At 43.7% G+C, this 144,179-nt stretch overlaps 1 protein-coding gene across 1 annotated transcript; it reads right to left on the reverse strand.

Moving 5' to 3' along the window:
- Window positions 1–10,144: 10,144 nt before the first annotated feature.
- On the reverse strand, window positions 10,145–117,618 carry ecel1 (endothelin converting enzyme like 1). The gene is made up of 17 exons (XM_033031339.1): window positions 116,579–117,618; window positions 92,056–92,124; window positions 74,918–75,028; window positions 71,014–71,106; window positions 70,791–70,915; window positions 61,616–61,838; window positions 61,407–61,505; window positions 55,374–55,448; window positions 51,370–51,473; window positions 51,016–51,074; window positions 47,017–47,068; window positions 46,839–46,906; window positions 37,562–37,686; window positions 34,237–34,302; window positions 34,055–34,150; window positions 24,868–24,944; window positions 10,145–10,656 (listed from the first exon to the last, which is right to left on the reverse strand). The coding sequence occupies exons 1-17, from the start codon at window positions 117,329–117,331 to the stop codon at window positions 10,557–10,559; spliced, it is 2,295 nt and encodes a 764-aa protein (XP_032887230.1). The 5' UTR covers window positions 117,332–117,618; the 3' UTR covers window positions 10,145–10,556.
- Between the last annotated feature and the right edge of the window lie 26,561 nt (window positions 117,619–144,179).

Here is a 144,179-nt window from a genome sequence, read left to right on the forward strand (position 1 = left end):
GCACATGTCATAGATATCTGGGATGTTGTCAAAGTCGTCCTTGCAGGTGTGTCCTCTGCTGTCACCATTGGCATCGATCTGGTCAGGGTTGGGAACAAAACTACAATTGTCCTCATCAGAGATGCCATCATTGCCATCTTCATCAATGTCCTGATTGTCATCACACTGATTACCCACCAGGTCTGTCATTGTCTTCCTGGATAGGGTTATGCATAATCTCTTTCAAGACATCCATCTGTTTCAAAATGTTCAGCTTCTCTCGCTCTAGACCCTTGGTCATACGATAGAGCTCAAAATGCTTCAAGATTGTTGATCAAATGTGGTTTGTCTTTCCGAAGTTGTGACCAAAGGCTTTGCACTTCATCCTGATCTGTAAAGATGTTCTTTCTTCTGTATGGATCAGATTTACATGACACTGCAGATAGCGATCAATCAGAAACACCTTGTTACATCCTGGGTGGGGCCAAGGTCTTTCACGCACCTCTTCATGCTGCTCTTTTATGTGTTTCTTAAGTCCGTCAACTCTGTAAACAGCACAGCAACCCTTATACTGACATCGATACTGTAAGTTATTGGGGCAAATCCTCCAAAATTATGGAAGAACTCGGATAAGGACATGGATATTTTAAAAAGACAGATTTGCTGGCTGCAACGGAAAAAACCCCAATCCACAGAAAGAATCAGTTTCAAGTTTCAAACCTGTCTAGCCTGTGGACTTGGGCATCACACAACGGTGTGGGCAGGAAAGGCTGAGACGGAGATAACGAGATTATCTTGGATACACAAAGGAAGGAACCAAGCCTCAGCAGACGGTGGTAAACAGGCCAGCACAAGCACAATCACCGTCTTGGATGACCCATCCATCGAGACAATAGGAGCCCATCCAGGCGATGGGATAACGATCAGGCTGAGGGATCATGACATCAGCAAACCCCTTATCATCGGAAGCCTATTGTTCATGCCAGATCGAAACTGGGAATCATCAAAAGAACCCTTTTATCCAGAGGACCACCTGGGGGTTTCAAAGGGAGCTCAGGTATAAAAACAGGAGTCAAGCCAGAACTCGCTCTCTTTTCTGCTCTGCTGGACAGCTCGTGGGCCTGCATCGACCTAGCTGTAAGTATCCCGGTGACCTGGTGAAATTCCAGAAATAGGATAGTGGTTGAGAAGGGGAAAGAGGTCAAAGGGGGGGTAAAATTGTGTAAAGTAAGTTTTACGACGTGCCCGATAGTTTTCCGTCCATAGTCTTAGTTTAAAGCACAAGTTTAGCCACGTATTATGTAGTGTTGGTGAGATTCGATTTCTCATTGTTTAATAAAGCCTGTAAATTTTAGACTTGCTTTGAGTCCATCTTGGTTTCTGTTTTCTCTCATCAGCACACTCCGGTCAATTCAACCTTTTTATCATATCCCACCATAATTCCGAGGTCTAGAACTTAGGGGAATCCCTTTTGTTGTATTCTCTCTCTTGGAAACCGTTCGAGTGGAGTGGTGGCCGTTTGACCCTCCGACAAGGGAGAGAATAACTCGGGCAGTTGGGCCCGAAGTGGAGTAAAGGGAAACTCAAAACCCCTGCAGAATGGCGACCATGGCAGGACGGTGGCCAGGGCTCAGGGAAGACGTTCGCGACTTTTGTGCGAGCTGTCTGGTTTGCGCAGCAAACAACCCAGACCCCCAGAAAAGGAAGGTTTCCATGGGACACATCGGGAGGGTGGAGGGGCCATGGCAGTCGATTCAAATCGACTACATCGGACACCTTCCAACCGCTCAAGGGGGTTACAAGTACTGCTTAGTCCTTGTGGATGTGTTCTCAAAATGGGTAGAGGCCTTCCCTTGCAGAGCAGCCACCGCTATGGGTACGGCAAAAATCCTGGTTAGGGAGGTGTTCACCAGGTGGGGACTCCCACAGTTTGTGGAGTCAGATCAGGGGAGCCATTTCACAGGACAGGTCATGCAGTCCACCCTTAGAATACTGGGCATCAAGGCCAAGTGGCATGTGGCGTACCACCCCCAGTCCTCGGGTCCGGTAGAGCGGTTGAACTGGACAATAAAGGAAAGGATAAGGAAGGAAACAGGGGACTCACCCAACCGGTGGGTGGAGGTTTTACCCCTGGTCCTTATGGGGATTCGGGCCAGCCAGTCCAGGAGTACGGGGTACTCTCCCCATGAGCCGGGTCATGAGAACGCCTATGCACGTTATGGTCCCAGCCCTAACAGAGGGACTGCTCAGGGAAGTGAACCGGGACAAGTTTGCCAAGAGGCTATTTGAACAACTTAGGCAGGTTCACTGGCAGGCAGCTAGAAACATGGGGGCCCAGCACCAAAGAAACAAGCTACTGCTGGAGCCTCGCAGGCATTGCGAGTGGGCAGTGGGAGACCAGGTAATGGTCAGGAGATATGCTAGGGTAGGGGTGTTTGAACCCTTGTATGCGGGCCCATACAACATAGTGGACAAAGCCAGTCCCATGGTGTATGCCATTCAGCTTCCCCGTAGAGTCAAATGGTTCCACATCAACCAGTGTAAATTGTTTGACCCCACAAGGGCAGGGAAAAGTAAGAAAGTGGTACATGTCAGAGAACAGGATCAGGAACAGACCCGGGTTGATGTGGAAACCGTAGGGGAGCCAGGCGAGTCCACAGGTAGTCAGCCTGAAGTAGCCGGCTGTGTTCCAGGGTGAGGACTGGAAGCAGCGGAGAAGGAAGCTGACTCCAGCCCTCCGCTGGCAGGTACCGTAGACTGCCTAAGAGAGGCAGAACTAGCAGAAACAGAGGAGATGGAGGTATCACCTCTGGTATGGGAACCCCCGGTCAGACGTAGGAGTGACAGGGTCACTAAACCCCCAGTAAGGTGGTCCCCATCCCTAATTAAACCTAGGGCTAGGGCCGGCCACAGGAGGGCCAGGAAGGAGAGTGGCCGAAACAGGGCACTACGGAGTGCGGCTGGAGGGAGCCCAGTCTCCACAGGGAACGTAGGGGTATCTCGAAACCCCGTAGTGCACAGGGAGGTGAGGGGCAGTCAGGCCCCTCGATAGGAGGAGTTCTGGCCTGCACGGGTGGGCCCAACAGAGGGGTGGCCCCAGCGTGACGGGGACCAGTTATGAGTTGGCCACCCGGAGACGGGTGGCGTTGTATATAGCATTGGTTTGTGTGTAAGTAGATGTAGTTAGCGTAATTAGATATAGGGTTTTGTATAGCTACAGGGGAGTACAGGAACAGACAGTACGGGATCGAAGGGATGTGCTGTGGAAAAGTAGACCACAACAGACAATCAGTTTTACGACGTGCCCGATAGTTTTCCGTCCATAGTCTTAGTTTAAAGCATAAGTTTAGCCACGTATTATGTAGTGTTGGTGAGATTCGATTTCTCATTGTTTAATAAAGCCTGTAAATTTTAGACTTGCTTTGAGTCCATCTTGGTTTCTGTTTTCTCTCATCAGCACACTCTGGTCAATTCAACCTTTTTATCATATCCCACCATAATTCCGAGGTCTAGAACCTAGGGGAATCCCTTTTGTTGTATTCTCTCTCTTGGAAACCGCTCGAGTGGAGTGGTGGCCGTTTGACCCTCCGACAAGGGAGAGAATAACTCGGGCAGTTGGGCCCGAAGTGGAGTAAAGGGAAACGCAAAACCCCTACAATACATGGTGGGGAAGTCTTCCCTTTCTAAGTTTGACTTTGGTTTCCGGCCACGTTTTTGTCCAGATTGTTTCTTCACATCCTTAATATTGCACTTCTTAACTGGTAACATATTCTTCTTCTTCCAATATGGTTGAAAAGACTCATCTGAAGAGCCATTCTTAACTTTCATTTCTCTGTCATCTTCACTTGATAAATACCTTTCAGAAAGGTCACTGGACTCCAATCCATCCACAACATCATTTTTTATAGAACAAGATGCTTCATTGCAGTTAACTTTTTTTCACATTTAATGGTTGAGTTGCATCTTGTACTTAAACTTTTTCCCAAGAGCACTGTATATTCAGGATCTAAGCACAAGAACATATCCTCTTCAATGGGGATTCCGAATTGTCCACATCCACTGACCGCAAAGTGGCTCCACTGTATGTACAAGGCTGAAAGTGCTAACACTGGGACAGTTTGATGCTTCACAATATTATCACCCTCACCATTTTCAGTCACTGTTCCATTCCGAGGTGAAACTCCCTCAGTAACTCCCTGCCCTTGTTGCGCACTACCCAATTAGGAACGATCTGCATCGTCCCCTTTGAAACTTCCTCAGGTCAGTTTCAGTAATGGCGCTGTTCTCGGGGCACATGTCACAGATATCTGGGATGTTGTCAAAGTCGTCCTTGCAGGTGTGTCCTCTGCTGGTAACATGGACAAAAGGCTAGCAGATGTGTTGCAGCAATTGAACCATCCAGAACTTCCTCCATCAAGTCCTTATTTCTACTGGATGGGCACTGTCCCTCAACGCTGCGATTTGAATACATGTCCAGGATGTAACTGTGGCCCTCGACACCCCCACGCAGCACCGACTACTCCTCGATACTCTGCTGTTAAAACACTCTGTGCATGTGGCTGAGAACCACAGCTACTACCATGATGGTGAGCCCAGGTGAGCAAAATCTGTAGACCCTGTGGGCTTGCAACCAAGAAACCGTCGTTTACATCTGCTTAAAGTCATCAGACACAGAATTGCTTAATGGGGATGTTTCAGTTGCTGCAACACATCTGCTAGCCTTTTGTCCATGTTGTACTGCAGCTACTGGTGAAGTATTTACTTTTTGAATTAAGTTTTTCAAGATAGTCCAACACTTATAAAACTGAGCGTGACAGTTCCTACAGATATACTGTGGCAAAGTGGAATCCTGCCTCACCACAACACCAACTAGCTTCTTCCCCTCTGTTATCAGAGTTCTGAACAGTCCTTCCAATTTGCTGGGATTCTGCCTGATTCACCTCTACCCCATTGCAGACATTGGACTTTGTCTCTGGAACTGGTGTGCTATAATGCTCAGAACTATATTCTCCACACTAACCTTTCCTTTGCTCTACCTTTTTTAGATGAGCATGGCTTGATTGCATTTATTCATGTCAATCCGTTGTGTCTTGCTGACACTGAAAAAGGGTGCAAGATTCTTTAGACTCATCATTTAGCTGTTGAATAACTATTAACTGGGTTCCTGCTTAATTAATGTTTCTATACTTAGCTGACTTGATTCAATTTCAGTAGGTTTGTTTTTATCTGTATTCTGGGTCAAGGGATGAACCATGGACATATGAACATTAAAATTGTGAGCCTTCTCGAACCGTTTCTCACATTGATCTCAAGCAAATTGAAGTTCAGCTTCTGCCTTGTGCTTGGTCATATGGTATTTCAAGGACGCTCTTTGCCTGCACTGGAAACCACAAACTTCACACTGCAAAGGTTTTGCTCCAGTATGGCGCATTTGGTGAACTGACAGGTTTCTGCTGTTTGAAAGTCTGTCCACATTCATCACAAATGTAGTTTATTTTCACAAATGTAGTCATTCTTTCTCCCAAGTTGACCATCAGCGTGTGAAACTAGCATTCATCTTCCTTCTCCATCAATGCCAACTGTCTGTCTGATCCATCCCAACTCAGCTCCTCACTTTGATCCCAGCTGGGATTTACCTCAATTCAGTTCTGTAACTGAGTTGCACTCCAAAATCAAGGCTTTTTAAACTCCACAACCTGATTGCTCTGCTTCAGCTGCTGTGTGTTGGAAGCGAGATGGTTATTTTCAGACTGGGCATTGTGAGCACTGTTTCAGCTCGGTCTGTAGTTCCGGGATAAGCTGCCACATTTTTCTGGTTACTTCAAGAACCTGTGGAAATGGATCCATCTTGGGAAGTGTTATAAACGTCTTGGTGCAGGGGTTGTTCCCCAAGTCCAGCCCATCTGGGCCAACCTCAGGATAAAAACGAGGGTCAATAGCCCCATCGTCGTTTCTTGGTTCTCCTCCATTTACAGTCAATCGTATCAGATTTCTCCAACGGGGGTAATCTTCAATCTTCACGGCGGTTGGTGTCGTAGTAGCACCTGGTACAGTCCCCTCCAACATAGTCCAAATTTCGTCCGATCCCAGTACCTTAAGTAGTCTCTCAGTAGTATGGACTGCGTCTGTGTTCAACTGGCAGTGGCTTCTGCGTTTTCAACCCCTGTGAATGCAAGACTGACAAGGTTGTGCTTAATTGCTGTGCGTATGTAATTAATTCATCGCTGAGGGCCTGTAGGTCATAACTAACTTCCACACTCTTTAGTATCCTATTCATTCCCTCCACTCATCCAGAATTCTACGGGTGGTGGGGGGTGTGAGATCACTCTTTAACTACTTACAAGGCAGACCCTTTAAAAATAGATCATTATTTTTTTTAAAAAAACAATTTAAAAATATTCCCAATTGTTCCAATCCATCTCCCCAAATTTACAATTTCAAATTAACAGATTTTGTTCTGAGATAAAGGCATCTCCAATTTCATCTAACTCCTACCTGGATGCCACGTGGCCATCGTGGAATTCAGGTCTCTATATGAACCCAATTCAAAAGGTAAGAAATAGGAAGAAAATAAACTTAAAGTTAAGAGAAAACAAAGAATAAACAATTAATTTTCATAGATTGCAAGCTCATTCAATGACATCCTATTTCATCGGACACGGACTATTTCATCAAAAGGGGCATATATATGAATATATAAATATAGCCTGCGACTGGATGTCAAGTATCCCGATAGGCTTTGGGAGAAATGAAACAGACAGAGCGATATCCTGAACATAGAGCTGCAAGTATTCGGCAGCTTGGCCTTGAAAAGAACAGTGAGCTCTCTAGTCTGATATGGGACAGAACTTGGATGAGTGACAACTCAAAAGAATATGAAGATCTATCAAGTCTGATAAGGCACAGAACTTGGATGAGTGACAACTTGAAAGAATATCCTAGAATATTTTGAGAGAGCTTTGGGTTTAGAACAAATACTTCCCTTCGAACATTAAAGAAACATTAAACAAATAAGAAAACGTACAAAAGACGGGCAAAACATACATCAGGTACACAAATTTATCCGAGAGGAGTTAGCCAAAGTGGCGCAGCCCCCTCGTTTCCAAAAAAAGCACGTGGCACATTAGAGACGTCTCTCTGTATTAACTTTACATTCCCCTCCCTTAGAACAGAACGGCTTCATCCCAGTCTGATGAAGCCGTTCTGTTTAACAGAATCATTGTTTTTGTGGGGACCAATTTGTAGAATTCACAAGCTTGGGCATTCCCCTGGGAGACTTTGTGAACTGGGACTGGGAGGGCTTGCAAAAGTTGTCTTCTTGTTGGAGTGAGAATTTAAAATGAACAAAGGGAGTAGTTTATTATAATGGTGGGCGGGCTAATGTTCAAAATGGGAGTGGTCCGAGCTATGATTGGACAGTGATCCAGATTGTGATTGGCCACCTCCCCCTTCTTCTATAGACAGGATCGCCATGCCCTCATATGGTCTATTGAGGTCTGACCAGTACCGGGTTTGTTCTCCGAACTCTTATCAGCGCTTTCTTTCTGTGCCTTAGCCCTTATCTCCTATTCCTCTGCCCACTGGCATTCCATCTGAAGTACTTTCCATCCTTAATAGTTCCGTCTTTATTCCTCAATTCAATCCCTCTTTTACAGACGTAATCCATCCAACTCCTATCTCGCGTCTCCACCCAATTCTTTTCTGCCTCACTCTCTCTCTCTCTGCCTTCAATATTCTCCACATTCCATATTTCTCCTACTGGCCAATCTCCAAATCACTACTTACTTAGTACATAAATTGTAACAAACTTTTTCAGCCTGTTATGCCCAATCATTTATATTAGCAACAAACCTTTGCAGTCTGTAATGCCCAAATCCTGGCTACTCTCTGGTAGCAAAGCCACAACAGTCTTTTCAAAACACTGTCTCTTCAAGACACATTGTCGTTTCAGTACAATTCCTTTCAAGACACCTTGTCTTTCCAATACACATTTGTGACAAAACACAAGTTTTTGTCACTAATGTGACAAAACTCAAAGGGTCCGACTAGAGCTCAGTTTTCTCCCCTTTAGATCCCGGTCAACTGCACCCTCTTACTCAGTCATCTGTTGCTGGTCCCAGCGAGATCCCTGCCAACTACAGCTAAATGTCTTAAAAAGCAGATGGCAACAACATTGTTTAAGGAAAACCATGGCAATCTTTAATAGATTCGTCAGACGGGAGTGGCAATATCTACAATGAGCACAAACGTTGCTCAGTGCTTCTCGGGCTCCACTCAAAGAACAAAGGAAAGTTAGCACAATTATACATTTTTCTTATGTAAAACACTCCCACCAAGTCTGAATATGGCATGACTGAAAGATTCTATAGCCTTTCAGAATATAAGAAAAACTGGGTCCAAATCAAGCTCATCCAATAACAAGTTATTACTTATCTCTGGAGCGTCAGCTATTTATTTCCATCTTGGCTTCTTTATGGCCTTGAAAGAGCACATGTTATTAAGCATCTTAATGTCTTTATTAAAAAGACAACCTGTCCTCTATATTATGTTACATATAATTTGCAAAGTCATTCAGACTTGGCACAGAGCATTTCTTTTGTTCTTCTAGACCATGTTTTTGTGGAAGAACGACTCCATTTTTGATTTGACTATTAGCTCTTTCAAGGGTACCTTCTGCCACAAGTTTTCCACATATTTTTCCCTTGCCAGGATACACTGAAGTGGCTGAAGCTTAAACTCTGGAACATCAACTCGAGTTGAGGTTCCTTGAGCTGAGGCATTCAACTGGAGATTACACCAGTTTTGTCTTAGTTTAGTTTAGAGATACAAAGTGGAAACAGACCCTTCGGCCCACCGTCCATGCCGACCATCAATCACCCATACACTAGTTCAATGTTAACACAGTTTTGCATCCTATACACTAGGGGCAATTTACAGAAGCCAATTTACCTACAAACCTGCACGTCATGGAATGTAGGAGGAAATGCACCTGCAGAAAACCCATGTGGTCACAGGGAGAATGTACAAACTACAGATAGCACCCCTGGTCAGGATTCAACCCAGATCTCTGACGCTGTAAAGCAGTATCTCTACCACTGTGCCACTGTATTATCTGATCTGATTATTGGATAGCATGCAAAACTAAACTTTTCACTGTACCTCAGAACATGTGGCAACAATCAACCTAAATGTATTGTGGCTTCCTCAACTCCCATAAGCTATAGCCAAATAACATTACCTGCATGGTAATTAGTAATTACGATTTTGATTTATCATTTATAATTTTAAATTAATATTTGGCTTTTCATAATCTAGTTCTATTGTACCAGAATTACTGGTCTTTATTGTATTTAGTACTGAATCTAATATAAAGCAGCTGTACTAAAAAATCATCAATTAGCTCTAAGCTACTTCTTCTCTCCAGAATATTTGATCACGAGATTAAAAGCACAATCCCATTGATGACTGGATTTAAATTCTGATGCTTTATCAATATGCCGGGCTAGCAATCCTCCTTTTAGAAATCTGCAAATTTGGTGACATTTCCTCAGCTACTCAATTCCTCCATTCAACCAGTGTATTCCCTCTGGATGCCAATTTTTTGAATTCCTTGTACTTTTAATTTAAAACTATAATCACGGAATGTCAGTGATTCTATCCAAGCTTTCTTTTGAATAAACAACACTCTTCTAAATTCTCTCAGCCTTTACATTCTGTCCTAATTCATATCATGCTCCATTCACTTTTGTGACATTTTCTTCAGCCATCCAATTCCCCCATTTAGCTAGTATTTTCCCTCTTCATTACATTTTCTTTTACATTTCTTCTAACATTAACTCCTTAAATAACATTTAACATCAAACATTGTTATTGTTAGATGCAAGTTGTGATGTTTGTGCTGAGACAATCTCTTGGATGTAGCAAGGATCTCTTGGCATTCCTCTGAATAACACATAATTTACCTGTACATACTCATCAAATTTCTTGTGGACATTCCATGTTCAGCTTTCTGACTCTGGGTGCTCTGATCACACTCTGTGAGAAACATGTAATACAAATCAATACAATACATTAAGTTTTATCACTACGTTTGTAAAACTGGGTACTTCAGGTTTCTCAGTGCATTTTTTTCTTTCTGCTGTGGATTTAAAGTGACAAGAATCTGTTGATTTTCTTTTTGACATTTTTATTTACAGGTATATAGTAGATTGTACAAATAATCAACCAATTTAAGCCTCTTGGTTGATTTGTAATGGTTGATATACATTGAAATAGGATTTTGCTATGGCAACATGAACAGTGCAATTATGGAAAAAAAGCATATTGATTTCTTAGAACTGTGAATGACTTATTACAAGGCATGGTGAAACAAAATATATTATTTGAACAGAAGAACTGCTTACACAAAGATTTTCTTAGCAAGTAATTAATGGAAGTATTCTGTTTTTCTTAATAGCTAGAATTCATGTGTTTTTATTTTAGAAATTAAAAATGCAATCAAGACAATAAAAAGAACCAACCACATTTTATTGGACACTTAAAAAAAACTGTGTATTTCAAAGTATGCAAATTTGAAATCACCACACTGAACACTTTTCAATGGGGTTCATTGGGGCTCCTTTCGGACAATGGAACACTCTTCCAAATTCATCAAGTTGGGAAACACTTCCAATAACCCTGTTAAAATAAAAAAAGGAAAGTAACTACTTGTGCAAATATAACAGATTTTTCTAAATTTGTGCTTTTGCCAACTCCATGTTTATAAACAACAACAAACAAGATTGATACAAAGTACTGGATTAACTCAGCGGGTCAGCAGCATCACTGGAGAAAAAGGATGGGTGACATTTCGGGTCGAGACCCTTCTTCAGACTTTAAAGAATCTAAGGACTCTAAAGAGTAGTCTGAAGAAAGGTCCCGACCCGAAACATCACCCATCCTTTTTCTCCAGAGATGCAGCCTAACCCACTGAGGTACCCCAGCATTTGTCTATCTTTGGTATAAACCAGCATCTGCAGTTATTTATTTCAACACACATACATAGTTGAACTCTGGAAACAAGAGAGGTTTCATCCTGATCTCTTTTGGTTGATAAGAGACACATTACAATGGACCAAAGGAGGCAACAGGCACAGCTTCCCAGTTCCCAGTGTTATTTAGTGACCTCTGATATAAGAGCTTATTATGTGGGAAGACGGTTGAGCTTGTGTGTCTTCCCCAGTCTGCTGACATGCAGACCTGTGTTGTGCTAACTGATAGCCAACAGGGCACCGGTGTTCAGTTAAACATGTCTCACCACATCCCAAATCACCACAGATGCATGGTGAAGAGCAAAGTTCTGAATCAAGCTGGAGGTCAGATACAAGCTCATATAGATCACTGAATTCACCATAGTTTTCACATACTTCATCTTTAATCGGTTAACCATTTGCATATTAATTATGCTCTACTGCCTGATCGTTTAGCCCCTTTGTAAAGTTTCCATGCTCCGATGAGATACTTCATTGTGTTTCAGACTGCTTAAGAAAAACAGATGGGGGGGAAGCAGCAATGAAAATAAACTTGGGAAATATAAAATTCTTACAAAGTATAAATTGGTTATAGTTAAGTAATCTACTTCATGTTTTATTGTTGCAGGTATCAGTTTCAGGTTTCCCTGCTGTTAACAGGGGAAATTGGAATTCATAAAAAATTGGAGAGAAAAATTTACCTGAAATTTTGCACTGATTTTGTAATCTAAGACCGATTTTTTAAATTATAGGAGAATTAAAGTGAAGAAGCAGGTCATTTAGCTGAACTTGTATGCTAGTTGAATGGTCATACTGCCATAGAAGTATGTGGACAACGGGACAGCATTAGGCAAGAAATGTAGATGTCATGCAGTCTCGTTACAATCAGTCAGATGCACCAATTTTTACCAAATGATATACAATTCATGCTGCTAAATGCTTGGGCTTCTAATGTTATTTATTTTAAATAATTACATTTTCTCTAATTTCAGTGTATTTAAGTACATTTTATTAATAACTAAATATGTTAAGAACATTCTTCGCTAGTTCAATGAAATATTGATAAATTGATCAATATTTCAGTGAACTAGCAGATAAGTGAGGTGTTGTATTTTGGGAAGTCAAACCAGGGCAGGACCAACACAGTGAATGGCAGGGCCCTGGGGAGTAGACAGAGGGACTGAGGAGTGCAGGTACATAGTTCCTTGAAAGTGGCATCATACGCAGATAGAATGGTCAAGAAGGCTTTGGGTACATTGGCCTTCATCAGTCAGGATATTAAGTATAGACGTGGTATGTTGGTATACATAACATATGGCCTCATACATTCATGAGGCCATATTTGGAGTATTGTGTTCAGTTTTGGAAGGATGTTATAAAGCTGGAAGGAGTGCAGATAAGATTTATGAGGATGTTGCCAGACTTGAGGGGCTGAGCTATAGGGAGAGGTTGGGCAGGCTGGGACTATATTCCTTGAAGCACAGGAGGATGAGGGGTAATCTTATTGTGGTCATAGTCATAAAGCACGGAAACGGGCCCTTTGGCCCAACTCATCCATGCCGATCAAGATGCCTCATCCAAACAGGTCCCTTTGGCCCATATCCTAAATGTTTCCTATCCATGTACCTGTTCAAGTGACATGGGATTAAAGTAAGAGGCTGAAGGTTAGATGTAGGTTTGCGTGATGGATTGGGTTGCATCCACAAATCTCAGCAATTTCCTGTGAGCGTGGGTAGTGTTATTGCTGTAACAAGCTACCATAGCATACTGATTGAATCCCTTTTACAGTGCATTGGTAGAAGTTGGTAAGTCATTGGATATGTTTAGAAGGCACTGGTCAGACTGCATTTGGTGTATTGTGAACAGTTTTGGACCCCATATGTGAGGAAGGATGTGCTGGCGTTGGAGAGGGTTCAGAGGAGATTTACAAAAATGATCCTGATATAACTGGGTTAACATATGATAAGCGTTTGACGGCACGGGGCCTGTACTCACTGGAGTTTGGAAGGATGAGGGGGTACCTCATTGAAACTTACTGAATAGCGAAAGGCCTAGATAGAGTGGATGTGGAGGGGATGTTTTCACTAGTGGGAAAGCATAGAACCAGAGGGCATAGCCTCAGAATAAAAGGACATACCTTTAGAAAGATGAAGAGGAATTACTTTAGTCAGAGGGTGGTGAATCTGTGGAATTTGCCACAGTTGGTTGTGGCGGCCAAGTCATTGGGTGCTTTTAAGACGGAGATTAACAGAAACTTGATTGGTCAGGGTATCTAGAGTTATAGGGAGAAGACAGTGGGGTTGAGAGGGAAAGATAGAAAGATCAGCCATGTTTGAATGGTGGAGAAGACTTGATAATCCGTATGGCCTACTTCTGCTGCTATGACGTATGATCTTATTATGAGGTAGAGTCATGGAACCATACAACTTGGAAATAGGCCCTTCGGCCCAACATGCCCCAGCTACATTAGTCCCGCCTGCCTGTGTTTGGCCCATATCCTTCTAATCTTATCCTATGCATGTACCAGTCAAAATTTTTTTAATGTGATTGTACCTGCCTCAACTACCTCCTCGAGCAGCTCATTCGATATACCCATCACCCTTTGTGTAAAAAAAGGTGCCCCTCAGGTTCCTATTTAATCTTTCCTCTATCACCTTAAACCTATGTTCTCTGGTTTCTGATTCCCCATATGTATAGTATCATGAGAAGAATATGTAAATGCACATTCTTTTGCTCAGAGAGGGGGAAATCAAGAATCAGAGAACACAGCTTTAAGATGAATGGGGAAAAACATTTAAAATACGTTTGGACACGTGAGACTAGTGTAGATGGAACAGCTTGGTTGGCATGAGCATATTGGGCAGAAGGGCTTGGCTGTATGACTCTAAACTGATTAATTACGCAAACAAATGCACAACAGCAACAACTAGCAGGTAACATTTACCTTTGGTCTTGCTGTTGACTAAATACAGAGCTGATTTAATACACTGTATAGAAGGGAATGTTTTGAAACAACCAGATGTGATCAGTATCAGTTGTCCCTTATTTATTTCTACCATGCTGTCTGGTTTAGCCTATTCAATCCTATTATCTTGTTCTTTTCCAGTGTTTAAAACAAAACAGTCATCAATCAACTTCTAGTCTGGGCACCTCTAGGATCCACATGACCCCGTAAAGATCGGGAGTGAATCAAGTGCTTTCAAGCTGGAACAAATGTTTTCTGCTCAGGACTCTGGCATGATCTATAACTTTTACTTTGCTCTTGGTTTTTAAACAAAGGCCATCAGTATCTACAATTTCTTGTGTGTTCATCATGATTTGAGAATGGATGTGTAAAGAAAGACCATAGATTCAGGGAAGAACTGATAAATATCTGGACTGCTGATTATTTATTAAAGATGGTGCAGAAAAACAATTTTCTGCCTTAACAGATAATAAAAAAAAGAAAAAGAAGCAGAGTTAAGAAGATATACAGTGCCCTCCATAACGTTTGGGACAAAGACCCATCATTTATTTATTTGCCTCTGAATTCCACAATTTGAGATTTGTAATGGAAAAAAATCACATGCTGTTAAAGTGCACATTGTCAGATTTTAATAAGGCCATTTTTATACATTATGGTTTCATCATGTAGAAATTACAGCAGTGTTTATACATAGTCCGTCCCCCCCCCCCCCCCCCCCCCCCCCCCCCATTTCAGGGCACCATAATGTTTGGGACACAGCAATGTCAAGTAAATGAAACTAGTCATGTTTAGTATTTTGTTGCATATCCTTAGCATGCAATAACTGCTTGAAGCCTGCGATTCATGGACATCACCAGTTGCTGGGTGTCTTCTCTGGTGATGCTCTGCCAGGCCTGTATTGCAGCCATCTTTAGCTTATGCTTGTTTTGAGAGCTAGTCCCCTTCAGTATTCTCTTCAGCATAGAAAAGGCATGCTCAATTGGGTTCAGATCGGGTGATTGACTGGGCCACTCAAGAATTTACCAAAAAAACACGGTTGGTATATCCTTTTTTGCGGAGTTTTGTGTTACAATAAAGCGATTGTTTTTCCTTTTTTTTTCTTTTCTTTCTAGGATCTTATTTCCTTTCTTTACTTCCTTCTCTAATTTCTTCCCCAAGGGGCTTTCTTCTCCCAACACTTTCCTGCACCTTCACGATTCTTGCTCACTTTCCTTACTTCTTTTATTTCTATCTTTTTTAAAGCTCGAAAAACGAAGTGGTACAACAAAATGTAATAAGATTTATGTGATGTGTATTACTGTAATTTACTGTACTTCTAATAAAAAATAAAAATAATTAAAAAAAGAATTGACCAATTTTTGGCTTTGAAAAACTCCTTTGTTGCTTTAGCAGTATGTTTGGGATCATTGTCTTGGCAGTAGAATAAACTGCTGGCCAATGAGTTTTGAGACGTTTGTTTGAACTTGAGCAGATAGGATGTGTCTGTACACTTCAGAATTCATTATGCTACTACCATCAGCAGTTGTATCATCGATGAAGATAAGTGAGCCAGTACCTTCAGCAGCCATACATGCCCAGGCCATAACACCCCATCACCGTGTTTCACAGATGAAGTGGTATGCTTTGGATCTTGGGCAGTTCCTTCACTCCTCCATACTTCACTCCTCCTTCTAATACAAATCTCAAATTGTGGAGTACAAAGGCAAATAAATAAATAATGGGTCTTTGTCCCAAACATTGTGGAGGGCATTGTAGGTGCAAATAGAAAAGGCCAACAGGCTTAAAAACATATTTCTTTACAGAAAACTCAACTCATTTTGTTGGGCAAGAGACACAGGACAAATCTGGATGTTGTCTTCAAAACGCTATCACGCTTTGAGTTCATTCTAATGCTCTTTCCAGATCATCGGCTTTACCAACAAACTGAACTTTGTGTGCCACAAAAAACGCAATAATTGAACACAAATAGTTTGCCAGAGTTACAAGGTTTACAGGCCAGCGTTGCAAATCAAAAAAATCAAAATTCTGGAAAACTGATCACAAAGTAATGTAAACCTTCAGCGGCTCAGGCAGTATGTCCAAGCACTCACAGGTACATAACCATCTACACTTTAAGAAAAGCGCTATTTGGCCAAGAACCTTCTACAGGCATTCCCACATCAATAAATCTGCCGTACCTTGGTGCAATGTTGGGTGAGCTGGGATAAGAGGTGAAGTCACACAGTGCTGAGAAGTGCCCACCAGAAGTGCACCCTGCTTGCACAGTTTAGTGTACCTCATTGTTGGGTCCTGATATCTGCTACCTTGTAAGTTGAGAGACTTTTCAGATCTTGTTGTCTATATAATTACCTCGTGTCCCACTTGCCTCTTTGCAACTGGGCAGCTTTCTCCAGCTCAGAAGTTTCAACAGTAGTAAACTGAATGATTCTCACTAGCTGTTGAGGTCGCCGTAGACAATTCTCTGGGCTGGTGCAAGTTGTGCAAACGAGAGGAGGAGGCAAGCTCCCTTCATCCAATAAACAATGAGAAAGAGACCCTCGGATCTGGGTGGTCTAAAACCCATGGAGCAGTTGCTGATGGATTAAATAATGGCTCATAGTCTTTGTTCTGGCCAGGGTACAGCCCTGGCCCCACATTTCAGCGCTGAATGGCTACATAGCTTGCACTCGCCTGGCTAACATCAAGCCTCTCAGGATTTTTTTCTCGTGTCATCACAGAACTGTTTGGCAATAGCAAGCAAATTTTAGTGCCACGTCGTTGGCCTCTGCAAGGTCTTTTACAGTGCATGTGTCATGCAGAATGTCACAGCTCAGGAGATGTTCCATAGTTTGGAGGCCCCGTCTGCACTCGCAGTCTGCCGCATCTTCAGTATACAACAACAATACAATTTATTGTCATTTGAGCCTCAGTGAGGCTCAAACGAAATTCTGTTTCCACAGCCATACAAACAAAGACAATTTCCTAGACATACGCACAATTTAATTCACACAAACATCCATCACAGTGACCCACTGTGATGGAAGGCAAAGTCTTTTCTCTCCCCTGTTCTCCACTTCTCTCCCGATGTCCAAACCCCAGGCGGGCGATGATAAGTCCCACGGCCATTTTAGGCCGTGCCGGGCGATTTACGACCCCGCTCCCGGTCCAAAAGTCACAGAGTTGGAGCCCCTGGCAGGCGCTGGAATGTCCCACGGCCATGACGCCGTGCCTGTCGTTCTAACCCCGCAACACGGGCTGGAGAAGTCACGTTGCGGGAGCTCCGGGAAGCGGTCTCTCTCTCCCACCGGACCCGCGAGCTCCCGATGTCCCAGTCCACCGGACCTGCGGCTGCGTTGCTGGAGCCTCCGAGCCCCAGGAGTCGAGTCGCAGCAGCGAGTCACCACGCTCCGAGGCCGGCCAGCCCCACGATGGTGAGTAGTCCGCAGCTCCGCAGTCTCCCGAGCCCCCGGGTCGTTCAGGTTTGAGGCCGCTCCACGGTGCTAGGCTCCAACGACAACGGAGACCCGACAGGGAAAAGGTCGGGTCTCCCGAACAGGGAAGAGATTCTAAATGGTTTCCCCCTCCCCCCCCCCCCCCCCCCCGCCCCCCACATATACACATTTAAAACTAGTATCAAAAAACACCAACACTACATTTAACTAGACAAAAAATAAAAAAAAGACAGACAGGCTGTAGGGGCCGCTGCAACGGGTGAGTCGCGCCGCCAACTAAAGTATATCCCCACTTCAGCATGTTCGATTTGTTCCTCCCCGTGCCTGTCCGCAGTCTGTTGAGACTGAGCCAGGTTATCCATGGTTGTTCGGATGGACAGAAGAGAGGAAACTTCTGCGTGATTTCAAACGCTGAGGTAGCAAAGGGTGGTCATGTAGGGGGTGTCTTTCATCCTCTGATTGTCTGAGGCGTTCTTTTTGACGAGCTGCGGCTCTTCTAATTCCAGGGGATGCGGTACCCGGACGTGGCGCCGACGGACAAGAAGCCGAAGCAAATAAGTCGAAACCAAAGAACCAAATGGAAACAAGGCCAAAAAGCCAAATAACCGAAAGAGTACGAAGCCAAAACGCCAACAAATCGAAAGGATGGGACGCCTAAATGCAAACTAACCGAAAGGGCGGAGTGACTAAAAGCCAACTAACCAAAAAGGTGTGTCACCTAAAAGCAAACTCACCGAATGGCCGCTCTGTCGAAATGCCACCTACCCAAAAGGCGGGGTCGCCTACAAGCCAACGAACCGAATGCCGCTCAACAGAAAAGTCACATAATGGACATGACGTTGCCGGGGGCCGGGACTTGTCAGCGATTAGTCCAGACACCCGCATCCATCATATCACTGTGGAGAGGTGAACATTGTCCCACACCTCTGCTCCACCCGACCCACAGCCCATGGAGGGTGGCCATGAGAGAATGGGGGCTGTCCCGAGGGATGAGCACCTTCGGCCGCTGAAAACTTGGTGCTTGGGTTCAGATTGCCCAGTCACCTATGGCTTGTGTGGAAAAATGACCACCACGCTCCCGTCTTCCCCTTCTCTCACCACTCTTCTCTCTCTCCCCATCTCTCTCTCTCCCTTCTCTATCTCCCTTCTCTCTCTCTCCCCCCTTCTATCTCTCCCCTCCCCTCTCTCTCCCCCTCTCTCTACCCCTTCTCCATCTCCTCTCTCTCCCCCTCCTCCCTCTCCCCCCTCTCTCTCCCTTCTCTCTCCCCTTTTCTCTTTCTCTCCCTTCTCCCTCTTCCCCCCCTCTCTCTCTCCCCCTCTCTCTCCTCCTCTCTCTCTCTTTCTATCTTTCTCTCCCCTCTTCTCTCTGTCCTCTCTCTCCCCCTCCTCTCTCTCCCCTCTCTTTCCCCTTCTCTCTTACTCTCCCCCCTCTTTCTCTCCCCCTCTCTCTCCCTTCTCTCCCCCTTCTCTCTCCGCTTCTCCCTCCCCCCTCTCCCGCCCCCTCTCTCTCCCTTCTCTATTTCTCTCCCCTTTTTTCGCTCCCCCTCCCCCCCCTCCCTCCCTTCTCTCTCTCCCCCACTTATGCAGAGCGGCTATGGAAAACCGGCACTGACAGCAAAGATAGATTCAAAATGCTGGAGTGACTCGGTGGGACAGGCAGCATCTCTGGAGAGAAGGAATGGGTGGCGTTTCGGGTCGAAATTCTTGCGACTCAGTCTTCAGGTTTGAAGAATGGTCTCGACACGAAACATCACCCATTCCTTCTCTCCAGTCTGTTCCGCTTTTTGTGTCCATCTTCGATTAAAACAGTTTACAGATTGTGCGTGGGAGCTTGCTGTGTGCGTTCCGACGGAGAGTGGGGGCTGTCCCGAGGGATGCGCACCTTCGGCCGTTTACAACTTGGTGCTTGGGTTAAGATTGCCCCGCGCCTAAGGGGGCCCCCCACTAATGTTCCGTATTTCGTACGAATTCACTGTTAAATAAAGATTTTTTAAAAAACATTCGCCATCCGGATTTTTTTTTAAATGAACATGGATAACAACCACTGCACGGCCATCAGACACAAACGATTTGTTAACTACTACTGTTAGCACTTGTTAACAGCCAGTAGTTAACAAGTAGTTATACAATGTCTCATCAATGCAATAATCCAAATTCCTCAGTAAATGTAATTGTGTTTTGAAAACGTATTAATGACACCGCGTTCTTTTGAATAAAATTCACGCCGCGTCATTAATACTTGTTCAAAACACATTTACATTTACTGATGAATGTAGATCGATGCATTGATGACACATTGAGAATTTCTTAAAACTCACCTTCATGATTGAGGGCTCCGGACCACGAGAAGGGGGCTTCTTCTTGGTGTGCAAGTTAGTCATTCACCTACCGACCCACGTTGTGTCTCTCTGTCTTTTGCTCTCTCCCTCCCCCTCTCTCGCGATCTCTCTCTCCCGCGCGCTCTCTCTCTCCCGCTCCCCATCTCGTCTCTCTCTAGCTCTCTCACTCCCTCTCTCTCACCCTGTCGCCTCGGCATTCCCAGAATCATTGACGTTTTGCGGTAGACAAAAATGCTGGAGAAACTCAATGGGTGAGGCGGCCGCCTAGCCTGCTGAGTTCCTCCAGCACTATGTGTTTTTTGTTTGGCTCTGAAGTTGAAGGTGGCTCAGCGGGACGGGCATGGGCTCTGGGGAGAGGGTTGCGTTTCTGGTCGAGACCCTTCTTCAGACAATCACAAGTACTCTCACCGACGAGAGTTCAATTCAGTCTGAAGAAGGGTCTTTTCTCCAGAGTCGCTGCGCTGCCTGTTCTGCTGAGTTAAAGCCCTGTCCCACTGTGGGAGTTCATCCAAGGGCTCTCCCAAGTTTTAAAAAAAAATCAAATTTGTGGTAAGCACGTAGAATGAACGTAGCGGGTACATCGGAGCTCGGGACGTCTCTTAGTGCTAACGGCAGGTACTCGGGAAACGTGGTAACCCGTGAAGATTTTTCAACATGTAAAATATACTCGGGTTGGAAACATTTGATACTTTTTAACTCCTAGTTATACCGTAGTAGCTCGTGAGTTTACCGTAGTAGCTCGTGAGTTTACCGTAGTAGGATCTGGTGTCCTATAATCACTATTGTATGTTCATGATGGAAATAAGAATACTCAGTATATTCATTACCTTTGAATTGTAGTTTTATGTAATCCTCCCATAATTTCTGAGTTCTATTTCACAATATCTACCAGACATACAGAATGTTGCAAGGTAATATTTTACCCAAACTCAGTTGTATCTTTCTATCTCAATAAATATCAAAAAATATGCCAGTTTCAGCCACATTATGACAAAATATAATGTAGGTTATTTGTAATCAGTCACCCCATCCCAGAAACAACAGTACTTAAAGAAGAACATTTGTTTTACTAATTTACAAGCATGTACCAGTCCGTTGATCCATATCCAACATAATGTTGTGATAATTGCATAGAAGTGCTCATTTCGGCAAGTCCCAAGCTATAGATACTTTTCCCCCACCCCCAATCCCCCTCGCCCGATCTTCATTGAAAGCACCATTTGACTAATCTTTTACTCAGCTGCTGTAACGTTTCCTTCCTATCAAATACTGTTTTATAACTCTCCCACCTGTCCACGTGGAAAGCTTGACTGGTTGGAGACGCTATCTAAATGCAATTTCTTGTTATTGACTAAGATCATTTCTTTGCTTTTGCAGAATATTTGTTCAGGCTTCTGAGAAAATTTGAAAGCAACGTAATAATCAATATTGATTAGTAGGACTGGATGTTACAATACCTAAGGTTCTTCACCACAACTGACACCCGGTATTCTTGGGGGTGACCACTAGGTGATTTTGCTACCAATCAGACACATCTTCAGTTGTGTACCTCAACGTCACTTCGGCCTTTTATCACAAAACACCCTCAGTCGAGGCAGGCCCACTGCAGGGTGATCAGCCCTGGGTGTGTGTCTTATGGTTAGCATCTAGATGGTCACATGGCAGCCCAGACAGCATATTTTCTCTTCAGCCACAGCCAGTGACTGCTCCATTCTGCTTTTTTCCTTTCATCTTCCTCTCTACCGCTGACTGGCTGGTTGGGCTCTGGACTCGTGTCCATTGGTGGTACAGTACTTGGTTGAGCTTCACCTGCGGTACTGATACCCTGTGGACTGTGGTGGTTAACCTACCACTGGGCTTCACTCGACTGATTTGGCCTACCTCTTAGAAGGTAATGGTCAATGCGAGGCCCCACACCAAGCTCTCCCAGGCACTTTTCCCTGCCCTGGTGGATCTTGAGACCCTTCTCTGATGTTATCTTTTCCCAGCCACAGATGCAGCTTCGTAGCTTATGTCCTGCCAGGGCTGCCGCTCTGTCAATTGCTGTGCTAGTTCTCTTATTCATAGTCGATTCCTTCCGTAGCAATATAAGGGTGGATCCAAAATGCTGATTAGTGATGGATCCTGCTGGCATGAGGAGATAGCCCATGCCAGCCCCGGTGGGGTCTATTCTCTCCTGTCAGCGTTAAAAAGGTTGGATCTGGCAAATATAAATTGAGAATATCTTGTATTCGAGGTGCATTGTAACCATGTTAAATGTTGTTTAACCTGTCATATTCTTTAAACAAAGGAGGGATCTTTCACAAGTGATTCAACCGATGTGCAATTAATAACCTGCGTTATTGTGACATGATGGATGTCGTTCAAGTCGCAATATAAATGCAAATATATGGTATTTTATCCTAGCATCCCCCCCCCCCCCCTCCCAACAGTTCATGTTGAACTTATAATGCAGAGACCGGGCTTGAAGTGATTCTGTGATAAAAAAGATAAAGAGCTGGTTTCAGTCCAACAGCAGCCTGAAGCACTTCAGCCTCTTAGCCCTGTGACCAGCTGTTTCAAGTTTTGTACTGCTGTTGGACTGAAACCAGCTCTTTATCTTTTTGTTTCACCCCCTGTCCATCCACATTCATCTCCCTCTCCCCCACCTTCCTCCCCTGGTGCCTGCTGCTTTGGTGGCAGGCACACCATCACGTTTACATTGCCAGTTAACCACTGATTTATTTTCAAGTGGTCAGTGCAAAGTCTGCCTTCTTAAAAACTGGTATCGTTGCCAAAAGTGACTTGCTTCATGAAAATGAGCATTTGTAAAATTAAACCCCAGTGTCCTCTGAGCTACGTATTACTGTATTGTTCAATATTCTTGCTAATTGTCGTATTAGCATTTCAATGCTGCTTGTGCTTCAGCATGGGCCATCCATTAGTTAGATCGCAGCGGAACATAGTATTAGATCGCAAGTGACTGCAGATGCTGCAAATCTTGAGCAAAAAAAAACAAACTGTTGGAGGAATATTGAGTCACACCATTTAGTGAAGCCACCTAACAAAGGGTTGCTCTTTGGAGGCGAATAGTCACTTCCTGACTAACTGCTGACTCTTTTTAACTTGGCTCTGTGCAATGGTTACCCGTTTTCTATTCCACAAATGCATGAGTGAAGAGTCGAGTCAAGAATGTATAATTGTCATGTGCACCCACAACAGAACAATGAAATTCTTAGGTACACAAAAATGCTGGAGAAACTCAGCGGGTGCAGCAGCAACTACGGAGCGAAGGAAATAGGCAATGTTTCGGGCCGAAACCCTTCTTCAGACTTCAGAATTAAATTCTTATTTGCAGGCATGTAAACACAATACTCATAGATTGTATGAGAACGTATGAGAAACGACAAAATTCAATAACTTAACCCTAATACTAGTGCAAAAAAGCTCAGGGTGCCCCATCAAATCTTATCAATCGCTTGCTAATCGCATGACTGCGCCCAACTGCTGTCTGGTTCGTTGAGCTAGATATGAACTGTTTTGGGAGAGAAAAATGCTCACGGCAGACCAAACGTGTTAAACAGAAATTGGTCAGACACTGAGCTTTACACAGTGAGAAATCATGTGAAATAATCACTGAATTTTATTTTAAATGAATGTACCTGCATGTTATACTGTTTAGTTTGAAGATACAGCCAGATAGTCCACTGAGTTCACACCGACCAGCGAATTTTGTTTTCCTATTGGTCAATTTTTTTGTGCCTGATTATTTGGCGGCCAATCAATCGCTTTCTCTACGGGGGTTGCATCCAATCAGCAACCAGCTTACCTTAAAATTCCCGTCCAATCAACAAAGAGGTCCCCTCCTGTCCAATCAGCCGCTGTCTCCAAGGGCATTGTGTCCAATCACATAATGCAGTTTAATGGTAATTAGCTACGGTAAAGGTTGGAAGCCAGTGGAGGTACTGACAGTCAAACGGGAGCAGGAGAGATTCAGACAGTGTATAATCGATAGCACCTTCGTGTACAATTTCATAATATATACTAAATAACTGGGCTGACAGTCCTTGGCTGGGAACCTGGGGCTCACCAAAATTGTTCCCAATTGTGCCCGCACCCCCTAAGGCCGGCCCTGCCTTCCACCACAGTGAAGAATGCTGTGGTGGATGTTTGTGTTAAATTTTTTATTGTGTATTGTGTGTTCTTTTTTGATTGTACCACTGCTGGCAAAATTAATTTCACTGCACTTTATTGTGTATATGATGAATAAATCTGATTGATTACTCTGCAAGAACCCCAACACTTTCTTTCTTAATCTCAAACTGCCATCGTATATTAATATTCTCTACTGTCCTCTATGTTCTCCTTGGTGAAAACAGATGTAAAGTATTTGTTTAGTACCTCACCTACATTCCCTGACTCCAAGCACAAATTCCCTCCTTTAAACTTGAATGGGCCTACCTTCTCCCTGGTTCCCCTCTTGTTTTCAATGAAGATATAAAAAGCCTCAGGATTTTCTTTAATCCAATTTGCCAAATCCATTTCATGGCCCCTCCTTCTAATCACCTGCTTGTGTTGTTTCCTCCTTTCTTTATATTCCTCAAAGGACCTGTCTGATTCCATCCTTTTAAATCTTGCATTCGCTCTTTTTTCTTTTTGACTAAATTTACAACCTCTTTGGTCATCCAAGATTCCCTTCTCCATACTGGAACATGCCAGTCCTGAACTTTGATCAACTGGCCTTTAAATGACTCCCACATATCAACTGTGAACTTACCCAATAACAACTGGTCACAGTATACTCTCCTGAGCTCCTGCCAAATAACATTGTAATTTGCCTTGCGCCAATTTAGTACCTTCTCACAAGGAAGGTACTAAAGCCTTCTTACTATTCAAAACAATCTTAAAACCTGTGGAGTTCAGATCATTATCCCCAAAAGGCTCTTCCTCGGTCACCTGGCCAAGCTTATTTCCAAACACAAGGTTCAGTATGTTCCCTTTTCGGGTTGGACTATCCACGTACTGTTTCAAGGAACCCACATCACATGTGAGGCTACATCTCCTTACTGATCCATGATAATTCGAGGAGTTCAGAATCTGCCATTAGATTACATGAAGATGTTTTGTGTATTCAATGAAATGGTCAAATATATAATGACTGATACCTGTATTGTTCTGGGGCATGTTTGTCAGTGAGTAGCTGTAGGTAGATGGATGGTGATCGCCTCTTAATGCACCAATTCTAGAGAGACAATGAAACAATTTAAAACACAATCAAGATGTAATTGTGTAGCCTACATTAAATGCCATAATATCAATTAAGGAACAAAACGAATTAAAATAAGTTATTTCTGCAGAAGATAATTATCAGTTGTATATTTACAGGCCCTCACCTGGTTATTAATGTCTAATTTATGGACATTATATTTACACGTCCTCACCAGTTTACTCATGCCCAGTTGACACCCCATACGTACAAGCAAGCGTTTGGCAGACTGGTGGGATGGATGGGGATAGATTTGCCAGCTGATGTGGGGCAGAAAAGCATCTTCTGCCGTGTGGGAATGGCACTTTCACTTACCTTTCCTTCCCAACTCAACCCCTTGAACTTCAACAGTTGGGGGCTGCGTGGGGCCGAGCAACGCAAGGAGTTCTGGTCAGACTCGCTCCTCACTCAATGAGTAAGGCCGATGACAGCCCACATCTGTTCACTCTCTCGACACTGATGTGTCTGTGATCCTCCCCACACACTGTTTTTATTAATTTCCCACTTATCAACAGTTGCAGTTATGAACAGTTCACAGGAACGGAACCTTTCGTAATAGAACCTTCACTTTGTAATGGGTAAAATAAATTGCATATTTCTGTACGCTCAGGTACTCCAGCACCACATGGTTGAGAGTATTACTGAAGCAGGTGGGATGAAGCATGGGATAGCTTGTCCTGCACTGCATTGTGCAATCTTACTTCAGCAAGTGTCTTATGATGGCCGTTCCTGGGTCAACCTAGTGAGGTTCTCCTGATATTGCTCTGGATGTAGCAGTGCGCCAGGAATGTGTTGGAAGGAACTGCAGATGTTGGTTTACACTGAAGAGAGACACAAATTGCTGGAGTAACTCTGCGGGACAGGCTGTATTTCTGGAGAGAAGGAATGGGTGCCGTTTTGGGTCGAGACCCTTCGTGAGACTCAAGAAGTCTGAAGAAGGGTGTGGACCCAAAAGATCACTCATTCCATCCCTACAGAGATGCTGCCTGTCCCGCTGAGTGCCCCAGGAATGATAATTTGCTACAACTATCAGACTGGAAAGTGCCCATCTATACTTCTGGAATGAAGTGAAGCAAGCTGGAAATTGTCATTAATGCGTCTCACTTGGTGATCGGTATACTTTCAATTACAAAGCACTTAAGTAAATGTCACTGTATGACCTCATTTCTAGGCACATGATTGCACCTTCCAGATTTAACTTTTAAAGAGAACAAATCTAATCAATTTGTTGATATTCAGAGCTAAACAATGCTCTTTGGAATCAGTCATGTGGTGTTCCCTGTCTGGTCTGTACAGTGAATCTACTAGGCTTAAACTGGGCAAACATTGCAAGATAAATAATAATGTTAAGTGCTTTACATCAAAAGTCAGTCTTCTTCTTTGTCAGCTGGAATTTCATACTTGTTTGATTTCTGGAGTAACTCTGCGGGACAGGCTGTATTTCTGGAGATTACAGTTTAATTTCCTTTTACTATTCTAAATACCTTTGATAATCAAATTTATACAGATGGTATAGGACAACTAAATAAAAACAAAGATAAATGCAAAAAGCTGGATTAATTCAGCAGGATCTCTGGAGAGAAGGAATGGGTGACGTTTCGGGTCGAGATGGCTGCCTCGCCAAGTCTGTCTCTCCCTTCCTTCTTCGTTGTTTTTTTAGTATGTGTTAAATGTGCGTTTTTAGTGTTCTTTAGCTTGTTTTATGTTGGGGGTGGGGGAGGGAGTTGGGGAAACTTTTTCTAACCTCTTACCTCGACAGAGATGTGATTTTTTTTCCGTAACGTGTTTCCGCCCACACTGTGACCTAACATTGAGGAGTTAGCAGCCTTTGCTGGAGTCCGACTTTGAGAGCTCCACCACTAGAGCCTGCGGGACTTTAACATCGCGGAGCTCGCGGTCCCTTTGCCAAGGATCGACCTCTGAGCTCTACCGCTGGAGCCTGCAGAATTTAACATCGTGGAGCTCGCGGTCCCCGGTTAGAGACCGACTTGGGGAACCAAGCCGCAGGAGCATCGATTGCCCCGATTCGGGAGCTTCGATCACCCCGACACAGGGGCTTCGACTGCCAGCTGCGGGAGTTTCAATCGCCCTGACGGTGAGGGGCTTCGACCACCGGCTGTGGGAGCTTCAATCGCCCTGATGGATGGTTCGACTGCCCCAACCGCGGGAGAAAAATGAGGGAAGAAGATGAGACTTTATTGCCTTCCATCACAGTGAGGAATGTGGGCAATGCACTGTGGTGGATGTTTATGTTAACTTTTATGTAGTTGTGTATCTCACTGTTGCTTTTTTAGTATGGCTGTATGGTAATTCGCATATCACTGTACCTTAATTGGTACACGTGACAATAAAAGACCTTTGAAACATTCGGCCCGAAACGTCACCCATTCCTTCTCTCCAGAGATGCTGCCTGTCCTGCTGACTTACTCCAGTCAAATGTCATTAGAAACGAGAAACGGAAATAGTGCCGGAGGATTGGCGTACTGCGCATGTTGTTCCATTGTTTAAAAAGGGGTCTAAGACTAAACCTAGCAATTATAGACCTGTTAGTTTGACGTCAGTGGTGGGCAAATTAATGGAAAGGATACTTAGAGATAATATATATAAGCATCTGGATAAACAGGGTCTGATTAGGAACAGTCAACATGGATTTGTGCCTGGAAGGTCATGTTTGACTAATCTTCTTGAATTTTTTGAAGAGGTTACTCGGGAAATTGATGAGGGTAAAGCAGTGGATGTTGTATATATGGACTTCAGTAAGGCCTTTGACAAGGTTCCTCATGGAAGGTTGGTTAAGAAGGTTCAATGGTTGGGTATTAATGGTGGAGTAGCAAGATGGATTCAACAGTGGCTGAGTGGGAGATGCCAGAGAGTAATGGTGGATGGTTGTTTGTCAGGTTGGAGGCCAGTGACTAGTGGGGTGCCACAGGGATCTGTGTTGGGTCCACTGTTGTTTGTCATGTACATCAATGATCTGGATGATGGTGTGGTAAATTGGATTAGTAAGTATGCAGATGATACTAAGATAGGTGGGGTTGTGGATAATGAAGTAGATTTTAAAAGTCTACAGAGAGATTTATGCCAGTTGGAAGAGTGGACTGAAAGATGGCAGATGGAGTTTAATGCTGATAAGTGTGAGGTGCTACATCTTGGCAGGACAAATCAAAATAGGACGTACATGGTAAATGGTAGGGAATTGAAGAATGCAGGTGAACAGAGGGATCTGGGAATAACTGTGCACAGTTCCCTGAAAGTGGAATCTCATGTAGATAGGGTGGTAAAGAAAGCGTTTGGTGTGCTGGCCTTTATAAATCAGAGCATTGAGTATAGAAGTTGGGATGTCATGTTAAAATTGTACAAGGCATTGGTGAGGCCAATTCTGGAGTATGGGGTACAATTTTGGTCGCCTAATTATAGGAAGGATGTCAACAAAATAGAGAGAGTACAGAGGAGATTTACTAGAATGTTGCCTGGGTTTCAGCAACTAAGTTACAGAGAAAGGTTGAACAAGTTAGGGCTTTATTCTTTGGAGCGCAGAAGGTTAAGGGGGGACTTGATAGAGGTCTTTAAAATGATGAGAGGGAATAGACAGAGTTGACGTGGATAAGCTTTTCCCACTGAGAGTAGGGAAGATTCAAACAAGGGGACATGACTTGAGAATTAAGGGACAGAAGTTTAGGGGTAACATGAGGGGGAACTTCTTTACTCAGAGAGTGGTGGCTGTGTGGAATGAGCTTCCAGGGAAGGTGGTGGAGGCAGGTTCGTTTTTATCATTTAAAAATAAATTGGATAGTTATATGGACGGGAAAGGAATGGAGGGTTATGGTCTGAGCGCAGGTATATGGGACTAGGGGAGAATACGTGTTCGGCACGGACTATAAGGGTCGAGATGGCCTGTTTCCGTGCTGTAATTGTTATATGGTTATATGGTTATATTTTGTGTCTATCTTCGGTTTAAACCAGCATCTGCAGTTCCTTCTTACACATAAATAAAAACAAAGCTCTGTTTGGATCACAAGTGTGTCATATAACAGGTTCCTCTCATTGCTCTGATGGGCCAACCCTTCTTGAACAGGGACTTCAAACATAAGTAAAAAAAGGAAAAAGTTGTGTCCGTCAGGCGACATTGCGCAACTTATCTCACAATGTGATTGGTTTTGTTTATTGTGCGCAGACATGCAGAGGTTCAGGGTAAAAATAATACCTGAAAATGTCAGAGCTACGGTAATAAAAGTTTAGCAGCAAACACATAATGCGAAAGACAAGAGAAACATACATAACAACATAGGCAAAGTGATGGACCAGTGTGGTCGCATGTGGACTGATGTCTGATCTTAGCTGCGATGTTGGTGGAAAGAATGGAGGAAGGTGTGAAGGGGAGACCAGGTGCTTCCTGGATGGAACATTTAGTGAGTCACCAATCATTGCTTTGACTCACCTCTCTGAATAGCCATTAATATTGAGAGGAGCGGGAGTGGGCTGCAAACAGATTGTCTGTTCCTGGGGGAGGGACACAATTACTTTTGCAGGTTTCTGCAGAATTTTGGTAAAAGGAGAACACAGAAGGATTTAGACTTGAATAAACATAGCTGCTACTAGTTTCCATTCATTTGAGGTTTTGTCCATGTTTTTCCTGGGAATTTGCATTTCCATGATCCTCCTAAGACCACTTAGCAAGGGCAGATTTTTTCATTTAAGGGCCAACCTCCTGTCTCTTGGCTAGGCAAAGGTGGAGAAATATTAAGATCTGAATAAAGGAAACTTAGACAATTTCTGCCAATCCTTTCACTGGATGAAGTCCTAAAACTGACTAACCTCAGTTCAATGATTGTACAGCATGCTCTTCTACCAAAAACGACAGCTGTAGATTTGCTATTGTGTCTAACAGTAGGACACAAGGGGTGTTTAGTTAAACATTGTACCTGTATGTAACTATACTCATGCATAGGATAATTAGGGTGGCAGAGTGGTGCAGCTGGTAGAGCCGCTGACTCACAGTGCCAGAGATCCAGGTTCGATCCTGACCTCAAATGCTGTATGTGTGGTGTTTGTACATTCTCTCTGTGATGGCGTGAGTTACCTCCGGTTTCCTCCCACATCTCAAAGATTGACTCCAGTGAGGAACATTGGAAACCCCAGCAGTACATCTGCACTGCTGGTGTTAACTATATTCAAGGCTGTTTGAGTGTAAAGGAACTAAAGAGTATGTGGGTAAAGTGGAATTTAAACCAATCAACATTGCCTTGCTGGATGGAATAGCAAGTTGAGGGGCTCTATCCCTAACTCTGTCCTTGGTTCTTCAAATTTTGTATCCAGAATTTCTCGAGGGGCAATTATTAGTTTCCTGACTTTCATTTTCCATCATATGACTACAATTGGCAACATGCACTGAGCACTCAACAGGTAATTCTGGTACTTTTTTAATCAGTCCTGGAAAAGTTTTTCACATTATTTTTTGCCTGCATGTGCGGACATCATGCCAGAAAAGATTTAATAATTTGAAAGAAAATTTGACTAAGACCTTGGTAAAAAAAGCTGCCTTCTTTTATTGAAGTAAGAGTCAGGGTCATTTCATAGGGCAGGCAGCATAGAGGCATAGCTAGTAGAGCTGCTGCCTCACAGCGCCGGTGATCCAGTTTTAATCTTAACCTCGGGTATTGTTAATGTGAAGTTTGTACGTTCTCCCTGTGATTGCGAGGAATTCCTCTTGGTTGAGCAGTTTCCTCCCACTTGCTAAACATCTTAACTGTGATTTGCTCTTATTGTGTAGGTGAATGCTAGAATCTGGGGATCTGAAAAAAATGTGGGGAGAATAAAAGAAAGTTAATGTAGGATTAATGTACAATGGATGGTTGATGGTGGGTGTGGGCTCGATGGACTGAAGAGACTCTATGACTCATAATTACCACCATTATGTTGATCAACTGGCCTAAAAGAAACTCATTCACAAAACTAGAAGAACTTCTGCTAGTTAAAAAACGCCTTGGTCCAATGTCATCTGCTCCAAATAAGCACATGAAATGATGAAAGAATTATGGGAAATATGAGGATTCTAGGTTTGTCAAACAAACTTTAATAGGTTTATCTCAAGAACCACGGTTGTTAAAATGAATGCAGATGGTTAAATGTGAAATGAACAATCCACAAGTTAGCAGAAAAATATATTCCAATTATTTTGCTATAAATACTGGAGTAGGCAGTACAAAAATTTACCAGGTTGCTGATAGTGAAGAAGAAAGCCATAGACAATAACTGAAATTGGCAAAGAGCATGAGGCAATTACTTTATGAAGGGGAAGTGAACACAGAAAAGGAACGTACTGTCAATGATTGGATACTTAAAGATATATACATTAAATGGGTGGTATTGTAGGTAGTTGCCATAAATTGCGGCAGGATCTTCATCAATTGGGCAGGTGGAGTGTGGATTGGTTTATCGAGTTTAATACAGAGAAGTGCAACGCGTTGCATTTTGGAAAGTCTAACCAGGGCAGGACCTACACAGTAAATGGTAGGGCTCTGGGAAGTGTTGTAGAGCAGAGGGATCTAAGAGTGCAGATACATATGTGCTTGAAAGTGGCATTACAAGTAGAAAGGATGATCAAGAGGTTTTTGGCACATTTCTCTTCAACCGTCATAGTATTGAGTAGACTGGAGGCCATGTTACAGTTGTCTAAGACATTGGTGAGGCCACATTTAGAGTATTGTGTTCAGTTTTGGTCACCCTGTTCATAAAGTCATAATGAATAGGAGTAGAATCCATAATTCATATAAAGGAAAGCAAAGAAAGAAAAACTTACATTTACACAAAGGCCTTCACACTATTTCTTGTTCCCCGAAGCAGATTATAAGATCATAAGTGATGGTAGTAGAATTAGGTCATTCGGCCCATCAAGCCTACTCCACCAATCAATCATGGCTGATCCATCTCTCCCTCCTAACCCCATTCTCCTGCCTTCTGCCCGTAACCTCTGTCACCTGTACTAATCAAGAATCACAGAAGGCAGAAGAGGCCAATTCACTGGATGAATTTAAAAGAGAGTTAGAGCTCTAGGGGCTAGCGGAATCAAGGGATATGGGGAGAAGGCAGGCATGGGTTACTGATTGTGAATGATCAGCCATGATCACAATGAAAAGCGGTGCTGGCTCGAAGGACCAAAAGGCCTCCTGCACCTATTTGCTATGTTTCCATGTAATCTATCTATCTCTGCCTTAAAAAATATCCACTGACAGCCTCCACAGCTTTCTGAGGCAACGAATTCCACAGATTCTCATCCTTCTGACTAAAGAAATTTCTCCTCATCTCCTACTTAAAAGAACGTCCTTTAATTCTGAGGCTATGACCTCTAGTCCTAGACTCTTCCACTAGTGGAAACATCCTCTCCACATCCACTCTATCTAAGCCTTTCACTATTCGGTATGTTTCAATGAGGTCCCCCCTCATTCTCCAACTCAAACTCCAGCCTGTACAGGCCCAGTGTCGACAAACGCCCATCATAGGTTAACCTACTCATTCCTGGGATCATTCTTGTAAACCTTCTCTGGACCCTCTCCAGAGCCAGCACATCCTTCCTCAGATATGGCGTACAAAATTGCTCACAATATTCCAAATGCGGCCTTATAGAGCCTCAACATTACATCCCTGTTTTTGTACACAAAACCTCTTGAAATAAATGCTAGCATTGTGTTTGCTTTCTTTACTACCAATATGACTTGCAGATTAACTTTTTGGGAATCCTGCAATGGCAGTCCCACGTCCGTTCACACCTTCGTTTCTGGATTCTCTCCCCATTTAGAAAATAATCTACGCTTTTATTCCTACTACCAAAATGCATGACTCCACAATTTGCTACACTATATTCCATCTGCCACTTCTCTGCCCACTCTCCCAACCTGTCCAAGTCCTTCTGCAGAGTCCCTGCTTTCTCTACACTACCTACCCCTCCACCTATTTTCGTATCACCCACAAACTTTGCCACAAAGCCTTCTATCCTCTCGTCCAAATCATTAATATACAACGTGAAGTGTAGCGGCCCCCAGCACCGACCCTTGCCGAACTCCATTATTATAGGAAAGATTATGTTAAACTGGAAAGGGTGCAGAAAAGATTGAAAAAAACAATTTTAGACAGGTACATGGATAGGATGGATTTAGAGAGATATGGCCAAATGCAGGCAGTTGGGACAGTGTAAATGGGACATGTTGGTCGGTGTGGGTAAGTTGGGCCGATGGGCCTGTTTCCACATTGTATGACACTATGACGATGATGATGATGCGGGAATGATTAGATGGACATTCTCTTGTAATTCTAGCATCTGGTTATTGGTGATAGCCTGGACCCACTGTCTGAGGTTGTGGAGGCAGAACCATAGTTAACAGGTACTGAGGTGCATGCACAACTTTAAACATACTGTGTTCTGGAGGGTAAGCGATGTATCTTTTAAATTATTGTGCATTAGATCACCTCATTTTCTCCATATTAAGTGTGATGGTCATGGGGCGTGAGGTGCAGTCCCATGGTGTGCACGGCCCTGGGAATATATGATGGTACAGAAGCTAAAAAGTGAGATTAAGCTGAATGCCTCCTTTTTTACCCAACACAGACAAGATAAATTCAAATGGTAACTCATCGGGTCAGGCAGAGCATGAAGAAGGATCCCAACCCTAAACGTCAACTATCCATGTTCTCCAGAGATGCTGCCTGACCCACTGAATTACTCCAGCGCTTTGTGTCCTTTTTTACTAAACTAGCACCTGCAGTTCCTTGTTTCTAAATTCAAATGGTACCTTTTGTGTAAAGATTTCCACAATTCCCCAAGTGTGTTCACTTGAATACAATGGGATATGACTTACCTCGCTTTGCCTGATGAATGGACCAGATCAATTCATATTATAAGTAACCTTCTGAACTTTTTGAAAATGCTCCTCTTGAATCCCCTAAAATCCTTTTTATTGATTCAATCAATAACACTCAGAACAATTCGGACATGATTCTACTAATCCATAGAGATGTAAACAATTTCTTAGCAATGCTTTTCATCCTCAAGGCATTTTTATTCATTCAACAAAAATAACCTTTTTTTTTACCTGAGCAAATGCAATAAAGAGAAGTTGGTTGTGGTTGTATTTAAGGCCTGGAAGAGGGCGTTCAGGACCATGATCTCGAATCCATTTCTGATAAGCCTGGAGTGCAAAGGAGAAGGCTGTTGGCTTGGGATTACACATTTAACAAAATGACCACTTTGTACAGAGACTGCAACTGTACTTACATAGTAGGCAAGTCTAAGGCCTCCCATGTCAGCGATGTTTTCTCCAAGTGTGAGTTGGCCATTGACCTGCAGAGGGAGACAAAGAGTGCTGAAGAAAATAGACCCAGGAACATCCTATAATATAATGTACAATTATTCCCTTTCAAATCCAAATAGATTTTTCAAAGATGGTACATGTATCCTGTAACTGTGTGTGTGGGAGACAGTTATTTAATGTTGACTCAAATTCCTAGTTGTGCATGATCATTTCCTTCTGTTATGAAGAAAGCTAGCAGATGATATTGGTGTAGGAAACATAGAAAGTAGGTGCAGGAATAGGCCATTCGGCCCTTCGAGCCATTCAACCTGATCATGGCTGATCATCTAAAATCAGTACCCCATTCCTGCTTATTCCCCATTATCCCTGGAAGGAACTGCAGATGCTGGTTATTGCAGAGTAACTGCAGAGTTATTCCAGCATCTATCTTTCTTTAGCAGATGATAGAGATGGCTTTAGAGATTGTGGAGGTTCTGAAAAAGGTGGTTTAGAGATTGTGGAGGCATTAGCAGTGATCTTTTGGGGATCACTAGAGTCAGGAATAGTTCAAGAGGATTAGAAAATTGCAAATGCTACTCCACTATTCAAGAAAGGAGCAAAGCAAAAGAGGGGAAACTAAAGGCAGGTTAGCCTGACTTCAGTAGATGGTGAGTCCATCATTAGGGATGAGATTTCAGAGTACAAGAAGCACAAGGTGAAATAGGCCAAAGTCAGCGTGGTTTTGGGAAGCAGAGAATTTGCCTGCGAATCTATTGGAATTCTTTGAGAAAGTAAATACCAGGATAGACAGAAGAGAGTCAGTGGATGTTGTTTACCTGAATTTTCTGAAGGCTATGGATGCCAAGTCATTGGGAATTTTTAAGGTGGAGATCGATAGATTCTTGATTAATGGTTCTTGGGAGAAGGTAGGAGAATAGGTTTGGGAGGAAAAAGACAGATCAGCCATGATTGAATGGCAAAGTAGACGTGATGGGTTGAATGTCCTAATTCTGCTCCATGACGTATGAATTTATGATAGAATTTATGATTAGTATTTCATCGCATTGGAACTCCCTCCCCCAACTGATCCGCAATTCCGTGTCCCTCACCATCTTCCAGTCCCGCCTCAAGACCCATCTCTTCACCTTTGCCTATCCTTAGCCCCACGTCCCCCTCCCTTTTCATCTGTGCATTAATTGCCTCATATTGTGTTTTGAATTGTATTCTGTCTTTACTTTGTGTGCTAGTCATGTCTCTACTATTTATTTCATTCCCCTTGCATGTTTTTCCTCTACCTGCTAAATTTTTGTAAGGCGTCCTTGAGACTCTTGAAAGGCGCCCATAAATAAAATGTATTATTATTATTATTAATTAGCACACGCTCTCTGAATGAACTACCCCTACAATCATCTTAACTTACTCAGCAACCTAAAATACACAAGGAAGATTCAAGGAAGTGATTCTAAAGAGATCAGCATGCTTCCAATTCAAGAGTGAATCAGGTAGGAATATGGATCCTGATACCCAGTGAAGCTCATACACGTTTCTTTTCAGCTCACATTCTTCTATAGGTGTTCGGTAGAGAGCATACTGGCTGATCACAACCTGGTTTGGTAAGCTGAACACCCAAGAATGAAAGAGGCTGAAGAAAGTGGTAGACATGCCCAGTTCATCACTGGTACTGACGTCCCATCCATCAAAGGGATCTACAGGTGGCACTGCTTCAAAAACGCAGCTAGTATCATCAAAGACCCACACCACCCTGACCATGCTCTCATCTTGCTGCTACCATCAGGAAGATGGTACAGGAGTCTGAACAGCTACTTCCCATCAACCATTGGACTCTTGACCACTGCATAACACTAACCACTACCTCAGTAATGATCTACTATAGAATGTTTACAGGTTACAATTCGTATTTCAGCTTAGTTATCTCGTATAATTGATAATTTATTATTCATTGCATACTTATTTGTTGTGTTGTTGCATTAAAGATGCTGCAAGTAACAATTTAATTATTCCAGTCCTGGGGCAGATGACAATTAAACACCTGACTTTTTACATTATTGTTAAAAATAAACGATGAACAAATTCTATTGAAGCTTTGTGACATCTGTATTCGATGCTGTTTAATGTAAACAGAATACTGAGAAATTGGGCAATAATATTGTTTTACATTGAACTGTTTAAAAATCTGATATATGTGCCTTTTTTGGGTTAGGTAATAAATTGAGGCCCCACCCAATCTCTCGAGTGGATGCAAAGATCCCATAAATCTATTTCAGGGAAGAGCAGATGAGCGATCATCAGTGTCCTTGTCAATATTTAACCTTTAACCAAAACAGATTATTTGTTCATTTTCAGGTTGTTATTTGTGGGAATTCTCTCCTTACACTCAGACTCCCATATTTACAACAATTGTGAATAGACCTCCAGAAGTACTTCATAATCTGCTTTGGAGAACACGAAGGCCTCTGTATAGATGTAAGTCTTCCTTTCTTTGCTTTCCTTTATGTAAATGATGGATTCAGAATGTAAGCTCAGATAATGAAAACAATGCAATGAAGCATAGATTCCCGAATGTGCACTAGGACATTTATGGTGTTGATTCCAGGGTCATCTACCCACACTGGCCACACTAGACAATATATCAGGGAGCTAACAAAGTTCAGCTGAGATTAATGGGTTTGGTCATGGATGTAATGGATCCGCCTCAGAGAGAATATTATCATGACTATTATGATTTATTTATTTTTATGTGTGATCTAAATCTTTGTGTTCTACCTCACTCTCTGTAGGTTGTGAGGTTGTGGTGAGGACTGTACGTTGGGGATAAGGTTGACTGGACATGTCTCAGTAAAACTGACGTCCTTGACAGTGTCTTGTTGGTTGTTTACCTTATGCCTGCAACATACAGGCCAGAAATGTTTTTTTACTGGTTTTGGAGGGATAACATTGTCATCCATGCCATGCTGGGTATGTACACATTTGAGTTAATAATCTGCAATACATGAAATTAAATTTTTCTAACCAAAATCCTGAAAAGATTTAATTTGCACAACCTAATCCATGGAAGCCATCATAACGACCACACCTAAAAAGGCAATTGCCTTAGAACCTGTTCTTCAGACTATATTTATCTCTTGGGCATCCTAGATATCTCAGCATTTGTCACTTACTTTACCCTTGGATGAAAATTGTACGACACGTGGTACAAATATATGTTTGTTTTATAAAAGTAGCCTCTGTAAAATGCGTGGGGTTAATAGACAAGAAGAATTTATGATTCACATGAAATAAACATCATACCCTTTGGTCATAGACAGTAAAGCTTTCATAGAGATTGGCAATGCAAAGTGCTCGTTTTATAAATCTCTCGTACGATTCTTCTGTCCACCATTTTTTCAGATTGCCATATTTATCATAATGACTACCTGAAATCAAAGATTTTTTTTATTTTTTTTATTTATATTTTTATTAGAAGTAGACATATTATAAAGTATAGTTACATATTATAGTAAAAAAGACTTCATATACATCAGTCATACATTATTAAAATTTTCAATTATCAATTACTTCTGTTTCTAGTGTTTTTATTTTTTATAGAAAGAGAGAGAAAGAGAGGGTAGAAAGTTACAAATTAAAAAAAACAGAAAAACAGAGGAGGTGGAATGGGTTACCTGTAATACGTCAATGGAGATAGGTTCGTAGATTATAAAGTATAGCTTTTCATCTGATTCTGAGTTCAAGTTTCAGTTGGGTCCTCGTGCTGTGCCAATCTATCCCTTCAGATAGTTAATGAATGGAGCCCAGATTTTATCAAAAATATCTTGTTTGTCCATTAAGACAAGTCTATTTCTTTCTAAGTATAGGGTCTCCGACATTTCCGTAATCCACATATTAATTGTGGGGGTTGTAGGGCCTTTCCAAAATGTTAATATTAATTTTTTTCCCGATTATTATACTGTAGTCGAGGAAATTTATTTGGTTTGTTGTGAGTGTTAAACTTTGTTCTGATATTCCAAGTATTATTAATTTTGTGTTTGGGTCCAGTTTTGTATTAATAACTTCTGAAATTATTTCAAAAATATCAGTCCAGAAATGTTTAAGTTTTATACAGTTTGCAAACGTATGTGTTAAATTAGCCTCTAGATGTAGACATTTATCACAAATAGGAAAGATTTGTGGGAAGATTCTATTTAGTTTTATTTTAGAGTAGTGTAGTCTATGTAAGACCTTGAATTGTATTAAAGTGTGTCTGGCATTTAATGAACATTGATGTATTTGTTGTAAACTTTCGTCCCACATATCTTTCGTTATAGGGTGACCTATTTCATTTTCACATTTGTATCTATATGGTTCGGTCGGTGGTACCTCGTTGTTTAGTAGGGTGTTATAAATATAAGCTATTAGTTTTTCAGTATTAGGATGCTTGTTCAAACATTCATCAAGAATTTCTGATTCCCTATTCCTGTAGACTTGTGTATTAGATTTAACATAATCTCTAATTTGTAGATATCTGAAGAAATTATTTGAGTGCAGTCCATAATTCTGTTGTAACTCTTGAAATGAAAGAAAAGTGCCTTTCCCATAAAGATGTCCAATATTTTTGATTCCATAATTTTTCCATTGTGTGAAACCTTTGTCCATAAAGGATGATTTGAATGAAGGATTATTTACAATGGGAAGGCATAGTGGTATATTATTCAATTTTAAATCTTTTTTTATTTGTTTCCAAATTCGTATTCCACTATGTATTATGGGGTTTTCTTTATAGGTTTTTTTGTGCAGTTTTGTGGGGGCAAATATGATCGGACTTATTTCAAAAGGTAGACAGTCTTCCTTTTCCATCATTAACCAATCTGGTTGTCGATCTATTTCTTCCAGCCAGAAGTTCATGTTTTTAATATGGACTGCCCAAAAATAAAATAAGAAATTTGGCAAAGCCAAACCTCCATTTATCTTTGACTTACATAAATGTTTTTTACTTATTCTATGATTCTTATAATCCCAGACAAAACTTGTAACAATGGAGTCGACTTTTTTGAAAAAAGTTTTTGGAATATATATCGGAATTAATTGAAATAGGTACAGCAGTTGCGGTAAAAAAATCATTTTTATAGCATTAATTCTCCCAAGCATAGAAATGGAGAGTGTTTTCCAGTATTGAATATTCTTATGTAGTTTATTCAGCAAGGGTGGGAAATTTAGTTTAAATAAAGAGGTATATGTCTTAGTTACATAGATTCCTAAGTATTTAAATTAATCTTTAACTATTTTAAAAGGGGATTGTTGTATTGTATGTAAATTGAATTTTGTTATTGGCATGATTTCACTTTTATTCCAATTAATTCTATATCCCGAAAACTGACCAAATTGAGTTATTAGATTTAATAAGTTTGGAATACTAGTTTCTAACTTTGTAATATATATTAGTACATCATCTGCATATAAGGAAATGTTATTCCTTGTGTCTCTAGTATTGTATCCATATATTCCTGGATGGTTTCTAATGATTTCTGCTAGGGGTTCGATTGCAAGAGCAAATAATAGTGGGGATAGTGAACATCCTTGTCTACAGCCTCTAGAGAGATTAAATTTAGTTGATAACATTTTGTTTGTTAATATTCTGGCTGTTGGATTAGAATATAACAATTTAACCCATGTACAGTACTTCTCTCCTAGTTGAAATTTTTCCATCACCGAAAATAAATATGGCCATTCTACCTGGTCAAATGCTTTTTCCGCATCTAACAAAATAATTGCTAGATCTGCATTAGGAATTCTATTGGAGTATATAATATTAAATAATCTTCTCAGATTATAAAATGAATAACGTTTTGGGATACACCGTTTGGTCGGGATGTATTAATTTACTGATCACTAAGCTCAATCTATTAGCTAAAATTTTAGTTAATATTTTCTGATCAGTATTTAAGAGGGCTATAGCTCTGTATGAACCTGGGTCTTCAAGATCCTTGTCCGTTTTTGGTATGAGTATGATTGTAGATTCATTTAGAGTTTCTGGGAGTTTCTGTTGAGTGTAGGCGTATTTGTACATTGTAGGCGTGGGGAAAGCAAATCATAATTTTTTTAATAAAATTCAGAATTTAGACCATCGAGGCCTGCAGCCTTTCCGTTTTTTAAAGATTTGATTGACTCTTCGATGTCTTTTATCGTAATTTCAGCCCCTAGTAATTCTCTCTCTTTCTGATCTAGACCCGCAAACTTACAATTCTGTAAAAATGTTTCCATTCCCGTTGATTGTTCTGTTATTTTAGATGAATACAATTTTTGGTAGTATTGTAGAAATCTATCATTAATATCTTTAGGCAGTGTTAATGTTTCTCCCTTGTCTGTTCTAATTTTGTATATTGTTTTTTCCCCATCCAATTTACGAAGTTGACGCGCTAGTAGTTTTTGTGGTTTATCACCAAATTCAAAATTTAATTGTTTTGTATGTTGATAAAGTTTTATAACTTGGTCTGAATATATCTTGTTTAATTTATATTTCAGTACTGCAATTTTATTGTGTTTTATCATGGATGGTGCTGCTGCATTTTCTGTGTCTAATTGCTTTATTTCCATTTCCAGTTTCTGTTGTTTGGCCCTATTCTCTTTATTAAAAAATGATTGGGAAGAAATTAATGCTCCACGTACAAATGCTTTAAATGTTTCCCAAAGAAGGGAAGCAGAGATTTCAGGGCTATCGTTAGCCTCAAAAAACATTTTAATCTGTTTTATTAGGTATTCATTACATAACTTATCTTTTAAGATTTGGGGATTAAATCTCCATTGTGACTGTGTCTACCATTCCGTTTAGTTTGATCATAAATGTTAGTGGAGCGTGGTCTGAGATTATGATGTTATGATATTGCGAGTTATAGGTAAATGGGATAAGTTTTGAATCTACTAAAAAATAGTCTATCCTTGAGTAAGTTTTATGTACTGGTGAGTAAAATGAATATTCTCGGCCCGATGGATTTTCAATTCTCCAAACATCCTTAATATTAGTAGTATTAATGTATGAGTTTAAAAATTCACTTGATCGAGATTTTAGTTTTCTTTGAGTTGATGATCTATCCAAACAGGCATCCAATGTACAATTTAAATCTCCACCGATTATTAAGTTTTGTTGTGTACATTCCGGGATATTGTTAAGAATTCTCTTAAAAAACAGTGGGCTATCAAAATTTGGTCCATACACATTGAGGAGAGTCACCTTTTTTAAGTATAACTCCTCTATTATTACAATATATCTGCCTTCAGTGTCTTCTATCGTTGATATATGTTTAAAGGGTATACCTTTACGAATTAATATTGCAACACATCTAGATATATGTGAGAATGAAGAGTGGTATGCTTTAGCAATCCATTTTGCTTTCAATCTGTGTTGTGCTTCCTTTTTAAGATGTGTCTCCTGGAGAAATATTATTACTGTTTTCAATGATTTTAAATGGGCTAACACTTTGCCTCTCTTGATAGGTTCATTAATTCCCTTAACATTCCAACTACAGAATTTAATTCCCTCACCCCCAATTTTTATATTCATGTCTTGCATCTTGTGATTAAGTGGTAGAGCAGATGATTCAGCACACTCAACCCTACCTTATACTCGAACATCAGGTAGATGAATTTTAGGTCACGTCTGTTTTCCATCCGAACATATCTCCTTAAGTAAAATATGCAATTCCATCCCAAATACAAAATATAATATGATATAAAATAAAAAAAAGTAATAGCAAATTGGATTAGTAAAGTGTGGAAAGTAAAAAGAAAAAGCAACTACAACTACAATTAGTGCAGTTAGTGATAGCCACCCTAATGTGGCTAAGCATCTATGGACTTCCGTAGCTTTTGGTTAATAAAAATACTAGCTCCGTACTTTCCTTGAAAGGAAAGTTTCCAATTCGATGCAAACAATTTGTGGGGGGGAAAGAAATAATGATTATATTCCATTAATGATATAATTAGTAGTCTCAAATTGAAATGTTAGTTTTGTATAATATAAACATTTATAAAAGAATAATCAAAAACAAAAACATCAGAGAGCGAGCCACCATACATTTTTCATGTAAAATATCTGAATCACACTTTACTTATGTTTCATACTTTTAGTTAATTCTTAAATAATCTAAATAATCTAATTATCAATAATTAGTGTTAGTTAGTATTCATGATTATTAATAGTTGTTAGAAGTTGTTAGAAGTTAGTACTAAAATGTAAGTATTATATATCCATTGCAGGTTATTTACCCAAATCTTATTGCGAATTTTAGGCAACTCTTAAATATAATGGTTTAAAGTTTAGAGTTTAGAGTTCCATATCTTCTCTGCGAGATAGCAGTATCCAGGTAGGTGTTGAGTGTTGAATATTTTTCAATCTTCGATCTTGTCCTCGATGTTCTTGGCAAATTCAAATGCTTCTGTTTGCTTGATGAAGAAGTGTTCCTTATTTTCGTAACTAACTCTTAGTGTTGCGGGGTATAACAGTCCATATCTCAAATTCTTTATGTTCTTCAGTATTCTTCTTGTTTCTGTGAACAATGCTCTTACCTTAGCAACTTCCACAGGATAATCTCTGAATACGCTAATCTTGTCTCCTTCATATACAAGATTTCTGCTTTTGACAATTTTCCTCATCATGTCATCCAATACATGGTCATATTGGACCTTTACTATCATTATTCTTGGAGGGTCGCCCACCTTTGTGGGACGTCTCGGCACTCTGTGCGCTCGGACAAGTAATGGCGCCTGGTCCAGGTTCAAAATTGTTTTCCGTACATCTGCAGCAAATTCACGGGGGTCACGAGTCCCCTCTCTGCCTTCCTGGATGCCCACGATTCTTAAGTTCTGACGCCTCTGTCGTCCCTCCAAGTCTGTACATTTTTCGGTTATTTGACGCAATAACTTTGATAGGCGTTGGTTCTCAGTGATGAGTTGTTTTGTAGTTGCGGTGCTTGTCTCAGCAAATTCCTCAAGTTCTTTTACAATCTTGTGGTGTTGGTTTAATGTCTGGAAGATAGGTTCAAGTTTAGAATCAAATCTGGATTCCATCATATTCAGTTTTTCATTTACTTCTTCAACATTTTGAGTCAAATTTCTTTCCATATCTAATTTCCAGTCTTCAAGGACTTTGTGTACAATCTCTGTAACATCTTCTTTAATTTGTTCTTTAATTTCTTTTTTAAAAGATGTCAGCTCCTCTTTAAAGTTCTGTCTAAGATTTTTAAGTTCCTCCTTAAGAAACGTTTTTAATTCTTCCATCTCAGTCTTTTTCTTCTTCTTTGAGATGTCTTCTCGGGATGCTGTTAAACCTGAGGCCGAGGCTTCAGTTGGGCCTACCTCTTTAGTCTTGCCGGTTTTTGTCTTGGGGGGAGTATGCTGAGTCGACATACTGCCGGTGTCGCGCGCCTGATGACGTCACGGGCCTATTGCAAAACAATCGGTGCCATTTTCTGCAGGTAGGATCTGTCTTTCCCCCCCGTTTTTTCGGTTTTTTTCACGGAGCTAGTTGGCGCGAGTCTCTCCTACTCCATAGCGCCACCGGAAGTCATGTAATGTTACATCTTTACAATGCATGTTCCATTTTATTACTTGCAAATTTATCATAAGGGGCTCCTTACCACCATTTCAGTTCCCCCACCCACCCTCTGTAAAGTTTACTGCCCCAATCAAAGTATCTATTTAATATTTTATGTTTAACCAACAAAACTGTCACAGCTAAATTTCATGGAATGGCAATTAGATCCAGAATCATTCAGGAGACAGTTATATTATGGCTTGGTTAATTTACAAGATACATTTATTTGTCACATGTGCCAGTTGGCACGGTGAAATGTGATCATCATACAGCCATACAATAAAAATAAAGAACACAACACACGATAGAGTCAAACATAAAACATCCCCACACAGTAGAATTAAACGTTTCCCACTGTGAGGGAAGGCGCCAAAGTCAGTCATCTTCCTCTAATGTTCCTGATGTTCACCCGTGGTCGGGGGCCCCCCGAGCTATCCGCAGTCGCTGCTACGGGCGGCCCGATGTTCAGGCTCGCTCGCCGGGGTGATGGAACTCCGATGTCGGGACTGGAGGACCTCCTCAGCAGCCTGGACATCCGAGTCGGGCACCTTCTACCGGAGTCCACGGCTCCCAAAGGCCGGAGATGCAACGCTGGCGGCCCTCGGCAAAGGGTCTCAGGTCTTCGCAATGTTTTTCAGTGCCACCCGCACTGGAAGCTCTCCCAAAGCACAGCTCAGCGATGTTGGAGCAGCGGCCCAACGCTCCGGAGCTCCAAACGGCGATCCAGGTAGGTATCGCCCGCTCCGCGGTGAATCCAGCACTGCGCCGCTGCTGTTGTAGCTCTGGTCCGGTTCCCGGTCCCCGGCAGGAAATGCTGCGCCAATCCAGGTGGTAGGCCGCGAGGAGGGGGATGAGGACGCGACTCGGAGAATAGTCGCGTCCCCACCAGGAAGCGACTGGGAGACAATTTCCCCCTTAACATTCCCCCTCCCCCACATAGACAAGTTAAAGATTCTCCCAAAACAGACTTTAAAATTACTAATTTTTTTTTGAAAAGATTGAAAAACAAACGGGCTGTAGGCAGAGGCTGCCATCAATGCGGCAAATGACGCCCAAGTGGTGGCCGATTAGGAAAAGGGGAGATGCAACGAGACCTGGGTGTCATGGTACACCAGTCATTGAAAGTAGGCATGCAGGTGTAGCAGGCAGTGAAGAAAGCGAATGGTATGTTAGCATTCATAGCAAAAGGATTTGAGTATTGGAGCAGGGAGGTTCTACTGCAGTTGTACAGGGTCTTGGTGAGACCACACCTGGAGTATTGCGTACAGTTTTGGTCTCCTAATCTGAGGAAAGACATTCTTGCCATAGAGGGAGTACAGAGAAGGTTCACCAGACTGATTCCTGGGATGTCAGGACTTTCATATGAAGAAAAACAATCTTCTAAATTATAGCGAGTAGAAGCCGAGTCTATCCAGACTCGGTTTGTACTCGCTATAATTTAGAACATTGAGGGGGGATCTTATAGAAACTTACAAAATTCTTAAGGGGTTGGACAGGCTAGATGCAGGAAGATTGTTCCCGATGTTGGGGAAGTCCAGAAAAAGGGGTCACAGTTTAAGGATAAGGGGGAAATCTTTTAGGACCGAGATGAGAAAAACATTTTTCACACAGAGAGTGGTGAATCTCTTGAATTCTCTGCCACAGAAGGTAGTTGAGGCCAGTTCATTGGCTATATTTAAGACGGAGTTAGATGTGGCCCTTGTGGCTAAAGGGATCAGGGGGTATGGAGAGAAGGCAGTTATTGAACAACTTTATTCAAAATCTGGGGAAATAATTGACCGAATTTAGAGAGGAGTTGATTTCTGAAATGATAAGTTAAATCCCTACCGAAATAAGTAAACATCTCCGCGTTTTTGCAACTGGCTTTCAAGGAAATACGTTTCAAAGGCACACACACACCCACCCACCCACCCACCCAGCCACCCACCCACCCAGCCACCCACCCACCCACCCACCCACACACCCACACACACACACACACAGTTTTAAAAGTATATAGATTTTGTCATCTTGCCATGAACCTTCAGTGATATTCTGATAGGTAAACAGTACAGTCATAGAGTGATAGTGTGGAAACAGGCCCTTCGACTCAACTTGCCCACACCAGCTAACATGTCCCAGCTACACGAGTCCCACCTGCAACCATTTGGTTCATATCCCTCCAAACCTGTCCTGTCCATGTACCTGTCCAACTGTTTTTTTAAATGTTGGGATAGTCCCTGCCTCAACTACTTCCTCTGGCAGCTTGTTCCATACACTCTTTCAAATTCAGTCAATGGCTTCTGTTTTCCACATCCATATTTTTGATCTTGTATTGCTGGAGTGCTCGAGTATTTTCATTCATTCTCTGTTCCAGTTTTTCAATCTTCAAATCTCCCTCCTGGCCCAGGAGAGAGATCAATTTGTTCCTTCTGTTCATGAGATTCATCATTAACACAATCAACTTTTCTTGAACTTCCTTCAATTTGCTCGAAACTCCTTTCATCATTTCTTCCAAACTGCAAAATCTTGTTTTCATTTCATTTTTCAGTTCATCGTTTATTTTCAATATTGCTTCTAAAATACTAGAGTCAGAAGCTGTGGCTGTGGCTTTCCCACGTTCCTTCCTTGGGGAGCCTCCTTTCCCTCTTGTCTCCATCCTTTTCACGATTAAGGTGTATAAAGTGTTATCAACACTTTATGAAAAGTTAGACTGTGCCTTGAAGTCAAGTAATAATAAGTAACATTGAAAGAGTGGTAAGTGAAGGTTAAGTTAAGGTAGCAAATGAATTTGCAACCTTTACAGCATGCTGCCACTAGGAGATATTCACTGTCAACCTTGGCATTTCATCAAAGCACCACCATGTACACTGTCACCTTGTTTATGTGCAAAAATGTGACTATAGTCAACAAAGGATTTAATGATCATGCATTCCCAGAATCTTACAAAAGAAGTGGACGTTACTTGATCCAATCATACATCTCAGAAAGACAATGCAAGATGCTGCTGAGTCTAAAACTTACCCCAGTCATCATAGCCGTGGGTCAGCTCATGCCCAATGATAGTCCCAATACCTCCATAGTTAAGGGACCTGTAAACAGATTTGTTGGATATAAAGCAACTTGAACATATTTTAGATGATTATGAAAATTAATGTATACTTTATTTATACTGGAAATGTTTTGAACTTGTCATACTTACTGAGGAAATTCAGGATCATAAAGCGGAGGCTGCAAAATCCCAGCTGGAAATACTAGGAAAGAGAATACACATTCTGACTGCATCAGCATATTACATCTTGGCATCTTGGTTCTTGATAAATTTTACTTCTGTCACTAGAATTAAGTTACTTTCCATTTTGTCAGTATGCCCGCAGCAAGTGTGTTCCCAGGATAAATACACTCAAAGGGAAGTAGATTGGAGAAAGAAGAATATGAGGATGTCCTATTTTTGTCTTATTCTGCATCGGAGCAAATATTTAGTTGCACCAAGATGGAATCACCACAATGTAAAGGTTCATTGTTGAAAACAATAGCTGTTCTATAAAATAATGGCAATTTAGAACAATGAAATGTTTGCGTGGGTTTGTGTCCAGTAATACGGAAGCAGAATCCTGATAAATGTAAGAAACAAATAAGAAACAAACAAATAAGAAACAAAATCCGTACTTAAAAACATTTTTTATTCTATGTGAAAATCAAAAGACTGAAGCAGTTGGTAGTTTGAAATAAATCAGAAAATACTCAACGAGTCAGACAGCATCTGTGGAAAGAGGAAGTGAGCTATGTTTCAGGTCAAAAACACTACACAACTGGGAATGTAAGAATTCAAGTAGTTTTAACTTACAGAGAGGGTGGGGAAGGATGGAGAGACTCAGGGATTCTCTCATGGGGTGAAGCCAGTTTTGCCAGATTTTTCCAATATATATATGGAGCTGTTAATAACTTAATGAACGAAGTCAGAAAGGGAGAAAACAAATGTAAAAACTGTGGAATACAGATTTGAGATGAAGATGAAGTCTGAAATCGAAAGGAGAAATCAGGTAGTGGAGAAGTTAACCTAGAATATAACACAATTAGCCACTTCTGATACAAACAGAAGAAGCAAGTTACTGATCTAAAACAAAGCACAAAGTGCTGCCAGAAGATATGAGGTTGCTTTGGCAAGTAAGGTGAAAGTAAACCCAAAGGGTTTCTACAGCTATATTAATAGCAAAAGGATTACGAGGGATAAAATTGGTCCATTAGAGAGTCAGAGTGGACAGCTATCTGCAGAGCCAAAAGAGATGGGGGAGATATTGAACAATTTCTTTTCTTCGGTATTCACCAAGGAGAAGGATAAGGTAAGGGAAACAAGTAGAGTAGCTATGGAAACTATGAGATTCAAAGAAGAGGAAGTACTGACACTTTTGAGAAATATAAAAGTGGATAAGTCTCCAGGTCCGGACATGATATTCCCTAGGACATTGAGGGAAGTTAGTGTAGAAATAGCAGGGGCTATGACAGAAATATTTCAAATGTCATTAGAAACGGGAATAGTGCCGGAGGATTGGCGTACTGCGCATGTTGTTCCATTGTTTAAAAAGGGGTCTAAGAGTAAACCTAGCAATTATAGACCTGTTAGTTTGACGTCAGTGGTGGGCAAATTAATGGAAAGGATACTTAGAGATAATATATATAAGCATCTGGATAAACAGGGTCTGATTAGGAACAGTCAACATGGATTTGTGCCTGGAAGGTCATGTTTGACTAATCTTCTTGAATTTTTTGAAGAGGTTACTCGGGAAATTGATGAGGGTAAAGCAGTGGATGTTGTATATATGGACTTCAGTAAGGCCTTTGACAAGGTTCCTCATGGAAGGTTGGTTAAGAAGGTTCAATGGTTGGGTGTTAATGGTGGAGTAGCAAGATGGATTCAACAGTGGCTGAATGGGAGATGCCAGAGAGTAATGGTGGATGGTTGTTTATCAGGTTGGAGGCCAGTGACTAGTGGGGTGCCACAGGGATCTGTGTTGGGTCCACTGTTGTTTGTCATGTACATCAATGATCTGGATGATGGTGTGGTAAATTGGATTAGTAAGTATGCAGATGATACTAAGATAGGTGGGGTTGTGGATAATGAAGTAGATTTTCAAAGTCTACAGAGAGATTTATGCCAGTTGGAAGAGTGGACTGAAAGATGGCAGATGGAGTTTAATGCTGATAAGTGTGAGGTGCTACATCTTGGCAGGACAAATCAAAATAGGACGTACATGGTAAATGGTAGGGAATTGAAGAATGCAGGTGAACAGAGGGATCTGGGAATAACTGTGCACAGTTCCCTGAAAGTGGAATCTCATGTAGATAGGGTGGTAAAGAAAGCTTTTGGTGTGCTGGCCTTTATAAATCAGAGCATTGAGTATAGAAGTTGGGATGTAATGTTAAAATTGTACAAGGCATTGGTGAGGCCAATTCTGGAGTATGGGGTACAATTTTGGTCGCCTAATTATAGGAAGGATGTCAACAAAATAGAGAGAGTACAGAGGAGATTTACTAGAATGTTGCCTGGGTTTCAGCAACTAAGTTACAGAGAAAGGTTGAACAAGTTAGGGCTTTATTCTTTGGAGCGCAGAAGGTTAAGGGGGGACTTGATAGAGGTCTTTAAAATGATGAGAGGGATAGACAGAGTTGACGTGGATAAGCTTTTCCCACTGAGAGTAGGGAAGATTCAAACAAGGGGACATGACTTGAGAATTAAGGGACAGAAGTTTAGGGGTAACATGAGGGGGAACATCTTTACTCAGAGAGTGGTGGCTGTGTGGAATGAGCTTCCAGGGAAGGTGGTGGAGGCAGGTTCGTTTTTATCATTTAAAAATAAATTGGATAGTTATATGGACGGGAAAGGAATGGAGGGTTATGGTCTGAGCGCAGGTATATGGGACTAGGGGAGAATACGTGTTCGGCACGGACTAGAAGGGTCGAGATGGCCTGTTTCCGTGCTGTAATTGTTATATGGTTATATGGGTCAGGCAGCATCTACAGAGAGAATAGACCGATAAGGTTTTTGATCGGGGCCTTTCAGACTGATGTTACCTGATCTTGTTGAATTAGATATTGTCCATACCATCTTGAAGACATGCTGTGTTCTTTAAGCTTACACCGGGTATCTAGAACAGAACTGGATGCCACGGGGAGCTAGGTCAGAGTGGGATGAAGAATTAAAGTGATGGGCGAATTGTCGTTCAGATGTCCTGCAGAGCATCGCCCAATTTGCATTTAGTTTCTCCAGTGTAAGGGAGACCACTCCGTGAATTCCAAATGAAACACTAAAAGAGTGCATTGCAAGGGAATCACTGCCTCACCCGAAAAGACTATTTGCGATTTGGGATGGAGGGAAGGCACAGGGTTAGTGTGGCATTTCCTGCAACAATGAGGCCAAGTACCATGAGAGGGAGACTGGTTGGTGGAGATACAAGGTAGACATAAAGGGAATGGTCCTTTTGCAATGCACAAAGGAAAAGGAGATGTGTCTAGCGGTGGAACCTCTGAAAGTGATGAAAATTATAAAGGATGATTGATTGTAAAACGTGTGGTAAAAGGCGAGGACCAGAGGAACCCTCTCCTTGCATTTATTCTATTTTCTTATCATCTGAGAAGAAACAGCAGGAATGTGTGTGGAGAAAAGAATGCAAAGTCCATCTGTGTAACAATAGCTGGTGATCAACTGCCAACATAACAAATGCTGCCTGAACAATTGTCATGTAATTTATCGGAGGCAGTGACAACCCTGTGTGGCTGTGGTGTGTACTTTGATGTTCATTGGGCACGATAAATTTCCACATAAAGTTTCTTGATAATCTTAAATCTGTGATATTTAGGAAATGTAAGGGCTTGGGGAATTATTATTAATGAAACGGTTTAAATGAGATCAATGTCATCTTAAATGTGCTCTGAATTAACTGCTTCATGTTGTGTGGATGAACTGCTCCTTGAGAATTGATGCATTTGAAAGATTTCAGTTAATAAAAAGATTGATCCAAGAAGAGGTAACAGCGATATGCATCCAATACAAATAATAAAGAAAATGAAATGATTTACAGTATTTCACAAAACAATAAAGGTAGATGTACAGATCAACCATGTATATCGACTCACAAATATAGTACAAACTCAATCTTTATTCATTACCAGTACAATGAAATATTGATCTGTTTTCACTCACCCATTTGATTTTGTGTCGACAAGTAATAAGCATTTAGAGTTTGAGGAGGAAGCAGCCATCTATAAGCAAAGTTATATTGGATTATAAATGTCACAATTCTGCACAGAACTATTTCAGTGACGTTATGATCTTGAGAAATGAATACAACACAAAATGTAACAATTATTATACCCAGACATTAGGATTGTAAAGTGTGGCATCTGGTTTACTCAGTACTTCTCCACCTTCTCCAAAGATTGATGGGATTCAAATATCAATTTCCTTGCATCACTATAGACGGCACCACCACGACTCTCCCAGCAGTGTGGCTTTTATTACGCAATGTTTGAAAAAGTAAATGAGTTGAATACTCACGCAGTTTTGTCCACTCGCTGCCGGACTTTTCTTACTGAGAGTTGGATGTTGTACTTTATGCTGTTAAGCACATTTTTAAAATAGGTTTTCTCATGCACTTCAAACTAAAACAAAAGAAGAAAATTTGGGATTTATATAGGACTGAAACTCTTTATCTTAATTTTAAAGTCACTTTTTAATGAACATATGGCTGACAGGACTCCGGGAGTGTTGTAGAGTTGAGGGATCTAGGAGTCCAGGTGCTTCCTTGAAAGTGGCATCACAGGTAGATATATCATCATAAAGGTTATTGGTAAACCATATAACCATATAACAATTACAGCATGGACATAAACATAGAAACATAGAAAATAGCTGCAGGAGGGGACCATTCGGTCCTTCGAGCCAGCACCGCCATTCATTGTGATCATGGCTGATCGTCCCCAATCAATAACTCGTGCCTGCCTTCTCCCCATATCCCTTTATTCCACTAGCCCCTAGAGCTCTAACTAAAGGCCCTGTCCCACTTACTTGTCCTTGGCACGCAAATTAAGCGACCTCATCGTCGCGTTGAGGCACACGGGCATCGTGTGGCCACGCAGGGCCGGTCCCACTGAGACGCGCAGAAGGGTATGGAGTTGTGTACAATATCGCGCGAGGTTCCGGGATTTTGTGCCGAACGAAATCTTTGCGCGCCACCGGCCTGTCGCGTAACAGACAGGCCCAAGACCATGGTGCAACGCAACATCTCACCTCCAACAGCAGCAGAAGCAGGCAAACAATCGCCGAACTCAGCCTGGGGCTCACGGCCGTTGCGGATCCGGATCTGTCCCCACTTCTACTCCCAGAGTGGGGCCAAGAAAATTGAAGATGGACACAAAATGCAGGAGTAACTCAGCGGGACCGGCAGCATCTCTGGAGAGAAGGAATGGATGACGTTTCGGGTCAAGACCCTTCTTTCAGACTGAAGAAGAGTCTTGACCCGAAACATCAACCATTGCTTCTCTCCAGAGATGCTGCTGGTCCCGCTCAGTTAATCTTGCATTTTGTGTCCATCTTCAAATGACGTCACGCTCTCCAGACTGCTGTGCGGGCGCATGATGACGCGCGCGACTCTCGCGGGACCGTTGTGCCTCAACGCGACGACAAGGTCGCGTAATTAGCATGCCAAGAGCACGTAAGTGGGACAGGGGCTTGACTCTCTCTTAAATCCATCCAGTGATTTGGCCTCCACTGCCCTCTGTGGCAGGGAATTCCACAAATTCACAACTGTATGGGTGAAAAAAAAAATTCTCACCGCAGTCTTAAATGGCCTCCCCTTTACTCTAAGACTGTGGCCCCAGGTTCTGGACTAGCCCAACATTGGGAACATTTTTCCTGCATCTAGCTTGTCCAGTCCTTTTATAATTTGATATGTTTCTATAAGAAATCCCCTCATCCTTCTAAACTCCAGTGAATACAAGCCTACTTTTTTCAATCTTGGCTTTTCAATCACTCAGTCTATTGAGTATAGAAGTTGGGATATTATGTTACAGTTGTTCAAGACGTTGGGAAGGCCAGTTTTGGTCACCATGCTATAGGAATAGTGTTGTTAAGCTGGAAAGAGTGCAGAGAAGGTTTACGAGGATGTTGCAGAACGTTAGGACCAGAACAATAGGGAGAGGTCAGGCAGGCTAGGACTTTATTCCTTAGAGCACAAGAGGCAGAGGGGTATACAGTGGTGTATACAATTTTCAGCCAGCTATTTAAATGTCACCACCTCCCAATGCTGAGAGCAAGCACAGGATCACAGGGCTTTGATCCATTGTTTGAGACATTAAGGAGATCTGCCAATGGCATTCTTTAGTCTGAAGAAAGGTCTCGCCTCAAAACGTCACCTATTCCTTCTCTCCAAAGATGCTGCCTGTCCAGCTCAGTTTCTCCAGCATTTTGTGTCTACCTTCTGTAAATAACATTCTACATGTTGTAATCTCACACAGATGGCATTGTTGTTTAGCTGCTCAATGCTGATCTGCTATGCTCTTCCGAAAACCTTACTGAACCACAGTGGTGGTTTGGCCTCACAGTTATACAGCACCGAAACAGGCCCCGTGGCCCAACTTGTCCATGACGACCAATATGCCCCATTTACACTAGTCCCACCAGCCCACATTGATCCATATCCCTCTAAACCTTTCCTAACCATGTACTATAAATATTGTTATAGTATCTGGTGTTATAGTACTTGCTCTGGAGGCTTGTTCCATGCACCCACCCTGTGTGAGAAAGTTGCCCCTCAGGTTCCCACTAAATCTCCCCTCTCGAACCTTGAATCTATGTCCTCTGGTTCATAATTCCTCTACTCTGGGTAAAAGACCCTATGCACAGAGCTTTTACCCAGTGCACGGGAATCAAGAACTAGAGGACATAAGTATAAGGTAAGACAGGCCCACAATCTCCACCCTCCACGATGCAGAGAGCACATGGTCTGGCTCTGCTACAGAGCGACCTCGCAGGGCCGATGACCGTCTGCTGCGCCTCTCGCCTCTTCCATTGGCTGTCATTTGCCGCCCTCGGCATGAAATTATTCTGCCGCCCACTAGTGGTGGGTGGGTACCGCCCAGGTTGAAGAACACTGGGTTCATATTTGCATGATTAGGCTTGCTTTTTTATTATTATCACTAGGGTGAAATGTGCCATTTCTAATCATTTAATGCGCCACTTTTGGAGCATGCGCCATAGGTTGGTCATCCCTGGTTTAAAGGGATATGGGCTGGCAGGTGAGATTAGTGTAGATGGGGAATGTTGGTTGGCATGGGCAAGTTGGGTAGAAGGGCCTGTTTCGGTACTCTATGACATTGCCGGCTGCGTTTCCCACATAATTACAAAGATTACACATCAAAAGTGCTTTATGTGCTGCATGTGTCTTGGGATCATGTATGAAAGGTGATTTAATTAATCAATTCTTTAATTTTTATCTATAATTCCAAATCCAAATCATATTTAGCATTGACATCATTGATTGCCATTACATGCAGGTTTGAAGATAGTTCCAATTGTTAAAGATATCCTATCAATGATGCAAGCTTAACTTTCCAAAGAAGTCCGAGCAGACCAACCACATATTCTGTCTATCCTTACAAAAATTAATGTCAAAATATAATTATTTCTTGGGGAATGTACTCCAGTATTACTTTCCTTCAAATAATGTAAAATGTCATCATATATTGTACTTGACATTATTTTTAATCATCTCAATCCTTAATCTTGTACATTTCATTGAGGTCAACCTGGAGTTGTGGAACTTTAACAAACCCTAATGAAGTATAAATTAAAATAACATGAGACCTTCTGGAAACAGCAGACATCAATGAAGAAATTAACGATAGCTTTCCAAATCTTTGGTCCATTGTGGACAAGGATATTTGAAGATAGAGATCTCTGGCAGAAGATTCCTAAACTGGGCGGCAGTGACCCCTGCTTGCCTGTAAACCTCTGAGATCTGCTGTACCTGCAGAAGGTAACATGAGGCATTGGTAGGATAAGTGAAGCAATGTTACTGTCCTCTCCCTGACCCCTGGAGTACTAATTACAGTCAATTGGCCATTCTGTTTCCATGCTTGTCATTGGCCTCCCGAGCAAACAATTTACTTTGAGGTCGGTCTTGGGGAGAGGTTACTGGCTGGATATAAGAAAAGATTCAAAGATATGCTCAAAATCTCCTCGAAAAAATGTAACGTTCCCACCGATTCTGGGCCATGACTGCTCAAAGTGAAGAAGGAGATTTGGAATGGTCTGGGAAGCTCAAGAACATGCATGAACAACACACAGGAGCCCTTCAGAATTAGCAGAGAAAATCTCCCCTCACAAACTTGAGATGCCTTATTAACCACCTCAGTTCCCACAGAACTGATCCTCCATAACGACAGGCTGCTCAGAGAATAACATGGTTAATATGACATATTTATCTAACTAGAAAAAATACATTCATGTTAAATTAACTTGTTTTTCTTTGAAATTCTTAAGGAAAATATTTCAGTACTTACACCATACTCACTATCAACAGCATTAGTAACGAGCAGGAAGTCTGGGTAGCCTATCATAACCATCATATACCGCAGCTGCAGGCAAAAAGGGAGATAGTAAAAACATCCAGGCTCGCAAACGTTCCCGTCTCAAGCAAGGAAATAGATCCTAATAAATATTTTCCAAGGATTTAATTGCAGAAACCTTCCATCAGCTGCAAACTATCCTCACGGGTCGGAGCCCAGGCCAGAGCCCCTGGGTCGACGGAGCCCGTGGCCAGGACCTGAGTCAAAGGGGCCCACGACTGGGGCCTGTGTCAATGGGGCCCGCGACTAGGGCCTGGGACAATGGGGCCCCGGCCAGGGCCTAGGTCAATGGGGCCTGGGTCAAATGGGCCCACGGCTGGGGCCTAGGTTGACGGGGCCCGCAGCCAGGGCCTGGGTCGATGGCATGGAGGCGTCAGGAGGGGACCTGGTGGCGATAGTGGAGAGGTTGGTACGACGGTCGATGAGGGCGCAGACTGACGGACGAGGACGGACACACGAGAGTGAGGGGGAAGGAACAAAGGAGAACCCGGTGTGGAGGGACCACGGGAGAAAAGGGGGGGGTGGGGAGTGGGAGGGAGAACAAAGGTGGTCCTGGCACAGGATACTTTGTAAGCGCCCTTGATGTAGTAACTATTGCATACCTTGGGTAGGCAAGCAAAGTCTTTCACTGCGACTTGTCACGTAACAATAAGCATTTATTAATTCATTCATTATTACCCACTCTGCCAAAAGCCTAAGTCGTATTTACTGCACAAAGATACTCTGAAGAATATACTAACTATAATCATATGACATGTGACTCTGCTCCATTAATCAACCATTGAAGCACCAATCTCTGCATGTTAGATGTGAATAAAGAATACAAAATGCTGTAAATATTCAGCAGGTCAGGTACAACCTTCGGGGCTTGTCATCTTGGTTGACATTTTGCAACTTCCCCCATTCTTCTATGTCCCCACTTTAAATTAACCTGCGTTTGAATGGACATTCAGAGCCAAAACCATTTGTCACTGCAATAGTGTTTAATTCTGTCTGCTTTACCAATGGTATTAATAAGCATAATGTGTTATCCTAGCACTGAGCTAGGGTAGGCTGATAGGCGTCCCCCTCTTTTCTTCTCCCCTCTCTCCCTCCTCCCCTTACTCTCCTCCAATGGATATCCTCCTCTCTCCTCCTCCCCCTTCCCAACGTTTCCTTCTCCCCTTCTCCCCCCCCCCCCCTATTTTCTCCTTCCCTTTTCTCCTCGGTTGTTAACAGAATACGTGCTGAAGAAATTATTGTTGGTAAAGTTAGAGAGTGCAAGCAAACCATTTCTCTGTCAGGACAGGTATAAGTAGCAGCTGTACATGTGACATGGTAAGGATGATGACCATTGAGACGGACGTTCAGAGAGCCGAGTCCACCTGTCACTGCAACAGTGTTTAACTCTCTCTGCTTTACCAATGGTAAGCATATTGTGTTATCACCTAGTACGGAGCATATCTGTGTAACATTGAAAGTTTTGCTCATATCCAGACATATTGATCTTTACATGAGCAATAGCACGTCCTACTCTTACTAATAAGATGTCAAATTGAATCATTAAGTGATACCCCTCATATCTCAAAGTAATGTCAGATGCAGAATACTCTGGCACCGACCTGCTCTTGTAACCACACATCTATGCAGTTGTGCAGAGGTTTCTGAATCACGATGACCCGCAATTGCCTCACCTCCTCAGGGTTAGCAAAGAGTATAGTAAAAGGGATACTGTTGAATGTCATGGAGAGATGATTACACTAATTGTTGGCCTGGTACCTGTGGATACATGTTGCATACATACATATTATGGGATACAATTTATTCCTAACTGTTAACATCCCATCACCCACTAGAGAGCGGTTGTGAGCTACCAGCTACCTCATTGGAGACCCTCAGAGTATCTTTAATCGGATGTTACTGGACTATCTCGGACTAAACTTTATTCACTTTACCCTGTATCTGTACACTGTGGACGGTTTGATTGTAATCATGTATAGTCATTGCGGCGGCGGCGCGACTCTCGTCAGCAGCGGCCCCTGCAGTCCGTCCGCGTTTTTTATTATTTTATGTCTATGTTTTTATGTAGTTTTTGTTATTTTTGTTGGGGTATGTGTGTGGGGTGGTGGGGGTGGTGTGGGGGGGTTGGGGGGTAACTTTTAAATCTCTCCCTGCACGGGAGACCCGACCTTTTCTTTGTCGGGTCTCCGTTGTCGTTGGGGCTGCAACGAGGAGCGGCCTCCAACAGGAAGACCGGGGGCTGTGGTGCCGACTACTCACCTCACCGTCGCGGAGCTGGCCGAGTCCAGAGCGGGTGGAGCTGTGGTGGACGCTGCTGCGGCCCGACCTCTGGAGATTCGGTGGCTGCAACTGCGGGTTTGGCGGACGGCGACACCGGGAGCCCGCGGGTCCCTGGAGGGAGACCGCTTTTCAGGGCTCCCGCAACGGCGACTTCTCCCGCCCGAGTTGCGGGGTTGAAGAGCTCCTGGAGCGGGGCCTACATCACCGCCCCGCACGGCTTGGAATGGCCGCGGGAGTTTGCGAGCGCACGCCGGGGGCTCTAACACCAAGATCCGGTGCGCGACCTTGCATCACCCGGCGTGGCTTTAATGGCCACGGGACAATTCGCCATCGCCCGCCGGGGGCTTTGACTTTGACTCTGACATCGGGGGGGGGGGGGGGGAGTGCAGTGGAGAGATAAGTTTTTTTTGGCCTTCCATCACAGCGATGTGATGGATGTTTATGTAAATTATGTTGTGTCTTGGGTCTATTTGTTTGTAATGTATGGCTGCAGAAACGGCATTTCGTTTGGACCTCAAGGGGTCCAAATGACAATAAATTGAATTGTATTGTATTGTATGTATTGTATTGTATTCTGCTGACTGTATAGCACGCAACAAAAAAGGTTTTCACTGTACCTCGGTACACATGACGATAAACCAAACTAAACTAAATATTGGCATAAATGCTAATGCCATGTATCATATTAAATATGCTATTGTCATGCATCACATTAAGCCAGAATGTTAACAGATTTTGCCCCAATTAGTCTTGATCTGCTTTATTATATGAGCTGCCTGTGGAGTCATGCAATCATCAGCCAACAACTGCTGGGATCTAATGAACTTGGAAAGTCCAGGAAGAACCCACTGAAGAGACTTGGGTCTTGGATGCTGTCTGACAAATTTCCAGTGATTTTTTGGAGAGACTGCGGTTTAGCCTTCCACAACAGTCATCTTTGTTCTGTATTTAACTATGACTGATGACTAACCAGTGGAAAGCCTTGGCATTGAAACCCAGTAGCTTAAGTTTTACCAGGGTTCCTTGATACCACAGTCTGTCAGCTGTGACTTTGAAGTCAAGAACAATGACTCTCACCTGAGCTCTGGAATTCAGCTCTATCCAAGTCTGAAGACTTGTTGCGAGAGCCAAGTGGTGCTGGCAGGAACCCAAATTGAACATCAGTAATGAGTTTATGGGAGAGTTAAGTATCGACACATCTTCCATCAAAGCTGAGGACACGTCGATGGATGGAGTGATAATTAGATAGATTAAACAGAATGTACCTGGACAATTTTCTACATTGCAGACAGATCTCATTGTTGCAGCTGGTCAGGACGTTTGGCTAGTCCTTGCCTCAACTACCACCTCTGGCAGCTTGTTCCATAAACCCACCACCCTTGGTTACCCCTCAGATTCCCATTAAATCTTTTCCCATTCACCCTAAACTAATGCCCTCTGGTCCTCGGTTCCCCTACTCTGGGCAAGAGACTCTGTGTATCTAAACGATCTATTCCTCTCATGATTTTATGCACCTCAATAAGATCACCCCTCAACCTTCTGCGCTCCAAGGAATAGTCCCAGCCTACTCAACCTCTCCCAATAGCTCAGACCCTCTAGCCCTGGCAACATCCTTGTAAATCTTTTCTGTACCCTTTCCAGCTTGACAACATGTTTTGTATAACATGGTGCCCAGAACTGAACACTAAATGCGGCCTCACTAACGTCTTATACAACTGCAACGTGACCTCCCAACTTCTACGTTCAATACACTGACTGATGAAGACCAATGTGCCAAAGCCTTTTTGACAACCCTATCCACCTGCGACTCCACCTTCAAGGAACCATGCACCTGTACTCCTAGATCCCTCTGCTCTACAGCACTCCCCAGAGACCTACCATTCACTGTGTAGGTCCTGCCCATGTTAGACTTCCTAAAATGCAACACCTCACATTTCTCTGTATTAAATTCCATCAACTATTCCTCTGCCCACCTGGCCAATCGATCAAGATCCAGCTGCAATTTTTCACAACCGTCTTCACTATCTGATCCCTATTTGATTTGATCCATATTCCTCTAAAACTTTCCTAACCATGTATCTGTCCAAAGGTTTTTCAAATATTGCTATAGGACCTGTCTCAACTGTTTCCTCTGTCAGCTTGTTCCATACACTCACCACCCTCTGTGTAAAAAAGTTGCCCTCAGATTTCGATTAAATATTTATTTTCTCATCTTAAACCAATGTCCTCTGGTTCTTGATTCCCTACCCTGGGTAAAATACTATGCATTCATGGTGTTGACAGAATGAATGGTGCGCTCAGTGAAGAGTTACAATGTACAAACAAGTATAATTTCACTGTTGATGGTGGGTAGTACTTCACAGAAGCTCTATCTGAAGCTGTTAGATACAAACCTAACTTGTGTCATATATTGATGGTGCCACATCAAATGATGTAGTATCCTCACAGAACACTGTCAACGATCCTGTAAGTCTTTATCGAGCTGTTTAGTTTAATGCGTGTTGGCTAGCTTCCCAATACCTGGCACAAGACTGCTATGATAGTGGAGGAGAGTGCAGAATTGATTGGGCTGGGTGTGATGCTGTTTTGTTGAGTCTGAGGCCAAGATCAATGCTTGGTGATGCATTCAGCCTATTCTAATTATTATTTGTAACAATGTTTTTCTGGATTGGATGTTCAGAGAGCACTTGTAGTGCATCTGGGATACTACATAGGCAGATAGGATTTCTTCTCCTGAGGGAACGAGATGGGATCTTATATGCCCTGTTTATTTTTCTAGATGGTTCTATCTTGTTTTACATTCCAGACAGATGGTCATAATAAGTCTCTTGATTAAAAGTCAAGACCTCTGAACTAAGGAACTGGAGATGCTGGAATCTTATGTAGAAGTAATTCCATGGGTCAAGCAGCATCTCTGGAGGGCATGAATAGGCAACATTGTAGGTCGAGACCCTTCTTCGGATTGACAGATGGAAGATAACTGGTAGAAAAGAGTGGGCACCCTTCTTCCCTAACCAGGCTGAAGGAAGGTCTCGACCTGAAACGTCACCCATTCCTTCTCTCCAGAGATGCTGCCTGTCCTGCTGAGTTACTCCAGCTTTTTGTGTCTATCTTCGGTTTAAACCAGCATCTGCAGTTCTTCCTTACACATGGATAAGACAGGTTTGGATGGATACGGGCCAAACGCGAACAGGTGGGACTATTGTAACTAGGACATGTTGGCCGGTGTGGGGCAGTTGGGCCGAAGAGCCTGTTTCCACGCTGTATCACTCTGTGACTCTATGACTCTAACTATGCCATATTTCTTCATTCTTGCCACTTGTTATTAAAAAACAATTTTTATGCAATATTTTTTTTCAATGTCATAGTAAAGGCAGAACTCAACAAACTGATATTGTGTTTACAATATTGAGATCTGCTCTAGTAGAAAGTGAAGTTGTCTCCGTGTAACAATGGTACATGCACAATGTAACTCGTACGTGGGAAGCACCGTAGACTATACAACAATGAGCTCTTTCTTCTTCACATGCAAATAAGTTGTAATCTAATTATAGACACAGATGTTTCGTCATAGATCTTCCGCTGCGTTTCATGTCAAAGCTAATTAGATGATTTAAAATCCAATATAAAAACCCAATATTATTTAGTGCTGCTTAATGATATTTCAGATAGATTCCTGGAACAGACCTTTGCTCTTGCTGCTTCTTTTGTCTCTTCATCCATCCAATCTAATTCATCTAGCCGATGATCAAATGCATGTTTAATGTCTTCAACCAGTTGTTGAACCTTATCAGAATAAAAATAATCATCGTTCTACAAGCTGATGGCTTATTTGCATGATAATTCAAAAAATATTGAATTAATCTGCTGTTGGAATCTTAATGGAAAATACTTACTTTCATTTTGCTGGAAGATGAAAAGTATTCCTCAACAAAAAGAGCTCCCAGCGCCATTCCAAACTGCTTGTTGGCTTGGTCCAAGCACATCTTACCCAGATCAAGCTGATTCTCGGTACCATCCAATTCTTTTGAGAAGTTATGAATTGCATCTCTGAACGGTGTGGACAGATGCTCACTCAGGGCAACCACGATACGCCAAATCATATAATTATGCAGCACCCTGAAATCACAGATAGAAGATCACAGGTGTCACGTTGCACATTCTTGAATTAATTCTGCACTTTATTTACTTCTGTTGTTAATATTTTTACATGAACACAATGAACCGTTCAGAGCCATACAGAACTGTTCGACATACCTGGTGAAATGTCGACACATTTAACACCAGCTTTACTTTCTTCTTTGGGAAATGAGTCCTTCAAGTTACTTTCAAATAATAGGATTTATACTAGGATTACTTCTTGCATATTCGTTCGTGGATCTCTCTTCATCTCAGGGAGTCAAAATCTTCTGCAAATCTACAGACTCTCCCACCCACCTCCACTGCATCTTTTCCCACTCTGTCTCTTGTAAGGTTGCCAACCATTACTCTCAGTTTCTCCATCCCACCCACATCAGGATGACGTTTTCTACACTCGGACTGCCAAAATGTCCTCCATCAGGTAACATGGCTTTTTACCTGCTGTAGTTAGTGGAGCCCTCACACACATTGTCTTGGTTTCCCTCACATTTGCTCTCCCAACCGCGTATCCAGACAGAACAGAGATAGAGGTCCTCTGTCATCTCCTTTCACCTCACCACTTTGCATCTAGCAGATCATCCATCATCACTTTCACCTGCTCCAATTGGATCCTACCACCCACCAAATCTTCCTTTCTCCCCCCCAACCTCTTCTGTTTCCTGCAGAGACCAATCCCTCTGTGACTCTCTTGTGGTCCCATCTCTTCCTACCAGTGGCGGACTGGGTCTAAAAATATTGGTTGCCAGGAGACAAAGGGGGCCCACTTCATCAGGGGCCCACTTGCCATCGGGCAAGCTGACACCCTGGCCAGTCCGCCACTGCTTCCTACCCACCCCTCCTGGTCCCTAGTATTTCCCCCTGCAATCATAGGGTGTGCACATTATACCTCTTCCTCCATTTTCTTGGGACATAAACAGCTTTGCAGGTGAGGCGGAGATTTGTATGCACCTATGTTGAAGGGACCAAGCACAAACCAAGCCACTGTATTACAGAGCACTTGTGCGCTGTGAGGCCAAACACTAACTGGAACAGTACCTCATATTCCATAGACTACGAGGTACTGTCTCATATTCTATCGAGCTAGAATATGAGGTAGTGTATTCTTGGGTAGCCTACAACCCGATCTATAAACTTTTCAATTTCAGGTAACCCACTCCCCCTGACTCCCACTGGCTCATCAGGTTCTCTTCCCTGTGCTCATCTTTTCTATTCCTTCCACTCCCCCACTCCCACCCTTCACTCTCATCACCAAGACTCATTGTGCTCCCTACCTGGTTCCATCTCCCCATCACCCACATACCCTTCTGCTGGTCTTTTCCCCTTGCACCATCTTTCCTATTCCCTCGCCCCCTCTGTTGGTTCCAACTGTCACCCACCAGCCTCTGTCTCACCTCTTCTCACTTCTTTGTACCAGCTTTCTATCTTCTACAAATACCAAAACAATAACCACCTCTTTGCCCATAGATGCCGCTTGACCTGCCGAATTCTTCCAGCAGTTTATTTTTTGCAGTAGGATCTCTAAGTTTAGAAACATAGAAAAATAGATGCAGTAGGCCATTCGGCCCTTCGAGCCAGCAGCGCCGTTCAATATGATAATGGCTGATCATCTAAAATCAGTAACCCGTTCCTGCTTTTCCCCCATATCCCTTGATTCCTTTAGCCCTAAGAGCTAAATCTAACTTTCTCTTGAATTCCATAGATTCACCACTCTCTGGGTGAAAACGTTTTTCCTCATCTCAGTCATAAATGGTTTACCCCTTATTCTTAAACTGTGACCCCCTGGTTCTGGACGCCCTCCCCCCCCCAACAGCGGGATATTTTTCCTGCATCTAGCCTGTCCAATCCTTTAAGAATTTTATTAATTTTTATAAGATTCTCTCTCATCTTTCTAAATTCCAGTGAATACGTTAACTATGGCTCCTTCAAGCTCAGCAGAACTCTCGAAGTGCTGATTGAGATTTCCCAGGGAGGTGACTCACCAAGGTACCTCTGGGTTAGCCTGGACAAACTCTAGCTCTCACCCTTGTAGCCAGTTATAATGGAAGAGACTGCCAAGAGTTATTGCAGAGAGTTGTGCATGTAGCCCAGTCCATCATTCATCACACTGACCAGCCTCCCCACCACCAACTCCAGCTACACTTCACACCACCTCCGGAAAGCAGGCAATATAAATAAGGAAGGTACACAAAATTGCTGGGGAAACTCAGCGGGTAATGTTTCTAAACTTAGAGATCCCCAGCAATTTTGTGTACCTTCGATCTTCCAGCATCTGCAGTTCCTTTTTGAACAATATAAATAAGGACCTTTGTCATTCCCACTTCCATCGGGCAGCTTGAAAGCATGCACCACCAGATTCAGGAACAGCTTCTTCTCCACTATAATCAGACTACTGAATGGTCCTCCTATAAGCTACGGTGTAGTCTCCATCTTCCAACCTACCTCATTGTGGACAGTGGACTTTTTACTTTGTAACTGTAATGCTACATTCTGCACTTTGATGTTTTTCCCTTCTAGTATGATCTGGTCTGACTGGATAGTGTACAAACACAGCTTTTCACTGTACCACGGTACATGCACAATATACCAATACATGCTGGGATACAAAGTGCTGGAGTAACTCAGCGGGTCACACAAAGTGCTGGAGTAAATCCAACACTTTGTGTCCTTGTGTGAAACCAGATCTGCCGTTCCTTGTTTCTACCAATACAGGCTCATTAAGGTGTGAGAGAAGGTGTCCCACCGAATGTCTTGGACAGTGGAGATCAGTGTGGTGAAACCCAGCATTATACTCCCACTCATAGACATCTGCAGTTCCTTCCTACTGCCTTTTAATCAGAGCTTTGACCTGATGTTTTTAATCAGTCTCGGAGATCTTGACACGCTGACTGTCCCCTTGTGCCAGAGCGACTCTATGAGAAGATGCAAACACACTTGTTTTTATTTAATAAATCATGCCCGAATATTTTCTGCTGGTTTGCCTTTTACTCAACAATCAGATTTAAGAATCGGTCATAGACACAAGTAACAAGTGCTGGAGTAACTCAGCGGGTCAGGCAGCATCTCTGGAGAAAAGGAAGAGGTTGTAGCGGGGACTCACAGGAATCCAGCCAAAAACCAAGCGGAACACAAGTTGTGTGTACGAGACATATTTTATTCTCTCCAATACAGCTCCCTGCTCCTCCCTGGTCACGGGCGTTGCCTGGCCTTAAATACCCACTCAGGTAAAAACCCTGTGACTAGCGCCTCCCACACCGAGACGCCACCCTCCAGAGCGGAGGGTTCGTTGTGCCCGTGGCTTGCCACCAGGTGCTGCCGCAAGGTGACGTTTCAGGTCGAGACCTTTCTTTAAACTCGGTCTATTGCTTCACCGAAGTTAAACTTTTGCTCTTAAAACTAACACATCCACCTGTGAAGCCAAAACTCTGCTGGCAACAAAATGGTAAATGGGTCAAACGCGAGTTAACGTCTGCTTTAAGTGAATCAACTGCGAGTGAATCTGCAATGTGTTTAAACCACTTGTGTATTCCGAGGTTCTGTTTGAGTGCAAACATTTGGAATGATCATTGATGGCCTGTCATGGGGTGTGAGAAAACAATTATAACGCTTCACTGTCGGCTGTCAGGATACAAGCTGTGTAAATAAACATTATTACATTACGACAGTGTTCATAAACCCCCTTATGTTTACCATTGTTTAATGTCATTTGTTTAGTTATGTTCACTCACCTCAAAGCTTTCCTTTCTGCTTTTGATTCTGGAGGCAGGCGGGAAGCCTCTACCATGAGAGGCGGCTTCTAACACAGACTCTAATGGGAATCGTGCCCAAGGCACAGGCAACGCACACGGGTTCTTTGGACAGTGACAGTCGGAAAAATAATGGGCATTGTGGAAAATGAATCCAAAAAACGTCCTCAGGGATATTCACCCATAAATTTATACTGGGAATGCAAAAGATAACTACTATGAATCATAGGACTCCATTAAATTAACATCAGAACATCCAGCCATCACAAGCCAGTGGAGTTGGAGGCTGGGTTAAAATGTAAAAATATTAATTATTTTAAAATATGTCAATTTCTGGTACAATCAGAGCAATGTTTAGGATTCAGTATGAAACTGGTTCTGGAGATACTAATTTACTTCAATGTGCGAACGAGGTCATGTGCCTTCAACTCAAACACATTATTGGCCATAGGAACTGCATGCGCAATTTCCCAAATTTCTGGAAAACTCTGCAGGATGCAGTTCCTATGGCCAATAATGTGTTTGAGTTGAAGGCACATGACCTCGTTGGCACATTGGAGTAAATTAGTATCTCCAGAACCAGTTTCATACTGAATCCTAAACATTGCTCTGATTGTACCAGAAATTTACGTATTTTAAAATAATTAATATTTTTACATTTAAACCCAGCCTCCAACTCCATAGGCTTGTGATGGCTGGATGTTCTGATGTTAATTTAATGGAGTCCTATGACTCATAGTTGTTATCTTTTGCATTCCCAGTATAAATTTATGGGTGAATATCCCTGAGGGATTCCCATATATTTGGAGTGATGCTGAGGGACAGAATGCAGCCGCACCTGTGGAAAATTATGGGATGCCAGGATGGTTGGACGATTGAAGAGTTTGTGCTGTGGATTAAATGAATGATGTGAGTTGGTTTTGTTTTGTTTTGTTTTGCACAGACCCAGGGATAAACTCTGCCTTCCTGCTTCACGCAAGGCAGAGTTTATCCCTGGGTCTGTGCAAAACAAAACCAACTCACATCATTCATTTAATCCACAGCACAAACTCTTCAATCGTCCAACCATCCTGGCATCCCATAATTTTCCACAGGTGCGGCTGCATTCTGTCCCTCAGCATCACTCCAAATATATGGGAACCATCACTTCTTTCACTTCCCAAAAGGACAAGCAGTAAAACGGATGAAAGGTCACAATCTGAAAAGTTCAATCTGTTTCTTCCTGCATGGATATGGTCTAATCTCACGAATATCTCCGGTCACAACCTCGACTTCCAGTCCAACCTCATATTAACCAAAATTAATAAAGTTAAAAAAAAAGTCTAAATATACTTGTTAGTGAGATGCGATGTGTGACAATTTATCAATTCTGAAGGCAGTGCCCAGAACTACAAATGCTCCTCCCATCCAATGTGGCAAGTTATGTTTCCTTTCATCTGATGTCGTCTGCTCCTACATGAAGGCAGCTACTGAATGCTCCATCCTATCCACAAGCCAGACCTTGACCTGTATTAACTCCCTCCTCCAACCCCATTCTGCCATTGTTTTCCCGGTAATGTTCTGTCCAACTGCACTCGCAGGTTTTGGAAATGTATTTGGACAGGTGCATGGATAGGAGAGGTTTGGATGGCTATGGGTCAAGTGTAGGCAAGTAGGATTAGCTCAGTTGGGTGACATTATGGTGCCCTGAAATGGGGGGCATTATGTATAAACACAGCTGTAATTTCACACAGAGTGGTGAATCTCTGGAACTCTCTGCCACAGAAGGTAGTTGAGGCTATATTTAAGAGGGAGTTAGATGTGGCCCTTGCGGCTAAAGGGATCAGGGGGCATGGAGAGAAGGCAGGTACGGGATACTGAGTTGGATGATCAGCCATGATCATATTGAATGGCGGTGCAGACTCGAAGGGCCGAATGGCCTACTCCTGCACCTATTTTCTATGTTTCTATGTTTCTAAAAAGTGATACCAAAATGTATAAAAATACCCTTTAATAAAATTTGACAATGTGCTCTTTAACCACACGTGATTTTTTCTATTACAAATCTCAAATTGTGGAGTACAGAGGCAAATAAATAAATGATGAGTCTTTGTCCCAAACATTATGGAGGGCACTGTACACCATGCTTTGCCATAAAAGACGGAGTATTTCTGGCATGGCACCAATGTAGGGGATCGGGTATTAGAGTTCCTGATGCTGCTTCTTGATGTCTAGTCCTGGAATGAAATTCCCATTTGAGTCATAATTTCTTCAGATATTTAAACAATCTTAATTTTTTAAGTGATTTTATTTTTATAGGTTTTAGCATAATTCAGTTTCTCCCTTAACTTTACTTCCTGATGTGTGAACTATTTCATGTTGTGCTGCTGCTGGGATGTTTCACCTGTGTGGACTCAGCTCACTGGCAAATCTACAGAGTTAAAGGTGAATTGGTTAGTGTTTGCGATAAAGACCTGTCTTAAACCTCCAGTCAGTGCAATCGTTCTGAATCTACACTGTCTATTTTCTGTTTTTGCATGCCCAACAAAGTTTCTCACTGTATCTCAGTACATGTGACTATAATAACAAACTAAATTAAACCAAGATCTCTGACAGTATATACTGAATTGAGAAACATCTGCCACAGAGCTGCTACTGAAAACAGAATCATTCGCATTTGGAACAAGTGATTGAAATCCCTATACTGAAAGCAGATTATAATTTTAAAATGGAATGCAATCACGGCTGAATTTTACATAAATGATGCCATTTTATAAAATGAATCCCAGTTGTCATTTTATAGAGGGGCTGTGAGACCTAAACTCTGCACAGAGCTCTGGGGCACAGAGGACAAGGCTCTGTGCAGCTGCTTCGGTGCAAATCCTCTTGCAGTGAAGCCTAACATATCATCTGTAAACTTGGACTCATGACATGCAGTTCCCTCAGCTGATTCAGGGCCACGATGGCATGGTTCCCTACCTCACTGGTCAGTGGTGGCCAATGGGAAATGACCACTTCATTGCAACTCTTCTTTTCCCTGTCAACCAAGTCTTAGTCTGCACAGCTCATTATTTACCAAGCCGAGATGCTTTCATTTTGAACATTAACCTCTCCCACGAGATTTCATCAAAGGCGTTTGAAAGTTGAAATGTGCCACATCTGCTGGTTCTTCCTTATCTATTCTATGCATTACATCTTCACAAAGCCTCCAACAGATTTGTTAAGCATGACTTTCCTTTCATAAATTGAAGCTGACTTTGTCCAATCCAATTAATGTTTTCCAAGTGTTGTGTTATTACATCTTCTCTTACTGACAGGATGTTTGGAGGGGGAGGGGGGGAGTGCTGAGGACACGCGATATTACCCTGCAGAATTAATGTATACACACAACACTGGTACAGTGTTGCAGAGTCTGTTATACTGCAGAGTGAATGAGCGCACAGCCCTGACTTCTTCCACGACCAAATGTTGATTCAACAATCTATGTCACAAGAATCTCAAATTAAATTGCATAAAATAAATACTTTCTGTGCAATCCCTCCAGCCCCAAAGCCCCAGACTGAACAAATAACTGTAGTTGTACAGGAATGGCAAAACCTCTGCAGAGCCTGGAACGTTGCACCAGGGAGCCCCACTGATACAGAGGGTGGGGTGGGTGGGTGCTCTCTGGTTGCCAGCAGCTCACTGTAGGTCTGGTGGGAGAGTGAGAGACCCAGGAGAGGCAAGAAGATTCAGAGGAGTAATATTGTTCAGGGACCACTCCATGGCTGGTAAACCCAGCTATCGTTCTAGAGAGCAACACTTAAAGTTGTTACCAAAAACTGAAAGTTTGAGAAATGATGCAAACGGCTACCTTCTGTGGTCATAAAGACAGCAAGTTTCAAGGATGAGATTGAAGCAGTGAAAGAGATTCTCTGAGTTTCAGTAAAATGTCAACATTCTGTGTTTTGGCTTGAATGCTTTTCTTTAATGAGTTATCTGTAGAGATAATGCCATTTATTTGGCATGGATATCAAACTGCTGTGAAATCTTTACTTCCTGTGAATTTGTAAACTCTGACAGGTATTAAGGGTTTTATGGTTTATTTTTTATCTTTGTAAATCTAATGGAAACAGCTCGACATAATGAGCTAACCAGGAGAGAAATATCCGAGCAGCCTGCTGGTTCACAGTGTCAGTGCAACTATCACTTTCCGTGTGTGGTGCATCAGGATAACTGAAATCTGGAGTGTTCTTCCATTCAGTGTCGGTGCTGTTTCAGGGCAGTCCGCAGTGCCGGACACCTCACCACACACCCCACACCCCCACACCCCCTCATCCCCACACTCCTGTCCCCACACTCCACCTCCCTCACCCCTGGCCCCCACACTCGCGGCCCCACACCCGTGGTTCGACATCTCACACCCCTCACATACTCCTCACCCTATGCCACTTACCACACCTCTCCCCACCTCCCTCACCCCACCCCTTGCCCCCACCTCCTTCACCCCTCGCCCCACACCCCTACCTATGAACTTCTACATCTGAGGTGTAATCCTTAAATAAAATGCTCCTTAAATTAACCTCCTTGCGAACTAAACTCAGACTTAATCTACACAAATATAGCAAGACGAGAGGTCTACTTATTGCATTGGGAAGTATCAAAAAATTCTGCTCAAATTCTATGGTTTTACATCATGTCAAAAATTCAACTCTTTCACTGAAAGAGGACATACTCAATGGAAGTCAGCAGAATGTCACATTCAATTTGGAAAAAAGAACTCATCAATGAGTCTCATTGTAACTCATTTTCACCTCGCACACAGTTAACAATAACCTGTTTCCTTTGTCATTGTTTTTGCATATCTTTCATTCAATTGTTCCATATCTCTCTCTATCATCATCAATATCTCGTTTCCCTTTCCCCTGACTCTCAGTCTCAAGAAGGGTCTCGTCCCAAAGCGTCACACATTCCTTCTCTCCAGAGATGCTGCCTGACCCACTGAGTTACTCCAGCTATTTGTGTCTATCTTCGGTTTAAACCAACATCTGCAGTTCCTTCTTATACAATTTGTTAATTGATTTGATTTGTATCCCAGTTTCTACAAGCTATATTGACCATAATTTAATCCACAAAGCACAGTTTAGTAAATATACTGAGAATAACAAGAGAAGCATGGGAATTAGGTTACATAAAATTATATAGATTTCATATTTAAGAAACAGTTTACCTTGGAGAAGTCTTCGATATGAGTTCTGAAACTTTCTGCATGTAGTCAGTGGCAAATACGACAATTTCTTCATCCTCTGAAAGATTATCGTGAAATATTCGGTCCAGTAAATACTTCCATTGAACCTGTGAAATTAAATTAAAGATAATTCCCAGTTAACAAATTTGATATAAAGGTGAGTAGATTATCTCTACCTTTCACAAACAAGCGAGCGGCTACTCACGGCGGGGGCTGTCCGCTGCAACTCCCTGATGGTCACCTTGTTGTACACGCTGTTGATGTCTCTTCTCACAGAATCAGACTCAGACATTGTTATCTTCAGCCACATTTTTGAGGAAAAACACAAAGTTAGACAATGTGAATGGTTGCAAGATATTTTACTTAAAGTGACCTGTTACTCACATTGAAACATTGAAGAAAACAAGGTGATAAATCACTGCTGACTGGCACTGGAGGTCTTGACAAAGTAGTAACGGCCAAAAACTAAACTCCCAATGAAGCAATTATTCTTACAATCCAGGTGTAATCTACCAACTGTGTTGTTCAACCTGTTAGGTCTTGCATGGAAAACATCAAAACAAAGGTACAAGATTGTGGCAGTGTCCCCAACATGACTACTTTGATTTGTGGAAGTTTTAATGCTTACAACACACATTTAAATTAAATGCTACACGGAAGAAAGGATTCAGAGTGCTGGAGTAACTCAGCGGGTCAGGCAACATCTGTGGAGAACATGGATAGGTGACATTTCACAGTGCTGGAGTAACTCAGCGGGTCAGGCAGCATCTGTGGAGAACATGGATAGGTGACGTTTCACAGAGTGCTGGAGTAACTCAGCGGGTCAGGCAGCATCTGTGGAGAACATGGATAGGTGACATTTCACAGTGCTGGAGTAACTCAGCGGGTCAGGCAGCATCTGTGGAGAACATGGATAGGTGACGTTTCACAGAGTGCTGGAGTAACTCAGCAGGTCAGGCAACATCTGTGGAGAACATGGATAGGTGACGTTTCACAGAGTGCTTGAGTAACTCAGCGGGTCAGGCAGCATCGGTAGAGAACATGGATAGGTGACGTTTCACGGTGTGCTGGAGTAACTCAGTGAGTCAGGCAGCATCTCTGAGAACATGGATAGGTGATGTTTCAGGTCGGGACCCTTCATTGAGATGCTGCCTGACCTGCTGAGCTACTTTGAGCCAGCAGCGCCATTCAATATGATCATGGCTGATCATCCAAAATCAGTACCCCATTCTGGCTTTTCCCCCCATATCCCTTGATTCCCTTAGACCTAAGAGCTAAATCTAACTCTCTTGAAAACATTCAGTGAACATCGACTGCCTACTGTGGCAGAGAATTCCACGAATTCACAACTCTGTGGGTGAAACAGTTTTTCCTCATCTCAGTCCTAAATGGCCTACCCCTTATTCTTAAACTGTGACTCTTGGTTCTGGACTCCCTCATCGGGAACATTGTTCCTGCATCTACTCTGTTCAATCCCTTAAGAATTTTATATGTTTCTATAAGATACCCTCTCATCCTTCTAAATTCCAATGAAAGCAAGCCCAGTCGACCTATTCTTTCATCAAACTTCAGTCCCGCCAACCCGGGAATTAAACTGGTGAACATACGCTGCACTCCCTCAATAGCAATAATATCCTTAATTAGGAGACCAAAATTGCACACAATACTCCAGGGCGGTCTCACCAGAGCCCTCTACAACTGCAGTCGAACCTCCTTGTTCCTAAACTCAAATCCTCTCGCAATGAAGGCCAACAGGCCATTGGCTTTCTTCACTGCCTCCTGTACCTGCATGTGTACTTTCAGTGACTGATGTACAAGCACACCCAGGTCCCCTTGCACCTCCCATTCTCCTAATCTGACACCATTCAGATAATAATCTGTCCTATTCTTGCCACCAAAGTGGATAACCTCACATTTATCCACATTATACTGCATCTGCGATGCTTCTGCCCACTCATCCAAGTCACCCTGCAGCCTCATAGCATCCTCCTCGCAGCTCACACTGCCACCCAGCTTTGTGTCATCCGCAAACTTAGAGATGTTACATTTAATTTCCTCGTCTAAATCGCTGCTGCGGTGCTCCGGACGCAGAGCCACCGCATTGTAGCCGGGGATAGAAGTAGCTCGGGTGGCTGTGAGCGGCCGCTGGGCCGGACAGCGGAACCGGCCGCCACCTCAGCGCCTTCTCCTGACCCCGCTCACCTCTGGCAGCTCTCCGTCTAAAAACCCCTCTCCTGCCGCTCGCTGGCCTCACTCATGTCAGCTGCATCCCGCAAATCCTTAAATTCCAACAGCGCGATTAAGGTTACTCGTCTGTGGGAATTTAAGGATTTGCGGGAAGCGGCTGACATGAGTGAAGTCGGCGAGCGGCAGGTGAGAGGTGTTCAGACGGAGAGCACTGCCAGAGGTGAGCAGGCCGGCAGAAGGCGCTGAAGTGTCGGCCAGTTCTGCTGTCGGGTCCCGGCGGCCGCTCACAGCTACCCGAGCTGCTTCTATCCCCGGCTACAATGCGGTGGCTCTGCGTCCGGAGCACCGCAGCAGCGGTGAGTGAGTGAGTAACTGACATTATCCACGACCCCCTCCTTCTCAACACTCCTGCCCTCCCCGCAACTTTACCCCTGGCACAGACTCTCCACACGCGGCGAAAGGAACTCTCCCCCCAATTGGTCCCTTGAACAATAAGATGACAACTGATTCAACGTTTCCCTGTGCTCCCGTTTTTCCCAACATCTCTCCACCTGCCGTCACCCTTCACCCCCCACCCATTCAGTAATTCAGAATAAAGGAGACTTGGAAGCCTTGGGCAAATTGAATTGTTACTGTCTTTATTTTTATTTTGTATTTTTACGGAGAGAACAATCTGGGCATGCGCGATTTAAGTTTTTTTTTAAAGGCGACTGACTGCCTACCCTGAGTAATTACTCACGTGCCTCTTACACACCTACAAGAACCATTTGATCAATCATCTTTGCTGACTTTAAAGGAGTTTTCCAATCAGTCCCCTCCCCTCTTCTTCCCACATGACCCCACAGATTTGCATTTTTCAAGTATTTTTATATGTTCCTTTTGAAAGTTACAAAATAATCTGTTTCCACCATGCAATCACAAACTGGCATACAACCTTTGGAAATACTGGCATTGTAGCTTCAATACTTGCTTTGCTGTACCTTGTGCCCTGCTTGCGACTGCGGACATCCAGACCAGACCATCCCACACATTGTGAGTGACTGTTCCCTGGGGGCATCAAAGCCATCCACCCAGTAACTGATGCTGTCCTGGCCTGGATGTCTACCCTTGTTCTACAACTTTAGGCTGTGCACGCCATACGCAAGAAGAAGTCTGATAAAAACCTCATCTCATGCACATTCCTCCTTCACAGATCTCAGCAAACTTCAGCCATATTTCACTGATCTTTGAAAACATTGCTATCGTTATCTGTATTAATTATATTCTCAATTTGATCCCAAGAAAATTCCACAGTTTCACAACTCTCTGGGTGAAAATGTTTTTCCTCATCTCCGTTTGAAATGGCCTACCCTTTATTCTTAAACTGTGGCCTCTGGTTCTGGACTCCCCCAACATTGAGAACATGTTTCCTGCCTCTAGCTTGTCCAATCCCATAATAGTCTTATATGTTTCAATTAGATCTCCTCTCATCCTTCTAAATTCCAGAGTATACAAGCCCAGTCGTTCCATTCTATCAACATATGACAGTCCCGCCATCCCAGAATTCACGTCGCGAACCTACACTGAGCTCCCTCAATAGCAAGAATGTCCTTCTTCAAATTTGGAGACCAAAACTGCACGCAATCCTCCAGGTGTGGTCTCACTAGGGCCCTGTACAACTGCAGAAGGACCTATTTGTTCCTATACTCAACTCCTCTTGTTATGAAGGCCAACATGCCATTCGCTTTCTTCACTGCCTGCTGTACCCGCATGCTTACTTTCAGTGACTGATGAACAAGGACCTCCAGATCTTGTTGTACTTCCTCTTTTCTCAACTTGACACTATTTAGATAGTAATTTCTAATGATTGTGATTAGAAGTAAAACAGGCAGAATAAATCTTAAGCAGATCCAGTTTGGCAGTTAGTTTGGTGCTTTACTTACATTTGCTAACTGTATTTCAAACTGTAATATCTCTTCCGTCTTCTTTTTGGCATTCTCTCCTCCAAGAAGACTTATTAATTTCTCCATCAGGTCTTTATATGCAATTAAAATCTGTGCAATGTAAAATATAAGTTGACAAGAAATGAGTTGAGTTTGTTGTTATCAAATCATAATATTTAGCTAATTTTATGAGTTTCATGCCGCTTCCAAAAAAGAAGAGGTAATGACAAATGCCAAAGGGGAATTATTGAGATTTAAATTGATTTTCCTTCTCGAAAGGTTCTCTGACAAATCAATAAAAAGACATTGGTATGCTGCCACATCTGGAAATCGCTAATAGGAAAGCAGACACAAATTGACTGAAATGGCCATGGTGTTAAACAGACTGTTGGAGAAGTCAAACTATTTCCTTCAAAACACAGCAAAGAAGCCAACATTTATTTATTGTAGCTTTATTGTTTTACACAAAAATCGGTTACTTGAATCTATCAAATGGCAACATCTGAAAAGGGAGGCAGGAAAATGACGGATTTATATTATTTTCAGTAACAGCACAATAAATTAAACAGCACCTGAGTTTGAAGGCAGACTGTTTTTTAAAACAGCAGATGAACCGTTCTTTTGACCGATACTTGTAAAAAGTGTAGTAAAACTGGACATTCTAAAATGACTCATGATTTGCAAAGAAACCTCAGGAAATGACATTCAGGCAAGAGACCTGCAATGACATTGCTTTACAATAGATTGCACTCTCCACTTCAGCTGGTGCCTCCACTAGTGAGGAAGCCTGGCTGGAGGTTTGGAACTCACATTCACCCACAGGCAAACGGTGAACGAACCTTTTACCTTCAGCCATGGGCGGAAATCGCTTTTAAAACATGGGAGGGACACAATTTCCTGGCGGCCCGATGACAAGTGTGCATGACAACTAACAATTTTATCTCCTCCCATTGCCCTCCCTAGAGGGCTCCGCTCGCAGAGCCTGTGGACTTACCATCACGGAGTGCACAAACTAACAAGAAACTTTTGATAAATTAATAAAAATAAACATACTTAATTTTTTTTAATTCTTATAACATTAAGGGATGTTATATGAAGTATGTTTATTTTTGTTAGTTTATCGAAAGTTTCTTGTTAGTTTGTGAAAAGTTTATGTGTGTTGTTTTCTCTCTCTCTCTCTCTCTCTCTTCTCCAAAGTTAGTTCTGTTTGCCTTTATTTGCTTCAGTTTTATCAAATGTTATCTATCACGTTTTAGCTTTTGAAAGATTTAAACAGGTATTGGACGGTCATTAAGGGCTCCGGACCGCGAGCACAGGCTTCCTGGCGTGCAGGTACAGTCCCTCATTCACCCACGTTATGTAGTCATTTTTACCAATCATTTAGGGGTATTATATGAATTTTAAACATTAAGTATGTTTATTTTTGTTAGTTTATCAAAAGTTGCTTCATGTATGTTTTGTTAGTTCGTGAAAAGTTTATGTGTGTTGTTTTCTCTCTTTTTCTCCCTCTCTCTCTCTCTCTCTCTCTCACTCTCTACCAAGGTTAGTACTTCTGTTTGCCTTTATTTGCTTCAGTTTTATTAAGGGCTCCGGACAGTGATGGGTAAAAATTACTAAATAATGTGGGTGAATGAGGGACTGTACCTGCACGCCAGGAAGCCCGTGCTTGCGGTCCGGAGCCCTTAATGACCGTCCGATACCCGTTTAACTTTCAAAAGCTACAACGTTATTAATGAAACTAAATAAAACTGAAGCAAATAAAGGCAAACAGAAGTACTAACCTTGGAGGAGAGAGAGAGAGAGAGAGAGAGAGAGAGAGAGAGAGTGTGTGTGTGTATGTGTGTGTGAGAGAGAGAGAGAGTGAGAGAGAGAAAACAACACACATAAACTTTTCACAAACTAACAAAAACATACATAAAGAAACTTTTAATAAACTAACAAAAATAAACATACTTACATTTTTTAAATTCATATAACATTCCTGATGGGTAAAAATTACTACATAACTTGGGTGAATGAGGGACTGTACATGCACGCCAGGAAGCCCGTGGTCGCGGTCCGGAGCTCTTAATGACCGTCCGATACCCGTTTAAATCTTTCCCATGACATCCACCAATACATCCAAAGTTAAAATGTTAATTGTAACCACATCAGGTGAGTTTTAAGAATTTCGCCCATGAATTTTATTCAAAGGAATGCGGCGTCAGTAATATTGAAGGTCAAAACAATTATATTTACTGAGGAATGCATATCGATGTATTGGTGACACATCATACAACAGTGTAAATACGATGTTAACTACTGGCAGTTAACAAGCGCTAACAGTGGCAGTTAACAAATTGTTTTCGGCTCAGAGGAATCAGGTGATAAACGACCAATCATTCTGCAGTACTCGAGAGCTTTTAAAGAATTTAAAATTCCAAGGCGGTTTTGCTGCAACATGTTTCACAAAACATGGGGGGATTGTCCCGTTCCTCTCAAAACATTGGGGGGACAGGTCCCCCCCCCCCCCCCCCCCCCCCCCCGTCCCCCCAGGATTTCCACCCATGCCTTCAGCTGGAGATCAGGCAGAAGCTGATAAAAAAGTATAATGAGTCTACGTTATTTATTTCTGAAATTCCAGCTGACATTGGCAGATTGTCACCCATTGCACCTTCCATTATATAAAAACTTTAACCCAGTTAATCCAATTATGTGATACAACAAACGCTAGATCATTTTTGATCCATTGTCAGTTTCAGATAGTGAGATCATAAACTGGAGGGAAACTGAAAAGTACACAACACATCCGAAATGTCCTCATTCTTTAGGGAATGGGGGGATTCCCCTCTTCAGGCACAGATGAGGCCCTCAAATGTGTCTCCTCGGTACCCCGCTGCTCAGCGCTTCCTCACCCACCCCCGAGTCACAACAGGAACAGAGTCCCCCTAGTCCTTATCTTTCACCCCATCAGCCATTGATGATACAACTGCTGATGGTCGTAACATAATGAATTCTGAAGTGTATAGACACATCCTATTTGCTCAAGTTGAAACAAATGCCTCAAAACTCATTGGCTGGCAGTTCATTCTACAGCAAAACAATGATCCCAAGGATATATAAAAAGCATGCTCAATTGGGTTCAGATCGGGTGATTGATTTGGCCACTCAAGAAATGACCAATTTTTTTCAAAGCTAAAAATTGGTCATTTCTTGAGTGGTCAAATCAATCACCCCATCTGATCCCAATTGAGCATGCCTTTTATATGTTGAAGAGAAAACTGAAGGGGACTAGCCCCCAAAACAAGCATTAGCAAAAGATGGCTGCAATACAGGCCTGGCAGAGCATCACCAGAGAAGACACCCAGCAACTGGTGATGTCCATGAATCGCAGACTTCAAGCAGTCATTGCATGCAAAGGATATGCAACAAAATACTAAACATGACTACTTTCATTTACATGACATTGCTGTGTCCCAAACATTATGGTGCCCTGAAATGGGGGGGAATATGTATAAACACTGCTGTAATTTCTACCTGGTGAAACCAAAATGTAGAAAAATGGCCTTTATTAAAATCTGACAATGTGCACTTTAACCACATGTGTTTTTTTTTTCTATTACAAATGTCAAATTGTGGAGTATAGAGGCAAATAAATAAATGACAGGTCTTTGTCCTAAACATTATGGAGGGCACTGTGTATCTCTCGTTTCCCTTTCCCCTGATTCTCAGTCTGATGAAGGGTCTCAACCCGAACATCACTTATTCCTTTTCTCCAGAGACCCGCTGAATTACTCCAGCATTTTGAGTCTATCTTCAAAATAAAATGATGATTTTCCACATTTATCCTAGAAAATACTCAACGGAAGGGAGAAGGGCCAATTCTCAATGCAATGCATCCATGCCAATCTTACCTCCAAACCCAATTATTCCAATGCTTTCCGGGATGGTCTTCTGTAAGGAACATAAAAAAGTTCAGAAGTCGGTGTAGGAGTCTGGGCTAAGACCCGATCCTTTGATCAACATGATCATGGCTGGTCTTTGGTCTTTTTCCTGCCCAAGCCAAATCATTTTTTTTTCTTCAGCATCTATAAATCTTTGATATGAATGCAATCAATGACTGATTCTCCACAACCCTTAGAGGTAGAAAATTCTAAAGATGTGTTACTGTTTGAGTAAAGACATTTCTCCTCACCTCAGTCATCAATGGCCGACCCATTATTTTGAGTTTGTGACCTTAGCTCCACATTTCTCAGCCTTTGTTATATCTACTTGGTTAAACCCGAAGAATCTTGTTTGTTTCAACCAGGTCACCACTCACTCTTCTTGTCAGAAACTAATAGATCATTAGATCATTAGACTAATAGATCATTAGATACTGAATAAACCAAGAGTTGAATTGCTACACTTTCTCCAATCCTCATGTCGCCACCCATGATAGTTTATCTGTGTTCTCACCAGAGCCTGGTGTAATTGTGCACAAGATTACCCTGAACTCACATCCTGTGGCAACAAAGGCTAATGTATTGCCTTCCTCTCTGACTGCCGTTCTACCTGCTTGGTATTTTTCAGTGATGTGTACACACGAATACCTGATCCCTTTGACTGGTGACACTACTCAGGTCTCACCTTTTTAAAAAAACCTCTGCATCCTCATCACCTCTCACAGTTCCACTTTGTATATTTGGTTCCATCACACAAATCACTGATAGATACCATGAACAGCTGATGTCTGAGCATTGAACCTTGCAGAATTCCACTGTCACACCTCTCACCCTGCAAAAGATAAGTTATCCCGACGCCTTATTTTTTCACCTGTTATCGATCTCTCAATGCATGTTGCTCTATAACTTTCAATGCTAAGTTCTCTAACCTTGTACACCAACCTGGTACAGTTTCTACCATTCATGCTGAATCCGCTGTATTGAATGCCCCGGTTAATCCATTAGCCCTGTCCCTCTGGTCTGCTCCCTCTCCAGACCATCAGTGCTTCAAATAGGAAGTTCTCATTCTTATTTTCAAGCCCCATCTTTGGAAATCTCTGCAGCTCCATGCCTCTTTCAAAACTCTTCACTCCCCTTTTCTGCCTTACACCTCTGCAGCTTGCCAGGACAAATTTGAAGAATAGATTAGATGGGCATTGAACAAAAGAGGGATGAAGTGATGTGGGAACACAGCACATTTCATTATGTGGAGACACTTTCACCAGGAGGACAGCAGAGATTGAGGAAAGCTTCCCAAGGGTAGGTGACAAATATCAGCTTGCTCGGTGAAGCCGACATCCTATAAATAAAACAGTGGTGGAGGACCACTAATGCAGACTGGCAGTTGCAATAAATGGCCTGTTTCTTTGCTGTTATTTCTAACATTCCAATTAATTCCAAGTTGTCTGTTACTCAAGCATGCTAGAGTATTATTTCCTGTGGGTTGACATTTAAAAATACAACCGCTGGTTGATGGAAGCCTCCCTTTCCTGCAGATCACGAGAATTAAATCAAAATTGGAAATAAAACAGGGAATGCTGGAAATACTCAGAGGGTTGGGCAACATAAGTACATAAACTATGTTCAGCTTTAATGTCAATGACCTTTCGTCAGGAAATGTTAGAGACCAATCATGTTTCAAGTTGCAGAGATGGGAGCAAACTAGGGGACGGACTGTCTGTGTAAAGGTAGAGAGCACAAAGCTGACTGACCGTTGGCCCTGGGGCTGACTGAGGGAGGGTGAAGGCCTGTTAATGGCAGCAGACCGTCAAAGGGAGCTGAGAATAGGAGATAAATGAGAATGTTCTCGTTAAGAGTGCATGTATTCATGAATCCCTTTAAGAATCAGTCATATCTACAAGCAGCGTAATTAGAGTCATAGAATCGTACAGCACGGAAACAGGCCCGTTGGCCCAACTGGCCCGTGCTGACCGAGATGCCCCATCTATACTAGTCCCACCTGCCTGCATTTGGCATGTATCTCTCTAAACATTCCCTATCCATCCACAACATGAAAAAGATTAGAAGATGAATTTCCTCTCCAAGGAGCGTGTGAGCATTGGGACAATCGCCACTTGTCCTTCACCAGGACATGTTGTCCTCAACATGAAGAAACCTGTGCGTTAGGCAAAATGCTTCAAAAATGATTCCTCATATTCTACTTCAGTAGTCAATGCCCATAGAATAGTAAGATTAAACGAGAACTTACCAGTTTGAAGTTTGATCTTTATTTTATGAGGAGGAACGTTGAGGGAATACGTGAAGAACCCCGCCTACGGCGCATGCGTGTCATTCTTCAAAGCAGCGGTGTGAGGTCACAGATAGAAAATAATGACCTAAGATAGTAAGATTATTAAAGAGATACCAGTTTAAGATATGACCATATAAGGGTGGGAGCGGAGGGCACGTATTCCCTCAACGTTCCTCCTCATAAAATAAAGATCAAACTTCAAACTGGTAAGTTCTCGTTTAATCTTACTATTTTACTTCGGAGTCACGTGAGTGACTTCGTGAAGACTTCAAAGCTCTGTGACCTCATGCCGTGGAACGAGTCCAATCTTCACAACTGCCTTGGTAGTTTGGGAGAAATTGTTACTGGTATTTAAAAAAAACACAATGATACCAACATTTTTAAGCAAAAATTGTAAATAATATTTATTAAATCAATTTATAAACCTTATAAGCTTCAGGTGTAAATTAAATAGAACTCAAAATTTTGCCCGAAAACGTTTCTTCTTTTCTAACTGGTTTGTTGTAATATGTGCGAAACGTTTTCTCTGATGACCATCCTGCAGTTCTGAGGATATTGTCCATCGGTACCTCCAGGCGATTAGCTGCTGATGTAGATGCAGCCCTGGTGGAGTGAGATTTGAATACATTAGTGTCCACTCCTGCCTGAACTAAGCAATATCTCAGCCACCGTGAAATGGTCTGAGTCGAGACTTTATGGTATGGCTTCTTATGGCTAATTAAAAGAGCCTTTTCATTGCCTCTGATAGCCTTCGTTCTGTCCATATATAACATGATGTGTTTTACTACACAGAGACGTTCATCCTGTGGATAGGCTATGAACTCTATCACCTGACCCGCTGATCCTGGTCTATTTTGCTTAATAAGGCCCTGGATCACGAAAATCAGCCTTCCTGTCGCCTCCGTCAAGTTATCCAATCTTAACTTCTGTAATGACTGGACCCTTTGCGCTGTGACCAGCGCCATAAGCATAACCATTTTCATAGTTAGATAGTTTAGCGGTAATGCCGTAGCCGGTGACCAATTCCGTAACATTTTTAGGACTACGCTCACATCCCAGATTTGGCTATATCTAGCCCTTGGTGGGTTAGTGTTAAAGATGCCTCGTAGCAGTTTTATTACTAGAGGATGTGAGCCGACACCCTGTCTTTCTGTGCCTTCCCATAAATAACTGGACAAGGCACTCCTAGCACTATTGACCGTGCTGTAACTGAGTCCTTCAAAGTGCAGGCTTGTGAGGAATTCTAGGACAGCTGGAATATCCACCTTTCTGTGGTCTAGATTGTTGTCCAGGCAGTATTTAGTCCATTTCTTGACATGACATAAAGATTGTTTTTGAGTGGAAAGTCTCTGTGCTGCTGTGATCATGTCCACAGTTCTATCAGATAAACCCATATGCCGAAATGGTTCCTTCAGAGTCTACAAACCAATAAATTTAGATAATTATGGCAAGGATGGCTGTCCCCAGTCACCGGATGCACCAGCAACTGAGGACTATGTTTTAAAGTAATATATGGTGTAAGCACCAAATCCTGCAGCACCGAGAACCATGGTTGGGTAGGCCAATCAGGTACTATGAGAATCCCAGATGCCGAGTCTAGCTGAATTTTCCGTAGTACCCGATTGATGAGGCAGAAAGGAGGAAATGCATAAATGAACCATTTCCCCCAGTGCAAAGAGAATGCATCTGTAGCTTCTGCCTCAGGATCTGGTTCCCATGATATATACCTAGGTAACTGATGATTTAACCTGGATGCAAAAAGATCAATATCCGGCCTTCCGTACTTTGCTGTGATATCAGCAAATATCTTTCTGTCTAACATCCATTCCGTATTTTCATTAAATTTTCGTGACCTGGCGTCTGCCACTGAATTAAGTATCCCTGGTAGATACGTAGCCGATAACCAAATATTCCTTTGGATACACCATTCCCAAATATGGTTTGCCAATTCATCACAGGATATTGATATATTTCCCCCCATATGATTTATATATGCCACCACCGTGGTATTGTCTATCTGCAATCTAACATGCTGGTTAATCATTCCCGAGCAATAAGATTTTAAACCATAAAAAGCACTCAACATCTCTAAGTAATTTATACCCTTTGTGGTAAGTAGGTTAGTTTCCTGTATATTCCATCTCCCTCCAGAGCTCGAGATGGTATCCGTTGCTCCCCAACCCAGTGCACTGGCATCTGTTTGTAATACCACAGATGGGTTTGGAATAACTATTGGGTTGGAGCTATATATAACATTTTGTTCCCACCATTGTAGTTCTTTTATAGCTCTAATTGTTAGCTCCATAGGCCTATCAAAATGGCCTCTATTAATTTTTAGTGCTCTAATTTTTTCTCTCTGTAAATTTTGGTAATGCAATCGTCCAAATTGAATGGCAGGAAACGTGGCTATAATTTTCCCAATAATCCTGGCTACCCGTCTAATGGATGGTTTAACGGTATTAATAAGCTCTGTGCAATCCTTTTGGAACTCAGTGGCTTTCCCTATAGGTAAAGTCACTAACATATCAAGTGTGTTAATAGTGAACCCCAAGTAATCAATATTAGTTGCAGGTGTTAATCTTGACTTAATTGGATGGATAATGAATCCCAGCTGTTCCATCAATTTTCTTGTGGCAACCACTGCTCTACTAGCCAATTCATAAGTTTTCCCCACAATCAAGATATCATCCAAATATGCCATCACTCTATAGTTTTGTTGTCTAAGAAATGCCAAAGCTGGTTTAAGAATTTTTGTGAATAATCTAGGGGCTGACGTTAGCCCGTTTGGTAGCGCCTTGTATTGCCAAAGCTGACCCATCCAATTAAATTTCAAAAACCGTCTGTGTTCTTCTCTGATGGGTACCGTATAGTAAGCATCTTGCAGATCAATACTTGCCATAAAGTAGCCTGCCGACACTAGCTCTGTAGCAGTACTAAAAGTATCCATTTTAAAATGAGCATATTGTACAAACTTATTAAGTGTTGATAAATCAATAATTATCCGGCAACCCCCATCTTTCTTATGTCTAATGAATATATTTGAGACAAATTCCTGTTGTTCATGTTTGGTTTTTTCAATTACTCCTTTCGTGAACAACCTTTGTATTTCAATTTTTGCTTTAGCTCTGTCTAATTTGGTAAGCATATAAGTTCTGTCCGGTGTATGTTGTACTGGAGGTTCTTGTATGTGTATAAACTCTATAAGATATCCCTTAATACTGCTAAGGATATACCTATCCACAGTTAACTTACACCATGCTTCCAAATGAAATTGCAACCTCCCTCCAAGTTCTGTGCTCCTTATTAATTTTTGAGGCACAGACCCACCTACCTCCATGGTTATCGGTGGTGTTACTTTCTTGGTCTTAACCGAGGTTGCGGAGGGCCTTGAGGTTGAAAGTGGGGTAAATGTTGAAGTGGAGGCTTCCGCATTTTCCATTGTGGGCGTCCCGGGCCAACCCCTAAAAAGGACGCTGTTGCTGGTTTCCCCTGGCCTCTCTCCAATTTTTCGTACTATACATACTAGTACTTGCTTTTTTAGTCGTCCCATAAGGATGATACCGTTTTCCGACATATCCTTTGGTCGCTTTTATTAGGCCCAACGTTTTGGCCTCTTCCTCCAAATCTTTGACCTGTTTTGATAGGTCACCCCCAAACAACAAATTTTGAGGTTTTATGGCTTTCTGTTTGCACAGGATTGCAAATTTTGGGTCTAACGTTGGCTGAATAGCCCCTTTCCTGATGTTGTTCAGTTCAAATTGAACATTGCAAAACAGTGCTAAAACGTCTTTCATGTCATTGGACATATCCACATTTTCCAGCCTACGGGCCAAAGCTGTTATACCCGCCGAGAGTCCTTTACTAGCATTCTGTATTTTTATATCCAGACTCCGAATATCCTGCCCCACGTGTCTCCAAATGCTTCGGTTCACCTTGGGTACATTCAGAGCCGCACAATTTCGCGGAGGTAAATGTCTTGCCCATACCTCAGCTAAGGTATCAGTTTTGAGGTGATGGGTCGTCATATAATCAATGCTGGCCGCCATCCTGGCCTCTAGGTCTTTTCCAGTTTCTTCTTGCTGGAAATATGTGTGCACCATGTCCAGCAACTGTGTTCCCTCATCCTCCATATGGGAACGTGGATCTGACTCTTGTTCAGAGTCCGAGTCAGGCAGCCCTTGAACACCCTCTTCAGATGAGGATGATATGTCCAGCAGCCTTTTCTGGCCATGCTCTGAGGGACTTACACCTGTATGTGTGCGGCTTTTATCCATTTTCTGGAGCCTGACACTATGGAGATGTTCCTCCCACAACCGCTCCAGCCGACTTTCGTGCTCTCCCGCACTAGTCGCTCGCGGGTGTTTCTTTTTAGCCCACCGCTCCTGCCGACTTTCGTGCCCTCGGGCACTAGTCGCACGCGGTTTAAATCGCAACTCGTCGCCATGCCTACCGGCTCTGGTTGCTCCCGGCCGCTGCAAACGCCGTTTTTCGCCGTCCCGGTACTCCTCCAAACAGATAGATGACGGCCCCACATGCTGCAGCCACTCGTACTGTTTTCCGAGCTCTGCAGATGCGATCGCTGCCGGCTGCTCTATGCCCTGCAGCTGGTCATCATCACTGCTATACAAGTAAGTATTTACCGGCGATTTTTCGGGCTCACTTTCCCAGCGGTTCGTTTTGCGTTTCGCCTTCCCGCCCGGTCCAGAATTAGTTTTTCCCGGCGCGGGGTTTGAATCTGGCACAGCTGGCTCAACGCAAACTGCCTGTGCCGTCGGCTGCTGCTGCGGGTCCCCGGCACCTTTACCGCCGACATCCTGCAGCTTCTTCACAGCCTTTCTGCGTCCTCTATCCATTCCTAAAAAACGGTGAAATTGCAGAATCACTTACCTGCCGTCGACCGGCTTTTCAACTCTCCCGTTCAAGGGGACGTCCTCCCCAGGTCCGACACGTTCAATGCGTGTATGCGATATGACACGCATGCGCCGTAGGCGGGGTTCTTCACGAAGTCACTCACGTGACTCCGAAGTAAAATGGACACTGAATCCTCCAGTTTCAGGTACCTCTTACTTCCTGTGTTCCCCCTCTCTCTCCTTTTACAGTAATAGAGTGATACAGTGTGGAAACCGGCCCTTCTGTCCAACTTGCCAACAATGTCCCAGCCACACTGGTCCCACCTGCCTGCGCTTGGTCCATATCCCTCCAAACCTGTCCTATCCATATACCTGTCTAACTGTTTCTTACCCCTTGGGATAATTCCAGCCTCAACTATCTCATCTGGCAGCTTGTTCCATACACCCACCAGCCTACTCAACCTCTCCCTATAGCTCACACCCTCTAGTCTTGGCAACATCCTCGGAAATTTTCTCTCAACCCTTTCAAGCTTGACAATTTCTTTTCTGTAACATGATGCCCAGAACTGAACACAATATCCTAAATGCGGTCTCACCAACGTCTTATACAACTGCAACATGACCTCCCAACTTCTATACTCTATACTCTGACTGATGAAGGCCAATGTGCCAAAAGCTTTTTGATCTACCTGTGACTCGACCTTCAAGGACCCATGCATCTGCACTCCTAGATCCCTCTGCTCTACAACAGGCCTACCATTCACTGTGTAGGTCCTGCCCTTGTTAATGTCCCAAAATACAACACCTTCTCTGTATTAAATTCCATCAATGATTCCTCAGTCCACCTGGCCAATCGATTCAGATCCTGCTGCAATCTTTCACAACCATCCTCACTATCTGCAAAACCACTCACTATTTTATCATCAACAAACTTGTTAATCTTGCCCTGTATGTTCTCATCCTAATCATTGATGTAGAGGCCAAACAGTAACGGGCCCAGCACCGAACCTTGAGGCACACCACTAGTCACAGGTTCCAGTCCGAGAAGCTACCTTCCACCATCACCCTCTGCTTCCTTCCATGGAACCAATTTGCTATCCATTCAGCTATCTCTCCTTGAATCCCATGCGATCTAACCTTCCAGAACAGCCTACCATACGGAACCTTGTCAAATGACTTACTGAAATCCATGTCTACAACATCTGCAGCTCTGCCCTCATCGGCCTTTTTGGTCACGTCTTCAAAAAAATCTATTGGATTTGTGAGACACGACCTTCCGCATACAAAACCATGCCGACTGTCCCTAATCAGCCCTTGCCCATCCAAATGCCTGTATAATCTATCCCTCCGAATACTATCTAGTAACTTTCCAACTACATATGTTAAGCTCACCGACCTATAGTTCCCAGCATATTCCCTGCAGCCCTTCGTGAAAAGAGGCACAACATTTGCTACTCCAGTCTTCCAGCACCTCAAAGTCAAAGTATCCTTTATTGTCATTCAGACCTTTCGGTCTGAACAAAAGTTTGTTGCCTTGCAGTCATACATATAATAAAATAACAAAGCACACAATAAACACAAATTTAACATCCACCACAGTGAGTTCACCAGGCACCTCCTCACTGTGATGGAAGGCAAAAGTCTTAAAGTCTTTGTCTCTTCCCTCCTTGTTCTCCCTCTGCGCTGAGGCGATCCAGGCCTCCGATGTTGTGACCCCACCGGGTGATGGTAAGTAAGTCCCGCGGCTCAACCGTGCTCCGCGAACGGGCCGGTTCCAACTCCGTGGCCCGGGGTGGTGGAAGCTGCCGAAGCTGCCGCCCTCCAGTCCAGCAGACGAAGCTGTTGCCTTGGGAGCTCCGGAAAAACAGGTCACCAACCTGTGACCTGAGAGCTCCACGACGATGTCGTCCACTGGGCCCGCGGCCGAGCCTCCGAGGCTCCAAAGTCGGGTCGCCGCCACCGCCGGAACGCCTCTCCTGTATTTATGGACGACTCGTATGTTTCAACCAGGGCTCTCGCAGTTTCCTCTCTGGTTTACCACAATGTCCTCGGATATATCTGATCAGGCCCCGGAGATTTGTCTACCTTCATACATGATAGTACCTTCAGTAGTTCTTTGACGGTAACTCTGACTGCTCTCAAGACACTTCCATTGACTGCCCCAAGTTCCTCCGTCCTACTGTCTCTCTCCTCGGTAAATACAGAGGAGAACTACTTCTCATTCTTGTTCTCTTTCCCATTCTTCCCATCCCAGCCCTCTGTATTTTCCAGCCGGTTCCATCCGCATGCAACACAAACACAACCCTCCCGACCCTTCCCACCTGGTCCCCTCTGCCCTGTGTCTCTACTTTAATGGTTTCTATTGTCACCTTATAGCAGATTACCAACTGAGACTCTGTGTCTTTATTTATCTCCTTACTCCACAATCCCCCTCCCTCACCTGGCTCCTTCTACCTATCACCCCTTACCCCTCCTCAGTTCACCCATCGGCTATCAGTCCCTGCCTCACCCCCTCCACCTCTCCTCTTTCTCGGCTATCTTCCCTCTCCACTCCCAGTCTTGAGGCAGTTTTTATCTCCTGCAGATGCTGCTTGACCTGCTAAGCTCCACAACCTCATTCAGTACGCCCTTCCTCCAGAGAGCCAAGCACCAATCAGAAAGAGATTGCTCCCTTCAATGTTGACCTACTAAAGGCATGGTCACCTTTCAACATTAGACCCCTGTTAACTGGAGCTGCAGAAAGCTTCAAGACAATCAAAGTAATTGCTCTGTAGTGTGGGGGTCGGATCAAATCAATAGCAGCTCAAGGAATTGCTGGAATCTAAAAACAGGTTACTTTTGAGAAATCTTTAATTTAGCAGCAAATTCATCAGAACACAAAACAAGGAAGGATTATATGCTCCAGCTAGCTCTGAAATATTCAGATTCTTGCCCAGAAGCTGATGTAATCGTCCATTTGAAGAAGTAATTTACCTGTCTCTTGACAAATCCTCTTTGTCCACTGAATATGATTACCTCCTCTACATATCAGTGGAGGATTTACATCAGCTGGTTCCATAAATCAGTGGTGAAGGTTAAACTAATAGCTTGCTTAGTTAATGACCACGTTCCATTGTGCTTTTACATGAAGTACCTTGATATATCAAGTTATCTGTTGCCCTGAATACTGGAAGAAATTGAGTCATATCAACCTTAATCATTTTCGTAATGGAATAGGTTTAAATTGCTTTTATATAAAATGTGGAATATTTTGTGGCTCTTCTGAATCATTTCCACTCAATATCATCTTTATGTATGAAATCATACCTTGACACAATACTCATCTCTAGCTTTTCTAATCTTTTATAAAATGTCAGAATCACTTCTTTACATTTATATTCCGTGGAAACGTTGGATAACAGGTTGTGTTATTTTTTCTTTGCAGCTGCTGTCATACATTTTACTGATATCTGTCAACTCATATTTTTGACATTAAATGCCATTTGCACTCCAAGTGATGCAGTTTTCAGGATTGAACTCTGGAACACTGCTGACCAGAGCCAGATGACCACTACTGACCAGTGGTGGCCAATTAGAATTACTATCTTTGGTTTACAATTATGAACTCAGTTTATTATTCAACTTGCAACATTCTCCTTTATTGTAAGAACTTTCATTTTAACCACATTTCGAATGGGATAAAGAACTGAATTTTCAGGAGGCAATTGATAACATTTCCTTTCACCAGTTCTTGTTCATTATCTCCAGCAGTCTGCATTTTGTAACTGCCATGGATGTACAGCTGTAATGCGTTAATTTAATGTTAATCATCAATTCATCTTCAAGATTGTGGTGCATTGGATTTTGCCTTCAGTGCTGGCTGAGCACATTTAAATAATCAGAGAGAAGTCGGCCCAATGTTCACCCTTCACCTTAAGGTCAGCATATCCTGAGAATACGTTCAACCACCAGAAGTTCACAAAGCAATATTTTCCTGTATGCCATGCAGGGGAGGCTATTGTATCTATCCAGCTCAAGGAGAAGACCTTAAAAGTGGCATCACAGGTGGATAGGGTGATTGAGAAGGCTTTCAGCACATTGACCTTCATCAATCAGAGCATTGAGTATAGATGGTACGCAAAAATGCTGCAGAAACTCAGCAGGTGCAGCAGCATCTATGGAGCGAAGGAAACAGGCAACGTTTCGGGCCGAAACCCTTCTTCAGACTGATGGGGGATGGTGTGGAGAAGAAAGGAAAAAGGAGGAGGAGCCCGAGGGCTGAGGAAGGGGAGGAGACAGCAAGGGCTAACAAAATTGGGGGAATTCAATGTTCAAAACATTGAGTATAGATGTTGTGAGGTCAGGTTACAATTATATAAGACATTGCCAAGGTCACATTAGAGTATTGTGTTCAGTTTTGGTCACCATGTTATCTGAAATATGTTGTCAAGCTGGAAAGGGTGCAGAGAATATTTACAAGGATGTTGCCAGGACATGAGGGCCTGAGCTATAGGGAGAGGTTGAGCAGGCTAGGACTTTATTCCTTGGAGCGCAGGAAGATGAGGGGTGATCTTAAAGAGGTGTATATGATCATGACAATAGACAATAGGTGCAGGAGTAGGCCATTTGGCCCTTCGAGCCAGCACCGCCATTCAATGTGATCATGGCTGATCATCCCCAATCAGTACCCCGTTCCTGCCTTCTCCCCATATCCCCCGACTCCGCTATCTTTAAGAGCCCTATCTAGCTCTCTCTTGAAAGTATCCAGAGAACCGGCCTCCAGCGCCCTCTGAGGCAGAGAATTCCACAGACCCACAACTCTCTGTGAGAAAAAGTGTTTCCTTGTCTCCGTTCTAAATGGCTTACCCCTTATTCTTAAACTGTGGCCTCTGGTTCTGGACTACCCCAACATCGGAAACATGTTTCCTGCCTCTAGCGTGTCCAAACCCTAAATAATCTTATATGTTTCAATAAGATCCCCTCTCATCCTACTAAACTCCAGAGTATACAAGTCCAGCCGTTCCATTCTCTCAGCATATGACAGTCCCGCCATCCCGGGAATTAACCTTGTAAACCTACGCTGCATTTCCTCAATGGACATCTGTGATCCCAGGCCAGTTATTAATAGCTGTGACATGTGTATTGAGAAGGAGGCAGCCTTATAAAGCTCACGTGTTTAGGTCTGAACAGGGGAAAGGGAGCTGAATAATGTCCGTTTTTTGGACCCAGTTTTCAATGTGAACTCCATGAGAGACACGGGTTCCCAGCTTTGGAATTAAGATTACACAGGGCTGTATTAAAGTACGCACAACCAGCTGGGGGTCCTACACGTGGCATGTTGCTACTTGATGGGCACCAATATTATTGGTGCAGAATGCCACATTAACAGTTCCATAGCATCCTTCCTTAAAGCTTCTTGTTTTGATAAAAAATATCCATGTATGCTTTTGTTGAGGTCTGTCACATATGCTGATTGGAGTCAATATATGACTCTCGGGAAATCTGAAAAGGGATCATAAAAGTCGGTTTATGATCTAAGTTGACAGGGTGTTTCCAGTGTCAGCTTAACTTACTGCTAGAGAGATGTGGGAGACTTTACCCCAAAACATCAAGAATGTACACAAACAACCTTTAGCCTGGGAATGATTAAGTGACACATGGGTTTCGGAGCAGGCACAAATGCAGGCAGAGCAGATGAAAGCAGCCGAGAACACTGCTATTGCTACTCTCAAGATGACATTTTCATGCGGCTGCTTCCAACATGGTTTCTGCACCTTACCAAATCAGATATTCCTTGAAGATGCACAGGGGATATTAAATGAAGATTGATTTCACTCATAATATCTAAATTTAAACTCAGATCCCAGCAGCGGCAGTGGAATGCTATAAACCAGTGTAGCATACTTTCCCAAATTAAGTTAGTTCTTTAAGATGTGCACTGCAGTATTCTGATTCATCAGTTCCTGTAAAATTGAACCCGTTATCGTGTGCATATGTACAAAGCCCAATTGAACCAGCACAGGCAGTTTCCTTCCAATTATTTTGTTATGTTAATTTCGCATCAAAAATTATTTAAGAGGTTTAGGATGACATTACCTTTTCACTTTCTTCATCCTCACCAAAATAAAGTGTACGCTCTGGCAGAGTGAGTCCATCTTGATCAATCTATAAAATATGGCAAGAGATTAATTCCATTTTTAAAGTGTTTGTGAACTGAAATGTTACTTATGGATTGTCTTCAGAAAGATACAAGCCCCAGTTAATTGCGTTTGAAACAAATGTTGCTGCAGACTCGGGGCATTTACACTGAATATTGAAATGACTGCAATGGTTTGGTTCAAATGTTTGGATTTATCTGTGATTTCTTTTCTGACAATTGACAATAGACAATAGGTGCAGGAGTAGGCCATTCGGCCCTTCAAGCTAGCAGCGCTCTAATTGTCGCTGAATTGTTGCTGGATTGACATAAACGGGGCTGCTGAGGAATTAATAAGGTTTTTAATTTTTTTAGTTAAGAGATACAGTGCGGAAACAGGCTCTTTGGCCCACCGAGTCCGCGCTGACCAGCTATCACCCCGTACAGTAATATCAGCCTACACACGCCAGGGACGATTTTACAATTTACTGAAGTCAATTAACCTACAAACCTGCACGTCTTAGGAGGAAACAGAAGATCTCGTGTGGGAGGAAACAGAAGATCTCGGAGAAAACCCTTGCAGGTCACGGTAAGAATGTATAAACTCTGTACAGACAGCGCCCGTAGTGGGGATCGAACCTTGGTCTGTGGCGCTGCATTCGCTGCAAGGCAGCAACTCTACCGCAGTGCCAGGTATCGTGTGTATGCTTGGATTTACAATGTCACGGTAGCACGACACAGGGCTGAGAATACATGAACAATAACAGCATGACAAAGATCATATCTTTCGTCTTCAAGCTGCTGAAAATAAGAACTAACATCTAACACCGACTATAAACCTATCTGATGAAAATCTCATTGCTGCTCACTAGCTCAGAGTGGTCAGAGTGGTGCAGGAATGTCTTGTTCATTGTGGGTCCCTCTGATAACATTACAGTACAAATATAATCAGATAACAAGAAGATTCAGATTCAGATTCAACTTTAATTCGGAGATGTTGACCCCCAGGAACCTGAAACCGGAAACACGTTCCACCTCCGTCCCGTTGATGTGAATGGGGGTGTGCGTGCCGCCCCTAGACTTCCTGAAGTCTACAATGAGCTCCTTGGTCTTCTTGGAGTTAAGGGCCAGGTTGTTGTCAGCGCACCATGCTGCTAGGAGCTGGACCTCCTCCCTATAGGCCGACTCAACGTTGTTGCTGGTGAGGCCAATCACCGTTGTATCATCTGCATACTTGATGATGGTGTTAGTACCATGTACAGGTGTGCAGTCGTAGGTGAAGAGGGAGTAGAGGAGGGGGCTCAGCACACAGCCCTGTGGAACGCCGGTGTTCAGGGTGAGGGTTGAAGAGGTGTGCTTGTCTAACCTAACAGACTGGCGTCTGTTGGTTAGAAAGTCCAGTTTCCAGTTACAGAGGATGGGGTCGATGCCCAGGTTACCGAGTTTGGTGATCAGTTTAGAGGGTATAATGGTGTTGAATGCTGAGCTGTAATCGATGAACAGCATTCTTACGTAAGTGTCTCTGTTGTCGAGGTGGGAGAGGGCGGAGTGAAGTGCCATTGAGATGGCATCCTCCGTACTCCTGTTCTTGCGGTAGGCAAACTGATAGGGATCCAATGTGGGGGGTAGGCAGCCTTTAAGGTGTGCCAGGACCAGCCTCTCAAAGCACTTGGTGATGATGGGAGTAAGTGCAACTGGGCGGAAGAACTAAAGCATCTCAATATTAAATAAATATTTAGGCATAGTTTGGTCTTCACAGAGAATGTTCTCTTTTTACATTTTATTGTGTGTTAATCAAATGGAAATCGCTGGGTGCTTGTTTCTGACAGGTTGAAGAAATATGAATCTGGTGCTTCACTGGTAAAACCTAGTCAATGACAAAGCACCTGCAATTAGACAACTTTCACCTTCATCAGCAGCCCATTAGTTGCTTAATAGCTCTCAGACCACTGTGTGATGGAGTCTTTCACCAAACTAAGTCGCTGAAACTTCGGGCTGAGCATCTGGAGATTGTGATGTCCTGTCTGATCGGTGGCTGCTGCAGAGATGGCCAGTGAGCACTTTGCTTCCCTTTCCACCAACAATAACAGCAGGGAAGGGTGGGGGGGGGGGGGGGGGGGGGCGGTGATCAGATATTGTGGTTAAAAAGGAAGGTTAAATATTACACATAATAAACACAAATGAGAGGATAGATTAAGTTTAACCTCTTAAAAAGTAAATACATTGCCTGGTCTGGGTATATAATATTTCAGGCAAACATGGGACAAAATAGTATGACATTGTACAAAATAATTGAATACTACTGTTGTGAAAGGGTTGTATAAAATGGCAGAGTATTGATCCATGACATTTGCTTGGCATGATGTTCAGCAGACATTGTGGGCCAAAGAGCCTGTTACTGCACTGTTTGTTCTATGTTCTAAGTACTTGATCCAAGCCCCACCATGCTGTGTTCTTATAAACGCAACCTCCAACACTGGTTCATTAGTCAAACACGTCTCACTCACAAATTAATAGCATTTGTACGTGATGTTCATGACATCATAGTATTGGAAAATGGTTAATAGATAATGAATACATTTATAATTGAAGTCACTAGAAAACAAGACGTGATAGCACTTCCCACACTCACATTCACACAGGGAGCAGTGTGAGAATGGCAAGAAATGTTGTAATGCTTCAGTAATGTTGATGGAGAGGTAAATATAAAATATAGAAAGGTACAATAAAGGAACAGACTCTTCAGCCCACAATCAGCTATCAGTTTAGTTTATTGTCACGTGTACAGAGGAACAGTGAAAAGCTTTTGTTGCGTGCTAACCAGTCAGCAGAATGCTTATGCCAAACATGAAGCCAATTGAACTGAAATCATCTGCCTGTGCATGATCCATGTCCTTCTGTTTGCCCATCCAAAAACCTCTTAAATGCCACAATCATATCTGCCTCTACCACCAGTCACAGCAGCCCCCACCTTTCTCTGTGTACAAAATTTAACCCGCACATCCCCATTAAACTTTGCTCCTCTTACCTTATACGGTAGTTATGCCCTCTAACTATTGGACATTTCCACCTTGGAAAATGGTTCTGACGATCTATGCCTCTCATTATTTTATATACTTCTATCAAGTCTCCCCTCAACCTCCGACATTCCAGAGAAAACAATCCACGCTAAAGAATATTAGCCAGGCCTTTTCATGGTCAAAGTAATGTTGATATTCAACTAAGATAGAACACTGAGCTTCACTTTAACATAGAAACATAGAACATAGGTGCAGGAGGAGGCCATTCGGCCCTTCGAGCCAGCACCGCCATTCATTGCGATCATGGCTGATCGTTCCCAATCAATAACCCGTGCCTGCCTTCTCACCATATCCCTTGATTCCACTAGCCCCTAGAGCTCTATCTAACTCTCTTAAATCCATCCAGTGATTTGGCCTCCACTGCCCTCTGTAGCAGGGAATTCCACAAATTCACAAATCTCTGGGTGAAAAAGTTTTTTCTCACCTCAGTCTTAAATGGCCTCCCCTTTATTCTAAGACTGTGGCCCCTGGTTCTGGACTCGCCCAACATTGGGAACATTTTTTCTGCATCTAGCTTGTCCAGTCCTTTTATAATGTTACATGTTTCTATAAGATCCCCCCTTATCCTTCTAAACTCCAGTGAATACAAGCCTAGTCTTTTCAATCTTTCCTCATATGACAGTCCTGCCATCCCAGGGCTCAATCTCGTGAACCTACGCTGCACTGCCTCAATCACAAGGATGTCCTTCCTCAAATTAGGAGACCAAAACTGTACGCAATACTCCAGATGTGGTCTTACCAGAGCCCTATACAACTGCAGAAGAACCTCTCTACTCCTATACTGAAATCCTCTTGTTATGAAGGCCAACATTCCATTAGCTTTCTTCACTGCCTGCTGTACCTGCATGGCAACTTTCAGTGACCAGTGTACAAGGACACCCAGGTCTTGCTGTACCTCCCCCTTATCTAACCTAACCCCATTGAGATAATAATCTGCCCCCTTGTTTTTGCCATGAAAGTGGATAACCTCACATTTATCTATATTATACTACATCTGCCACGCATCTGCCCACTCACTCAACCTGGCCAGGTCACTCTGCAACCTCCTAACATCCTCTTCATAGTTCACACTGCCACCCAGCTTTGTGTCATCCGCAAACTTGCTAGTGTTGCTCCTAATTCCTAATTCCCTCTTCCAAATCATTAATATATATGGTAAACAGTTAATATATATGGCCCCAATCATTAATATATATGGCCCCAACACCGAGCCTTGCGGCACTCCACTCGCCACTGCCTGCCATTCTGAAAAAGGACCCGTTCACTCCTACTCTTTGCTTCCTGTCTGCAAACCAATTTTCTATCCACGTCAACACCAATACCATGTGCTCTAATTTTAGTCACAAGTCTCCCGTGCGGGACCTTATCAAAGGCTTTCTGAAAGTCTAGATACACTACATCCACTGGCTCCCCTTTGCCCATTTTACTTGTCACATCCTCAAAAAATTCCAGAAGATTAGTCAAGCATGATTTTCCTTTCATAAATCCATGCTGACTTGGACTAATCCTTTTACTGCTATTCAAATGCCCTATTATTACCTCTTTAATAATTGACTCCAGCATCTTTCCCACCACCGGTCAGGCTAACTGGTCTGTAACTCCCCGTTTTCTCTCTCGCTCCTTTCTTGAAAAGTGGGATACATTAGCTATCCTCCAATCCACAGGAACTGATCCTGAATCTATTGAACATCGGAAAATGATCACCAATGTGTCCACTATTTCTAGAGCCACCTCCCTGAGGACCCAGGGATGCAGTCCATCAGGCCCCGGGGATTTATCATCCTTCAGTCCCATTAGCCTACCCAATACTATTTCTCGCCTAATGAAAATTTATTTAGATCCTCTGTCCTCCAGTATTTCTGGGAGATTGTATGTGTCTTCCTTAGTGAAGACAGATCCGAAGCTCAAGCCCATCTACTTTACTTCTTATACTTCGCCCATTCAAATACAGTACTTAATTCCTTACACATCTCACCATTCACATCGATCCCTACTACATTTGGCCATGCTCTCCTATCCCTTTGTGAGCTTTCTTTCCCATTAATTCTGGGGTCATTAACTACCCCTTTACTCCCTTTCCCTTTAACTCTGTCCTTGACTATCCCATTTGACACCCCCCCTTATTTAGTTTAAAACCACCTGTGTCGCAGTGGCAAAACTGTATGCCAGAATGCCGGTCCCCCACCTGTTAAGGTGCAATCCGTCCCTTTTGTACAGTTCCCCCTTACTCCAAAACAGATCCCAGTGGTTTAAGAATCTAAATCCTTGCCCCCTGCACCCGTTGCCCAGGCAAACATTCAGGTCCTGTATCTCCCTGTTCCTGCTCTTGCCAGCATGAAGAACTGGAAGCAAACCGGAGATAACCACCCTGGAGGTCCTGCTTTTCAGCACTTTTCCGAGCTCTCTAAAGTCACGCTTCAGAATATTCATCCCCTTCTTTCCGACATCGTTTGTGCCAACATGCTGATTCAGAAGTCAATATTGTGATGACATTTTGGAAATAAATTCAATTAGTAAATTAATTTTTATTATTGAGTGATACCGAAACTGCTGCAGGTTTCCTGGAAAATATTCTTGCTTCCTGAAAGAAATTGGAAACAGCAGTCAGAGAAAAGGAATTTAAATTCAACAACCTGCCTCAAGACACGCCAGTCAAGCTGCCGCGAGGAACGGCGCATGTTTGTTAGGAAAAGAGTGTAGGGAGTGAGGTGATGGCGTGTGACAGCGGTGGCGTGTGAGGTGAGGTTAGGGTGGTGGGAGAGGCTACACTTGTGAATCATGGTATTATTTCAGATAAACCCAAAACATGCCCTTTAATATCAACCCTGACAAAGGTTTCAGGGGGTTGACCAAGTTCTGCTTGACCAACTGCCTTGAATCATTTATGGGGGTGACTTTCTGAGGAAGCTGACCAGAGCGTACACGGGTTTACGTTGAGACTTTCAAACAGCATTTGGCAACACTTGCACAGAAATCATATCCTTAATCTTAAAAATGTTTAGAAATATGACATATTTGCATGTGAATTTTGCAGATGGATTTTAGATAGATTAACTTTAATTGTCATTCAGATATACACATAGACACAGTGCACATTGAACGGAATTCTGTTAATAACGTTTTGAGAATCAGTATTATTTGAATGCTGACCCCCCCCCCCCCCCACCCCCACCAGGCACTCCCTGTTCTAACTGACCACACCCTGGGCATTCCCTGTCATGGTGACGTCATTGACATTCAGCGGCCGTTGGTTACTTGCTGCCTGAAGGTTGTTACATACGACAGTTGCAATAAGCAACAGGTATTTCAACTGCGTATACCCACGTCATAGGTCACTCGAGATAAACATTCTCGGCAGAAGACAGGTCATTCCGTCTGGTCAATGGAAGACTGGTCATTCCGCCTGCTATCCTTGGTGGAGAAGGTAGATAAGTCAGTCACTCAAGCCTGAACAGTGCGATCTTAAACCACCTGCAGATGTGGAGGGAACCTCCAGAAATGAAGACTCCTTCAACACGTCTGATTAATCGGACTGGATTTTGTATTAAATTGGAATGGGATTTCATCCATAACCTGATTCCAAGGTAACCAATTCACCAATTCACCTGAGCTGGTGCAAAGCAACAAAATCAACAATTCAAATAAAATAAAAAGAAGAAAGCACTAAACCTGACATTAAAAATAGAATTGCAATAAATGCCCTGCAGGTGAGTTAAAAAATGCAAATAAAAATGAACGCTTTCAGCAAAGATTACAGTTGGAATCTCAGAACCTGCCCTTTCTATTTCGGGATGTTATTCGGTCGGCCGTGCATTTCCAGCAATTTCCATTTTGATTTAAGCAAATAAAATAGCAGATCAAACAGTCAGAAGCATAAATACAAGGCAGGGGTGGTGCATAGATCTATGCAAGAAAGGGAATAACACAGTTTCAACATAAAATATATGAAGGACTGGAAGCAAAGAGCTTGGATTTGTTTAATAAACTATCATCATGTGCAAGCTGGTGAATTATCAGTCTAAGTCTGCCCAAATGTGTTTTTTTCTGATCTAAGTTGTGTTATCCTATTTTAGTCTGAAATAGTTAACATAAGCAGAGTTTGTTGGACTAATTCATTTGGTACAAAATTATGTTACTGTACACAAACCTTGACTTAAATCTTTCCATTACCACACTGCCTGTGAAGTTCAAGTTATTGTCTTCCACCTCCTTCTCTCTTCCACATATCTTTCCTTGTCCACTACTGTTATGTTTGGATCAGTTATAAAAAAAATATATTTTTGCCAATATTCTCCCTGCACAATCTCCATTGTTCTGTTGAAGAGTGTTACCCCAACATATATCCAGGAAGATGTACCTGAACTCACCTAGCCTCCTATTAAGAAAGATACATCACTGAAAATCTGACAAATGTTGACTGCTGCTGCTTATTAAAGAAATATCTCTCCACCAAACACAGCTCATTACACTGCACCTAAACATCACCGTCTTAGATCTGAGCCGTTCCAAGTGTATCTTTAACAGCTCAATCCCTGGGACACCAGCCTCATAGGTTTGACAGAATACAAAAGATAAAGCACAGACCTGATAAAGCTCTAATCTTAAATCTAGAGTAAAATGCAGGATTCAGTTCAGTCCTGTGCTAAGTTGGCACTGGGATGAACACTTGTGGAGACCTTCTCACTAAGTGTTCAGGAAAACTCAGGATACCGGAGAAAAAACAGAATCTGCCATAAATATATTCTTGTGTTCAGGGGCACTAACACAATTTAGTAATAGTAATTTGGGTGTCCTGATCCTTGGAGGTAATTCATATTGTTTTTATAAAATGATGCAACCTCAGAGGATTACATATATGTATCTGCTGCCATCTGCATTTCCGCAGTTATCCAAAGTTGAGACATTTGGCAGATGAAGCCAGATACAAATAACAAGGCATGTATTTCAGAGGAGGATGAACCAGAGAAATAACGGTTGTGTTCAAATTCATTTAATTAGGACTGAATGACTTAATTGAATGTGATCATGTAAAATATAATAATGTCAAACATGTCAAATGCGTAAAGTGGATAATTGGCATGGTTCCTGGACCATGATACTGAGACGTGAACTCAAATGCCACCAAATCTGTAGAATTTAAATTCAAATAATTAAATCAATCTGGAATTAAAGCTGGTCTCAGTGACAATACCAAGGAAACTGGTTCACTAATGTAGCTGAGGAAAGTCATCCACAAGAAACCCACCAAATGGTTTGCCCTTAACTCCTCGATTTAGGGGCAAGTTGGAAAGGGCAACAAGTACTAGGATTGGCAACAACATCCACAACTTACAATGGATAAAGAGAGAAGTTCTTCCCTGTGTCGGCAAATTGTCTTATCTGACTGACACAAACAAACCTGGCCACAGACTTCCTTACTGATTCTTTTTAGTCTTTTGCTGCAAGATAAATCTGTAACATGCTGCATCTAAAATTCTGTTTGATTATCTGTCTCCATATGTGTTGAATGTGGATGTTCACAGTGGAAGTGGATATTAATTACTGAGCGTTTTGTTTACAATCCACAAGGAAAAAAAAAAATTATTTAGCAGCTTAACCTTTCATGATCGCTATCTAGCTTCTTTAAAACATTGTATGAGACACTTTCAAAGAACAATTTTTTTTAAAATCATACATTTTCCCCAAATCCTCTCAAAAAAATAATTAAAAAATGTAAAATGTGACACATGTTTAAAATAAAACATACAATTTAAGTAACGTTTGGATATATGATGTTAGAAAAGGAGCCAGTCAGAGAATTCCATATGGAGTAGATGGAACGGAGGTAGAATGAGGAAAGAGGTTCTGCGAAAGGAATTTGCGCAGCTAGGTACCAAATTGAAAAGCAGAACCAGGAAGGGAATAATCTCTCGGTTGCTACCTGAGCCGTGTGCAAATTGGCAGAAGGTTGAGGAGATTGGAGAATTCAACACGTGGCTCAAAGACTGGTGTGGAAGAAGCGGTTTTGAGTTTGTGGGACATTGGCAATAGTGTTGGGGCAGGAGGGAACTGTAAAATGTGTGCAGGATAGTTTTTTGCAGCAATACATAGAGGTGCCTACTAGAGAAGGGGCGGTGCTGGACCTCCTGTTAGGAAATGAGACAGGTCAGGTGGCAGAGGTATGTGTTGGGGAACAGTTCGGGTCCAGTGATCACAATATCATTAGTTTCAATATAATTATGGAGAGGGTCAGATCTGGACCTAGGGTTGAGATTTTTGATTAGAGAAAGGCTAACTTTGAGGAGATGCGAAAGGATTTAAAAGAAGTGAATTGGGACATTTTGTTTTATGGGAAAGATGTGGAAGAGAAATGGAGGACATTTAAAGGTGAAATTTTAAGAGTACAGAATCTTTATGTCCCTGTTCGGTTGAAAGGAAATAGTAAAAATTGGAAAGAGCCATGGTTTTCAAGAGAAATTGGACACTTGGTTCGGAAAAAGAGAGAGATCTACAATAATTATAGGCAGCGTGGAGTAAATGAGGTGCTTGAAGAGTATAAAGAATGTAAAAAGAATCTTAAGAAAGAAATTAGAAATGCTAAAAGAAGATATGAGGTTGCTTTGGCAAGTAAGGTGAAAGTAAATCCAAAGGGTTTATACAGCAATATTAATAGCAAAAGGATAACGAGGGATAAAATTGGTCCATTAGAGAATCAGAGTGGACAGCTATCTGCAGAGCCAAAAGAGATGGGGGAGATATTGAACAATTTCTTGTCTTCGGTATTCACCAAGGAGAAGGATATTGAATTATGTGAGGTAAGGGAAACAAGTAGAGTAGCTATGGAAACTATGAGATTCAAAGAAGAGGAAGTACTGACACTTTTGAAAAATATAAAAGTGGATAAGTCTCCAGGTCTGGACAGGATATTCCCTAGGACATTGAGGGAAGTTAGTGTAGAAATAGCAGGGGCTATGACAGAAATATTTCAAATGTCATTAGAAACGGGAATAGTGCCGGAGGATTGGCGTACTGCGCATGTTGTTCCATTGTTTAAAAAGGGTTCTAAGAGTAAACCTAGCAATTATAGACCTGTTAGTTTGACGTCAGTGGTGGGCAAATTAATGGAAAGGATACTTAGAGATAATATATATAAGCATCTGGATAAACAGGGTCTGATTAGGAACAGTCAACATGGATTTGTGCCTGGAAGGTCATGTTTGACTAATCTTCTTGAATTTTTTGAAGAGGTTACTCGGGAAATTGATGAGAGTAAAGCAGTGGATGTTGTATATATGGACTTCAGTAAGGCCTTTGACAGGGTTCCTCATGGAAGGTTGGTTAAGAAGGTTCAATTGTTGGGTATTAATGGTGGAGTAGCAAGATGGATTCAACAGTGGCTGAATGGGAGATGCCAGAGAGTAATGGTTGATGGCTGTTTGTCAGGTTGGAGGCCAGTGACTAGTGGGGTGCCACATGGATCTGTGTTGGGTCCACTGTTGTTTGTCATGTACATCAATGATCTGGATGATGGTGTGGTAAATTGGATTAGTAAGTATGCAGATGATACTAAGATAGGTGGTGTTGTGGATAATGGAGTAGATTTTCAAAGTCTACAGAGAGATTTAGGCCAGTTGGAAGAGTGGGCTGAAAGATGGCAGATGGAGTTTAATGCTGATAAGTGTGAGGTGCTACATCTTGGCAGGACAAATCAAAATAGGACGTACATGGTAAATGGTAGGGAATTGAGGAATGCAGTTGAACAGAGGGATCTAGGAATAACTGTGCACAGTTCCCTGAAGGTGGAATCTCATGTAGATAGGGTGGTAAAGAAAGCTTTTGGTGTGCTGGCCTTTATAAATCAGAGCATTGAGTATAGAAGTTGGGATGTAATGTTAAAATTGTACAAGGCATTGGTGAGGCCAATTCTGGAGTATGGTGTACAATTTTGGTCGCCTAATTATAGGAAGGATGTCAACAAAATTGAGAGAGTACAGAGGAGATTTACTAGAATGTTGCCTGGGTTTCAGCAACTAAGTTACAGAGAAAGGTTGAATAAGTTAGGTCTTTATTCTTTGGAGCTAAAAAGGTTAAGGGGGGACTTGATAAAGGTCTTTAAAATGATGAGAGGGATAGACAGAATTGACGTTGATAAGCTTTTCCCACTGAGAGTAGGGAAGATTCAAACAAGAGGACATGACTTGAGAATTAAGGGACAGAAGTTTAGGGGTAACATGAGGGGGAACTTCTTTACTCAGAGAGTGGTAGCTGTGTGGAATGAGCTTCAAGTGAAGGTGGTGGAGGCAGGTTCGATTTTATAATTTAAAAATAAATTGGACAGTTATATGGATGGGAAAGGGATGGAGGGTTATGGTCTGAGTGCAGGTAGATGGGACTAGGGGAGAAAACAGGCCATCTCGGCACGGACTTGTAGGGCCGAGATGACCTGTTTCCGTGCTGTAATTGTTATATGGTTATATGGTTCCAACGGGACAGCCTACACTTGAACCCGATTGGAACCAGACTCCTGGCAAACCGTATAACCAGGGACGTAGATCGAGTTTTAAACTAAATAGTGGGAGGGGGGGGGGGTCAACAAATTGGAAGTGTAATGGTGGAGTTAAAGGGAAAGAGAGTGCAGGAAAAGTAACAAAAGTCTCCCAAATCAATGGGACGGAAAGTTGAAGAAGGGGTAAGAGAGTACGGTCGGGCAAAATGGGGACCAGTGTGAGAAGGGAGGTGGATACCGAATTAAATGTGTTGTATTTGAATGCGTGTAGTATGAGAAACAAAGTGGATGAGCTTGTAGCACAGTTAGACATTGGTAGGTATGACCTTGTGGGAATTACAGATACGTGGCTGCAAGAGGATCGGAGCTGAGAGCTGAATATTCAGGGTTATACGTCATATAGGAATGACAGGAAGGTGGGCAGAGGGGGTGGGGTAACTCTGTTGGTTAGGAATGAAATTCAGTCCTTAGTGAGGGGTGACATGGGATCAGAAGATGTAATTGTGGATGGAGCTGAGATTTATAAGGGTAAAAAGACCCTAATGGGATTTATTTACAGGCCCCTAAACAGTAGCCAGGATATAGGGTACAATTTACATCACGAGATAAAATTGGCATGTAAAAAAGGCAATGCTATGGTGGTCAAGGGAGATTTCAATATGCAGGTAGACTGGGAAAATCAGGTTGGCACTGGACCCCAAGAAAGGGAATTGGTAGAGTCCCTCAAGATGGATTCTTAGAGCAGCTTGTAGTGGAGCCTACCAGGGAGAAGGCAATTTTGGATTTAGCGTTATGTAATGAACCGGATTTGATAAAGGAACTCAAGGTACAGGAACTATTAGGAGGCATCGACCACAACATGATAAGTTTTAATCTGCAATTTGAGAGGGAGAAGGTGATATCGGATGTGACGGTATTGCAGCGAGCAAAGGGGACTACAGAGGCATGAGGGAGGAGTTGGCCAAAGTTGGACAAGAGCTGAACGAAGTGCAGTTTTGGTCTCCTAATTTGAAGAAGGACATTCTTGCTATGGAGGGAATGCAGTGTGGGTTCATCAGGTTAATTCCCGGGAAGGGGGCATGACATATGATGAAAGAATGAATCGACTGGGCTTACAGTATATTCACTGGAATTTACAAGGATGGGAAGGGATCCTATAGAAAAATATAAAATTCTTAAATGATTGGACAAGCTAGATGCAGGAAAAATATACCTGATGTTGGGGAAGTCCAGAACCAGGGGACACAGTTTAAGAATAAGGGGTAGGCCATTTAAGATTGAGATGAGGAAAAACCTTTTCACCCATAGAGTAGTGAATCTGCGGAATTCTCTGCCACAGAAGGCAGTGGAGGCCAATTCACTGGATGTATTCAAGAGAGAGTTAGATATAGCTCTTAGGGCTAACAGAATCAAGGGATATGGGGGAAAAGCAGGATATTATTAATGATAAGCCATAATGATCAGCAGGGATGACAGTGGAACAGCAATGGCAGTAATTTCTGGGAATAATCCGGAAGATGCAGGATCTTTTCATTCCAAAGAGGAAGAAAGATTCTAGGGGGAGAAAGAAGGCGACCGTGGCTGACAAGGGATGCCAAGGACAGTATAAAACTAAAAGAGAAGGCGTATAACATAGCAAAGATTAGTGGGAAACCAGAGGATTGGGAAGTTTTTAAAGTACAACAGAAGGTAACTAAAAATAAAATACGGGGAGAAAAGATGAAATATGATGAGAAGCTATCCAATAACACAAAAGAGGATAGCAAGAGTTTCTTCAGTTATATAAAGAGCAAGAGTGGATGTTGGACCGCTGGAGAATGATGCAGGAGAAGTGATAATGGGGAATAAAGAAATGACAGAGGAGTTGAATAACTTTTTTGCATCAGTCTTCACAGTGGAAGACACCAACAACGTGCTAGAAATTCACGAGAGTCAGGGGGTGGAAGTTAGTGGAGTGGCTATTACTAGGGAGAAGGTACTTGGGAAGCTGAAAGGGCTGAAGGTGGATAAGTCACCTGGGCCAGATGGACTGCACCCTAGGGTTCTGAAAGAGGTGGTTTTAGAGATTGTGGAGGCATTGATAGTGATATTTCAAGAATCACTAGAGTCAGGAGTGTTCCAGATGATTGGAAATTTGCAAATATTACCCCGCTGCACAAGAAGGGAGCAAGGCAGAATAGTAAGAACTATAGGCCGGTTAGTCTGACTTCGGTGGCTGGTAAGATTTTAGAGTCCATTATAAAGGATGAGGTTACGGAGTTCATGATAAAATAGGATAAAAGTCAGCAAGGCTTTGTGAAGGGGAGGTCTTGCTTGACGAATTTGTTGGAATTCTATGAAGAAGTAAATAGCAGGACAGATAAAGTTATTTACTTAGATTTTATTTACTTAGATGTTACAGTATTTACTTAGATTTTCAGAAAGCCTTTGAAAGGTGCCACATGTGAGGCTGCTAAGGAATACGAGAGCCCACGGTATCAAAGGGCAGGGCATGGATAGTAGGATGGCAGGATGACAGAAGACAAAGAGTGGCAATAAAGGGGCTTTTTCTGGTTGGGTGCCAGTGACTAGTCGAGTTCGGCAAGGGTCAGTGCTGGGGCCGCTACTCTTCACGTTGTATATTAATAATTTGGACGAGGGGATTGGCGGCTTTGTGGCAAAATTTGCGGATGATACAAAAATAGGTGGAGGGGTAGGTAGTGGAGAGAAAGCAGGGACTCTGCAGAAGGACTTGGATAGGTTGGGAGAGTGGGCAGAGAAGTGGCAGATGGAATATAGTGTAGTAAAGTGTGGAGTCATGCATTGTAGTAGTAGGAATAAAGGCATAGACTATTTTCTAAATGGGGTGAGAATCCAGAAATCAGAGTGCAAAGGGAGTTGGGAGTGCCGGAGCAGGATTCCCAAAAAGTTAATCTGCAAGTTGAATCAATAGTAAAGAAAGCAAACTCAATGCTCGCATTTATTTCAAGAAGGTTTGTATACAAAAACAGGGATGTAATGATGAGGCTCTATAAGGCGCTGGTCAGGCCGCATTGGGAATATTGTGAGCAATTTTGGGCACCATATCTGAGGAGGGATGTGCAGGCTCTGGAGAGGGTCCAGAGGACGTTTACAAGAATTATCCCAAGAATGAGTAGGTTAACCCATGATGAGCATTTGTCGGCACTGGGCCTGTACTCGCTAGAGTTTAGAAGAATGAAGGGGGACCTCATTGAAACATACAGAATAGTGAAAGGCTTGGATAGAGTGAATGTAGAGAGGATGTTTCCACTAGTGGGAGAGTCTAGGACTAGAGGTCATAGCCTCAGAATTAAAGGACGTTCTTTTAGGAAGAAGCTGAGGAGAAATTTCTTTAGTGGTAAATCTGTGGAATTCTTTGCCACAGAAGGCTGTGGAGGCCAAGTCAGTGGATATTTTTAAGGCAGAGATAGATAGATTCTTGATTAGAGGTTATGGGGAGGAGGTAGGAGAATGGGGTTAGGAGGGAGAGATAGATCAGCCATGATTAAATGGCGGAGTGGACTTGATGGGCCGAATGACCTAATTCTCCCCCTATTTCTTATGACTTTATACTCTGAGACAAAGCCAAGCTACTTTACAGCAGTTCATTATTTCTGAAATGTGTTCCTGATTTTTTACACTAAATGCAGCAGCCGTTTACAAGATTGCGTTCCATAAACGCAAAGCATTGTTTCTGCTGAGAGATTTGCTGATTGAAGGGTAATTATTGGCCATGGGGCATCTTCTCTTTATCACTGTGTGCCATGGACATCAGGTTAACTTTATATTTAAAAGATAAAGCTCTCTAATTAGATATTTCCCCAAGTGTAGGTGTGTGGAAAGGTGAGAGAACAAACAGTGAATGGAATTGGCTGCAGGTGGTGTGGCTGAGAAATGAATGCCATGCAGTAATGTGTTAAATGATTGAACATAGACGGTGAATGAACATGGACCATGAATGAACATAGACGGTGAATGAACATAGATCGTGAATGAACATAGATCGTGAATGAACATAAATTGACAGAGGGTACACAAAAATGCTGGAGAAACTCAGCGGGTGCAGCAGCATCTATGGAGCGAAGGAAATAGGCGACGTTTCGGGCCGAAACCCTTCTTCAGACCGAAGAAGGGTTTCGGCCCGAAACGTCGCCTATTTCCTTCGCTCCATAGATGCTGCTGCACCCGCTGAGTTTCTCCAGCATTTTTATGTACCTTCGATCTTCCAGCATCTGCAGTTCCTTCTTGAACACATAAATTGACAGAGGGTCACACTAATAATCCAAACCATCTCACAGACACGTTTCCCAGATACATATTTTGCTTTAAGCACCCTGATAGGTTTTCTTCCTGTTTATGAAGACGGCAAATGTAGAATTTGTTCGCAAAGTATCTTAGATGTCAACGTAGACAGGTTGGTTGGTAAGCTTGTAGATATCACCAAGGTTACTGGGGTCACAGACTGTGAGAAAGGCTGTCAAAGTTTACACCGGGATATAGATAAGCTCCAGAAATACATAGAACAGCAAAAGAACAGACCCCTCGACCCACAATGAGGTTCAGATAGGGAAGTCAGTCAGAACCTTTTTCCCAGGATAGAATATTCAGATACTAGAGGGCATAACGTTAAGGTGAGTGGGGCAAAGTTTAAAGGAAATGTGTAGGATGTATTTTTTTACACAGAGGGTCGTGAGTGTCTGGAATGAGCTGCCAAGCAGATACAATAATGGCATTTACTAGGCTTTTAGATAGGCACATGGATATGCAAGGAATGGAGGGATATGAATTATGTGCAGGCAGATAAGAGTTGGTCTTGGCAGCATGTCCGGCACGGACATTAGAGTCATAGTCATAGAGTGATACAGTGTGGAAACAGGCCGTTCGACCCAACTCGCCCAGACCGGCCAACAGTGTCCCATCTACACTAGTCCCACTTGCCTGCGCTGGGTCCATAACCCTCCAAACCTGTCCTATCCATGTACCTGTCTAACTGTTTCTTAAATGATGGGATAGTCCCAGCCTCAACAACTTGCTCTGGCAGCTTGTTCCATACACCCACCACCCTCTGTGTGAAAAACCCTCGGATTCCCTACTCTGCCATACTCAATACCCTGACTGATGACCGCCAAATTGCCAAAAGCCTTTTTGACCATCTTATCTACCTATGACTCGACCTTCAAGGAACCATGCACCTGTACTCCTAGATCCCTCTGCTCTACAGCACTACCCAGAGGCCTACCATTTACTGTGTAGGTCCTGCCCTTGTTTGACGTCCCAAAATGCAACACCTCACACTTCTCTGTATTAAAGCCCATCAACCATTCCTCCGCCCACCTGGCCAATCGATCCAGATCCTGCTGCAATCGTTCACAACCATCTTCACTATCTGCAAAACCACTAACTTGTGTATCATCAGCAAACTTGCAAATCTTGCCCTGCATGTTCTCATCCAAATCATTGATGCAGATGACAAACAGTAATGGGCCCAGCACCAAACCCTGTGGCACACCACTAGTCACAGGTCTCCATTCTGAGAAGCAACCTTCCACCATCACCCTCTGCTTCCTTCCATGGAGCCAATTTACTATCCATTCAGCTATCTCTCCTTGGATCCCATGCGATCGAACCTTCCAGAGCAGCCTACCATGCAGTACCTTGTCGAACACATTACTACACAACATCTACAGCTCTGCCTTCATCAACCTTTTTGCTCATGTCTTCAAAATAATCAATCAGATTTGTGAGACACGACCTCCACGTACAAGACCATGCTGACTGTCCCGAATCAGCCCTTTCCCATCCAAATGTCTGTATATCCTATCCCTCAGAATACTCTCCAGTAACTTTCCAAATACAGATGTTAAGCTCACTGGCCTATAGTTCCAGGCATTTTCCCTGCAGCCCTCTTAAAAAGAGGCACAACATTTGACACCTTCCAATCCTCTGGCACCTCTCCTATATTTAAGGACGACTCATAAATTTCAACCAGGGCTCCCGCAATTTCCTGTCTAGTTTCCCGCAATGTCATCGGATATATCTGATCAGGCCCCGGACATTTGTCTACCTTCAAACACGACAGTACCTTCAGTACTTCTTTGACAGTACCACTGACTGCTCAAATGACACTTCCAGTGACTGCCCTTATTTCCTCCAGCCTACTGTCTTTCTCCTCGGAAAATACAGAGGAGAAATACTCATTGAGGACCTTGCCCATCTCCTGTGGCTCCACACAGAGGTGACCGCTTTGATTCCTGAGAGGTCCCACTCTCACTCTAGTTACCCTTTTTCCCCTAATGTATTTATAAAATCTTTTGGGATTGTCTATGTTTCTATGTTTTGGGATTGTCTTTTATGCTACCTGCCAGAGCTATCTCCTGGCCCCTTTTTGCCATTCTGATCTTTTTTAGTTTGCTCCTTAGTTCCCGAAACTCCTCCAGGTTGCACTTGATCCCAGCTGCCTATACCTGTCCCATGCATCCTTCTTGTTTTTGACTAATGTCTCAATTTCCCTTGTTAGCCAAGCTTCCTTACATTTGCCTGCTTTGCCCTTCACTCTAACGGGGATGTGCACATTCTGAGTTCTCTTCAGTACACTTTTAACAACATCCCACTTGGCCAATGTTCCTTTCCTCTCAAATAACCTGGTCCAGTTAACTTGAGCGAGGCCTTCTCTCATACCCTCAAAGTTGGCCTTACCCCAGTTGAGTTGAGCATTTTAACATGTGGACCCTCTCCGTCCCGATCCATAACTATCTTAAACCTAATCGAACTGTGGTCACTGGACCCAAAAGGCTCCTCCACACACACTTCATTAACTTGCCCTTCCCAATTTCCCAATACTAGACCCAGCGTTGCCTTCTCACGTGTGGGGGCCTCCACATACTGTTTAAGAAAACTCTCCTGAACATTTTTGAGGAATTGCACCTCATCTAAACCCATCACGCTATGATTTTCCCAGTCTTTATTGGGAAAGTTGAAATCCCCTACTACAACAACCCTATTTGACCTGCAGCTGTCTGCAATCTCCCGGCACATTTGCTCTTTCAATTCCCGTTGACTATTCGGGGGTCTGTAGTACACCCCCAATACAGCAATTTGTTCTTCCCCCGCACAATTAAAGCATGGAATAATCTCCACCCAACTATAGTTACCTAACCAGATGCAACTAAATTTAAAGTAGCTCTTTCTTCCCAATAACCCTTTCTGGCTTAAGCCCTCCCTTAACCACCTCCAGTTTAATTTCCATTTGGAATATTTTGGAGGACCAAGAAACCAAGAACCAAGGTGATCATCCCTTTCTTGTTCCTCAGCTCCCCCCATATAGCCTCACTAGACGAACCATCCGTAATATCACCTCTGAACACAGCCGTGACATTCTCCTTAACCAACAATGCAACTCCCCCTCCTCTTTTTTCCTCACCCCTGTCTCTCCTGAAGCTCCTATACCCCAGAACATTGAGCTGCCAGTCCTGCCCCTCCTGTAACCAAGTTTCAGTCATGGCTACAACATCCCAGTATGTGTCCAAGGGCCTGTTCTTGTGTTGTGCTGGTCTACATTCGAGTCATATTAATACCAAGAGCCAATTCTTATTTCATTATATAAAGAATCACTGGACTTAGACCTCTCCTTCCAACTGGGACCTGGGCAATATCTCCTGCGCCCTTTCCATCCATCCTACAGCAGGGCAACCAGAACAGCACACAGCGCTTAATAAAGACCTCAGTGTCTTTGAGCCATGCTTGGAGACCTTTTAGGAATTTATATGCTTATGAGGGGCATGGAGAGGGTGGACAGTCAGAAGCTTTTCCCAGGGTAGAAATGCTAGAGGGCATAGCTGTTATGTGATCGGAAAAAAATATAAAGGAGATGCGCATGGCAAGTTGTTTTTTACACAGAAGTTGGTGAGTGCCTGGAGCACGCAGCTAGTGAGTGAGTGAGTGAGTGTGAGTGAGTGTGTGAGTGTGTGTGTGTTTGTGTGTGGGGGGGGGGGGGGGGGGGGGGAGAGACAGTTGCGATTGTGCGATCGTGGTGATTAAGAAGCTTTTGGTGTGGAAGAAATGAAGAGATGAGAATTATGTGCAGGCAGATAAAATGTAGTCTTGGTATCATGTTCGGCAAAGACATTGTGGCCAAAGAGCCCGTTCTTGTGTAGGAAGGAACTTCAGATGCTGGTTTAAACCGAAGATAGACATAAAAAACTGGAGTAACTCAGCGGGACAGGCAGCATCTCTGGAGAGAAGGAATGAGTGACGATTCGGGTCAAGACCCTTCTTCAGGCTGAGAGTCACGGTATGAAGAAGGGTCTCGACCCGGAACGTCACCCATCTTTATTCTCCACAGATGCTGCCTGACCAGCTGAGTTACTCCAGCACTCTGTGAAACATCACCTATCCATGTTCTCCACAGATGGTGCCTGACCCGCTGAGTCACTCCAGTATTTTGAGCCTGTTCTTGTGTTGTAATGTTATATGTTCATTTAAAAAAAATCTATTTTATTTCAAAATTGTTCGTCAGCATAACAATCTTTCAAACCTTTAAACTTCAGAGATACAGCGTAGAAACAGACCCTGCGGCTCACCGCGTTGCGCCAACCAGCGATCACCCCATAGGGGGGTTGCACGTAAGGTCACTGGGTCATAGGGCTTGATGCACAGAGCCGCTCAATCCATCTGGAGGACATCCGTAACTTCCGGTATATGTTATTAATGCAAGAAACGCGTACTTTCCTACCTGTTAAAAACCGCCAAAATGTTTAATTTTTGCGCTGAAAAAAATTGTGGAAGTCAGGGTAAGTGTGAGAGACATGTACCCAACTTCAGAATTCCAAAAGTGAAGCGAAATGAAGGTAAAGAGAAGCAGAGCTGAAGGGACCACAGCAGCTAAAGTGCTTGGCGAACATTGGCTGTGCAGATATCGGAATTGAAAATATTGGGAATTATCGCGTTTGCTCACTGCATTTCATCAACAGTAAGGCATTATTTGTGTTTTTTTCTTGATTCCTTTGGTATCTAAAAAGTCTCAGAAGTGATCAATCTGGCTGTAATTTTTTCTTCAAATGCGTTTTCATTTTGTATGTAAAAACCCACTTGAGAACCATGGGCGATTTTTGAAAATTGCAGCCAGATTTATCGCTTCTGAAACTTTTTAGATGCCAAAGGAATCAAGAAAAACCACAAATAATGCCTTAGTTGATGAAATGCAGTGAGCAAACGGCCAATGTTCGTCAAGCACTCTGGCTGTTGTTGTCCCTTGCTCTCTTCAGCTCTCGCTTCTATCTACCGTCATTTCTCCTCACTTTTGGAATTCTGAAGTAGGCTAAATGTCCCTCACGCTTATCCCGATTTCCATAATTATTTACAGCGCAAAAATTGACAATTTCAGCGGGTTTTAACGGGCCCGCTACGCTGGAAACAGTGTTAAGTGCCTACCTGCAGTTCATCGCGTGTACTCCACTTGGAGTAACGTAGCAACAGTACGGGTCATGGGTCGTGACCCGACTACCGTGAAACCTCCCTATACACTAAAACCATCCTACACATTAGGGACAATTTTACCGAAGCCAGTCAAACTACAAACCTGTACGTCTTTGAAGTGTGGGAGGAAACCGGAGCACCCGGTTAAAACCCACACGGTCACAGAGAGAACGTATATAGACAGCACCCGTAGTCAGAATGGAACCCGGGTCCCTGGTGCTGTGCTGTAAGGGAGCAACTCGAACCGCTGTCCTACCAATGAAGGCGACAACTTGCTCGTTGTCCCTGGTTGGCGGCGTGGATGGCAAGGCCAACGCCTGATGGCCATCACTATTTGTGGCCATGGATGTGGATGTGGACAGCCATGGTCGCCGGAGATCTGCCGCCCAGCAACCCATGGCGTGGGATAGTTTCACGGCCACCACTCCCGAGAGGTAGCCTCGTATTCCAGAATGTATAGGATGGCTAATTCAGTAGCTGTCGCAATGGGATTGAAGCCCATCTTCCCAGTCACACTGTTAGTCCGACATGAATAACTCATCTGCCGAAGGCAACGGATTTCATATCAAATCAATTACAATCTACTCTTCAGTTTAGCTAACACTTTTATGTTGTGATTTATTTTCCTGTTTATTCGCTTTTCATACTTGAGTATATTTTATTTCGGCATTAGCGGGTTTAAAATAAAGTGCCCAATGATTCACTTCACCGGCGGTGAGTGGTGGCGGTTATAAATTATTTTTAAAGGCTTGTCTTCTGTAAGTGGCAACATGAAGCTAGATATTTATGAGATAGGGATAAAGAAGAAATAGCGGGGAAAGGTTTAGTCGGCTGCGGAACATGTTCCGAGGTGCGAGCCCGGTGATTTGTGGAGAGTTTATCCTTCAGCCTGTCGGAGCCGGGACAGCGACACCGAGATGGACTCGGTCTAGAGCCATAGAGAGTCAAAGGGTCACTGGTCATTCTACAGAGGGTGCGGGAAAAGGTGCAAGGAGGGACCACAACAGGGTCACCAATGGTCAAAAAGAAGAACAGACAACTCGGGACAGGTGATGAGTCGATCCCGGGGCGGAGCAGGTTGTTGCCGTGACGGGGGGAGGGGGGGGGGGGGGGGAGAGGACAATTTCATCCACGGCATTTGTACATGGCAGAGTTGGCATCTTTCAACCGAGGGATGTGCCACAGGTGGGGAACGTCAGTCAAATGAAAAGCCCAGCGTCTGTGAAGAATCTTCGGCATAAATGACAAATTAAAAAACAGAGCACAATAAAGAGAGGAATGTGATTTGCTGCAAACACCTCTGCCGATATTCTGTTGGCGGAAAAGATCGCCATATCCAATATCTGGTAGTGTTTCTAAAAGCGGGAAAGAAATCACAAAGCCGAAATGTATTTACTTTAAACTGTGCGTCAATTCCACACAGATCCGTGTCATACCGCTTGTGAACTATTTTGTTACACTTATTTATAGGAGCAACGAGGTCCTTCTGCAGTTGTACAGGGCCCTGGTGAGACCACACATGGAGTATTGTGTGCAATTTTGGTCTCATAATATGAGGAAGGACATTATTGCTATTGAGGGAGTGCAGCGTTGATTCACAAGGATAATTCCCGGGATGGCGGGACTGTCGTATGCTGAGAGAATGGAGCGGCTGGTGCCACAGTTTAAGAATAAAGGGTAGGCCATTTAGAACGGAGACGAGGAAAAACTTTTTCACCAGAGAGTTTTGAATTTGTGGAATTCACTGCCTCAGAAGGCGGTGGAGGCCAGTTCACTGGATGCATTCAAAATAGAGTTAAATAGAGCCCATAAGGCTAGCGAAATCAAGGGATATGGGGAGAAGGCAGGCAAAATTACAGCACGTGGCATTGGTGGTAGGATACTGACATGTATAGAAAATTGGTTGGCAGACGGGAAACAAAGAGTAGGGATTAACGGGTCCCTTTCAGAATGGCAGGCAGTGACTAGTGGGGTACCACAAGGCTATGTGCTTGGACCGCAGCTACTTACAATATTCATTAATGATTTAGATGAAGGGATTAAAAGTAACATTAGCAAATTTGCAGATGACACCAAGCTGGGTGGCAGTGTGAACTGTGAGGAGGATGCTATGTAGATGCAGGGTGAATTGGACAGGTTGGATGAGTGGGCAGATGCATGGCAGATGCAGTTTAATGTGGATAAATGTGAGGTTATCCACTTTGGTGGTAAGAACAGGAAGGCAGATTATTATCTGAATGGTGTCAAATTAGGAAAATGGGAAATAAAGCGAGATTTGGGTGACCTTGTTCATCAGTCAATGAAAGTAAGCATGCAGGTACAGCAGTCAGTGAAGAAAGCTAATGGCATGTTGCCCTTCATAACGTTGAGTATAGGATCAAAGAGGTCCTTCTGCAGTTGTACAGGGCCCCAGTGAGACCACATCTGGAGTATTGTGTGCAGTTTTGGTCTCCAAATTTGAGGAAGAACATTCTTGCTATTGAGGGTGCAGGTGGGTTCACGAGGTTAATTCCCGGGATGGCGGGACTGTCATATGTTGAAAGAATGGAGTGACTGGGCTTGTATTCACTGGAATTTAGAAGGATGAGAGGGTATCTTATTGAAACATATAAGATTATTAAGGACTTAGACACGCTGGAGGCAGGAAACATGTTCCCGATGTTGGGGGAGTCCAGAACTAGGGTCCACCGTTTAAGAATAGGGGATAGGCCATTTAGAACGGAGATGAGGAAAAACTTTTTCACCCAGAGAGTTGTGAATCTGTGGAATTCGCTGAAGGCAGTTGAGGCTATTCTCTGGATGCTTTCAAGAGAGAGTCAGATAGAGCTCTTAAAGATAGCGGAGTCAGTCGTGATCACATTGAATGGCGGTGCTGGCTCGAAGAGCCGAATGACCTACTCCTGCACCTATTTTCTATGTATCTATGTATTTCACAAACATTAAATCCTTGTCTCCGGTAGCGGTGGCGGGATGGGGACTGATCGCTGGCTGGGATGCGGGAGGTCGCGGCTGCGCGACTCACCCACTCGGTTACCACACAGACTGGAGTCTTGAACAAAACACAGCGGGCAAGGCAGCGTCTGTGGAGGAAATGGTCAGGCGACGTATCTTCAGTCTGAAGAAGGGCCCCACCCCGAAACGCCGTCTGTCTATTCGCTGCACAGACACTGCCTGACCCGCTGAGTTCCTCCAGCATTTTGTGTTTTGTTTAAGATCCCAGCAGTTCTGATGACAAACCACTGTCAGTGGTGACAGCGGGCAGCAGCAAGAGAGTGGTTCATGGTACAGACACAAGCGGGTAGACGCTGCCACTTCCACTGCCCGTTGACCCAGAGTTGTCCCAACACTGTGACCCGGCGACACCTGTGCGGCATTGACCGAGTCCCGCGTCGGTAAATAATGCCCACAACCTTCCCCGTCCTTTATAAAGTTACCAAGACTTACTCTGATCACGTTCCGCGAAGAGTTGCTGTCGTCCACGTTGACACTGAGTGAGAAGAAGGCGGCGGTGCTGTACAGAGCCTGGCTTCTGTAGAGCAGTTCACGGAAGCGGCCGTCAGCGCCGTCCCAGCCGCCGCACTGGCCGATAATGTGCAGCAGAGGCCCGGCTCCCAGCCGCTCGATCTCGCCCAGGTCGGTGCAGGAGCGGTAGAACTGCTTCACCTTCCTCTCGGCGGAGCGGCGGTGGGGCCGGCGCACAGGTTGTGTGAGGAGCCGCTGTAGTTTTTGGCGGTTGTTATGGGCGATGGCGGTGACCGTGCCGTAGCTCAGGGTGTCCTCAGGGATGGCGTGCCTGCTCAGCCAGCCGCCGCACGAGAAGCTGTAGAAGTCGCGGCACGGGTCGATGCTGGCGTCGATGTTGCTGGCGATGAGCCGCGCCGCCTTGGCGAAGCCCCTGCGGCGCCCGCCTTCCTCCCGGCAACCGGCGTCGGACGCAGGCCACAGGTACTTGAGCAGCAACATACTGCCCAGGATAACGCACAGTCCCGCCGCAAACACCAGCGCCGACAGCAGGCACACCTCCCGCCGCTTCCAGCCGCCGCCACCGCCACCGCCGCGCTGCCCGCCCCGCTCCGGTCTCCGCGGACCCAGCTGCAGGTTCAGGCCGCTGTGTAGCGTCCCCGAGCTCAACCTGTTCACGTACTTCACCTCCTGAAACTCATCGTAATGGGCTGTCAGCGAGTACGTTGTCTCCATCGTCCCCACGAACCGCGCCAACTCCTGGGCAGCAGCCGACACACAACTTCGCGCCGGGACAGGACAGGACAGGGGTCCGGGCTGGGCTGGGGTCGGGAGAGGGTGTCCTGGCGTTGTAAGCTGAGCCGGGCCGGTCTGGTCTAGGATAGGGGGTCCTGGCGTTGTGAGCTGAGCCGGGCCGGGCTGCAACACCTGCCAGTCTCGCTGCAGCGGGTTAAATACTGAGCGCAATGGTTGACATCCCTTCAATCTGGCACCAAATGTGACGAGATCGGCGTCTCACGGCGACAGCGCGGGGCTGGCACCAACATCGGCTCCGTACCGTTTTAAAAATGTACAAACCCCCTCCGGCGCCACTTTAACACCTGACAGGGGGTAGAATCGCGAGCTTACAATTTGAACCAATTGATCGCGTAATTGTTTAAAGTGTGCACGAAATATTTTAGAAAATACTCACCAAGCGATTTCATTCGATAGCTTCACGTTGTCAGGTAGATTCTTGTTCTCATTGACTCCAGTAAGACTTTGTGAAAAGGGACACAGAGTGCTGGAGTAACTAAGCGGGCCAGGCAGCATCTGTGGAGAACATGGATAGGCGACGTTTCGAGTCGGACCCTTCTTGTGAAGTGGGGAACATTCAAATGAACCGATAGCAACACGTATCGCATTTATACCTAGAACATCGGTCACTTGTGGAACGCTTCGCAGCGAATTCTAACAATTATCAGTGTAGTAAATACAGAAAATAAAACTTTAGTGCTCCAAGCGATCATTGTTTTGGAGACATTCAGACGAAAGGCAATCTGTAGCTGTAATTATGAAAATGGCATGCATTATTCATGGCCCGCCATGTCGCGTTAATTGTTTCTGGTTAATTGAGTATTCCTTGATTTAAGCGAAGCCGCCAGCGGTGACCCGAGTGGACCTGTTCACATTAACTCCTGTTAATAACTGGTTGCAGCAACAGTTTGAGAATGAGAAGAGGTTTTGGAGTAAGACTTGAGAGGAGGAATGAGCGACGGGAGAGTGGAGGGAAGATAGACACAAAATGCTGGAGTAACTCAGTGGGTCAGGCAGCATCTGTGGAGAGTAGGAATGATTGACGTTGTGGGTCGAGAGCAATCTTCAGACCTGATACGTCACCCATTCCTTCTCTCCAGAGATGCCGCTATATTTAAGAGGGAGTTAGATGTGGCCCTTGTGGCTAAAGGGATCAGGGGGTATGGAGAGAAGGCAGGTACAGGATACTGAGTTGGATGATCAGCCATGATCATATTGATCGAATGGCCTACTCCTGCACCTATTTTCTATGTTTCTATGTCCCGCCGAGTTTATCCAGCACTTTGTTTTTTTACCCCTCAAGATTCAGCTACTGGGGTTCCTTGTGTCTACTGTAATATTGGAAGCGCTGCGGGTGAACCAAAGGGGTGAAGATGACGGACTCCGGGTGAAATCAATTCATGCCGGCGCTGGGATTCCGTGGCTTCTGATTCCAGCTCCCAATGAGGAGCGATCACACACCAGACACCAGTCAACAAGGTTGACCTTTTCTGCAATAAATGTAAAATTAACTTTTAATAAATAAAGTTACACTTTGTTGATCGGGTAAATAATACAACTTTGCGCGTCGGGTTATGAACTTGAAGAGGTTAAGACACTTCAGCGGCTTTGAATCAGCTAAAGAGCTGCCCCGGGACTTTCCCATCGCTCAGGGTATTAGATAGCTGGACGTGTCCTGAGACCCGCTACCGGGCGACCACCGCTCTCCACACGGGCGGCTTTGCGAGCTGGGGACGTGTCGGAGCGCGGAGAGCGATGCCCGAGGGAGGGGCGTTGGACAGTTACAAATGTTTCTCTGCTCAGTTCACATCGCTTTAATGGCAAAAGGCTTTTACTTTCAAAATTATTATTTACTAACTCTAATTGAATCAAACTCAATTGCCCTGAAACGTAATTTGAATTGCAAATCTCGGGGTCTCGGGCGACACATTCTTCATTTAGTGGCATCTCCTGCTTTCTTCTAAACCTTCCATAAATAATTATAATAATATTAAAGCTACCCAGCCATGAAACAACGAAAACAAAGTTGTTTTAAAATGTGACAAATGCATTTCATGCTGCTCGGCGCAATCATAGATCAAATGCTATAATTGTGAGCGGCGCTGCCGAGGCGGTTACGAAACGCACCTTGTATTTGGGAGCGGACCCGGGAGCTCCGGGAACCTGTTCATGGACCGGAGCGGCGCAGTCGCCGGACACACGGAGCCGCAGCACCGGACCCGAGGGCAAACGCGTCGGCTAAAGACGGGTTCACTTCCAGCCGGTGACACGGAGCTGAAGCGGTTACAGATTATGCTCAGTTATAGCCTACCGGTTATTCTCAGGTTCATTACTGTCACGTGTACCGAGGTACAGTGCAAAGCTTTGTTCTGCACGCTATCCAATCAGATCAGATACGATACATAAATACAATCGCCAAACTCAAATAGGTGGAGCAAAGGGGAAGATACAGAGTGCAGTATATCGTTGTCAGCATTGTAGCGCATCAGTTCTATAGACTAAGTCTAGAGTCCGCAATGGGGCAGAGGTGAATCGGACAGTATCCTCGCTTATGGAAGGACCGTTCAGAAGCCTGATAACAGAGGGGAAGAAGCTGTTCCTAACGGGAGAAAGCGGCTTTGAATCAACTCTGTAGAGGAGGATGAGATGCGCTTATCAGGAAGGAAAAGATAAATTTCTTTAGCTAGAGGGTGGTGAATCTGTAGAATTATTTGCCACAGACGGCGGTGGAGGCCAAGTCAGTCGATATTTTTAAGGCAGAGATAGATAGATTCTTGATTAGTACGGGTGTCAGGGGTTATGGGGAGAAGGCAGGAGAATGGGGTTAGGAGGGAGAGATAGATCAGCCATGATTGAATGGCGGAGTAGACGATGGGCCGAATGGCCTAGACAATAGGTGCAGGAGTAGGCCATTTGGCCCTTCGAGCCAGCACCGCCATTCAATAATAATAATAATAATAATATATTTTATTGTCATTGCACAAACGAGATTTGGTATGCAGCTTCCATCCGATGTAATAACTTAATTAACTAAAAATGTAGATACCCAGAAACAAGATTAAAAAAACAGTAAAACAGTATAAAGTGCAAATAGGTCTGTGCCGGGGGGGGGGGGGGGGGGGGCACTCAGCAGGGCGGTTCAGAGCCGCTATAGCTCTGGGGATGAAGCTGTTCCTAAGTCTGGAGGTGCGGGCGTAGAAGGCGTTGTAACGTCTGCCAGAAGGTAGAAGTTCGAATAGACTATTGCAAGGGGGTGAGGAGTCTTTGTGAATGCTGACGGCCTTCCTGAGGCACCGTGTATTGTAGATGCCCTCCAAGGCTGGTAGCTGTGTCCCAATTATCTTCTGCGCTCTGTGGACGACGCGCTCTCCTCTCCGCCTCCGTCCAGCTGAGATACCACACAGAAATGCCATATGTTTGGATGCTCTCTGTGGTGCAGCGGTAGAAGGTTGTCAGCAGCTGTTGGGGCAGACCAGTCTTTTTCAATGTTCTCAGGAAGAACAGTCGTTGCTGTGCCTTCTTGACCAGCGCAGCGGTGTTGGTGGACCATGTGAGGTCCTCTGAAATGTGTGTGCCCAGAAACCTAAAGCTGGGCACTCTGTCCACACTGTCCCTGTTGATAAAGATTGGAGCGTATTCCCCATTATGTGACCTTCTGAAATTGATAATCAGCTCCTTGGTCTTAGAGGTGTTTAGGGACAGGTTGTTATCTGAGCACCAGTCCACCAGGTTCTGCACCTCCGCTCTGTAGTGTGTTTCATCACCATTGGTGATCAGCCCGATCACCTTTGTGTCGTCTGCAAACTTGACAATGGTGTTGGTGTCGAATGCAGGAACACAGTCGTGTGTGATCACGGCTGATCATCCACAATCAGTACCCCGTTCCTGCCTTCTCCCCATATCCCTATGAGCTCTATCTAACTCTCTCTTGAAAGTATCCAGAGAACCGGCCTCCACCGAATTCCAAAGACTCACAACTCTCTGTGTGAGAAAGTATTTCCTCATCTCCGTTCTAAATGGTTTACCCCTTATTCTTAAACTGTGCCCCTGGTTCTGGACTCCCCCAACATCAGGAACATGTTTCCTGCATCTAGCGTGTCCAAACCCCTTAATAATCTTACATGTTTCAATAAGATCCCTTCTCATCCTTCTAAATTCCAGAGTATACAAGCCCAGCTGCTCCATTATCTCAGCATATGACAGTCCCGCCATCCCGGGAATTAACCTTGTGAACCTACGCTGCACTCCCTCAATAGCAAGAATGTCTTTCCTCAAATTTGGAGACCAAAACTGCACACAATACTCCAGGTGTGGTCTCACAAGGGCCCTGTACAACTGCAGAACTGTACAACTCTGCTCCTACACTCAACGCCCAATTCTACCCCAATCACTTATGACCTTATGACCTCACGTTTCTTCTTCCAAAATGTGCACAAGGAGGTCTGTGACTCGATCTGAAACTCTATTCCTTTTTCTCCAGAGATGCTGCTTGTCCCGCTGAGTTACTCCAGCATTCTGTGTCTATCTTCCGTATAAACCAGCATCCGCAGTTCATTCCTACAAGATTTAGCGGGATATGGGCCAAACACACAAAGGTGGGATTGGTGTAGATAGGGCATGTTGGACGGCAGGGACATGTTGGGCAGAAGGGCCTGTTTCCGTGCTGTATGACTCTGTGTACATTCAGAATCAAATTCATTTGATGGTGAGAGTCATCGATGTAAGCTGCCCTGTGCTGTAGAAAGGTGTGTGTGTGTGTGTATGTGAGAGAGTGTGAGTGTGTGTGTGTGAGTGAGTGTGAGTGTGTGTGTGTGTGTGTGTGTGTGTGTGTGTGTGTGAGTGAGTGTGAGTGTGTGCGTGTGAGTGTGTGCGTGTGTGAGTGAGTGTGTGTGTGTGTGTGTGTGAGAGTGTGAGTGAGTGAGTGTGTGTGTAAGTGTGTGAGTGAGTGTGTGTGTGTGTGTGTGAGAGAGAGTGTGTAAGTGTGTGTGTGTGAGTGTGTGGGAGGGGGGCGAGGAAAGCCCTGCCCTGAGAAGCCGGCCAGAACTCCGCGGGAGGGGGAGGGAAGGGGAGAAGGGAGGGGGGGGGGGGTCGCACCCGCATAAATCTGGTCATTTATGTGAGGACCCGGGTCGCAGTCGGAGTGAACGTCAGCCGCCCGGGGGGGTGATGGAGTCCGGAGTAATTTCGTTTTCTTCTGTGCTTTGGGACCTATTTTTGAACGGATCCCGCGGGACGAGATTGCATTTACAGAGGAGAAAGAGGTCACTTCGTGACCCAGGCGGAGGAGCCGAATCCCCGCGGGCATTGTAATAGAGCAGGCGGCTGCCGCAGGAAGATTAGTAGCAATACATTTTATCCATTATTTTAATAAGCATTAAATTTAATGGATCATGTCGGCCCATAGCTTTACATGAATTGTATTACATTCGGAATAGATCACACACATTTCAACGCAGAAAGTAAATAATTTTACTAAGTGCCCCCACACATTGAAGCGAGCGAACGTGAGGTCGCTTCACTGCAGAGAAAAATATTCCATAAATTCCGGGAACCGTGGCCTGGGACCAACTGTTGACGAGCCAAGCCTCATATCGCTTTGTTCCAGTCAGAGAAGTAGGTTCTCGACCCGAAACGTCACCCATCAATTCTCTCCATACACCCACCACCCTTTGTGTAAAAAGGTTACCTTTGCCTGTACCCCGTTCCTGCTTTCCTCCATATCCCTTGATTGTGGCGCCACCTGTATTCGAACCCTTGGCAGTCGGGGGTAGGGTCACGTGACTGGGTAATGGCGGGCAGCAGTTGTCACGAGGGTTAGGAGTGTGCCCGGGTATAAGTATGGAGCCTGGGTCAGCCCTCCCCCATTCACGTGTTGATCGCTTTACCTGAACTATAAAGTTCTCTTTGTGTTCACCAAGTGTGGCTCGTTTATTCGCCCGCCATATTGGTGACCCCGACGATCCAATTCGGTCATTTTGGATTTCAACCATGTTCGCAGCCAACGACCAACCTCTACAGCGCAAGGTTGCTAACATTCCAGCCCAGCAGTACACTGTCTCCCTGAAGCTGCCCATGTTCTGGACATCGCAGCCCCCAGGTGTGGTTACAACAAGCCGAGGCCTAGTTCCACGTTCGACGCATCACAGCCGACGACACCCGGTACTACTGTGTTGGCGGAGCATTGGATCAGAAGACGGCCGATCGCCTTAGTCCCTTTCCTCTGCGCACCGCCAGATCAGGACAAATATGAGGCCCTTAAAGCACTGCTTTTGCAGACCTTTGGGCTCAGCCGCCGGGACCGTGCAGCACGGCTCCCACACATGGGCGGCCTCGGCGATCGCAAGCCGTCGGAGCTGATGAGAGAGATGCTCACCCTAATGGACGACCATCGGCCCTGTCTGCTCTTCAAGCACGCCTTCCTGGAGGAGATGCCAGACGACATCCGCCTGCTGCTCGCCGGTGAGGATATCGCTGACCCCCTGCAGCTAGCGGAGCGAGCCGATGAGCTGTGGCACGCCAAGCTCGATCGATCGAGTAGCGGTGATGCCTTGGAGGGCACAGAAACCAGGCCGCCTGTCCCGAACGACCCGGGTAAGGGGAAGTGGTGTTATTAACACCAGCGCTGGGGCTCCGCAGCCCATCAGTGCCGCCCTCCCTGCTCGTATCCAGGAAACGTCAGGGCCGGCCGCCAGTAGTCGCTGAGGTGGTCGGCCTAAAACATCGCCTCCACGCATGGGATCGGCACTCAGGACGACGGTTCCTGGTTGACACGGGTGCGAAGGTTAGCGTTTTACCCACGTCGGGGATGGACACCTGTTCCGGCAAGCAGGGGCCTTCTCTCACTGCAGTCAACGGCAGCTCCATAATGGCCAGTTCTCACGGTGCGACCTGAAGCAAGATGTCACCCGAGTGAAGTGGTCGTGGTCCAGCACGAGTTCCGCACGATATAACGGGGGGTAGATAAAGAGTTCCCACGGTACTCGGTATATCTGTTATTTGTGCGAGTGACTTGTCCGTCTCCCGATCTTTCCCGTTAATTTTGAATGAACATCGTGGATACATTGAATCACGTGGTACAAATTATGTTACTTTTTTTCACACACTATATTGGTTTTTTTCACCCGAGCTCTTTAATGAGCTGAAGAATAATCTGTTTTTTTTTAGACAAATGTTGTTTGGTGTGATGCAACTTCTCTCAATATGTGCAAGAAGTCGTCTTTTTATTTTGTCAAATAGGAATAAAGACTGTGTCTCACATTGACCGTGATGATTGTCTTATTTTATTATCTACTGAGAGGTGAAACTTTCAGTCTGAAGACGGCTCTCGACCCGAAACGCCACCCGTTCCTTCTCTCCAGAGATGCTGCCTGTCCCGCTGAGTTGCTCCAAGCAACTGGTGTCTATCTTCAAAGGACTGACCACCGGGCTGGATGTCGGGGCTGGCGTGTTGCGTTTCACAGACCGAACTGTCCAATTAATAGTAACAGATGGGCACTCCCTCTCAACCACATTCTCTTGCCTTCTCCCCATAACCTCCTGACAGCCGCACTAATCAGGAATGTATCTATCTCTGCCCCTATTCTTCACCCTTTTGACAGTAGTTTTGTTTTATTGGAGACGCGGGAGACAGCGGATGCTGGAATACTGAGCAAAACACGAAGTGCTGGAGGAACTCGGTGCATTTGTGTTTAAGAAGGAACTGCAGATGCTGGAAAATTGAAGGTACACAATAATGCTGGAGAAACTCAGCGGGTGCAGCAGCATCTATGGAACAAAGGAAATGGGCAACGTTTCGGCCCGAAAAGTTGCCTATTTCCTTCGTTCCATAGATGCTGCTGCAACCGCTGAGTTTCTCCAGCATTCGTGTGTGTAGGTGGGAGGAGGGGGGGGGAGAGAGATAAGGCAGCCTAAAGAAAGGGTCGCCTGTCCATTTCCCTCCGTAGATGCTGCCTGGCCCGCGGAGTTCCTCCAGTCATGCCTGTGTGAGAGGGAGGGATGGAGAGAGAGAGAGAGAGAGAGAGAGAGAGGCACACACAAGGTGGATGTGAAATCTCACCTGCTTGTTTCAGTGACAGACACCCACCGCCAGTAAATGAAGACACCCCCATCTGTCTCCCTCGACTCCCCCACCTTTCCCTCCCAACTCCAGTCCCGTCCCGACCCCCTGGGAAACTGAAGGGAGTTGCCTGCCCGCTGTAATTAAAGAGTTCCCACGGTAGACTGTAAAACTGGGACCCTGGTTCTGGACTCCCCCAACATCGGGAACATTCTTCCTGCATCTAGCCTGTCCAATCCCGTAGATACGGATTAGACCGGTATCTAGTTATTTACTTTATTAATGATTTCAATTAAATATTGATAACATCAGGCCGCAAACGTTATTTCTTGAGTGTTAGTGCTGGACTTTGACTCGACCTTCCTAGTTAGCCGGCGCCTGAGACTGAGCCAAGCAATGTCCAGACCTGACTTCAACACAAAGTGATGGAGGAACTCAAAGGGTCAGGCTCGTCCAACGCTCTGTGTTTTGCTCGTGATTCCTCCATCTGCATTTCCTCGTGTCTACAGACCAGAGTTGCCACTTGACTCCGAGATGACCATCACAGAGCATACGGAAGATAGACACGAAATGCTGGAGTAACACAGCGGGACGGGCAGCAACTCTGGAGAGAAGGAATGTGTGACGTTTCGGTTAGAGACCCTTCTTCAGAGTCTCGTCCCGAAACGTCACCCATTCCTTTTATCCAGATGCTGCCCGTCCATGATGTTATGTCTGTCTCCAGTATTACTGTGTCTATCATCGGCGCAAACCAACATCTACAGTTCTTTCCGACACATTATGATTAGAGGATACCGTCTCGCCATCACTCGGATTACCCGCTTCATTTCCAAAACGTTGCCACCTCTCTTTACTTTGCTTGCTGAAGCCTGATCCTTGTCAGACCCAGTGCTCTATCGCCCAGCCTCTCATCTTTCAATCGGGTTCGGCCAGGAAGGAACTGCAGATGCTGGATTAAAACGAAGATAGACACAACATGTAGCTCAGCGGGACAGGCAGCATATCAGAAGGGTCTCGACCTGAAATATCACCCATTCCTTCTCCCCAGAGATGCTGCCTGCCGTCGATTTACTCCAGCATTCTCTTTAAACCGGCATCTGCTGTTCCTTCCGACACATGCACAAGAAATAGGCAACTTTTCGGGCCGAAACGTTGCCTATTTCCTTCGTTCCATAGATGCTGCTGCACCCGCTGAGTTTCTCCAACATTTGTGTGTGGGGGTGGGAGTTGGGGGGAGGGGGGGGGGAGGAGAGAGATAAGGCAGCCTGGAGAAAGGGTCGCATGTCCATTTCCCTCCGTAGATGCTGCCTGGCCCGCGGAGTTCCTCCAGTCTTAGAAACGGCTTTAGACAAAAAGAGACACAAACTGCTGGAGTAAAATAGCTCAGCAAGTGAGGTACCTGAACACTCAAAAATGAAAAAGAATGAAAATGTGATTATTTCACCTCCCTTCAACTATTTTGTGTTTCAGCATGAGAGGGATTATAACATTAGAGACATTCATCTTGTAGTGATGTGTTAATGAAGAATTGCAGACATCAATCTGATAGTAAAAAATATATTTATTTAACAATGAGGTAAAACAAGCACTGACAATCAAACTGCTCAGTTACTCACCGTTCGCAGGAGTCCCCACGGTACCCGCAAGAGTTATTACGGATATCGCACGGATATCGCACTGGCCACTATGTTCATACAATGTTGCAATGCTGCTCAAGTCACTCTTGGAGAAATTCAAAAATGTTTGAATTTTCTCCCGACCTTACCAAGTCACACGACTACCTGCCGTTAGCGCCACGGAGGTCCTTGGTGGTCCACGAATGCCGTACTGCTATCGCAGAAGGTTCCCACGATGTTAAATCTTGTTAAGTCTTGCTTCAGGTCGCACAGTGAGAAAGCCCTTTAAGGACGTATGGAGTTCGCACGATCCTGCTCATCTTTGGCCCCTGCCATTTCACCTGGACCTTTACGGTGGCTGACGTCTCCCAGCCTTTGCTGGGCGCAGATTTCCACCGGGCCCAATCCCTGTTGGTGGGTGTGCGGGGGCAACACCTCGTTCGTCTACCCTTTCGGTTTTGTGCTTCAGGTCCTGGGGGGGGGGTTCCTGTGGCGCCACCCGGTGGTTAGGCCACTTACTACATGAACCCTCGGCAGTCGGGGGTAGGGTCACGTGACTGGGTAATGGCAGGAAGCAGTTGTCACGAGGTTTATGGGTGTGCCCGGGTATAAGTATGGAGGCCTGTGTCAGCCCTCCCCCATTCGCGTCTGTGTTAATTCTTTACCTGAACAATAAAGTTCTCTTCGTTTTCACCACGCGTGGCTATTTTTTATTCGCCCGCCATATGATTCCGTTAGCCCTAAGAGCTATATCTAATTCTCTCTTGAAAAATCCAGTGAATTATCCTCCACTGCCTTCTGTGGCAGAGAATTCCACAAATTCACAACTCTGGGTGAAAACGTTTTTCCTCATCTCAGTCCTAAATGGCCTACCCCTTATTCTTAAACTGTGACCCCTGGTTCTGGACTTCCCCCAACATGGGGAACATTTTTCCTGTCCAATCCCTTAAGAATTTTATATGTTTCTATAAGATCCCTTCATCCTTCTAAATTCCAGTGCCCAGTCGAGCCATACTTTCATCATATGTCAGTCCCACCATCCAGCAGGCAGACCACTTTGTAAAGAGTAAACAGTATTTTCTCTGGGTACCAATATCTGGATTTTTAGCAGCTGATCATTGGAGAAATTGATGCCTTGGTTAACAAAGGCATTGTCATCAGCAGCACAACTTACACCTTATCGTGTATTTCCTGTGTGAGTGATGGTGCATTGTTAAATACAAATTACACGTATATCTGTCTTTTTCCATTCTGCATATCCATCATGAATGAGTTTGTCCTTAAAGAGGACATACACATGTCAGCCGAACCCATCAATCACAGCTACACCATGAGTATTTTTACAGCATTCATAAAAATAGATAGGTAATCCATTTTTGCAATTTACCGCTTGTGTTCCCATTGTTGTACGAGGCGCGCACACTTACTACAAAGTACAAATCCAACGGCACATTTAAAATGCATCATAAATACTTCCTCTTAAAGGAACGGAAATCAAAAATTCCAACTAAATGGAATAAGTAGCAAACAAAATGCGTAATGATTTGGATGAATGATGAAGCTCGCACATCACACATGAACCAGCTAATTCAACAATGGATTACATAAGATTCTTATTAGGTTTATGTAAATGTAAGAATTTGAAGGCATATTCTGTTCATTGAAACTGTCTTATATGTTAAGTTATGAAAGTTTTAAGGATTGTTACAACTTAATTTCAGATGCAGAAATCAAAAGACAAAAATAAAGAATCAAGTTATCATATTCTTCAGCTAAGGAAACCAAAACTTACCAGTGATCCACTCGCTGAATAACCGCGCTGTCGACCTGAACGTGCCCCGGTAGGCCCAACTCGCCCCACAGGCCTCCTGTGGAGAAGCTGGGTGGCGAGGCCTTTCTGGGCCGAAGGAGCCTCTGTGGTGGCGGCGATGGGAGCCACGGCGGCGGCAGCATGAGCCTCGACGTAGGCTGCGGTGGGGCCTCCGCGACAGTCTCAGTGGTGGTGGGGCCTCGTGATTGACCTGCTATCAGCGGTCGATGAGCGTGAGGGGGGAGGGGAAGACAATGGGGACTCGGCGTGGGGGGACCGCCTTGAGGGACGGTGGGAGAACAAAGAAGGACCCGGTGTTGGGAGGGGGAGCGCTCTAGTTTAGAATCCTCAGCTGATGGGATAAGCCTTCATTTGTTTGTTCGTTTGTTCCAGTTAAGGCTGTGCGCACAGCAGCCATCCACCAGTCGCTTGTCTTTGTCTTTTTGGTTTCACTTTTAATTTAATTTTAATTTCAAGTTTTTGTGTACCTTGTTGTGAGTTGTGACTGTTGGCAGACCAATGACCCTCTGGGGATGAACAAAGTTCTATCGTATCGTGACCATCACGATCTGCTGGAGCAGGAAGGAACTGCAGATGCTGGCTATACGTATCTGCTGGAGTACCTCACTGGTCAGGCAGAATCTGTGGTGGGACGGCACTGTCAACATTGCAGGTTGAGACCTGTCATCTCATTGCTTACAATATTCAATCAGATAGAACACTCTTGAAAATATTTGCAGGTTCGGATCAACCGTTATATTTTAATCAATAAAATCTATATATGTATTGTTAATTTAAAATGCGATGTGCCTCATGGCTATACCCCTTGTTTAGTCTCAGACAACGAGAATTCTACAGTTTTAATTTGAGCAGTCACTAAACATAAAGGCATGATGAAAGGTCAACATTTGAGTCAGGCAGGCACTTAGGAACGAATAACGAACCACCATTACTCTGACAACTGCATTTTTTCACAGATGATTGAATCAAGCTAATTAAAACGAGTGATTTCCTCTGAGAACCAGCAGGACATTAGAAAAGCTGCCACTTATCAGATTTATTTTCAGGTAAATGATTCAGATGGTGTTTAGTGCTTCTACATTAGCAGGTTATACTCTGTTACATCGTTACAGCATCACTGTGCAGCGCCCATTTGTTCCAACAATGTTAACTTGTTATGACAGCCTCGTTGTAGTCCTAGATACCAGTTTAATGGCAAGATCCAGGCATTGAAACTAATATCAATAATCAATTTCCATCAGGCATTCCCAATCATTATGAACAAGTTCACTGGATTTCATATCCAGTGAGATCGCTTCATGTCTTATCATGATTGAGTGTGAATTGAAGGCATTAATAGAAACTCGCCGATAACTCGCCAGGTGGGCAGAGGAATAGTTGATGGAATTTAATGCAGAGAAGTGTGAGGTGTTGCATTTTGGGACGTCGACCAAGGGGAGGACCTACACAGTAAATGGTTCGCCTCTGGGTGGTGTTATAGAGCAGAGGGATCTAGGAGTACATGTGCATGGTTCCTTGAAAGTCGTGTCGCAGGTAGATAAGGTGGTCAAAAAGGCTTTTGGCATTTTGGCCTTCATCAGTCAGAGTATTGAATATAGAAGTTGGGAGGTCATGTTGCAGTTGTATAAGATGTTGGTGAGACCGCATTGAGAATATGATCATGGCTGATCATCCAACTCAGTATCCTGTACCTGCCTTCTCTCCATACCCCCTGATCCCTTTAGCCACAAGGGCCACATCTAACTCCCTCTTAAATATAACCAATGAACTGGCCTCAACTACCTTCTGCGGGAGAGAATTCCAGAGATTCACCACTCTCTGTGTGAAAAAGGTTTTCCTCATCTCGGTTCTAAAAGATTTCCCCCTTATCCTTAAACTGTGACCCCTTGTTCTGGACTTCCCCAACATTGGGAACAATCTTCCTGCATCTAGCCTGTCCAACCCCTTAAGAATTTTGTAAGTTTCTATAAGATCCCCCCTCAATCTTCTAAATTCTAGCAAGTACAAACCGAGTATATCCAGTCTTTCTTCATATGAAAGCCCTGACATCCCAGGAATCAGTCTGGTGAACCTTCTCTGTACTCCCTCTATGGCAAGAATGTCTTTCCTCAGATTAGGAGACCAAAACTGTACGCAATACTCCAGGTGTGGTCTCACCAAGACCCTGTACAACTGCATTAGAACCTCCCTGCTCCTATACTCAAATCCTTTTGCTATGAATGCTAACATACCATTCGCCTTCTTCACTGCCTGCTGCACCTGCATGCCTACTTTTAATGACTGGTGTACCATGACACCCAGGTCTCGTTGCATCTCCCCCTTTCCTAATCGGCCACCATTCAGATAATAATCTACTTTCCTGTTTTTGCCACCAAAGTGGATAACCTCACATTTATCCACATTATACTGCATCTGCCATGCATTTGCTTACTCACCCAGCCTATCCAAGTCACCTTGCAGCCTCCTAGCATCCTCCTCACAGCTAACACTGTCCCCCAGCTTCGTGTCATCCGCAAACTTGGAGATGAGCTGAGTTGTTCACGGACTCAACTGTGGGAATGCCAGTGCTCAAATAAATGGGAATCTAGAAAGGAATCTAGAAAGGATGCTCTGGGTTCATTTAAACTGGGAACAAAACCCTCTCCTTCTGTCAATTTGTTATAAATCATTGATCACTCAGCCCGTTTATTTTAATTACAGTCACTGCCGTTTGTTCATTTTCCTCAGTTTTTAGTCCTAATTATTCCAATAACTTCAATTTATTCTCCGGTATATTATTCTATATTTCTATCAATCCTTTTGGTGCTCGAAATGCATCTTATGCCCCTGTCCCACCTGAACGGAAACTTCTGGAGACTTTGCGCCCCACCCAATGTTTCCGCGCGGTTCTTTGAGGTTGCAGGTGGTTGCCGGAGGTTGCAGGTAGTGGAAGCAGGTGGAGAGACTGACAAAAACCTCCGGGAACTGCACGGAAACCTTGGGTGGGGCGCAAAGTCTCCAGAGGTTTCCGTTCAGGTTTCCTAAGTGGGACAAAAGTATTTGATTGCAGACATGCAGATAAATGAATAAGTGACAGCATTGGATGGATCCAGTGTATTCCCTCAACTTCACACTTTAGTTGTTCTCCTGGCAAATGGAGGAAGGAACTCCCAGATGAAGCTTGGCAGAGGGAAACCCACATCATTTGGGAAACTTTCATCACAGGGAGGAAAGGTAATTCAGCTCCACAGATTCTATCCAACCTGATCAGTATTTCCAGCATTTGTTAGTTTCAGATTTCCACTTACAAATATTGAGGTGAAGTTTGGGGCAGGTTGTAAGGCAGTGGCACTGACATTGCTTCTGGTTATTTGGAAATTAGGAACCAATGGTGGCACATATGTTTAAAGTGAGAGTGACAAGATTTAATATTAACCTGAGGGGCAACCTTTTTCACGCAGAGGTTGGTGGAAAGAACTTCTGAGACTAATCCACCTTCCCATCCTCAGTCTGTGGGCCACAACACACATCATCGTGATAATTTGTTCACAGATGTGGATGTCAATAGCAAGGCCAATGCTTATTGTTCATCCCGAACTGTGCTCGGAACTGAGTAGATCCATTAGCATCTCCAAGGGCAGTAAAGAATCAACTACAATGCAGACCTGACATAAACTCTTAACTTAGAGACACTGCTCAAGGAATGGGTGTTGTGAGGGCTGCGATGCAACATTGACCATTAATCAGGAGCAGCGGCTTGTGCTACAAGAGCACGTTCCACTGCGTGTCCTGTGCAGACAGAACATGAAGGCAGAAGTTGATCATCACCCCCGCACCAGTTCAATCCTCTCTGTGCAACACATTCACTAAATACAATTCACACATACAATCTCAAAATTCACCCCAGCCATGTGTCATTAATTTTATTTGTATTTAACTTTAAAAAATCAGTTATATGACTATATCCAGACATATTTTCCTTCACAGGGGTTACAAATTCAATTGGAAAATGTATTGCTCTGAATTATACGCTAACCCTAAATAAAGAGTTGGGAGAAAATTAACGAGAGCCTGAGCAATATGGAGAGGTTGGGCAGACTTGGACTTTATTCCTTGGAGCGCAGGAGGATGAGGGCTTGATCTTGTGGAGTAATATAAGATCATGAGGGGAAGAGATGGGTGTAATACACAGAGTATTTTACCCAGAGTAGGAGGAGCAAGAAAAGTGGATATATGTTTAAGGTGGGAGGGATAAGAGTTAATATTAACCTGAGGGGCAACTTTTACACTCAGAGTGTGAAGGTAATATGGAACGAGCTGCCAGAGCAAGTAGTCGAGGCATCGACTATAACGGCATTTAAAAGACACTTGGACAGGGACTTAGATAAAAAAGATTCAGAGGGATATGGGACAAACGCAGACAAATAGGGGTATCTTGATTGGTATGGAAAGTTCAATAATATGTAATTGTCACATGCACCTAGTGAAATGCTTTGTTTTGTATACAACCTGATAAAATCATGTAGCAGACCTCACCTGGGCAGTACACTTGTCACTGGGTTGGATGGAAGGGCCTGTTTCCATGCTGCATCACCATAATAGTTAGGATCCTAAAACATAGCGTGGAAATGGGTTCCAATGAAATAAATGGCCCAAAATCTAAAGTGATAAAATACCCTCCTCCTTGCACTTTCCAAATAACCAGAAGCGATGTCATTGGAACAATGTAATACGACATCACTGGGATCCCTAGGGCTAACCCTAACCTGGGAAAACCTAATACAAGGGGTGAAATAATAGAACGGGACCAAACAAGATAGCAATTTAAAAAATCACAGGCCCAGATTTAAGCAATCCTTCAAACCTAAAAAATACTATAGGGAAGGTGAGTAGTGAGGCAATTAAATGTAAGGAGTGTAACTTACTGTACATAGGTGAAACGGGTAACAGCCTCAGAGTCAGACTGACAGGACACCTGAGCAACATCACAAGCGGAGACCAGTCCACACCCATTAGCAGACACTTCCAGCAGTCCCTAGCAATCATGGGCCTAGAAACACACATAAATTGGTCAACCGGGCGTAGGAAGAGGGCAGAGAAGAAATGGATGGAAGCCTTACAGACGCAAGAGCCTAACGGCCTTAATCTAGCATCAACTCAAACCTAGGGTGGACCCTGACTGACTCCTACAAATCTACAGAAGGGCAAGTGTAAAGGCGAGTAGATTTGGACGAGGGTGATGAGACCGTGGGCCAAACCAAAGTGGCAGTACACGGTGGAAAGGAATCTCCATGGGGAGATCATTGAGCACCCGAGGGCATTTTGTCCCACCGCCCAATAAATGATAACCTACAGTAACATGAACCAGGGGCCATAGTTTAAGAATATGTGGTAAGTCATTTAGAATGGAGATGAGGAAAAACTTTTTCACGCAGAGTTGTGAGTCTGTGGAATTTTCTGCCTCAGAGGGTGGTGGAGGCTGGTTCTCTGAATGCTTTCAAGAAAGTTTGATAGAGCTCTTAGGTTTGGCAGAGTTAAGGGATATGGGGAGAAGGCAGGAACGGGGTACTGATTGGGGATGATCAGCCATGATCACATTGAGTGGCGGTGCTGGCTCGAAGGGCCGAATGGCCTACTCCTACACCTATTGTCTATTAACGCTAATGCGCGGTCACTGTTGGGGCCAAAGGCAGAAATCTGCAAGAGTTTGCTTGTATAGGTTTCCCTCCTAATCCCCACTGGTTCAGTGTTTCCACAGCACTCAGTGCACAATCCGTTAACAAATCATTCTCACTCTTAGAGTGTTTAATTATTAAAGCACTTTCAAATCACTTTTTAGCGGCAATGAAAGCACCAAAGTTACTGAACTTCTGCAGGATTTCTGGAAACATCGTTTTGAACGTGTGGAGTGTGATCCTCTCAGAATAATAAGAACATTCTAATATGTTTTAAACAAAAAATGTTCAATTCACATTTTGCATCCACTTACCTCCCACTGATCTCAAACCGTGGTTCTCTTTGCAAGACTCTGGGCCCTATCTCATAGCTCCCTGGATCCAGCAGCACCCACCATCACACTGAGCTCACTTTGAATTGGCTGATGCCACCAATATGTGCAATGGCCTAAGTATTAGTGCACTGATATAGAAGCATCGTCTTATGTCAATGTCAAAACAAACTGGGTTGTCTTTCTGACTTGGTCCCATAAACACTGACTGGATAGCACGCAACAAAAGTTTTTCACTGTACCTCGATCTAACTAACTAACTCACTAACTAATTAACTAACTAAATAACTAACTAACTAACGAACTAACTAACTAGCGAACTAAACAGCGAACTAACAGCCTAAAGTTATAGGACAACGTGTTCTATTTTAACTTATTTGATTGTGCACACCAGGTTGATTGCATTTGTCGAAACAGGGCGGACCACGTGAAGGCTGCAATCTCCACCCCACTAACTAACTAACCAACTGCAATCACAATGCATTAGGAGTGAATTTGGTGGTCAGCAGTCATTTATCATGTACTGAAGACGGGTCTTGACCTGAAACGTCACCTATTCCTTTTCTCCAGCGATGCTGTCTGGCTCGCTGAGTTACTCCAGCTTTTGGTGTCTATCTTCATCATAAGTACACACATCCTGATTCTTCCCTCACTCTCCCAGGTCTGATGCAAAGACTTCACTGAAAGGTTAACACGTTTTATTCAAACTCATTCTGCAAGTGCTGTTTGAATTTCAGAATTGTAGCATATTCAGATTTTTGAACTGAACAAGTAAGTCCCATTTGACCAATATGATCATAGGATTTGTAATACAACATCCAGTCTGAACCAGGAAGTGCCTGTTGGTCTAATTATTTCAGAATCAAAGCAGCTAAACAAAAATAAAATAAGAGAAAGGAAAACATGTTATGAGAAATGGGAGACAAAATTAAAGTTTTGACAATAATTTAAACATCTGCTCATCTATTAGTTTCATACAGTATGGAAACAGGTCCTTCGGTCCAACTCAACCATGCTGACCAAGATAGTCAATTTTTAGGTTCCAAGTATCCAATCCAAATCTGAATTCTGATCCAGTATTACAACAACCTGTCCGTGCCTCTCTGCAGATCTTCCACAAGTAAAGACATTATCTCACTGTTGTTAGAGCCAAGAGACTCTTCAGTCATCGCTAACCCCAGCATGCTTTGATTAAACAGGTTAGAAGCATATTTCTAATCATTAGTTGTACATTTGCTCCTTAATCGATTGAGGAAAATCAATCACTTTCATCTACTTCTGCAACAATGCTAACTTTTAAATGTTTCTAACATTTTCTCTGAGCTCAACTGCAACCACCATAATTCACTACACCACAATGCCACTCAGTGTTTGCACCTGAATAATTAACTATGGTATAAAAATCATCTGTAATAGAAACATAGAAAATAGGTGCAGGAATAGACCATTCGGCCCTTTGAGCCAGCACCGCCATTCATTATGATCATGGCTGATCATCCAAAATCAGTAACCCATTTCGGCTTTTTCCCCATATTCCTTGATTCCCTTAACCCTAAGAATGCAGATTACAAAACAAGTCAGCATTGTGTGTTTTAGTGAATGTGGATTGGGTGCTTCTAGAACAATATATGTACATAGCAACATGAGCAGGACCAGCACACCTTCAGATCATGGCTGACCTTTCCACTCAGCGCCACCTCACAGTCCTCTTCCCATGACCTTCCCACCATCTTCCAGAAATCTATTGATCTGTATTTTGATTGGAAGCAGTGACTTGCAGCAAACTGAGTGGGGAATTTCAAACTTGGCCAAAGAGAAGCAATTTCTCCACATCTCAGCCCAGGTGTCCCCTGACCCAGACCCCTGACCCCTGACCCTAGACTCACCACTCAGCTAAACCTCCTCTCTCATCTCACCTTTCAAAGCCCTTTAAAATGTGGACACCATCCAATCTCTGGCGAACACAGGCCCAAACACACAGCAAAGCCCGACCTCTCAGATTCAGATTCAGATTCAACTTTAATTGTCATTGTCAGTGTACAGTACAGAGACAACGAAATGCAGTTAGCATCTCCCTGGAAGAGCGACATAGAATATGATTTCAATAAATAAATCTATTTACATGTATACAGACATAGTGTTTTTCCTGTGGGAGGAGTGTCCGGGGGGGGGGGGGGTGATTGGCAGTCACCGAGGTACATTGTTGAGTAGTGTGACACCCGCAGGGAAGAAGCTGTTCCTGGACCTGCTGGTCCGGCAACGGAGAGACCTGTAGAGCCTCCCGGATGGTAGGAGGGTAAACAGTCCATGGTTGGGGTGAGAGCAGTCCTTGGCGATGCTGAGCACCCTCCGCAGACAACGCTTGCTTTGAACAGACTCAATGGAGGGGCGCAAGGAACCGGTGATGCGTTGGGCAATTTTCACCACCCTCTGCAGTGCTTTCCGGTCGGAGACAGAGCAGTTGCCATACCATACTGTGATACAGTTGGTAAGGATGCTCTCGATGGTGCAGCGGTAGAAGTTCACCAGGATCTGAGGAGACAGATGGACCTTCTTCAGTCTCCTCAGGAAGAAGAGACGCTGGTGAGCCTTCTTGACCAGAGTTGAGCTAGTGTGGGTCCAAGAGAGGTCATCGGAGATGTTGACCTCCAGGAACCTGAAGCTGGAAACACGTTCCACCTCCGTCCCGTTGATGTGGATGGGGGTGTACGTGCCGCCCCTGGACTTCCTGAAGTCTACAATGAGCTCCTTGGTCTTCTTGGAGTTAAGGGCCAGGTTGTTGTCAGCGCACCATGCTGCTAGGAGCTGGACCTCCTCCCTATAGGCTGACTCATCGTTGTTGCTGATGAGGCCAATCACCGTTGTATCATCTGCATACTTGATGATGGTGTTAGTACCATGTACAGGTGTGCAGTCGTAGGTGAAGAGGGAGTAGAGGAGGGGGCTCAGCACACAGCCCTGTGGAACGCCGGTGTTCAGGGTGAGGGTTGAAGAGGTGTGCTTGTCTAACCTAACAGACTGGGGTCTGTTGGTTAGAAAGTCCAGTATCCAGTTGCAGAGGGAGGGGTCGATGCCCAGGTTACCGAGTTTGGTGATCAGTTTAGAGGGTATTGAATGCTGAGCTGTAATCGATGAACAGCATTCGTACGTAAGTGTCTCTGTTGTCGAGGTGGAGAGGGCAGAGTGAAGTGCCGTTGAGATGGCATCCTCCGTACACCTATTCTTGCGGTAGGCAAACTGATAGGGATCCAATAGGCAGCCTTTGAGGTGTGCCAGGACCAGCCTCTCGAAGCACTTGGTGATGATGGGGGTAAGTGCAACTGGTCGGAAGTCGTTGAGGCTTGCCGCAGTGGAGTGTTTTGGCACCGGCACGATGGAGGTGGTTTTAAGGCACATGGGGACAACTGCTTGGGCAAGTGACAGGTTGAAGATGTCAGTCCAGACGTCTGTCAGCTGCGCAGCACAGGCCCTGAGGACGCGCCCGGGGATGCCGTCAGGGCCAGCAGCCTTACGTGCATTAGTCCTACTCAGTGCCACGTACACGTCGTAGGGGGTGAGTGTGAGGGGTTGGTGATCGGCAGGGAGCACAGCCTTGATGGCTGTCTCTAGATTGTCCCTGTCGAAGCGGCCATAGAAGTGGCTAAGCTCCTCAAGGAAGGATGCGTCGCTGGATGTGGGATGTGGTGTTGGTGGGTCTATAGTCCGTGATGGCCTGGATGCCTTGCCACATGCGTCGGGGGTCGGAGTTGTTGTTGAAGTGTTCCTCAATCCTGAGCTTATGGCAGTGCTTGGCCTTCTTGATGCCCCTCTTCAGGTTAGCCCTGGATGAACTGTAGGCTCGAGCATCGCCTGACCAGAAAGCGGTGACCCGTGCTTTCAGCAGTAGCCTGACCTCGCTGTTCATCCATGGCTTCTGATTCGGGAATATGGTCACCCGTTTGAGGGAGGTGGCACTATTGATGGTGGAGTTTATAAAGTCCAGAACAGAGGATGTGTAGGAATCAATGTCCGTGTGGGAGTCAAGGGTGGCCTGGGCTGCAAACGCCTTCCAGTCAGTGTTTCCAAAACACTGCTGAAGTGTGGAGTCCGCTTCCTCTGACCAGACTTTAACTGTCCTCACAGTGGGTTTAACCCGTCTGATGAGTGGGGAGTACTTAGGGAGCAGGAACAATGAGAGGTGATCAGACTGACCAAGGTGGGGGAGGGGGACGGCTTTGTAAGCTTCAGCCATGTTAGTGTAGACTTTGTCCAGTGTCTTGTCTACTCTAGTGGGGAAGGATACATGTTGGTGGAATTTGGGGAGTACAGTCTTCAGGTTGGAGTGAGTGAAGTCACCTGCAACAATGAAGGCTGCCTCGGGGTTGTGAGTCGGTTGTTTGCTAATGGCAGTATGTAGCAATGTTACAAAATTTTGAGATTTTAAAAATCAAGTCTGCAATTTATCCCATCAGATAAAGCATAAAAATAAGTTTAATTTGACACCTAATTCACTTTCATATCTCAAGTATTTAAAAAGTTATGGCCATTTTCATACTGGGAAATGAGCATCTTGTTCCCTATTGATTTTCTATGGACATAACAAAAAAGCTGTGATCGTGAACAGTCAAAAGCCCATAACTTTCTTAAAAATTAAGAGAACTGAATGAAATTTTCAGTTATCATAGATTGAAGCATTCTGAAACAAATATAAAATAATCTTACTTGGATGACCTGAAATTAAAGCATATAATTAGTTAGTTACCTAATTGTAGCTAATTTCAGACTTCAATTACTAGATCTAAACATCTATCCATTTCTTAATAAATGATTAACATTTTTAAATAGCCTAAATGTCCAAATAATATTCACAAATAATTCACAATAAAACATGATTTTTAAATCTCATTTACATTAATTTATAGACCAAATGGAAGGAATTTAGTGTTTAATTGCTGTAAATAAATGCCCATTTAAATCAGCTTTCCAGTGGGTCCCTGTGGAACGCGCTGGTTTAGAACGTTCACATTGCGGTAGATTTGTACCCTCAAATGCCCAGAAAAATACTGCGGGATATAACGGGGCCAAAATGAGCTACTCGCAATATTAAACTTTGTATAAAGGGATCTTTAGAAGCCCTTTTTAATGTAAAAATAAGCAGCATACCTTCTGTGGTTTGCTTTATGAGACCCTGCGGTTGCTGGCGGTCGCGGGTTTAGAGATTGATTTTTAAACTACTATAACTATTTTACGAGGCCTTTAAAACTAATAATAGCTTTTGCGACGGGGTCTTCCAGCGATTTTTCGTTAATAATTAACTAGGCTGAACATCTTCGTTTTGAACAGCCTAGAGAAAACCGCGTTTTAAACCCGCCCCCCTCTAAACGGCGCCAAAATCGCGCACACCCGCAGCGGCAGATTTTCAAAGACGCTTCAGGTAGGCTTTGCAACATACCTACAGTATGCAGCTCTTTCATTGCAATCTTGGCATTAGCATCAGGAGGGATATAGGCTGCAGCCACAACAGTGGAGGTGAACTCTCTGGGCAGATAGAACGGTCTGCATCTAACCAAGAGGAACTCAAGGTTAGCTGAGCAGTGACTCTCGATGATGGTGGAGTCCGTGCACCATGCTTTATTTACATAAATGCACAGACCCCCACCTCTGGTCTTACCGGAGTCTGTTGTCCTGTCCGCTCAGAGTAAATGACGCCCCGTTAGCTGGATGGCGCTGTCAGGAACGTCGATGTTGAGCCAAGTTTCCGTGAAGATCAGGATGTTGCAGTCTTTGATCCAGTTGTGGGAGGTGATCCTTAGCCGGAGTTCGTCCATTTTGTTTGCCAGTGAGCGCACGTTGGCGAGGAAAAGGCTAGGAATCGCTAGCCTGTGTGGGGCTAGCTCTAACATGGCCTTTAACCCACCTCTGCGTCCCCGGCGGTGCTTTCGTACGCGTCGCCGTCTGTTGGTGCTTCCGGTCCGCCGAGCTGGCTTGGTGCGTGCTGGTGTTCTGTTGCTCCGCGCCTCCGTGGCTCCGGTGGCGGGCTCCAGCCCCGCGGCTCAGCTGGCGTTCTCCAGCCCCGCGGATCCGCTGGCGGTTTCCAATCCCGCGGATCCGCTGGCTTTCTCCAGCCCCGCGGCTCTGCTGGCTTTCTCCAGCCCCGCGGCTCTGCTGGCGGTCTCCAGCCCCGCGGATCCGCTGGCGGTCTCCAATCCCGCGGATCCGCTGGCTTTCTCCAGCCCCGCGGCTCCGCTGGCGGTCTCCAGCCCCGCGGCTCGGGTGGCATTTTCCAGCACCGCGGCTCGGGTGGCTTTCTCCAGCCCCGCGGCTCGGGTGGCTTTCTCCAGCCCCGCGGCTCGGGTGGCGGTCTCCAGCCCCGCGGCTCGGGTGGCATTTTCCAGCACCGCGGCTCGGGTGGCATTTTCCAGCCCCGCTGCTCCGGTGCTCCCTTGCTCTGACGAGCTCTCACCTGGATCAATCTTGATAATCTCCCCAATGCTGTGCTTGAATATCCACTGTAATGGATAACATCTTGACTGCCCTTCTCACAGCTTGCTCCATCTGGACATTGGGCTTCAGTGACAACACATCTCAATGTGACCCAAACTTGCACGTATTCTAACCGTGTGTTGTCTCCACCAGTGTAACCACATTATATTCCACATGCACTGCTCTCGCCGTTCATTCAGTTTGGCTGCATTCCCTCGAACCCTCTGTACATCCTCCTCCAACACCCCAGTTTGAAGTAATTTTGTGCCATCAGCAATCTTGGAAATATCGCCAAATTATTGATTTATGAAAAGCTGGGACCCAGGTCACGAGTCACAGTGTTGGAAGGTTTACACCCAATATAGACACAAAATGCTGGAGTAACTCAGCAGGACAGGCAGAATCTCTGGAGAGAAGGAATGGGGTATGTATTTGATAATCCAGGACAAAAATCAAAAAGGGCCACTTTTCAACATAATTGTATAAGGGGTAAGAGTGTTGTAAAAACAAGCCTGAAGGCTTTGTATCTTAATGCAAGGAGCATTCGTAATAAGGTGGATGAGTTGAATGTGCAGATAGTTATTAATGAATATGATATAGTTGGGATCACGGAGACATGGCTCCAGGGTGACCAAGGCTGGGAGCTGAACATCCAGGGATATTCAATATTCAGGAGGGATAGGCAGAAAGGAAAAGGAGGCGGGGTAGCGTTGCTGGTTAGAGAGGAGATTAACGCAATAGAAAGTAAGGACATTAGCTTGGAGGATGTGGAATCGATATGGTTAGAGCTGCGATACACTAAGGGGCAGAAAACGCTAGTGGGAGTTGTGTACAGGCCACCTAACAGTAGTAGTGGAGTTGGGGATGGCATCAAACAGGAAATTAGAAATGCGTGCAACAAAGGTAAAACAGTTATAATGGGTGACTTCAATCTACATATAGATTGGGTGAATCAAATTGGCAGGGGTGCTGAGGAAGAGGATTTCTCGGAATGTATGCGGGATAGTTTTCTAAACCAACATGCAGAGGAACCAACGAGAGAGCAGGCTATTCTAGACTGGGTATTGAGTAATGAGGAAGGGTTAGTTAGCAGTCTTGTTGTGCGTGGCCCCTTGGGCAAGAGTGACCATAATATGGTTGAGTTCTTCATTAGGATGGAGAGTGACATTGTTAATTGAGAAACAAGGGTCCTGAACTTAAAGAAAGGTGACTTTGAGGGTTTGAGACGTGAATTGGCCAAGATAGACTGGCAATTATTTCTTAAAGGGTTGACGGTGGATATGCAATGGAAGGCATTTAAAAACTGCATGGATGAACTACAACAATTGTCAAGTCAAACTAAAATGAAAGAACAGGTGCAGAGAAATGCTACATTGAAATCACGAGACAGTAATTAAAGTGGGCGGAACCCCAGCCTGCTGAGTTCTGCCCGGGGGTCAAAAGGGCACACAGCACCAGAAGCCAGTGAAGAAGACAGAAGAGACTTGCGGGCGGCAAAACTTGAACAGTAAATCAAAGGGACTGTCCGGAAAGACTGCCGCGATAGCCAGAAAAGGCAAGCAGGACTGATTTTCTACAGACCCGATTGGCAGCCGGTAAGGACTGAACTCTAAATGGACTGAGCCGAAGACTGCAGCCCCAGAGACTCTGTTTAACCCTTTGATATCTGAGAAACTTGTCTGGCTAACGTGTTGATTGAGAAAGTTTGAAATATTGGTGGTGTTTGTTAACCAAGATGACAGGGTGATGATAGTGTTTGTTGTCTATGTAAAGTGCATCCTGCTTCATTGTGGGGTTAAGGGCTAATGTGAGCTAATTTCTAATGCTTATATGCTATGTGCGATGTTAGTTTAAATAATTGCATTTTAAAAAATATGATAAAATGTGTTAAAAAACAGTAAAGATTCATATGATATTAATCTAAAAAATTGGTAACAGTAGTGGGCATTATCTGTATTTTTCATTTAATGAAATGTGAAAATTATTTTAAAAAACAAAATGGCTGCTATGAGTTGGAATGTTAGATACATGTAATTTTCTGTTATTTATATTTGGTTACAGTAATGTGTATATTTTTTGCCTTTGTGTCTAAAGGTTTTTCACCTGATAAAGACCAAAACTGGTAAAGACTAAAACTGCTAAAAACTGCTAAAGACTGATCTGCCAAAATAAAAGGAGGAGAAAATAAAAAAGGTGGAAAAGAAGTGTTTAGTCTGAGTGAATCCAGTTCATCATTTCGGGGTAGATAAATCAAATCCCTTTCAAGCGGGGAATCTGCAAAAACATTAGAAGACTTGACAACAATTGTTCATCCCAGTTTGGCAAAAAAAAAATCAGGGAAAGTAGTGCATCCGTGGATAACAAGGGAAATCAGGGATAGTATCAAAACAAAAGATGAAGCGTACAAATTAACCAGAAAAAGCAGCCTACCAGAGGACTGGGAGAAAATCCAGCAGAGGAGGACAAAAGGCTTAATTAGGAAAGGGAAAATAGATTATGAAAGAAAACTGGCAGGGAACATAAAAACTGACTGCAAATGTTTTTATAGATATGTGAAGCGGAAAAGATTAGTTAAAACAATTAGGTCCCTTGCAGTCAGAAACAGGCGAATTGATCATGGGGAACAAGGACATGGCAGACCAATTGAATAACTACTTTGGTTCTGTCTTCACTAAGGAAGACATAAATAATCTGCCAGAAATAGCAAGGGACCGGGGGTTAAATGAGATGGAGGAACTGAGTGAAATCCAGGTTAGCCGGTAAGTGGTGTTAGGTAAATTGAATGGATTAAAGGCCGATAAATCCCCAGGGCCAGATAAGTTGCATCCCAGAGTACT

Source organism: Amblyraja radiata, chromosome 13 (assembly GCF_010909765.2).
Source record: "Amblyraja radiata isolate CabotCenter1 chromosome 13, sAmbRad1.1.pri, whole genome shotgun sequence".
Taxonomy (NCBI): Eukaryota; Metazoa; Chordata; class Chondrichthyes; order Rajiformes; family Rajidae; genus Amblyraja; species Amblyraja radiata.

Coding starts and splice junctions, on each gene's coding strand:
- ecel1 (XM_033031339.1), bottom strand. CDS start 117,331: ATGGAGACAACGTACTCGCTGACAGCCCATTACGATGAGTTTCAGGAG. Junction 61,506..61,615: donor CATCTTCCAGCAAAATGAAA/GTAAGTATTTTC, acceptor TATTCTGATAAG/GTTCAACAACTGGTTGAAGA. Junction 51,075..51,369: donor CAGCGAGTGGACAAAACTGC/GTGAGTATTCAA, acceptor CTTTGCTTATAG/ATGGCTGCTTCCTCCTCAAA.